General features: G+C 60.5%; 2 protein-coding genes across 2 annotated transcripts; one reads left to right on the forward strand and one right to left on the reverse strand.

Annotated features, from left to right (window-relative positions):
- The first annotated feature begins 16,662 nt into the window (after window positions 1–16,662).
- Window positions 16,663–30,812, forward strand: DPYSL4 (dihydropyrimidinase like 4). The gene is made up of 14 exons (XM_068961479.1): window positions 16,663–16,701; window positions 20,123–20,211; window positions 20,756–20,940; window positions 22,824–22,988; window positions 24,565–24,626; window positions 24,783–24,863; window positions 26,123–26,191; window positions 26,532–26,652; window positions 27,388–27,544; window positions 27,753–27,894; window positions 28,511–28,681; window positions 28,978–29,157; window positions 29,961–30,126; window positions 30,721–30,812. The coding sequence occupies exons 1-14, from the start codon at window positions 16,663–16,665 to the stop codon at window positions 30,810–30,812; spliced, it is 1,719 nt and encodes a 572-aa protein (XP_068817580.1).
- Window positions 30,813–33,365: 2,553 nt separating this feature from the next.
- Window positions 33,366–108,077, reverse strand: STK32C (serine/threonine kinase 32C). Its single transcript, XM_068961579.1, has 12 exons — window positions 107,816–108,077; window positions 66,874–66,929; window positions 47,327–47,478; window positions 45,396–45,569; window positions 44,635–44,672; window positions 44,439–44,528; window positions 43,115–43,218; window positions 42,456–42,572; window positions 41,269–41,394; window positions 41,064–41,195; window positions 34,440–34,507; window positions 33,366–33,492 (listed from the first exon to the last, which is right to left on the reverse strand). The coding sequence occupies exons 1-12, from the start codon at window positions 108,075–108,077 to the stop codon at window positions 33,366–33,368; spliced, it is 1,446 nt and encodes a 481-aa protein (XP_068817680.1).
- Window positions 108,078–140,373: the final 32,296 nt, after the last annotated feature.

Here is a 140,373-nt window from a genome sequence, read left to right on the forward strand (position 1 = left end):
ACAAGGCCAGCCAAGGGGCCCGTGCGTGGTCACAGGGCATGTCCCTGAGCCACAGCGGCGGCCTCAGCTCAGCTCCCAGCAGAAGAGGGCCCCCAGCCCCTCCTGCCCACCCAGCCCCACCCTGTACCCCAGGCCCTTCGACCTCCCGGCCCACCCCGTCTGGCTGGGCCCAGAAAGCCCGAAACCTTTCCTTGTGGCACAGCCCCTCTCTCCGGCATGACTCCCAGCTCAGCAGGCCTCCCTGTGTCCCCCGGGCATCACCTCCCCCACCCCAGGGCTTGGAGGTGCCCCGGGGCAGCCGGCGGGTCATCCCCATGGCAGGGTCAGGATCTTGATGGGCGGGCGCTCCTGGGGAGCTTTTCTCTCCACATGGTTCTGGGTGACATGGGGCGGCTTCGGGGGCAGTTCTGTTTTCTGGGTCTGTAGGAGTGATAAGGGGCCCCGTCTCCGCCACCTCTTCCCATCACAGAGCCAGCTGAACCTCTGGCAGTGAGGCTGCAGGGCCCTCGAGACTCACCCCCATGTAGAGAAGGGAGTCAGGCAGAGCAGAGGCCAGAGACCACCGCCCGCTCCCTAGAAGGGGCCTTAAGACACTCGGCTCTTTCACACGGTTCCTCTAAGGACGCCCGTCTCTCAAAGCCACGTGCAGTCAGCCTGGTGCGGGGCCTGGGCCTGTCTGGGGACGCATGGGCACAGCCTCTGGCTGGAAAAGGCCACTTGGGAGGCTGGTTCTACAGTGGAGGCTGGTCCCCCATCCTGGTCCACACATGGGCCCTCCAACCCGAACACCCCTTCAAGGCCCAGTCCCTGGAGCTTGGGGTCCCTGGAGCTCGGGGTCCCTGACCTTGGGGTCCCTGGACCTCGGGGTCCCTGGAGTTTAGGGTCCCTGGAGCTCAGGGTCCCTGACCTTGGGGTCCCTGGAGCTCAGGGTCCCTGGATCTTGGGGTCCCTGGAGCTCAGGATTCCTGGCTCTTGGGGTCCCTGGAGCTCAGGGTCCCTTGAGGTACGTGGGCTGCACCATGTTGTGTGAAGGCAAGTGCTTCACGAGGACAGCCCACTGTCACTGCCTGGCTTCAGAGGTCACCTGTAGCCAGTGAAGGACAATGAATACACGGCCGCAGCAATGCTGTGTCAAGATGGATGGTGCAGAGTCCCTGGAAGATCCCGCGGGGGGCGGGATCACCTCTGCCCCTTCGGGATCTTCCCAACAGCTTCCCCCAGGAGAGCCAGCCGAGCTCTGCAGCCTGTCTGCCGTGTGCGGGGCACGGGGGACCTGCCAGGGCTTGGAAGGCCAGTCGGTGCCCCAGAACTGTGGGCACGTCTCACCTGTGGGGGAGGCCAGGCCCAGGTACAGATGACGGGACGCCTGAGGTGAGGGTCGGACGTGGGGGTGCTGGGCAGGCACGGCCTCCCTGGGGCCCAGGCAGCATCCAGGACCTGAGTGTTGATGGAGAGGCTACCTCGGACATCTGGAGAGAGACCTAGACAGTACTTGAACAGCTCTTGCTCCCAGGATGCTCGTGTTGGGGTGGCCTTGGTGCTGGGCGGTGGGCATCACCATGCAGGGATGGAATTGGGCCTGTGGGGTGGTGGCACGCAGTGGGCGCCAGGGTCTCACTCCCAAGGACCCACGAACAAGCACATTTTCCCTCCACCCAGCACTGCCATCCAGAGACCAGGGGGAGAGGTCTGGGGCTCCAGCCAAAGTAGGATATTGTATGAAGCAGTTGGCACCAAGCCGTCCTCACCCTGAGCAGAAGTAGCGGACATTCAGCGAGAAGGGTCCCGCGGCCCACGCTTCCTTCACGGGGGTGGTGGGGGCCGCCACACCATGACGATGCTGCTTTGCATTTTCTCAGTCGAGGGGGAGGGGGCGGCTTTGTGGGTGCAGAGCTGGGGGCTGCGCGTCTGCAGCTGCGACGGCAGCTCGTGGGAAACGACCCCTGCGGGGGATCCCCCCTCACCTTCTGGCTCGCCAGTCTCCAGGGTGAGTCTGAGGCTGTCAGCAGAGTGCTGACGTCTAAATCCAGGATGTTCTGTGTCGTTATCGCCCTTCCCGGCCCCGACCACGGACACACTCCCCCTAGACAGCGAGGGCCCCTCTCAGCCAGGGAGCGGACAAGGGGCTTGGGGCTTTCTGCACTGGAGACGTCGCTGGGAGGGGCTGGTTCCATGCACATTTGGAACAGTATGTGCAACACAAGTCACCAGATTACTAAGCAAGCGTCCCCCATCTCCCATCAGCTTTCTAAGTCTTCTATTTTAAAATAGTTTCAGACTTAGAGAAAAGTTGCACAGATGGTATAAAGTCCCTGCACCCCTTCACCCAGCTTCCCCAGACGTCCCCATCTCATGTCGTCACAGCGCACTCTATCCAAGCTCAGCGCGTCCACCCTCTCTGTCCAGACAAGCATTTTTTGCTTCAGGAGCATCCCACCGCCCATGTCGAGTCGTCCCCTGGTCCGTCCCAGTTTTCCTCAGTGTCCCTGACTTTGGCACTTCGGTAGGAGCTGGTTGGTTATTCTGTGGATTGCTCTCCAGTGTGACTTGTCTGGCGTGCTCCTCTGATGGGACTGAGGTTAGGTGTTCTTGGCGACACTGCCCCCGGGTGATGTGCCTTCTGAGCATGTCCGTCAGGGTGCGTGGCGTTCATATACCATGCCCTCCAAGTAGAGCGCTGATCAAGGTTCTCCCTGGTTGTCCACCGAAAAGACGTCACGTGTAACTGTAAATAGTGTTGGAGACACTTTGACACCAAGCAAATACGTTGGTCCTCCTTAAACATTTACCCGACAACTTAGCCGACATCGGTGGGTCTTTCTTGCCTTGGTGGTTCTCACGGCTTGCTATTCCCATGTTCCTTCTATTATTTCATTAGAGTTTTTCTCTGGTGAAGACCTGTCCCCCTCATCTCTTTCTTCGTCCAGTTCCATGCAGCAGTATGGACTCATGGGCATTTAGTTTGTCCTGTGGGTTATAATCGACACTCTCTTTAATTCTGTTCCTGCTCAGACTGTGGCAGGGTAAATGACTGAGCTTCCATCAGGTTGGTGCCTGTGACCCTTGAGCCCCCTGTGTCTCCAGCCCTTTCTTACTTTCCATCCCTACAGGATGCTCAGGCTTATCTTGTGTTTTCCCTGCCCCGAGCCTGAAACAGCCGCTTCTCCAAGGAGCCTGGTTCCCTCTGTTGGGAGTGGTGTTGGGGAACCAGCCCCTCTGGGCTGGGTGTGCTCGCAGCGTTTCTGGGCCCTCTCGGGCAGAGCGTGGGAACCCACCTGCGCGCTAACGCAGGAGTAGCCGGTCCTCTTTGTGCGTTTCTGCTTCTGTCATCTAACTGTGTGTCTGTGCACCTATGCACCACACATTGCCTGTGCCCTGTCTGTAACCTGCGTCTGTCTGCCGTCTCTCCGCCCCACCCTCTGTCTGGCACCTATTGCCTGCCCCCTGTCTGTAACCCGCCATCTGCTCCGTCTGCCGTCTGTCCTCTGGCCCGTCTCCTATCTGGCATTCGGCATCTGTCGTCTGTGTGTCCATCTCCCATCTGTGTGTCTGTCATAAAACCAGAAATTCACAGTGATGCTCTCAATTCCAGGCCACCACTCCAGGCCCAGCCCCGCCCTCCCCTTGCCCTGCCAGGGACCCGCTCCCTGGAGACGTGGGTCTCCGGTGGCTGAACCGTGTGAGCTCCTGCTGCTCCGCATTTTCTCCAGCGCTTGACTTGGTCAGTCTTTTGGGGGTGGGGGCGTTCGTACTGATGAGGGCAAAGTGGTCATTATCTTGAATTTGATTTTCGTTTATCTAATGACTAATGAGGGCTTCCCTGGTACTCAGTTAGTAAAGAATTTGCCTGCCGTGCGGGAGACATGGGTTTGATCCCTGGGTCGAGAAGATCTCCTGGAGGAGGAAATGGCAACTCACTCCAGTGTTCTTGCCTGGAGAATCCTGTGAACAGAGGAGCCTGGTGGGCTGCAGTCCGTGGGGTCACAGAGTCGGACACGACTGAGCAACTAAACCGCCACCACCAGTGACTGATGACGTTGGGCATTTTTCCACGTATCATCTTCAGTGAACTGCCCATTGAAATCATTTGCCCATTTTAAAAGATTCAATCTATGCTTTCTTATTACTGAATTTTAAGACTCCTTTATGTGTTTCAGACATAGCCCCTTGGTCAGATATTTTCTTTTCTTTTTTTTTTTTTGTTCTTTTGAGAGTATTTTTTGAAGTGAAGTTCTTAGGTAAAAATCTAATTTGTCAACTTAAATAGGGTGTGTGGTACTGGGCCTAAGAAAACCTTGCCGGATTGGAAGTCGCCGTATCTTCCCCAGCGTTTCCTTCCGGCATTGTGTGGCTTTGTGTCTCACATTCGTGTCCGTGACCCGTCTCCAGTTTGTGCTGCACTTGGCACATGGTCTTGGTCGAAGCGTACTCTTTGCCAGTGGTCGTCCATCTCGCGTCTCTTCCCACCCCCGCTGTAAGAACTCCCCCTGTCTTTGAGTAAAATGCCTTCTGCTTGGCTGGACCAAGCCCACTCTGCAGTCAGCCTGGTCCTGGCTGGAGTGTCCTCCCCGCCTCTGAGTCATTGAACTCGGGGAGGCAGGGCGTCAGAGCTGCTATCTGCCGGCGTCCCCTCTGGGTCCTGGGCATGGGGCTGGGGCTCCAGGCGCCTCGTCTGCCCAGCTCAGGGTCTGGAAGCCCAAGATGTGAGGCTCAACTGTCAGCAGGGCAGATTCACAGCTCTCCCGGAGCAGGCACTGCACGCCGCTGAGCCTCGCTCCTGTGAGCCTGCTCACACTGCACTGAGACCCGGCGACCGGAAGTGATGGCTGCTGTCGTTGTTGGGATTCAGGGAGGAGTCGGTCTTGCTCAGCAAACATCCACAGTTAACAGGCACACGTGAGAGGAAGCCTTCATTCGAGCCGTGTCTGTAACAGTCTCCATCATAACCTGATGAAATTGTCTTTTTAATTTCAGTATGTTGTTTCATGTTGAAGGAAAGAAGTACAAGCTGAGCTGTTTATGTACCTCCCAGAAGGTTCACCCAAGTGTGAACAGCAGCTCCCAGGCCGTTTGTGCTGGGGATGGGGGGAGCTGAACTCGGGGACAGCCCACGGGTGATGGAGCCCCCAGACCCGGCCCAGAGGGGCCTTGTCTGGCTGGCTTCGTCAGCCTGGGCTTCAGCCCCAAGGTGGAGGAGGGAGCAGGCCTGGGGCTGTGGCCAGACGTGTGCTTGTCTGATGGACGGCAGCTGACCAGCCCTGCCAGGAGCATGGCGGCCAAGGTACCCATAGGGCACCGCCGTCCTGTGTGCTGACTCACAGGCCTGCGCACACACACACACTCACTCTCTGCAGCCCTTGTCATGGAGCACACACACACACACACACACACACACACACACTCTGCAGCCCTTGTCACGGAGCACACACACACACACACACACACACACACACACACACTCTGCAGCCCTTGTCACGGAGCAGACACACACACACACACACACACTCTCTGCAGCCCTTGTCACGGAGTTTTCTTCCCCTTTGCTGCACAGACTTGCATGCGTCCTGACGCTGGCTCTCTCCTGCCGCTGGGCTCGGCCCCGGTGGGTGTTTCTTGTAACACCTCTGGCTTCACTGACGTCTAACCTCCCACCCCCTCCCATACCTGCCTCTCCCTTCGGAGGTAACTGCCTTCTGACGCCTGGGGCCGTGCCCTGTACAGAGCTTTGTGGCAGGCGTGCAGGTTTCTGAAAGGTGTGATTGTTATTGCTTTAGAAGTTCTTGTAAGAGGCGTCATGCTTCTGGACACACAGCGCACTTCATGTCACGGTGCCTAGACTCACCTGCCCGGTGACCCGTGTGTCTTCGTGTCCCGCTCCGGGAGGCCCTCGTGGGACTCCACCACCCCAGCGATGGACATCTGGGTGCCGCCACTGTGAACATTCGCGTGAAGCTGCTTGATGCGCTGGTGCTGGGGTTTCTTCTGGATGTCCACCTGTGGCCATTAGGGGCCATCCAAAACGTGAAGCCTTGATATCAAGGGATACTGACAGACTCCTCCAGCTCCCGTCGGCTTTGGAGCAGCTTTTTCCTCCCTGTTTAGAGTTTCGTGTTTACCTGACGGCAAAAGCTGCTCTCTCACGCTGCCGGGACGTCTGCGCGCGGCCTCAGGGGGAAGTGGGAGAGCTGACCAGAGGCCGCGGGCTCCCCGCCCCGGCTCTGCGCTCGGCTGCCTGGTCTGCGCTGCCCAGTGGCAGCGTCCGGCCCGCGGCCAGCTGTCTAGCGCTTGTCACGTTGCCGTCTCGGTTTAAGCAGTGTGGGCCCTCTCAGAGCGTGAGCACGAGGCCATTATTGACAGAGGGCGCTGTTAGAGCAGGTGCCGCCCGGGGAGAGCACGACACCCCTTCTCGGGCTGCGAGAGCAGCTCCTGGTCACCCGGACGGAACACAAAACAGGAACCCAGGGTTGTGTGTGTGGGGGTCTTTGAGTATGGTTGTGTGTGTATAGGTCTGTGCGTGTGGTTGTGTGTGCAGGTCTGTGTGTGGTTGTGTGTGCAGGTCTGTATATAGTTGTGTGTTTGAGTCTGTGTGTGGTTGTGTGTGTATGGTCTGAGTGTAGTATGTGTGTGGGTCTCTGTGTGAGGTTGTGTGTGTGCAGGTCTGTGTGTGGTTGTGTGTGTGCAGGTCTGTGAGTATGGTTGTGTGTACGAGTCTGTGCATGTGGTTGTATGTGCAGGTCTGTGAGTGTGGTATGTGTGTGGGTCTGTGTGTGGTTGTGTGTGTGTGGGGGTCTGTGTGTGGTTGTGTATGGATCTGTGTGTGGCTGTGTATTTGCAGGTCTGTGCATGTGGTTTTGTGTGTTCAAGTCTCTGTGTGGTTGTGTGTGTAGTTCTGTGCATGTGGTTGTGTGTGTGTAGGTCTCTGTGTGGTTGTGTGTGCAGGTCTGTGTGTGGTAGTGGGTCTCTGTGTGGTTTTGTGTGCAGTCTGTGGTTGTGTGTGTGCAGGTCTGTGTGGTTGTGTGTGCAGGTCTGTGTGTGGTTGTGTGTGCAGATCTGTGTGTGGTTGTGGGTCTGTGTGTGGTTGTGTATGCAGGTCTGTGTGTGATTGTATGTGCAGGTCTGTGTGTGGTTGTGTGTGTGGGCCTGTGTATGTGGTTGTGTGTGAGGGTCTGTGTGTGGTTGTGTGTGCAGGTCTGTGTGTGGTTGTATGTGCAGGTCTGTGTGTGGTTGTGTGTGTGGGCCTGTGTATGTGGTTGTGTGTGCGGGTCTGTGTGTGGTTGTGTGTGTGCAGGTCTGTGTGTAGTTGTGTGTGCGGGTCTGTGTGTGCAGGTCTGTGTGTGGTTGTGTGTGTGTGTCTGTGTGTGTGCCGGGCACGTGCATGGAGCAGCCATATGGGATCTGGACAGACAGCCTGCCCAGTCAGAGCAAGTGCGGGCGGGGGTGGGGTGGGGGTCAGGCCGGCAGTCTGGGGGTTAGAGACAGGAGGTCTGTCCCAGTCAAGTTGATGAGCCAGGCATGGTGTGAGCACAGACAGTCCTGGGCCGGAGCGGACCAGCCCGCCTGCAGCAGGCTCTTGCCTGTGGGGCGCGGGGAGAAGGGCCTGGTCGATGGCCCCGGGGGCGCTGACAGAAGCCCGGTCCCTCTCTGTGTGGCTGATGGAAAGGCCCTGCGGACAGCTGATCGGGCGGCAGGGGGACACTCAACCGGGTCTGGGCGAGGCCATCTGTTTCTTCCTATTTCGCCCAAGTTGGAGCCTCGGGGAAGGAAGCCCTCGGCCCCAAACACGTGCTCTGTTGCTGCTGGAAATGCTAGGCTGCGGTTCCCAGAGAAGTAGCGTTCACGCGGAGGGTTTCTGCCTTTAACCTGTCCTCTGCTGTCCCGTAAGCTGATTGTACGTGTATTTGCGCGGCTTACTTCTGAGGGCCTGGGACCTGGAGTAGGGTGATGTTTGGGGCAGAGAGCAAAGATCTGGGCTGCAGGGCCTCGCCCCTGCCACGTGGGCTCTGGGCCTCTGCCTGGCCCACCCTGTGTTTGGATCCGGGTTCACCTGCCTTGCGCACATTTCTGGGCAACATGAGGCCCCCCACCTGCAGTGGGTTCCAACCCCAGAAAGGTCGGTCACCTGCCAACAACTTCACGTTTCCCAACAGTTGAGGGGCCTGTGGCTCGGGCTCTAATTTGACATAAATCCACCTGCTGTTTCCTAACCCGTGTGTGTGAAGGCACTTGCGTGTGTTGCCGACGGGTGTTACTGGTGAGAGTTCTGCTTCTGCAGCTTTGAGCAGGGTTCTGACATCTCTGTGCCCACTAGGCTGGGTGCCAACATAGAGACAGCCCTGCTGCCAGCTGGGTCGTGTCCAGCCCATGCCCTCTTGTCCCCTTGTCTCTCCTTCATCCATCTTGGTGACTATAACATAAACCCACTTTAATGATGTTGGTTATCATTCTTCCTGAATGATAACTTGAATGACCACTTGAATCCATATCACCCATCCTACAGTGCAGCCCAGTATAAAAATTACATCACAAGCCCTCCCTCCAGAAAGAAGGGTGAGGCTGCGGTTTTGGGTGCCCACCCTGATCGAGACATCACTGCCCTGCTGGGCTGGGAGCGATACATCCTGTGTCCCCGCTCCCCCATGACGTTCATCCTCGCCTGTGCTCACGCACTGCCCTGTCCCCTCTCAGTGAAGCGTTTCATGTGGGGATGTACCTGGCTCACTCACGGTGTGGACAGACCTTTGGTGTGGACCTCAAGACACACTCAGACTGCCCTGGCCCCTAACACACAGTCAATTCAATGATGACCCAGCAAGTGGACAGGTGTGCTCACGGAGGCAAAGACCACGCCTCCCTGATCTGCACCTCACAGCCCCTGGGCTTCTGGAAAACAGTGGACGGGAGGGCTCCCAGGTCCCCAAGAGCTCCCCGCAGGCCCAGGGACCCACCAGGAGTCTCAGGACGCAGCCCAGAGTGGAGCCCAGCTCAGACCATGCAGCAGTGTCCTGCAGGGATGTGGCTGGCTCTGCAGGGCCGGGAGACCCAGGAGGAGGCTCCCTACACATTCTCTCTTCTGTGCAGGCCACGTGGAGTGCGCTTCCCTGGCCGTGGAAACGCAGCTGTGTGTGTGGTGTCTCTGCTGGGGAGCTGGGGGCGGGTGGTTCATCTAAGGCTCAGAGCTCAGGGCTTTTATTGGGGCTACTCATGTGGGCACCCCCTGCCCATAAAATACCAGCCTCAGAAGGAAGCAGATGCTTGCCATAAATCACACCGTTTGTACAAACAGTCTCAGCCAGCCCATGAGCAGGACATGTTCACTCTGAGAGAGTTTCAAAAGCTGGGTTCCCAGGGGCCAGTCTAGGGTGAACCTGGTGGGTAGGCCCCTGTGCTGACAGTGGCTCAGTTCCTGCCCACAGAGGTGCTCCTGACCAAGGAGGCCCCAGGTCAGGAGACCCAGGGCAGACCCCGGAGAGCACCCACACTCGCCTGTCCTGGGCCTGGCGCAGCTTCAGTGTCGGTGAGATCTTGGGCTGATGGGGACAGTCTGGAAGTTGGGCCAGTGGCCAGAGAAAGGAAGAGTGGAGGACACCATGTCCCAAGAGGACTGGAGGTCAGGAGGGAGGGGAGGTCTAGAAGCCTGGAAGCAAACCATGCCTCTCTATGTGTGTGTGTGCACATGTGTGCGTGTATGTGCATGTGTGTGCACACGTGTGTGTGCATCAGGAGGGAGGGGAGGTCTGGATGCCTGGAAGCCAACCACGCCTCTGTGTGTGTGCACATGTATGTGTGTGCATGTGTGTGCACATGTGTGTGCGCACGTGTGTGTGTGTGCATCAGGCGGGAGGGGAGGTCTGGAAGCAAACCATGCCTCTGTGTGTGCACATGTGTGTGTGCGCATGTGTGCGCATGTGTGTGTGCACGTGTGTGCGCACGTGTGTGCATCAGGAGGGAGGGGAGGTCTGGATGCCTGGAAGCAAACCATGCCTCTGTGTGTGTGTGCACATGTGTGCGTGTGTGTGCATCCACGTGTGTGTGCACATGTGTGCGTGTGTATGTGTGCGTCCACGTGTGTGTGTGTGTGCATATGCAGTGCCGCAGTCCTGGTGAGAGCAGAGGGGCGCCCGTCCTGGACGCTGTGCTGTGGTCGTAAGGGCAGCAGGGCAGGCGGGCTCAGGAGAGCCCATGACCTCAGGAAACTGGATGCCGTCACCCTGTCCCTTCAAGCTGGAGGGTGACTTTATTTTCCAAAAGATTCCTGTTCAGTATTTATTTGTGTGCGGCTCACACCCCAGACAGTTATCGTCCTAACTCGGGGAGGCAATGACGTGGTGGAGGCCCGTGAGCAGGCGGCTGGGGCCCTTGCTCTGGTCAGCCCGGAGGTGCAACCTCAGGAGATCCCTCGGTATCTCGGGGCTTCGGTCTTTCCATCTGCAAAGTGAGAGGGTCCTTTCTAGCAGCTCAAAGTGGACGGACTGATGGAACCTATTTAGGAATGGATCAGACGGGGGCCTAAGAAGCAGTGTCCCTCGAACACGGCTGAGATGTCAGTGGGGAGGTGTGACTCTCAGTGAGGTGAGCTCACTGCAATTCCACTGCGCTTGGTGTTCATTCTCCTTGGTGGGATATCCTCTTACTGAGAAGTTAGTTTAACAATTAAAAGCCAGAAATACTCTGTGGAGTTTCTAATGTCTGTGACCCTAGGTTCCACCTCTGGATGCCCCACCCACCCCTGTCCCCTCCCCTCCCTCCTCCTCCTTCCCCTCCCCCTCCTCCCTCCCCTCCCCCTCCTCCCTCCCCCTCCCCCTCCTCCCTCCTCCTTCCCCTCTCCCTCCTCCCTCCTTTCTTCCTCTCCTTCCTTCCCCTCCTCCCTCCCCCTCCTCCCTCCCCTCTCCCCCCTCCTCCCTCTTGTCCCCCTCCTCCCTCCCCTCCCCCTTCTCCCTCCCTCCCCTCTCCTCCCCCTCCCCCATGCCCCTTCCCCCTTCTCCTTCTTCCTCCTCCCTCTTGTCCCCCTCCTCCCTCCTTCCCCTCTCCCTCCTCCCTCCTCCTTCCCCTCCCCCTCCTCCCTCACCCCTCCCCCCACCCAGTCTGCCGCTCCAGGGCCCACCCTTCTTGTTAGATATGGATCCTGGGAAGCACCTTCTTAACTTCTTCCGAATATAAAGATATAAAAGGTGAAAAGAAAAAATAGGCATATAACAGAGGCCCACTTTCTAACTACTGAGAAAAAGCAAAAACTCAGCATAAATGGCAGTGTAGGAGGGAGCTCTGAGGCCACGTCTGCATGTGACCTCATGAGGCACCTGACCTCTGTGGCCGCCCAGCTCCTGGGAAAAGCCCTTAGCATCTCCAGGCAGAGGCTCAGCATGGCACCGTGTTTGGGCCAGACTGTCCACCTGTGGAGCCAGCATCCGTCATTTCTCCAGACCTGTTCCCCACCCGGAGTCCCCGCCAGCGGCTCAGATATCTCACACTAACGGGAAGCATCCGTCTTCAGTCTCTTTCAGAGGAGAAGAGCACGTCGATGGAGCCAGTTCAAAGCGTGAGTTCCGCTCCTTGTGAGCGTCATGGTCCACAGGCTGGGAGAGACTTCCTGCACTTGGACACAGCCTGACCTGTGGCTTGGAGGTGGTCCTTCTATTGACCTCACACCCTTGAGATCTAAGGTTGTGCTGTCAGTAATGCAGTGTGTTTGTGTGTGTGTGCATGAGCCTGTGTGTGCACACACACGTGCTCTGTCAGAAGAGGACACACAGGGTTGAGCTCTTTTGAGGCACTTATAGATTGACGTACTGGGTAATGAGCCGGGCAGCCAGGTGAGACCGTAACAGACACCACTGTATAGAAGAAATACAAACTGCATTGCCCCGGAGCAGAGGGAGGTCCCCTTGCGCTGTCTGCAAGTGTTAGGTTCACTTCATGTTTGTGTCAGAAGAAACGTTCAACTCGGGTGCGGGTGACAGAGGCAGCCAGACCAGGCTTGATTCCCTAGGATGAATCGAGAGAAAGACTATAGGATCAGACAGACGTGCTTTTCTCTGGTGGGTGCAGGTTTTCCGCGGGGTAATGCACGATTAATCAACACTTGTCCAAGAAGCAGGCATCCTTCCTGTCATTAAAGCCGCAGGTACATATTCACTCGGACAAGAAATGGGGCCAGCTCACTGCCTTTCCATCTGAGCTTGAAGTCAGGGTCTGTGTCTCAAGTACAAAGTCTGGTTTAGCCCTCCCTGCATTCTTTGTCTTGTACTAATGACTGCATCGTCTGGGCACATTTGTTGTGCTCAGAATCAAATGGCAAACAATAGGCTTGCACAAATAAACGCCGCTGTGGAGCCATGGATGAGCCCCCAGAGTGAAGTCTGATGGAGTGTGTGATGCGGGCATCGAGAAACGGTCCACAGTTCCACTCCCCGAGGGCCTGCCCAGCCCCGTGTGTACCTGCCCAGGAACAGCAGTTATGGAGACTGGCTGGCTGGGATCCCAAAGTGTGCATTTTGAAACCCCTCGTGTTTATTTGGGGCATCATGATTTTCACCTTGTACACATATCTGGAGCACTTCATATGCCCACACATCCCAGACTCTCAATCACAGCTTTGTAATTTTTAAAAGGAGGCAAACTCCACAGGAAAGAGAAGCATGTAAATATGTACCAATGCTTATGAAGTCATTATTATCTGTATGTAAAAAGGATGTGCATTGGAAAGGGAAAATGGCTCAATGAATGTTTTGAGTAATCCATGTAACAAACTGCATTTCGAAACTGCATGTTCCCCAAAGCACACACTGAGTTGAAATGCCAAGTCTTCTCTTCAGATACCATTGTTTTTGTTCATGTATCATAGGCACATTCTGTTCATCTGCTTACAAAATCCAGCATTTCAGGGTTTGGGCTTTTGAAAAAAGAGAGAGAGAGAGAGAAGAGAAAAGAAAGAAAGAGAAGAAAGACAAATATGAGTGTTCGTCACTAGTTCCTGCCAATCCACTGAGCATCTGAAGAGTTCGAGTATTCTAAAATAATATGCATTTTCTAAATACTAGAATGTACCTTTTATTCAAAACCAGTGGACTGGGTTGAATTGAATATTTGGGCTCACTATTTAGCTCTTCAAATAGAGGAAGTGTCACGAAGAGGTTGAAACACAGAAGTGTTTACTGTGTAACTGAGATGTGTGAGGCCTAACAGTTATCACCATACGCAGTGTGCACAGTATCCAGAAACGCACACACGTGCTTTCGTTTGTCCAAACCAGAATCCACGTGCACAATATCCAGAAACACACGTGCTTTCATTTGTCCAAACCAGAATCCACGTCCACAATATCCACCAGAAACACACATGCTCTCGTTTGTCCAAGCCAGAATCCACGTGAACTGCAGCTTCCTTGTTGACGCAGTGTGTGTACCTCGTCCCCATGGTCTCAAGCTCCAGTTGCTGAAGGACCGTGGCTTTTCCTTAAAGTGCTCAGCCCTCGAGGAACCTGTAGCCTTCAGGACACCCTGAGTGCCTTACGCGGCTGTGAACACCAGTGCCGGCAGTCAGGAAGGAAGGCGTGCCGGGAGTGGGTTTGGAGGTGTTGGACATTAATCTACACTGACCATCACTGCATCACTGACCTTAAGATGGACTGTATGTTTTAACACAGTAATGGATTTACGTTCAGGCTCAGGAAAATCAAGCTGTACATATAGGTATCAAATCGTATATTTGTTTACTGTGTATTTTTTAAAAGCTTTATTGTAAATTTATGCAAACACGAATGAGGACTTGTTTTCTCATGGCGATGCGCCAGGCGGTGTTTGTGTTCCCTGAAGCAATTCCTTAATAACCACACTCTAAACACGTGATACTCTGTTCAGTGCTAAACAGTATTCAGAGGCCTAAAATAGGTTTGTATGGTGATCAACTACAGAATTTTACACATATTTTTGTATTGTGATTCCTATGATATATACCAGAGAATTTTTACTTATTTGTAAATTATTGTACAGTTTTTAATAAAGATTGTTTTAAATCTTAGAATATCGAAGTTCTCCATATCACAGAGTATAGCGGCTGCAGTCGCCACTTCTGTGTTCAGTGTCCACTCTCTGAATGATAGTGCGTCTGCCCACACCAGAAAGGAGAGCTGCGCCTTCTGCGCATTGGGAAGGGAGATCCAGGCGTGTCACATACAGCCTCGTCCTAAGTCATGGTGGGGGGGTTCTCATCTGGAGGACAGGCTCTGAGGTCACCTGAGGTCAGCCACAGGGGAGGCCTGCTCCTCGGCTGTTTGTCAAATGAGAAGCAAGGGAGAAGTCAAGTCCCTGAGAACGGTGAATCTCTGCGAGTAAATAAGAACATGTTTCAGTAGCAGTGACACCACACAGGTGAGCACAGGCTGTGGGATCTCTTTGGGAAAGTGGGAACCCGAGGTGGGGCTGGGACGAGGGGCAGGAAGTGTTGACTGGGCTCTGCAGGGGTCTTATGCCTCCTGCTGTCCCAGCTTATGCTTTGAAATTCCAGCTGCGGCTGTTCTAACAGAAGCAAAGGCTCGGGTGTCTTTTCCTTAGAAACCAGTCCCCCGTGGGGCTTGGTGGAGTCACAGCACTGTCCCGGGAGGCTGGGCGGGCTGGGAGTCCTCCTGCCAGATCCCACCCAAACTCGGAACTTGCTTTTTAAAACATAAGTGTTTACCTCTTTGGCTGCGTTGTGTTGCGTCACAGGGGCCTGGTTGCTCTGCAGCACATGGGGTCTCAGCTCCCCTACCAGGGACGGAACCGTGTCCCCCGCCTTGCAAGGCAGATTCGCAACCAGCGGAGCACCAGAGAAATGCCCGGAGTCTGCTTTTACGGGCAGTCAGGACCAGCTTCCGCCGCGGCATCATCCCCACCTCCCCCGCACCCCGCCACCACCCCTGCTCTGCCCTTTCAACTCGCCTAACGTTTGAGTCAGAGCCTCGTTGCCTGACTTGGGATCGTCCACAGGGCCTGGAAATGTAGCTGAAGTTTCGAAAAACTGTGTTTTTTTTTTCCGTGCCTCTTCTCCTTCGGTCCTTCTGCAGGTTGAAAGGGAGGTCAGAACCCCGTTGCGAAGCGGCTTTGCTTGGGCAGAAAGCGCGCCCTCAGCCCAGACCCGGCGCTTTCAGCACCCGCCGCGTGGACAGCACCGGCTCCGCGGGGGCGCCCGGCAAGGCTTGGGGCTGGGGGTCGGGGGTGGAGGGCGGGCAGGGGGGAAAGCGCGAGGGGAGCGCCGGGCCCGGGTCCGCCCCGTCTATGCGCAGCGCTCAGGCCCCGCCACTAGAGGCTCCGGGACCGGCCGCCCCTCGCCCGCTCCCGCAATGGCAGTGATGCGGCCACAGGAGCCCACAGGGGCTCTGCCCGCCTGCATGGGGGCGCGGGACACGGGCAGCCCCCGGGCCCGCCCCAGGCTCGGCGGAGTTTTCCTTTGCGTGGAGGACGCCTTTGAGAACAAGACCCTGTCGCTGGACGCGCTGGGAGGCAGCCACCGGGGTCCGAGAGGCGGAGGGCCCTACAGCGGGGAGTCCCAGCGAGCCAGGTGGAGACGGCCTGGGGGCCGCGGCGAATCTCCAAGAGGGGCCCAGCGCGGCCCAGGCCCACGGCCCACAGCAGGGAGTGGCTGCGGTGCGGGGGCTGCAGGCGGCAGGGCTGGTGACCAGGGGACGCGGGCTCTGCCCTTGAGGCGCAGCGCATTTACCCCAGAGGCCACCCCGGGCGCCATCCAGGGGCCCGTCCTCTTCGGAGAGCCTCCAGCCCCACCCTGGGGACGCGAGCGCTGGCCGCGGGGCCTCTTCCTCCCGACGGCCGAGCTAAGCCTGGACCTCCCCATCCTCCGCCCCCTCCCCAGCCCGCACCCCCGAGGTTGGGGCTCCCCTGCTCTGCTTGTCCTGGGTTCGCACAGCTCTTTCTCTGTGTCTCCTGGTCTCTTTCTGTCCCCTCTGTGTCCCTGCAGCCCCCCTCCTGTCCTCAAGTCTCGCGGGGCTGGCCCTGGACAGTCTCACAGGGAGGTGTCCTCACTGTCCGGCCGCTGGGTCTGGCGCTCCCAGCCCTGCCCTGGCAAATCCTCGAAGGAGCCAAGCTCTGGCCCGAAACATCTTTCAGGACGGAGTCCAGCTCCCTGAGATCCTCAGCCTGGACTTGGGACTAGACGCGGTCCCCGCGGCCCTGGGCGCCCTGGGTCATCAGGGGGCTGGCCAGGGGCGAGGCGGGGCCTGGCAGCTCATTACCGGACCCCTCTCCCTGTCCACCCCGGGCGGCGGCGTGGCGGGGAACTTTGCCCACACACTGGCCAGGACCGGTGGCAACCGTCTTTCCACCCCCACCCCACTCCGCCTGCAAGAGTTCGCCCGCCGCCTCCGCCGGGGCTGGTCAGCGGCCTCAGCGCGGGCCTAGCCGGAGTCGGCGGCAGCCTCTCGGAGCCGGGGCGGGGCGGGGCTTGAGAACCCGGGAGCAGCTGCGGGCCGGGGGCGGGGCCGGGGGCGGGGCCGGCAACCAAGCTGCGCGGCCCGGCGCGCTCGCACTTGGACGCCCGCCGCCCCCGCGTACACACCCCGGCTCCGCGGGCTCCCCCGCGAGGCCTAGCTGGTGCATCCCCCGCCGGGGACCCCCAGGCCCGCCCCGCCCCGCCCGAGCCAGCGGAGACGGCGGCGCCGGCGGGAGAAGCAGAATGTCCTTCCAGGGCAAGAAGAGCACCCCCCGGATCACGGTGAGCCCCGCGGCCCGCTCCCGGCCAGCCCGGCGCCTCCCGCCCCTGCTCCGGGCGGGGCCTGGCCTCCGGGCCCCGGGACGACCTTCCGGGCCCCGCGCCGGGTCCCCTTCCCTCGGCGTCCGAGCCCCCCCGCCCCCGCCCCCGCCTCACCTTGCGCCCTGTCCCGGCGCTGCCACCTCCTGCCCAGCTCCTTCCCGCGCAGCCGGGGGGCCCTCGAGCACCGCGCTGGACACCCTCAGGGAGCCGGCTCCCCTGAGACCCCCTCTGCGCCCGGGGAGGGCTCGGGCCTGGGGATGGGTGGGGGCGGGGAGACCCGCTTCCTAAAGCGCAGATGCGCCTCCCCCCCGCAACCCCGCGGGGCCTCTCTCGAAGCTCCGCTCGGAGTTGGCGGGCAGCGCGGCCCTTTGTTGACAAGGCTGGTCCAGCCGCCGGCCTCGGGTGCAGAGATGCCATTCCCGCGCAACCCGCCCCTCGGCCGCCCCCTGTGCCGCCCCCGCCGCACCGGGAGCTCTTTGTCCCAGACAAAGCAGCTGAGGCCGGCGCTCAGCCCCAGCCCCGGGAGCCCCCGGAGCCCCTGGCCGCCTGGAGCCCTCCTTGGAGCTGGAGTTTGGAGGCCCCCGGCCCCGGGTGGTAGTAGGGAGAATGCTCCCTCGTCACTGAGCGAGCACCCAGGCAGCTCGGCTCCCTGGAGAAGACCCTCTAACACCACACGCCCCAGGTTGGGGAAGTCCGACTGTCCACCCAGGGCTGCCAGGAAACAAAGCCGCCCCTCCAGGCAGCCGGGAGCCCAGCGCAGGGAGGGAGAGGGGGAGGGCGGGAGGGAGAGGGGGAGGGCGGGAGGGAGAGGGGGAGGGCGAGAGGGAGGGAAGTGCCTGGGGGCCCGGGGGCAGCCTGCCCCTGGGAGCCTGTGGATTGAGCCCCAGCTCTGCGCTTGGCTTCAGGGGAGGGCGCGGTGGGGTTGCCAGTTCACATCCTGAGACACTCAGGGAGGAAGGAGGGGGTCCTGCCTCAGGACTGGCCCAGATTCTGACCTGATGCAGGAAGCCCACCGGGGCTGGACAGGGTGCGGAGGGTGGCGCCGCCTCTGGGAGGGTCAGAGGCCAGATGGCCAGGGCAGGAGACTGTCAGCCCGGTCCTGAGGGCTGCTGCATTCCCCTCTTGGCTCCAAACCTGGGAAGGTGCCCAAGTCTGAAAACTGGGGGTTGAGTGGGGGCTCAGACCACCGTCTTCCTGCCCAAAGCCTTCCCCTTCCTCTGCGTGGGCGTGTGTGAGTGGAGTGGGGACCCTGCAGGAGGAGGTAGCCAGGCTCTGCCGCTGGCTCGGGAGCTGGGCGAGGTGGGTCCTTGCAATGTGACCGGTCAGGGCCAGGCCTGGGGCCCAGGGGGCTGGGCAGTGAGCCCCTGAGGACCCAGCGGGGAGAGGCCCTGGCAGCTGGGGCCGGTCCACGGGGTAGACCAGAGCTGGCGGCGGGGCACCCAGTAGGTATTCTCCGCTGTGAGGCCCTCACTGTTTCTGGTGATGCTCCCCAGTCCAGCAGGAGAGCCATCTAGGTGACTCGGGGAGGAACGGGTGCGGCAGTTCCAGTAAAGCTGAGCTATGGGCGTTGAAATGTGAATTTCATATAATTTTTATGAGTCTCAATATAGTCCTCTTATGATGTCTTTCAGCCAACATGAGATGCATAGGGCTGGGCAGACTGTACAGCTGGGGATCACGTCTGGCCTGTGGCTTGTCAGCCACCCTTCTGTAGACTGTGGGGCGGAGGTTCTACTTTGAGTCAATAGAAATCTGAGAATTCATCCCAAACTGTTAGAGGTTGATAAGAATAGAGTGATGCGCTCTGGCTCATAAGCCGTGAATTATTTATCCCCTCAGCAGCCTGAGAGAGCTGCTAAGTGCCCTGCACACTTCCGTCCTGGCTTCAGGCTGACGCTGGATTTAGAACCAGAGCTCCCAGCTAGAGTCCCAGCCTGGCCTCTGGGTGGGCACCCAGGAGCCCCGGGCCGGGGCCAGACCCCCGTGAAAGAGCTGTGGTTCCGGCTGCCCGAGCTCCAGGGAGTGTGAGGCTCAAGTTCGTGGGGGCAGGTGCTGCAGGGCTGGGTCCTCACTCGTCATCCTGCTCTCAGCCACTGCCTTCCTTTCTGTGTTTCTCGCCATTTTGCTCCACTGAGGCCTGGCCGTCACCCCGCACCCTCCACAGCCCGTGACCAGCCCTCCATCTCCCCTCCGTCCCAACCGTCAGAAGTGGACCGATCGCGGCCCAGCTCCGTGCCGTGGGATGCCCCTAACAGCCGCACTTCCTGACCCTGTTCACCTCCTTGGGGCGACCAGAGCCGCGAGCACCCCAGTGTCTTCCTGGCCTGCACCCCACAGCCACCATGCCATCAGCTCCTGCCCCCTGACTCTCAGCCTCTCTGGAGTCCCTCTCTCACCCACCCCATAATCCCAGCCAGGGGCCCCCCGCATCTCATCCAGACACACGGACACCACTGCAACCATGACCTGTGTCTGTCCTTGAACATGAGGACCACTTTCTACCCAGGCCACTGTGATCTCTCTGTAGGCACTTAGACACAGCTTGAGGCGCCAGTGGTGGCCCGCTGACCCCCCAGGCCCAGCACGTCCCACCCTAGCCTGCCACCCCCCATCCTGTATCAGCCAGGCTCTTCTCTGCCCCAGGCCTTTTTGCAGGCTGCTCGCTGGCCTTGGGCCTGAGTCACGGCCATATCAGCTCCTCAAAGCGGCCCTTCTCGGTTCCTGCAGCAGCCTGACAGGTCCCTCTGTGTGCTTACGAGTGTCACCGCCTGTGACGGCTGCGTGTGTGACATCTGTCTCCACTCACTGGGATGCGGCCCTCCCACGGGAAGGCCCTGCCTGCCGAGGCCTGCTCTAACCCCCGCCTCCCGGCACCGTCACAGGCCGCAGAGATTCTGAAAGGAGCTTGGCCCGGCTCTCAGCTGGAGCCGCCTCTGCGGGTGGACAGGGAGGGCCGGCCTTCCAGGCCCACAGGGCCAAGCGAGACGTGGCCCGCCTCCCCCTCGGCATGGGCTTTAGAAATTGGGCAATGCACGTGCCGGCGTGCCCGTGGTCAAATGCGCGGCTACGCGATGGCTTGGCCATGGTGACATGGGAAGCTGGCTGGCCGTTTGCCTCATGTCTTCGGTGAGACCAGACCGCCTGACTGTGGGTGTGGGTCACGTGCAGGGACTGTGGGCAGCCGCCTCCGAGGGCCACTGCCACGGGGTGGGGTGGCCACCCTGCAGGCTCTGTGCTGGTCTCACACGCACAGACTGTGTCCAAAGGACACATACAGACACGTGTTCCATCGTGACTTCAGAGGGAAGCTGGTGCTCAGTGTACCGCTGGGTCACTCGCTTTGGAGCAAGCTTGCCCCCGTTTATGTGTTTGTTTCGGACAGAGTGACCGCCTCCTGATCAGAGGGGGGAAGATCGTGAATGATGACCAGTCCTTTCACGCTGACCTGTATGTGGAGGATGGCCTGATAAAGTGAGTTTCTGCCTCTTCGCGGTCACCTGTGTACACCTTGCTCACACGCTGCCCGGAAGCTTGCTTCTGGGTGAGATCCGCGTGTTTCTTTCTCTCCCACAACCTCATTCCCCGGAAGCTCCAGCCCCTCTTGTGCCTTCAGCGAGGCCTTGGAGAGCAGGACGAGGCTTCCCATTTCTCTGTTATCACAGCTTCAGTACCTGTGGGCTCACAGTAGGTGCTTAATAAATGCTTATTGACCACACCTTTTCGTTTCTCTGCTCATGTCTGTGAGGCAGCTCCAGCCTCTGGTCAGCAAGGCCGCGCATGGACACCTCAGTGACCAGCTCAGGGTGGGGTCCTCCGTGCTGGCTGTTCGGAGCCCCTGGGGCTGGCTTGTTCCCCAGCAGCGTCAGGGGCAGGTCCAGTTAGGCCTTGGCTGTATCGCCCTTCGCTTCCAGGACGGGAGCCCAAGGGCAGGCGTCCCAGCTCCGTAGCCTTGCCAGGGGCCCCATTCACATTCGCTCAGGCGTCTTCCTAACCAACAGATCTCTGTTGCTTTCAGGCAAATTGGAGAAAACCTCATTGTCCCTGGGGGCATCAGAACTATTGATGCCCATGGCCTGCTGGTCCTGCCAGGTGGAGTCGACGTCCACACACGGCTGCTGATGCCCGTCCTGGGCATGACCCCGGCCGACGACTTCTGCCAGGGGACCAAGGCCGCCCTGGCGGGGGGCACAACCATGATATGTGAGTGTCGTCCGTGGGGGCGGGGGGTGGTCTGTCCCACCTCTGGGCCTCTGGCGGGTTTGCGTATCACAGCAAGCGCTTTCCCTGGTGGAGTTTTCTCAGGCTGTTTCTCTTTCTCTCTCTCTCTTTTTTTAAAAAAATGTAATTTACTTACTTATTTTTTGAAGGATAATTGCTTTACAGAATTTTGCTGTTTTCTGTCAAACCTCAACATGAGCCGGCCGCAGCTCCTCTCTGTTGCACTCACTCTGAGAGGTGCTGAGTGGCTGTGCCCGGCCCCGCTCCTCAGCCTGAGTGGGCCGCTTCGGCCAGCGCTGAGCGCTCCTGGGGTTTCCACGGGAATGTGCCCATAGCTGATTATTTCCTGGGAAGCCAGCAGCTGGCCAAGGTCCTGGTTTGGAAAACCCAAGTGCCTTGGACAAGTTCAGGGGTTGCATTGCCTGAAATGTCAGACACATTTGCTCCTGAACCTCACTCTCTCTGAGGCTTGGTTTGCAGAAACTTGTGTCCAGAAGAGCTAAAGATGGTGGAGGCAGTGTTTTACAGAAAGGATGGCAAAAATACTGTTATCCGATCAACAACCCCCAGAGGCCCCATACGGGCGCAAGCAGCGTTCTGATGTGCCTCAGCTCCGTGCGTGGCAGAGAGGCCCAGTTCACAGCTTGTGAGGGGTTCACTTCCCACCGTTAACTTGCTTGTGGTCAGTTCAGGAGCCCAGACAGGAAGCCAGCGTTTAGCCCCTCTCCTTCCCTGACACCCATCAGCTCCACAGCACCGAGGGCAGGCGCCTCTGCTTGGGCTGGACCTGGTCCAACCCCGGCTGCACCGCGGCCTGGCGGTGACCTCAGGCAGCTCATGGTTAAACGTCATGCTTCCCTGCACAGTCTGGCTGGAGGCAGGGGGTGGGAGGGTGGAGTGAGAGGGGCACCTTGGTTGCCAGGCTGCACGTGAGCACACGGCAGGTGCTGCCACTGCCTCCCGGGAAGGGCTGCGCCGGGTACTCGGGCCAACTTCACAGGCCCCAGCCCGGTGTGGCTTAGTGAGCTACAAAGTGGCCAAACCCAGCAGTGGGCCGCCCCCGGGTCTGACGAGGGAGTGCTCGTTTCAGGCCCTTGGTCCTGCTGGCCACAGGGGGCCCGAGCCGAGTGGGATGCCCTCCTGGCTGCATCTCCTGCTGGTGCTGAGGCGTCCGACAGGCTGTGAGAATGGAGGCGCTGCAGGCATGGGCTGGCCTCCGCGGGGCTGCAGCCTTAAGCGCCTGCAGGACGGCGTCCTGGGTGTGCGACGGAACCCTCATGAGGGGTGTGCAGGGAGGCACGACGTCTACCTGTAAACCCCGGGTGGGCATGCCTTCCCACCGGCTGCCCCTCCCAGCTCTTTCCCCGCGCCTGGCAGAGATTGTGCGTGGGGTGTGGGCCGTGGCCGCGGGGCTGCTGGCGGGGCCAGGGGGACAGTGCAGTGTCCCTGTGCTTGCCCTGGTTCTCCAGGGTGAGAGGGGACCCTCCACGGTGTGCGTGGTCGGGGAGGCGCGAGGGAAGCCAGCCCCACTCGCCGCTGTGGGCAGGCTCACAGGTTCAGCACTGTGGACAGCACCCCCACCCCACCCTGCCCGCCAGGCGCACCTCACTCGGGCCAGGCTCTTCAGGGGGCGTCTGCTGGGGAGCGAGGTCCTCCTCTCTGCTCAGGGAGAGGCTGGGGACAAGGGGCAGGACGGGTGGGCAGTTCCCAGCAGCCCCAGCCCCACATAAGGCTCGAGGTCTCTCCTCTGCTTTTCTCAAACACGCCTCCTGGTCTCCTGGGAGCGTGAAGCCACTGTCCCTTGGAGACGCACGCGGTTCCGGCGGCCAGAGTGGGGGGCTCAGCTGAGCACGCTGTCCCCGCAGTGGATCACGTGCTCCCCGAGGCGGGGGTGAGCCTGCTGGCGGCCTACGAGCAGTGGCGGGAGCGAGCGGACGGCGGGGCCTGCTGTGACTACTCCCTGCACGTGGACGTGCCCCGCTGGCACGAGAGCACCAGGGAGGAGCTGGAGGCCCTGGTCAGGGACAAGGGTGAGCAGCAGGCCGGCCGGGCGGAAGGGCGGCTGCGGGGCCTGCGCTTCTGGGGTCGGGTGGACGCTGCATCTGTCCGACTCCAGCGCAGGTGGCCGGGCGGGGGGTAAGTTGGACAAGAGCTGTTCGAAGGTCTGCTGGGCCGGGAGGTCAAGCTGTGCCCGCACCTGCGGGCCGCATCCCGGGGCTGACTCTTCACAAGCGGACACAGGGTCACAGCTGTCAGCACGGTCCCCTTGTGTCTTGGGCCTGGAGGAAGGAAAAGCACGATAAGCCTTCTTAGCCCTGAAGACCCTCTAGAAGGAGGTGCCTTAAAGCCCACTGTCCTCTACTGCTGCCTCAGCAGAAACAGGATGGTTTATAAACAGGCTTAAATGTTCTTTTAAATCAAAAGTCTTGAAGCTAAGACCACATCAAAGTTTACAGTGGATTTGCAGGAAAGTCAGGTGGACATTGTAACTGACCTCTGGTGATCAGCGTTGAGTGTGGTCTCAGCTCACAGCCGGGAGTGGAAGGGTCGGGTCAGAGGGGCCGGCAGGGATGGGACCTGGGACGGGGGTGCAGGTGTCAGAGTCCGGGCCAGGCCGGGAGGCTACTGGTCTCCCAGCCTGGGAAGCGGTGCAGCTGCTCCACTGCACACCTGATGCAGGCAGGGAGCTTCCCTCCAGAGTGATGGACATCAGGCCCATGACCTTTGGCACGTAGGAGCCCTCACCCGGGGGCAGGCGGGGGCCTCAGCCAGGGAGCAGCTCTGCCTCCTGGGTCCTTCCCGACCTGGCCTGGGGGCCTGCAGCCTGGCGGCTCAGCACAGAGGTGCAGACCCAGAACCTGCAGCCATCACCCCACCCCTGAGCTGCCGGGCAGGGGCAGTGATGGGGGGCCGCTAGTGAGGGTTAGTGACGGGGTGGGGGGTGTTAGGGGCAGTGGGGGTTAGTGACGGGGTGGGGGGTGTTAGGGGCAGTGGGGGTTAGTGACGGGGTGGGGGGTGTTAGGGGCAGTGGGGGTTAGTGACGGGGTGGGGGGTGTTAGGGGCAGTGGGGGTTAGTGATGGGGTGGAGGGGTGTTAGGGGCAGTGGGGGGTTAGGTGGAGGGGTGTTAGGGGCAGTGGGGGGTGAGTGATGGGGTGCAGGTGGGCTGTTAGGGGCCGTGGGGGGTTAGTGATGGGGTGGGTTGTTAGGGGCCGTGGAGGTGAGTGATGGATAGGGCCGGGTGTTATGGGCAGTGGGGATTAGTGATGGCGTGGTGGGGTGTTAGGGGCCGTGGGGGTGAGTGATGGATGCGGTGGGGTATTAGGGCTGTTGGAGGGTAGTGATAGTGGGTTTGGGGTGCATTAGTGAAGGGTGTGTGGGTTCTCACCTGCTTTGCTGCTAGGGAACAGTTGGTTCCTGACCTCAGATTCGAGGAGCTGGATGGGCTTGGATGTCTCCGCCCCAGTCTAGGCTGGTCTGGAGTATGTGGGGCTGATGCCCAAGGTCCGCCAGGCCAGCTGGTGAGGCCCTTGGGAGAGGCCACCCTCACCTGGCACCCCAAGTGCCAGGGAGGTTCCTGGCATCCGACCTCTCCTGCGTCCCCCCAGGTGTGAACTCCTTCCTGGTCTTCATGGCGTACAAGGACAAGCACCAGTGCACAGACGGCCAGGTAGAGCCCGGAGCCAGGGTCGGGGTGGGCAGGCAGGCTCCGCGGGCGCTGGGGGCGGGGCTTCTGCCCCACGTGGTGCTGCAGGGGGTGGGGCAGGCTCCGCGGGCGCTGGGGGGCGTGGCCTCAGCCCCACGTGGTCCGCCTGCGTCTCCCCAGATGTATGAGATCTTCAGTGTCATCCGCGACCTGGGGGCCGTGGCCCAAGTGCACGCGGAGAACGGGGACATCGTGGACGAGGTGGGGCTGGTGGGGTGACCCTGACTGGCCTTGCGAGCGCAGAGCCATAGACCCCGGGGGCGGGGCCTGTAACCTGGCCCGGGTGACAGCTAGCCCAGGGCTCTTGGCAGGCAGGAGGGCGCTGGGAGCCTGCGGGCTCTTGGCCACAGCGGGCTTCCCCTCATCCTCACACGTCTGACCTTTAATTCTCCAAAGCCGAGGTGTTGCTTCCTGGGGTGGGAGGGGGCGCAGAGGCGGGTTCGCGTGCTCTCTGGCCCAAGACTGGGCCCTATAGCGCTGTCCCTTCTGCCCACGGGCGCACCTGCGGAGTCCCTGGCCTGGTCCTCTGTCGAGGCTGCTGCCTGGGGAGGCCCTGGCCCTTCTGCCCACGCCCCACCTTCCCCTCAAGCCCAGGCCTCTGCCCCCACTGTTTGCCCACCAGCCTCAGTGCCCACAGGGGCCGGGCAGTGGAAGGGGGCACAGGGGAGCTTCCTGGCCACCTGGGAGTCTGGGGGGGCGGGTCACACACAGCCCCCGCCCTGATGTTCCAGACCCGCAGAGAAGCTTCCTGGGACCCACTGGCCTCTCCGGCTCCCAAGCTCACCAGAGGCGGGGACACTCAGGAGGGGCGTGTGGGGTTCCGGGCAGGGGGTGGGCTCTGGGCCAGGAGGAGGGTGGGAGGTGTGTGCTGGGGGAGGGGCTTGTTCCGGTCCCCTCCTCCCCCCCGTTCTCCACCCCGAGTTCCTCCACACCAGCGGTGCTGTGCTCATACCTGGGGGTGAACCAGCCTGAGGCGGCCCACCCCTGGCTGTGCAGAGCCCCCAAGCCCGCCCCATGCGTGCACCCCCCAGCCGTGAATGCCCCCGTGCCTGCACACCCCTTGCACACACCCACCGGGGAAGGAGCAGTAGGGGGGCCGGGGGGCCTTGTCCTTCTCACTGAGGAGGCCTGAGACCCTGGGCGCATCCAGCCCTCCGCAGCCCTGGGGCTCCTGCATCCGTAATTCGGGGAGCTGGAGTCACCCCCTTCAGAGTGCAACCCCTCTACTCCCCCTCGAGGTCCCCGCTGCGGAAAGCCGGGGTCACAGGGGCCCAGGGGGCCTGTCCTCCCCGAGCACCCCCACCCCACGCCTGGCCACGGGGCGGAGTGTGCCTCCAGGGTGGGGCCGGGAGGTAGGTGATTCTGGGGTCTCAGGATCAGGCGTTCTGGGCCGTGGACCCACCCCGCAAGGCCCTCAGGGCCCTGCACTGCTCCCAGGCTGAAACAAGCTGTGTGTTCAGGAGCAGAAGCGGCTGCTGGAACTCGGTATCACCGGCCCCGAGGGCCACGTGCTCAGCCACCCCGAGGAGGTAGGTGTGAGCCTGTGGGGTGCCCCAATGGGCCTTCATCGGGGGTAGGCTGGGCCCCCATCTGGGCAGGACTGTGACCCCACTGTCCTCGCCTCGGGGCAAGTCAGGGCTCCCGGCTCCCTGCCTGTGGGCCGCGCTGAGGCCTGCACGCGAGCCTCAGAGGGTAGGTGGTCTGCTCCGGCGTGGCGCGGGCCAGCACAGATTCGGGGCTGGAGCCCCAGGCTGGGGTCCTGGCCCCTGGGTACCCCTCTGGGCTGGGCATCATGGGTGGCCCGGGGCATCACGGGCTCACTGCGGTCAGGAGCCCCAGCCTCGCGCAGCCTGAGCAGCCTGTCTGCAGGTAGAGGCCGAGGCCGTGTACCGTGCCGTCACCATCGCCAGGCAGGCCAGCTGTCCCCTGTACGTCACCAAGGTCATGAGCAAGGCCGCGGCCGACGTGATCGCCCGGGCCAAGCGGCGAGGTGGGTGCTGGCTGGGGCGGGGAGGGGCTCGGGGGTCCACAGCCCCCTGGAGTGGCACAGGGCGGCCCCATGGGGACTTCAGTAAGCCTGCCGGCCTCCTCAGGGGGCTTCTCGTGTGAGGGGTGCGCATGTGGCCTGTGGGGGCAGCCTGAGCCTCCCTAGTGTCCAGACAGCAGTGGGGCCTGACAAGGGGCCTTGAATCACATGTGGGGCTAAGGGCCCTGTTTGCATAGAAGTGCGTGTCAGAGCCATACTGTGTGTGTCTCTGAGTGTGTGGGGTGTGTGTGTGTGCTTACGTGATGTGTGTCTGTGTGTATGGTGTGGGTGTGTGGGTGTGGGTGTGTGTGTGTGTGTGTGTGTGTGTGTGTGTGTGTGGTGTGGTGTGTAAGCCTGCACCTTCGGGTCACGTGAAGAGCCTCGCCCAGCTGGCCCCCGGGCCGAGCTGCCGCTCCCTGGACACCTCCCGGGTGGGGGCGGGCGTGGGTCCGGGGCCAGGCCACGCAGGAGGCAGGTCCGTGGCGGGCGGGGCGGCTGGTGTGTCTGTGCCCCGGCGGGGTGAGGCAGGGGCAGAGCGGCAGGAGGAGCGTAGGAGGCCCGGGCGGGCCAGGAGCCCCGGGTAGGGGGCATTCCTCATAGTCAGAAAATTGAGGGGCAGCGCGGTGGGAGGCCTGGCCCAGCCCTTGGCGTCGGGGGGGCAGGTCCCGCGGCCGCGGTGCCGCTCACGCCTCGCCACAGGGGTGGTGGTGTTCGGGGAGCCCATCACCGCCGGCCTGGGCGCGGACGGCTCGCACTGCTGGAGCAAGAACTGGGCCAAGGCTGCCGCCTTCGTCACGTCGCCCCCCATCAGCCCGGACCCCAGCACCGCGGACCACCTCGCCGCCCTGCTGTCCAGGTAGGGAGCCCCTGGTCCTGCGGCCCCCCGCTGCGGGGCTCTTCCCCACCCTGCCGTCCAGGCAGGAGTCTCGGGACCCCCATCCAGGGAGCCCGCGCCCACCTCCTGGCCCCACCCTGGAGGCGCACTCCGCCCCGTGGCCAGGCGTGGGGTAGGGGTGCTCGGGGAGGACAGCCCCCTGGGCCCCTGTGACCCCGGCTCTCCGCAGCGGGGACCTCCAGGTGACTGGCAGCGCCCACTGCACCTTCACCACCGCCCAGAAGGCCGTCGGCAGGGACAACTTCACTCTCATCCCCGAGGGCACCAACGGCGTGGAGGAGCGCATGGCCGTGGTCTGGGAGAAGTGTGTGGTGGGTGAGACGAAGGGCCGCGGGGTCCCCCATGGAGGAGCTGGCGGGACCACAAAGGGAGGCCCCTGGATGAGCAAAGTCTCCGCGTGGAGCAGAGCTTGGGGCGGGCAGGCTGCAGGCTGTCCCCCCGAGCCCGGTCACCCTGGGGTCCGCAGACATTCTGCCCTGGTCCCCCAGAGGAGACTCCATGTCGTCAGGCCCCGCCCTGGTCCTGATACACTGGCCTTGGGCACAGGGGGTCCCGACACCACAGCGTCTCCCCAGTAGGACTGAGGTTCCCCCAGATGTCTGTCTCACCTAGGGCCTCCGCCCCCGCGCCCCCAGCCCTGGCCCTGAGCCCTCCCCCTGGGCCGAGGCCCTGACCCCAGGCTCCTGGCCACCGCCCGGGGCCAGTCACGTCCTCTGGGGACAGATGTCATTGTGGAAACATCAGCATTCACTTGCCCACAAAGCGAGCGTGGAGACGGGCTCAGTGCCCGGGGAGGGCCAGACCTGCAGGCCTGACCGAGGCACGCTGCCAGCCTGGAGGGCAGCCGTGTCCACACGGGAGCCCGGAGACCAGACCCCGCCTGTTGCAGGGGAGGGGCGCCCCTGACCCTGCCTTCTGGCTTCTCAGGCCTCGGGGCAGATGGACGAGAATGAGTTCGTTGCGGTGACCAGTACGAACGCGGCCAAAATCTTCAACTTTTACCCGAGGAAGGGGCGGGTGGCCGTGGGCTCTGACGCCGACCTGGTCATATGGAACCCCCGGGCCACGAGAATCATCTCTGCCAAGAGCCACAGCCTGGTGAGAGAAGCCGGTCCCACATGGGGGCCAGCTCAGGGTCTGGGGGGGTCCCTGCGGCCATCCTGGACATCCTGGGATGGGCAGGGCTGGCGGGGGCTGGGGACCCTGTCTGTGGGGAGAGCTCACCCACTCTGTGCCCTTGGGAGACATGCCCAAGAAGCCAGGGGTGCAGACACAGCTGCCCCCCCGAAACCCGAACCCAGGCTGAGTGGACGCTTCCCGCCGGGGCCTTGGCCCTGGAGACTCTGAGCAGTGCTAAGGCCTCCCGAGGGCTCAGAGGGCCGCTGTCCCCCCAGAACGTGGAGTACAACATCTTTGAGGGCGTGGAGTGCCGAGGAGCCCCCAGCGTGGTCATCAGTCAGGGCCGGGTTGTGCTGGAGGACGGGGCCCTGTGCGTCACCCCCGGGACCGGCCGCTTCATCCCGCGCAAGGCCTTCCCTGACTTCGTCTACAAGAGGATAAAGGCCCGGAACCGGGTGAGCCTGAGCCGGGCGGGCGGGCCTGAGCCGGGCGGGTGGGCGGGAGGGGCTCTCAGGCCTCGCAGTCAGCCTGCCCCTGGCCGCCCTGCTGTTGGAAAGGCATGGTGGCCTCACCGGTCCGGGCGGGTCCTCACCCGCGTTCATGACCAGGCCGCCCACGTCACTGCAGAGAGTGTGGGCGTGAGGGCAAGGAAACCCCGAGTGGCCGCCCCTGGGGGCATGGCCACCAAGCCTAGCAGAGGTCGCCCAGCATTTCCCTGGAGCAGACCTGCCCTTCAGTGAATTCAGGAAGGAGAGCGGGACGCTCAGACAGCGTCCGTGAGCCCTCATCCCTCACTGGAGCTTGGCCAGTGGCCCGCTGCGTCCGATAGGCGTGCAGGTGTTTGTCCAGGCCCTGCACACAACTGCAAGTGGTTCACGCGTGCACACATGTGCACACAGGCCCAGCTGCACACGCATGCGTGGTCACTACACACACGGGTTGGCTTTACCGCAGCTCCGTTCCTACTTGTCTAGGATGACATCGTCTGAACTTGTATTTGGAGGGACAGCCCCCGGGCAGGGCTGGGACTGGCACTGGCTCCTCCCCAGGGCGGGAGTGGAGGCCACCCTGACCCGCCAGCACTCGTGTCTCAGGCTGCCCGCACCCCCGCTCCCCCAGACCTGCCCTGGGCATGCCGCCTGCCTCGGGGGAGGGCGGTGTGTGTCCACACACACGGGTGGACACCGGGGGTGGGGGGCCCTGCCCTCGAGCCTGGGGCTGGCTCAGTGTCCCTCACACCCAGCCCTTCGGCCCCCAGCTGGCGGAGATCCACGGCGTGCCCCGAGGCCTCTATGACGGGCTGGTCCACGAGGTGATGGCGCCCACCAAGCCGGGGACCGGGGCCCAGGCCCGCGCGTCCTGCCCCGGGAAGATCTCTGTGCCCCCCTTCCGCAACCTGCACCAGTCGGGGTTCAGCCTGTCTGGTGAGTGGGGCCTGGGCTGCTGGGTCTCCTTGGCACCTGGGCCCCGAGGGCCGTGTCCAGCTCCCAGCCCTGGCATCTCATGTGAGGTGCACAAGGAACGGCGCTGGGGGCCTCAGGGGTTCACCTGTAGCTGCCAGCTCTAGCCTCTGCTTTCAGGGTCTGGGGTGTGGATTTGCAGGGAGGCGCTGAGCCAGGCTCTCCCTAGAGACAGAGCTAGGCCTCCCTGCCCCACTGGGGGCCGACCCAGCCCCTGATGTCCAGTCCCTGCCGGCCTCCGGGATCCAGCCTCGTCCTGAAGGCTGGGGCCAGCCCTCATCCCAGGGCCCGTGCAGGGCGAGGCCCAGAGGAGGGACGCTGGGGATGGCCTGGCCTGTGCCCCTCTGCACAGGCTTGCTGGACAGCCAGCCTTGACCTGCAGGCTCCGGCCGCAGACACACCTGGCCTCACCAGCCTGCTGTCTGAGGCCTCGGTGGGGACGCACCTGCCCGGGGGAGCCGCCGGGTCGGGGAGCGTGGGGTCTGCAGCCCTGGCCCCTGGGGTGTGGCGTTGAGTCTGCCCGTCCCCCAGCGCGGCCTCCACCCCGCCCTCCCGCAGGCTCGCAGGCCGACGACCACATCGCGCGGCGCACGGCCCAGAAGATCATGGCGCCCCCTGGCGGCCGCTCCCACATCACGTCGCTGTCCTAGGTGCTGCCGCGGGCGGCCGGCCCCCTTCTTGTTCCCTTCCTTCCTTGAACCCACTCTGAAAGGTGCTTGGCCTTCCCTTCCCCTCCCCAGCACCTCTCCCCTTGGATTCCCACGGCCCGTTACAGGGAGCCCCCGCGGGAAAGGCTGAATGGGTGAGGTCTCACTGCCAGGGCGGGCAGAGGGGCTGGGCATGCTGGCGGGGGCAGCTCAGGAGCCCCAAACCCGGGGGCCTCGGAAGACGGGGACCTCTGGAGACGCCCAGGACGGAAGGCGGAGGGCATGGTGCCCTCGTGCCCAACTCGGCTGCCGTCCCAGCCCCGCCCTAGCTGCTGTTACTTCAGGGGCCCGCAGGGATGCCGTGCAGACAGCTGTACTTCTCAGACTTCCCAGGGACCAGACCCCCACGCCGTCCGTAGAGCCCTTCCTCCTCCAGGGGCCCCAGGGGCTCGGAGCTGAGTGCTTCCTTCTCCTACGACGTGTGTTCCCAGTAGTTGATTAGAGAAGCCATCCTGTGTGCCGAGGGCACTGTAGTCAGGAACCTGCATGCCACCCGCAGCCCAGCGGCCCCAGTCCCGTGGAACCGCGTTGATTAAAGGCATCTGAACTGGAAGCCCCTGGCGTGTGGAGAGCCCCGACTTCTCTGCCCCTATGCCATCCCCCAGGGGCTTGTGTGTGGCACCCTCGAGAACACCCTGCAGCACCTGGTCCTGCCTCTAGATGGCTGGGAGGCCGGACCGCCAGACCACTGCAGGGCCGGCTGGGTCTGAGCTGTGGGCAGGGACTCTGCCTCCCACAGGCCTGCAGGTCACAGACAGCCAGACACCCAGAAGGAGAGGGGCACTGGGAGGACCCCTACCCATGATCTAGTTGGCGGGCACAAGCTGCCCAGCAGGGTTTGGGGCAGAACAGCGTGTGGGGAGCTCATGCTGCCCACTTAAGGCAGAGCAGGCCGGGGTTCTGATCCAGCCCCGCAGATGGCGCTGCCCCCAGAACTTTCCAGAAGATGGAGCTGCTGGGCTGGCTTCCTGGTCTCAGCCTTGCTCCTAAAAATCCTGCCAGCTCCGTCCCCCAGGTGTGGGACGCTCTCCACCCTAAGAGCACCAGGAAGGGCGGGCAGCCCCCCTCACGTGGCCAGCCCCCATGGGGCGCCCCAGCCTCCATGCTCAGGTGTGGGACGCTCTCCACCCTAAGAGCACCAGGAAGGGCGGGCAGCCCTGCTCATGTGGCCAGCCCCTCTGGGGGGCCCCGGCCTCCATGCCCAGCCTTGGCCCCACTTTGAACCCGGGGCTCTGGGCACTGTGCTGGACTGGGCAGCCCCCGGGAAGGTCTGCCCTGTGGTCCGTCTGCTAAGGTTGATTTGGTCCCTGTGGCCTCAGTGCTGGATTCCTGGGCTGCACTGAGACCCGCGTCCCCTTCCCCAGGGATAGACAAGGCGATCAGGGGGCCAGGCCACACCCGCAGGCCGGCCACTGACTCAGGACACAGGCACTCTGTCCCTTAGGGCCTCAAAACGCACCTGAGATGTGCACACACACACACACACACACACACACACACACACACACACACACACACACACACACACACACACACACAAAGCACGGCTTTTTCCCCGCACAACCCCAGGCCTCCCCGCCCGGCTCCCGCCTCCAGCACCAGCAGGCCTCCACCCAGAGCCTCTGGAGGTTGGTACCACCACCGGGCATCCCACAGCACTGCCTGCCTCCAGACCCGGGCTCCGCAGTGCCCTGGGGCCCCAGGTGGGCTCCCCACTCTGGGCGAGGGGGGCCCGTGAGTTGCTCCGACCTGGGGCATTCCAGTCCCTGCTGTTTTCAAGGTTCTGCCCCTGCCCCCCAGCAGGCCGCACCTCCACCCCAACCCGACAGCGGCCTCAGGGTTTCTGGGGCAGGAGATGGGCATCCTCCCCAGGCCGAGGACCGGAGCTCCAGGAGGCTCCGGCCCGGCAGGAACGCCCTGGGTCACGGACGAGCATTCTCTGCCCGCAGCAGGCACGGGACATGCAAACCAGCTGACACCAGGAGGTTCTCATGTTGTTTTTCTCAGAGGTGGAAACTATACAGAAACACGGCAGAAACGACCAGAACGCGCGTGTATGAAACACTCCCAGGCCCGCGCCCATCCCCCGCGATGGAGAAGAACCGGGCAGGCCGCAGGCCCCAGGCCCCAGCGGCGGGGGCGGCCTATATACAGCGGGCGGGGCAGGGCCCCAGAGGCCCCGGGAGGGCCTGGGCGGGAGCTGTGGCCCTCCACCGTCGTGCGGGGGGCGCTCACCCCCTGTGCTCCCCGCTTTCAGCCACACTGGCAGCCTCTTGACACCACGCGCCCCCGAGGGCCAGAGAGCAGACCCGGCGGTCAGACCATCCGGTGCCGTCCAGCCGGGCGCCTGGAGCCGCCGGCCTGGGCCTGGGCCTGGACACGCTGCGCAGCTCTCTGGGAAAGTTGACGCTGGGCCTCTGGCCACCCCATCCCTCTGGGGCTCCCGGGTCTCCGGTGGGGCCTGAGCTGACTCCACAGGCAGCAGGCAGGGGCGGCCTAGCTGCTCCCGGCCGAGGGGCAGATGGTGCTGCAGGCAGGCAGGGCTGGGTGCACGCCCTCGCTGTCCGCCAAGGCCTCCGCCGCGTCCCTGGGCTCGGGCGTGGGGTCCTGGCTCCGCTTCAGCCTGGGGAGACACATGGAGGCTTCATGCAGGCTTGCCAGCAGCCCAGGACGCGGCTCGCTGGCCCAGGGCCTGTCCTGGGGCTCCCGGGGTGCACCCCCTCAGGAACACGGCCTGGAGCTCCACAGGGGCCACTCCTGGGCATCTCCGCCTGGGCAAAAGCCTCTGGCCACACTGGCTCAGCGGGGCTTGCGGGCACACGGGGCATCCGGCTGGCCCCTCTGTGGGCTCTTCACAGCCCTTGGGCTTGAGGCAGTAGGCTGGTGGGTCTCAGCTGGTTTCCAGCCAGAAGCTAAAAGGAGGCAGGTCAGGAATTCTGGAACAAAGTGCTTGGCCGAGTCCTGTTACCACCCAGGCCTTGACCTCCAGGGTGGTGGCCAGTGGCCTAAACCAGGGTCCATATGTCATCCTGGACCCTGAGGCAGGACAGAGCAGCAGTGAGCCCTGTTCAGCTTTTAGACCCAGGGCCACCTCCTCCAGGAAGTCCTCCGCATCTCACCCAGCTCCTCCTCCCCCGGGCCCCACGGCACTGGGCCTCCCTGGTCCACCAGAGCAGGTGGCTCAGCGCGTTGAGGCTGTCGTATCTCCCTGCCCGCAAGCCCTGTCCCTCCTGCCCCAGCCCAAGTGGCTGAGTGAGGGTTTCAGGTTGATATAACAGCTGGGGCCCCTCACCTGGGCGGTGCACCCAGGGTCTGCCCCGGAGACTCCGCCCTTTAGTGGAAAATGCCCAAGCTTGGCCCTTAAAGTGCTGAGGAGCCCCTCCCCCACAAGTCTGCACAGGGGCCTCCCTCCGCCCACCCCCCAGGGCTGCTGCTAGGACTTCTGAGGAGGGTGGGAGTCAGGCTTCCCAGCCCCACTGAGGCCATGTGCCTGCTGTGGCCAGAAAGCCTTGGCCCCACTCCCCAAAGTCCTCTCTGCCCCCGTGACCGGCCCCCAATACGCACACTCACTTCTCTCGGTTAAAAACCACGAAGTCCTGCTGGATGGCATCAAGGCAGTCCTGAAGGTAATCATTCTCCTGCCGGTCAGAAAGACACCGGAGTGAGCACGTGCCAGCGTCCCGCACGTCCCGCGGGGAGGCTCCTGGGCGTCCCCGGCCTGCTCCTCCCGCGTGCCTGCCCTCTCCCGCCCCGGCTCTGCGGAGCCCACCTTGCCCCAGGGAACCAGAGCGCGCGGGAGCTGGGGTCTCCTGGTGACCCCCACTTAGCCAGGGACAGAGGGACGCCTGACCCCCGTCTCGGGGCGGCCACAGGGTCTGCAGAGCCAGACTGGTCCAGGAGCCACACTGGGCCACTCCTCACACCCCCACACACACACTGGGTCCTCCTGGTCACAAACCCAGCTGAGGACCTGCTTCCAGGGCCTGCCTGAGAAGGTGGGCAGCAGAGGTGGTCTCGAGAAGCAGAGCCTCAGGCTGGGGACTGGAGTCAGTCCCATAGTGGCCAGATCCAAGACATGTCATAGGTCCCTGGCCTGCGAAACCCTGGTTACTGAGACCCTCAGGAGTGTCAGGAGAGGGTGCAGGTGGTAGGTTTGCCCTGGGACCGTGGGTCTGGGGGGGGGGTCAAGGTTGGCCCTGGGACTGTGGGTCTGGGGGGTCAAGGTTGGCCCCTGGGACCGTAGGTCTGCGGGGTCGTGGTTGGGCCCCTGGGACCGTGGGTCTGGGGGGTTGTGGTTGGCCCCTGGGTATCCGAGCCTCAGACTCAGGGTCGCCAAGGAGTAGCCCAAGGCGCAGCGTGGAGACGCCCTGCACGGCGGCCCGGACAGCTTGCGGGAGACCAGGCCGAGATGTCCAAGCCGCAGAACTTAAGAGGGCTGGACTCAGCCATGAAGTTTCCTGCATCCAACTGAGGCTCTGACGGAAGAAGTGGGCTTCGGACGTGGGAGGGGCCTGAGAGGATGCTAGTGGGCAGGTTAGCCTGATGCCCCGCACTCCTGAGCCTGCGGGAGGGCCCCACCCCGGCCGGAGAAGAGGGACCCCTCCCATTCCTGCAGATGAAACAGCACCGCCCCCACACCCTGCCCCACCGGCTCTGCAGCCATGCGTAGCCCCAGCGGGCAGGCGCTGGACGTGCTGGGAAGGGAGGCACTGCTTGCCCAGAGGGAAGGATAGGCCTGGGAGGGGCTGGACGGGGGGCGTCTGCCCTGCACAACTTGGGGCTAACCCCCTGCAGGAGCCCTGGCGTGAGTGCGTCCTAACACACTGCAATTTGGAAACCGGGAAGGGTGGCCCAGGTGGAGCAGTCAGAAGGTTCAGAGCAGCCTTAGAGGAATGCTGGGATGGGGTCAAAGGCTCAGAGACGTGGGCGGCTGGAGCGGCCAGCACACTCAAGAGTAAAGACCCACGGACCCCCCCCAGATGACCACATTCTTCTGGAGGGCCCGAGGGATGCGCCTTCCAGCCAGGAGACAAGGCATGAGCTGGCTGGGGACACAGCGCCCTGGGGAAGCCCTGTGGTTCGCATGTAGTTCAGGAGGATCTGCCTCAGGACCGAGTCCCCCAGAGGCCATGATGGGATCCTGGACAGCGGCAGCCTTGACCTCACCTAACTCAGCCACCCTTAGGGGGTATAACCACGGAAACAGGCCTCCAGGCTGGAGAGGCAGGCAGGCCGCCTGACCCTGGGATGCTGAGGGTGTCCAACCGATCACGGTGCCTTCACGGTCAGAGGAGGATGGCCAGTGCTCACACACGTGTGCCTGCATGCACGCACACACTCAGATCGCACGTGCGTGAGCCCCAGGCTGACGGCCACCTGGATGGAGAGTTGCAATTCTTTTCCTCATTTCCAGATCTCAGACCTGGACCTGTGGGCTGAAGGAGGGGCAAGCTCTTGGCCAGGAAGGCCCAAGCAAGGGTACACGGCAGCGACACCCCAGCCCTTCCTGAAGGCATCCACGGCCACTTCCCTGCATGTCTGCACACGGGAGAGGGCCAACACTCGGCTGTCCAGAGGGCTGCTGAATACAGGTGTGAGCGGATACTTGGCCCACGGCTGTCTCACAGTGGACCCCCAACACAACCCACCAGGGGCGGCTTCTCCCCCTGGCGGCTGTATGCATAACCAAGATGGATGTATTAATATTTGGCATCTGGTCGAATTCTTAGTTCCTTGACCTGTGGAGTAGCAGCTAATAACATTATCATGGAAAAGCCCAGTGAAAGCTCCTGAAACTAGCCTCTCTCCCGAAACTAGCCTAGATAGGAAATAACAAACTCACCTCTAGAGTGGAATGGCGCTGCTAAACGCCACCGTCAAGGACTTTGGAGTCTGCGTTTATCTGCGGGGATCTGAGGGCTTCAAGCAGTGTTAAAGAAGCTGCCTGCCAATGTAGGAGACGCAAGAGACATGGGTTGGATCCCTGGGTCTGGAAGATTCCCCAGAGGAGGCCATATCGACCCACGCCAGTCTTCTTCCCTCAGAATCCCATGGACACGGGAACCTGGTGGGCTACACCCATGGGGTGGAAGAGTCGGACACGCCTGAGTGACCAAGCACAGCACAACGCGGGTCCAAGGATGCTATTCTTGTTGTTCCCCATTTAATTCACGAGCCTGGCCTGCGGAGATCAGCTGGCTTGTGGCAGGAGGGGAGAGGGGACAGCTCTTAACCCAGTGGTGGGCCAGGTGCCTCCATGGAGCGTGATGCCGGCTCCCCCACAGCGGATCGACAGGGCCGCCGGCTGCGGCTCACGGCCCCTACCCCATAGGACTTTCCTCCCGACGCCCGTAGCGCAGAGGGCAGGCGCTAGTCTGCACTCACCGAGGAGGACCGAGTATCGAGCCGGCCCCCAGCTACCACGGCTGGAGTCTCTTGACTTGAGAGGGGTGTGAAAGTGACAAAGAGACGGCAGAGAGGGTACTTCCGATTTTGACCTGGACCTTTTCCGGGCTGGCGACACGGGATCTGATCCTCCGATGCGATGCTGCGCGGCAGCCGCAGCTGCTGGTCAGCCCCGCGACCCCGAGGGTGAACAGCTGACGCACTGACACCCAGCCTGGACCCGGACGCGCCCTTTTCCACTTTCAGTATTTGATAAAGTCAACAATGAGTTATAAAAGAGGCTCTGTGTCGGACAACTGCCGACTGGGAGCTGACCTGAGTGCCCTGAGCCCGTATAAGGCAAGCCAGGCTGAGCTGTGATGTTCAGGAGGTTAGGGGCAGTAAACGCAAACTGACTTGGGATTTTTCAACTTAAATGGGGTCGTCCTCCCTGATAGTGCCGATGACGACTGGACAGGGGCAAAGGCTCTGGCCTGAGTCAGCGCTGGACTGAAGGCAAGGGCTACTCAGAGGCGGGGGCGAGGTCAAGGCAGGAGATAACCCCCGATGCCCAGAGACCAAGGGAAGCGCGGGATGCGGGAGAAGGGGAGCGAGGCTGGGGCGGGCGACAGGCGCAGAGGGACTGTCCGCCGGCCGGCGGGCGGGGAGGAGCTGGGCTCCGTCTCGCAGCCTCCCTTGCCCAGGCTCTCCCAGGAGAGAGGAGAACCGGCTGGAGGAGCCGCTAGGAGGGCGGAGCGGTATCAGAGGCGGACGGTGTGGGCGGCGACGCGCCCCAGGGCCGCGGCTTCCCAAGGTGCGTGCCGTGCGCATGTGCGGTCAGCCGGCGCGCTGGGGCGTGGCTCGTCCAGCTCCGGAGCCCCTCTCTTCCTAGCGGCATACGTGCGTGGTCCCTTGGCCTGCTCGGGCATTTGGAGCCTTTGCCATGCAGACTCAGGAGGCTACAGATACGCATGACCCTCTGGGGCTCCTTGCTGATGACTGCTGGGCACAGGGCATAACCCACACTCAGGTCCCTGCAGGTCAGGCGGCTCTCCCTGGACTCCACTGAAACTCAGCTTTGCTTCCCCCCCAAACACCCCACACCCTGACCACTGTGCCAGTGGTTGTCCGCTGCACACAGTCCTCGGGGCAGACACCCACAGGCCCTATCAATGCCAGTGCCCACAGCACCTGACCCCAGATGTCACCCAAGGTGGGCAGCGACAGGGCTCGGGCATGCAGACCAGGCGCCAGTCCTTAACTCTGTCACAAATGACCTGCTGAGCAACTCAGAATTCTTAAGCCCTTCAGAATGCCCTGGGGATGCAAGGGACCCACAGGAGCTGAAACGTCTTGCAAAATTAGAACAGTTTGGAGGACCCGCACTTGCTGACCCAGGAACTCACCCAAGCTCCGGTCGTCACGGCAGGGCGGACCCGGCAGGACAGACACACGGATCCGGGGGCTAGACGTGCAAGGCCACAAACAAGCCCCTCCGTCACGGTCAACTCGTTTTTGAAAATGGTGCCATCAATTCAATGGGGGAAAGATGAGCCCAACCAGCACTTGGACGACGTGTGTCCACATGCAAAACAGTCAGGCTGGGCCCCACCTGAAACTGTGCATAAAACTAACTCAAAATGGACGCGAGCCTCAAGCATAAGGGAGAAGGCTACAAAACGCTTAGAACAAAAATGAGGGCACATCCCTGTGACCTCAACTGAGGCAACGGCGTCTTAGCAATGACACCAAAAGCACACGAGGCAAGAAAAAGCAGAGACGGAGCTTCATCAGAACCGAAGACTCCGTGCAGACGGGGCCGCCCTGAAGAGGGTAAACCACAGACCGGAAGAAGACGCTTGCAGACCGGAAGAAGACGCTTACAGACCGGAAGAAGACGCTTGCAGACCGGAAGAAGGCACTTCCTGAGGCACTTGTGTGCAGAAACGTAAATAAATCGCACTTATCAGTCAACAGTAAAAAGTGGAAATAAGGAGTGTTGATTTCAACTCTTTCACATAAAGAGCGCTAAGCCATCGCTCCCAGTCTGACAGCAAGAAAAAAGCTGGCCCAAGGACTTCCGTGATGGTCCAGTGGTTAAGAATCCACCTTCCTGACGAGGGAATGCAGGTCGGAACCCTGGTCGGGAACTAAGATCCCACGTGCCACAGGCTGCAACAAATGAGCGTGGCAGCTAAGACCCCGCAGTGACAAAGTGTTAGTCACGCAGCAGTGTCCGACTCAATGCGGCCCCACGGACTGTAGCCTGCCAGGCTCCTCTGTCCATGGAATTCCCAGGTGAGACTGGAGTGGGTTGCCATGCCTTTCTCCAGGGGATCTTCCCAACCCAGGCATCGAACTCTGGTATCCTGCAATGCAGGCAGATGCTGTACCATTGAGGCGCCAGGTAAGTTTAAGACCCAGTAGGAATTCCCTGGTGGCCCAGATGGTAGAGCCTGCCTGCAGTATGGGAGACCTGGGTTTGATCCCTGGGTTGGGGAGATCCCCTGGAGAAGGAAATGGCAGCCCACTCCAGTATTCTCACCTGGAGAATCCCATGAACAGAGGAGCCTGGCGGGCTACAGTCCGTGGGGTTTGAAAGAGTTACACGACTGAGCGACTTCACGTCAATTCCTAGGGCCATAATAAAAAAAGCTGGACCAGCCTGCAGTGCCCCCGCCGGACACCAGGGGCCGCCGTCAGCAGCCCAAGGAATGGGGAGGGGATGGGAGCCCACCTACCCGTTCCCTGAGGAGCCAAGGCTTCCAGGGAGGGCCCTGCACAGAGGAGGAGCTGGCGCCCATCTCTGCCCAGGACCCGGGCATGGGGCTGCACAGGGCCCCCCAGGTGTGAGAGCCACTCCCCAGGGTGTCCTCACAGGCCGCTGAGCCCAGGGGCAGAGGGACGGTCACGGGTTTAGTGTCGCCGCTGTGACCCCACCGTCCACTCCTGCAGCCCTAGTTGTCTTGTGAACACCAGCCAGATCCTGGGGACAGGCCCACGCTGGACCCCCTGCTCCCCGGGGGAACCCCTACTTCCAAGGGCAGGACCGTGGGGGCTGCGACACCTTACACCGCGTCCCCGGGGTGGGGTCCTGACCCCATTCCTAGGAATGTGAAACGAAGTCTCCAGATGCCACCAGTCAAGTGAATGGGATGGTCATCCTGGACTCGGGGTCCCACCCAGTGTGAGCAGTGTCCTCATGAGAAGAGGTAGACAAATGTACACGTGTACACACACACACACGTGCACTCACACACGTGTGCGTGCACACACGCCTGCACTCACACACATACAGAAGTGCAGACATGCCCACACAGATGTACACACACACACGCACAAACATGCACACGAGTGTACTTCCACACATACAAACACATGCGTTCACACACACGAACACACACGAGTACACTCATACATATGCACACACGTGCACACACGTGCAGTCACACACAAACACACAGACGTGCACAGACACATGGGCACACATGGACACACATGCACGGATGCATACAAACACGAGTGTACTCGCACACACACACATCTGCACATGCACACATGCACACACATACACATGGGTGTGTACACATGCAAACACAGGTGCACTCAAACACAGGCACACAGACATACACACACGAGTGCACACACATGAGTGCACACACACGCAGGGAAATGACCCTGAGACCATGGAAGCAGAGCCTGGCACCATTTGACCCTCCAGAGTCGGGCAGGCAGGGCCCTCTGTCCCCCACCACGGAGCAGGGGGTGAGGGGCCAGAGCAGAGGTGGCCGGGTGCCGGGCCGCGCTCACCGATGGGCAGCTGTCCCTGCTGCTGTCCCGGGACCTGCTCTTGGCCAGACGCTTCTTCTTCTTGTGCAGCGGCCGCGACTCCAGGATCATCTCCTCCAGCTCGAAGGTGGGGTCGCAGTGCAGGCGGCCTTTCTGTGGAAGATGGCGCTGAGCTTGTGCCCGGCTGCCCTCGCCCGCCCTGGCCACCCCAGGCCCACGGGCTTACGTTGGGCACAAAGCCAGGCTCCACCTTCTTCTCGCTCAGCTCGGCCCACAGCACGCCGGCCAGAGCAGGGGCCGCCCGCATGTCCTGCAGGCTGGACACTCGGTGCTTGGGGTTCACGGTGAGCAGCTGGAACAAGGCCCTGGTCAGCGGCCCCGGCACAGGTCTTGTCTCCCCGGACCCACCAGCAGGCGGCGGCTGCAGCCCGGCTCACTGCTCTCGGTAACTGGCTCAGCGTCGCAACAGGACGGGACTAACGCTCACGGGCCCAGGGCGGCCCTGCGGGACTGGCTACCATCACAGCCACCCCTTCCAGGGCGAGTACCGGAGACCCTGGCCGAGGCTTCCCCAGCGCGGCGTGTGGATCCTCCCCACCCCCACCTGGGCCTCTGGGGGCCGCTGTGCCCCTGGAGCCACCTGGGCCAGTGTGGACACAGCGGCATGCAGTGAAGGCTGCTTACGAGCCCCTCTCGGGGGCGGGAGGCCTCCAGGTGCTTGGCCACACTACCAGGGCCAGGGTCTCTGGGCACCGGCCAGGACCTGCCCCCTGGGCCACACGTGTCCAGCACGCCCCTCCTCGCTTGTCCTGAGGCCTTGGGGCACAGTGTGTCTGAGGCACACCACTCTGAGGAGGGAGCTGGCTGGCTGGCCGGCTGGGGGCTGACCCTGGCCCAGCCCTGGACCCCGGGAGCCGAACACCAGCGGCAACACCACCGCCTCAAGTCTCTACAGGCTGAATCCCTGGGACTGCTGCAGACGTGTGCTCGTGGCCCGGGACAGGCATTGGGGTCTGGGGTCTTCTCTGCTTGCTTCTGGTGAGGGGGCTGGCCAGGCCATTGGCAGTGGACAGTGGCCGCCCAACTCCGACAGGACGAGCTGGGCCTGAGCGGGACCAGGCCCCAGCCGCCTCCCCGACACACGCTGGGGTGACCGTCCCCGAGCTGGGGCATCAGTAACGGAAGCAGCGCGAGGCTTCGATTAGGTAATAAGGACTGACAGCCGCTCCAGCACTCACACAGGCCGAGCCGCTACAAGATGAGGAGCCTGGGGCCAGGCCAGGCGGGAAACCGGGGCAGAGACAGACACGCGGCCCAGGATGTAGGAAGCGGCCCCCCGTGGCCAGCCAGCCTCGCCAGAGGGCCCTCACCCCATGTCCGGCCGGCCGCGCCCTGGGTGGGGCAGGCGCTCACCTTGCGCAGCAGGGCCACCGTCTCCTTGGACCAGGCGGGCACGTACTGGACACTCACGGTGCTGAACAGCTGCACCAGAGACTCTGCAGCGCTGCTCGAGTGGATGTCATAGGGCCTCTGGGCAGGGAAAGCAGGGCTGCAGCAGGCGCCTCCCCCGTAACTCGAGGGCACCCCATCCTACCCCAACCTCATCCCAGGGCGGCCCCAGAGAAGAGCCCGGGAAGCCTGCACCTCAGCCAGGGAGGAAGCACAGGGCCCCTGTACCTCCCCCTAGCAGAGGGCTTGGCCCCAGGGGACCAGCTGCAGCAGGCAGAGAGGCCGGCCGTCTGAGGGTGCCGTGCCTCGGGGGCCCCCACGAGGGGATGGAAAGGGCAGCTGGGGGCCGATGAGGCTCCAGCCTCCTGGGCTCCAGCACTCGCTGAGACGTGGCCACTGCAGGGAGGGCAGGGGGACCCACCACCTAGGACCCTCCAGGGAAGCTCGGGGGCGGGGTGCAGCCCTGCGGGATGGTCCTCTGCCCACCCAGCCCCCTCCAGCGTGCCGCCTCACTAATGGGGAGCATGGACATCCCTGAGCCCCAGGGGTGGGGGCAGCCTCAGCTCTCTGGGCCACCCTGGGGGTTCTGAGGGCCTGGCCCTCGGGTCACAGGAGCTCCGTACCCATCCTCGCAGCAGCTCGTAGGCCATCACCCCCACCGACCACCAGTCCACCTCGAAGGAGTAGCCAGTCCCACCATTGACGAAAGACTGGAAGATCTCCGGAGCTTTCCAGGAAAAGCCAGAACAGCTGAGCATCCCCAAACGGCAGGCCCCGTGACCCCGACCCCTGTGACCCCAGCCCCCGAGGACCGCAGGCCCCATGACTGCAGGGCCCGTGACCACAGTCCCAGTGACCGCAGGGCCCATGACCCCAGCCCCCGGTGACTGGAGGCCTTATTAGCCCAGCTCCTGGTGACCCCAGCCCCGAGGACCACAGTCCCAGTGACCGCAGGGCCCATGACCCCAGCCCCTGGTGACTAGAGGCCTTATGACCCCAGCTCTTGGTGACCCCAGCCCCGAGGACCACAGTCCCAGTGACCGCAGGGCCCATGACCCCAGCCCCTGGTGACTAGAGGCCTTATGACCCCAGCTCTTGGTGACCCCAGCCCCGAGGACCACAGTCCCAGTGACCGCAGGGCCCATGACCCCAGCCCCTGGTGACTGGAGGCCTTATGACCCCAGCTCCTGGTGACCCCAGCCCCCAAGGACCACAGTCCCAGTGACCGCAGGGCCCATGACCCCAGCCTCCGGTGACTGGAGGCCTTATGACCCCAGCTCCTGGTGACCCCAGCCCCGAGGACCACAGTCCCAGTGACCGCAGGGCCCATGACCCCAGCCCCTGGTGACTAGAGGCCTTATGACCCCAGCTCCTGGTGACCCCAGCCCCCATGACCACAGGTCCAGGGCTGGACCAGAGACCAGGCTGTGGCCAGAGCTGGACTGGGAAGCAGCCCTCAGTGGTCAACCTGTCCTTTTCCACAGGCCGCTTGGTTCAATTCCAGGTCGGCAGCCTGACGAGGGAGGTGGGTATGTGTGCTGAGTCACTTCAGTCAAGTCTGACTCTCTGTGACCCCGTGGAATGTAGCTCACCAGGCTCCTCTGTCTGTGGGATTCTCCAGGCAAGAATAATGGAGTGGGTTGCCATGCCCTCCCCCAGGGGATCTTCCTGACCCAGGAATCGAACCCGCGTTTCTTATGTCTCCTGCATTAGGAGGCAGGTTCTTTACCCCTGGCACCACCTGGGAGGCCCCCGGCAGAGTGCTCTCGTGATCAGACCCACAGCACACGTCTGTCACTTAGAGTCCCCTGCACTGGTCAAGCGGCCTGACCCGTCACCTGCTGCTGCAGCTTTAGGGAAGGGACCCGATCCCCCCAGCCACAGGTTGGGGTGGGAGGCCGGCCGGCAGGCAGGCGGGGGTGTGCGGGCCGGGTGGGGCGAGCTCACCCATGTACGGCTTGGTCCCGGCCAGCGCAGTCGCCCTCTCGCCGTCCTTTATGATGGTGGCGATGTTGAAGTCGGTCAGGTGTGCGTGTCCTGTGAGGAAAGAGGACAGCGCGACTGTCCGGGGGGAACGTGTCCTGCGGGTGGGGCACCCCCCGCTCCCCAGCTGAGGCTTTGGCCGCTCACGGCCACGGCTCACCTCGCTCATCCAGGAGAATGTTGTCGGGCTTCACATCTCTGTGGAAGGAGCAGGGAGCAGGGAGGTGAGGCCAGAAATCCCGGCAGGGCATGGGGTTCCCACGAGCGGGACCCCAGGAGCCCAGCCCCTCCTCTGCCTGGGCCACCGTGGGAGAGCACCCAGCACTGGTCGGGGAGGGTGCCGGAGCCCAGAACACAGAAGCAGAGCCCCCTCGCCTGGACCGCCGGCGAGGGCCTCTCAGAGCCCCGAGTCTGCCTGCGGCCAAGCCTGGCCCCCCGACCTCCTGGCACTTGGTCAGGAAGCATCCGTGCCCGAACCACGACCAGATCGGCGTCCCCAGGAAGAGCTGCAGAAGTCACGTTTGCCGCACTTTATGCCATGTGGAATTTCGTGTTTTGTCCTGCGGACGCAGCTTTACCTTCCTCGTTCGTCAGCCTTCAGATACTAAAACTAATTTGAATGTGCCCGGGACACGGCAGATGGGCATAAGGGCACCGGCGGGGCGGGGGCGGGAATCCTCCACTTATCAGAGCAGGTGAAGGCAGCCTCTCACTGATGAAGGCACCGGCCCCCCGTGCCGGCCTCTCCTGCTCAGACATGACCCGCCCCGTGGGGGCCTCATCTGTGCAGCTGAGGGGCTGGCTGGGAGCCGGTGCCTGTGTGCCCAGGCGCCACGCCTGGGGCAGGCGTGCGGCAAGGGCGGGGCGGAGCACGAGGCCCCGGGGTCCCGTGAGGACGGCCGCGCCGCAGCGCCCGCACACCTGTGGATGATGTGCTGGCCGCGCAGGTAGTCGAGGGCCAGCGCCATCTCGCAGATGTACAGCCTCACCGTGTCCTCCGAGAACTGCACGCTCTGCTGCAGGTGGTAGCGCAGGTCCCCGCCCAGCAGCAGGTCCACCACCATGAACATGTCCTCCTCGTCCTGGAAGGAGTACCTGAGGGCACGGGGCACCTGGCACTCGCTCGGCTGGACGACCGGTCACGGCCCCGCCACATCTGACCAGCCCCCCGCACAAGGGCCCTGGACCCAGGGCTGTGCCCACTGGACACTCCCAGTGATGGTAACGGTGATGACGGTGGTGATGGTGATGGTGGTGATGGTGGTGATTATGGTGACGGTGGTGACGGTGGTGATGACGGTGGTGATGGTGACGGTGGTGATGGTGGTGATTATGGTGACGGTGGTGACGGTGGTGATGACGGTGGTGATGGTGACGGTGGTGATGGTGGTGATTGTGGTGACGGTGATGACGGTGGTGATGACGGTGGTGACGGTGACGGTGGTGATGGTGGTGATTATGGTGACGGTGGTGACGGTGGTGATGACGGTGGTGATGGTGGTGATTGTGGTGACGGTGATGACGGTGGTGGTGATGGTGGTGATGGTGACGGTGGTGATGGTGACGGTGATGGTGGTGGTGATGGTGATTGTGGTGATGGTGGTGGTGACGGTGATGGTAATTGTGGTGACGGTGATGACAGTGGTGATGATGGTGGTGATGGTGACGGTGGTGATGGTGGTGATTATGGTGACGGTGGTGACGGTGGTGATGACGGTGGTGATGGTGGTGATTGTGGTGACGGTGATGACGGTGGTGATGATGGTGGTGATGGTGACGGTGATGGTGACGGTGATGGTGATTGTGGTGACGGTGATGACAGTGGTGGTGACGGTGGTGATGGTGACGGTGATTGTGGTGACGGTGATGGAGGTGGTGATGGTGGTGAGGGTGATGGTGATGGTGGTGGTGGTGGTGATTATGGTGACGGTGATGACAGTGGTGATGATGGTGGTGATTATGGTGATGGTGGTGGCGGTGGTGATGACGGTGGTGATGGTGACGGTGATGGAGGTGGTGATGGTGATGGTGAGGGTGATGGTGAGGGTGGTGGTGGTGGTGATTATGGTGACAGTGATGACGGTGGTGACGGTGGTGATGGTGACGGTGATGGTGGTGGTGATGGTGATTGTGGTGATGGTGGTGACAGTGGTGATGATGGTGTTGATGGTGATGGTGGTGGTGATGGTGATGGTGACAGTGACGATGGTGATGGTGACGGTGACGATGGTGATGATTATGGTGACGGTGATGACGGTGGTGATGGTGATGGTGGTGATGGTGAGGGTGGTGATGGTGACGGTGATGGTGAGGGTGATGGTGAGGGTGGTGATGGTGATGATGGTGGTGATGGTGATGGTGACGGTGACGATGGTGATGGTGGTGGTGATTATGGTGACGGTGATGACGGTGGTGATGGTGGTGATGGTGGTGATGGTGATGGTGGTGGTGATGGTGATGGTGACGGTGACGATGGTGATGGTGATAGTAGTTATGGTGACGGTGATGACGGTGGTGATGGTGGTGATGGTGGTGATGGTGGTGATGGTGATGGTGGTGGTGATGGTGATGGTGACGGTGACGATGGTGATGGTGGTGATTATGGTGACGGTGATGACGGTGGTGACGGTGATGGAGGTGGTGACGGTGATGGTGAGGGTGAGGGTGAGGGTGGTGATGGTGATGATGGTGATGACGGTGATGATGGTGATGGTGATGGTGGTGGTCCGTGCGTGCGTGCGCGCGTGCCTGCGTGCGTGCACATGGGGACACCTGACGGCTGCTGGCCCCGGGGGCGCTGTGAGGGGCAGGGTGGGGCGGGCGCCTGGGGCAGGAGAGGCCCGGCCGCTCACCAGAGGTTCACCAGGAAGACGTGCTCTATCTCCTGCAGGATCTCCAGCTCCCGGAACACGTTGCGGACCTCGTCCCGCTCAACGCACTGCTGCTTGCTCATGTACTTCATGGCGTACATCTTCTGCGTGTCCCGTTTCTGCACGATGCACACCTGGGGGTGGAGGGCGCGTCAGCCCCGCCGCTGGCCCGGCAGCTCGGCAGGCGCGACGGGAACTGCCAGACTCTGTCTCTGGAGGGACACATCTCCTCAAACCGCAGCTGAGCACCCGGCCCGTCACAAAGCCCCTCGCCCTGCACGTGGATCTGGGGACACGGTCCGGTCCACGCAGAAGGGAACATGACGCCTGGAGGGGCTGCAGCTCAGGACGCAGGGGCGGGGGCAAGAGGCAGACTCGCCCCTCCAGTCTCCGAGGGAGCACAGCCCTGCAGAGCCCTTGATTTCAGCCCAGATGATAAACTGAGACTGGGACTCTGGCCCTCAGCAACGCAAGAATAAATGTGTGCTGTCTTAAGCCACTCAGCGTGTGCTCACTTGTTATAGCAGCCGCTGGAAGTCAACGCGGCCACCCAGTGCTCCAGGCACCCTGCGGGACCCAGACGGGGGCGGGTTACCAGACAGCGCCGTCCACTCTGCCACGAAACACTGCCTTCCAAGGGCCAGGGCCGTGACAGACAGCCTGTCACCGAGCCTTCCGGGCCAAGCTGAAACCCAGGCCGGCAGAGAAGCTGGGGCAGGTGGCCACACACCAAGGCTCCTAAGGGTCCCCGCTACCCAGGAGAACACCCATCTGAGGACAATGAGTCTTTCTGAATCTTTCCTCTCATTTCAGCAAAGTGACCCCTTGGGAAGGCTGGGGTGCTCTCCCCGGAGGCTGCCCTGGCGTGGTGACGCCCACCTGGACCTGCCTGGGGACAGCGCGAGCCTAGCCTCAAGTGCTTTCCTCTCCGGGTCTCCGTGTTCCTGGCCCAGCCTGAGAATGTCACCCAGGAACGCAGACTGACAGGCAGCAGGCAAGGACCCAGCCCTGTGTGGTTCCATGACTGTGTTGGACAGAGTGCAGCCACGCCAACTGGAAGCCAGATCACCAGAGGGGCAGGTGGGCTGCTAACGGGGGCTCCTGGCCGAGGTCATGGGAGAGGGACCCCAGAGCTTCAGTGACAAAGGCCCATTCCATGACCATCAGCCTGGCCGAGCCCCCAGGAGCTCTGAAGACCAGAGCCCCACCCCTGGGGCTGGTGTCCACGCTCCTGGGGATTCTCCTGGGCAGCCGAAAGAGCTGCCCCACCCCAGCTGCAGGGAAGGCCCCCGGGCCCTTTCAAGTGTGAAACACCAGCCTGTCCCACCCTCGGCCTGGAGCTGGGAGCCCCGGGGGACTGGCGCTGCCTTTGCAAGCTGCCAACCAGGGCGTGAGTCTGGGCCTGCGGTGCAGACATGAGCCAGAAACGCAAGTGAAACCCTGACACTGATTAGAGGCCAGGCCCCGGCTCCTTGTCGGACGGATGCAGAACACCACATCCTAGAATAACATCAGACCCTGCTCCGGCTGCCAGCCAGCTCCTGATCACGCAGGCCAGCCACGCCATGCCACCGCTCGGTGGATACCACGCCCGACGGCTGCGGGTGCGGCCAGGCGGCAGCTCCATCATCGGGCGGGGCTCACGCCCCCGGATCCGCCGCTCGGCCTGATCGTCCGGGTGCAGTGAGACTCTGGGACCAGAGATGCCCCAGCTGCCCACTGGGGGCCTGGGGACTGAAGGGGGCCTCTGGGCACTGAGGTCCGTGGACCCAGAGGGCGCTGCTGGGCTGCTCTTGGCCTCAGCATCCTCGGCCCTGCCTGGTGAGCGGCCCTGCGCGCCATGGGGCCAGAAGGGCCCGCCTGCTGAGCACCAGGCCTGCCCCAAGAGCAGGAGGCGGTGGAGGGCGCGGGGGGCTGCCACGCGGGAGGGGCAGGAAGAAGCGCAGAAAGGGCGCTGTCTCAGGATGGAGATTTTTTCCCTTAACTTGCTGCATTTTCCAGATCGCCTTTAACACTGTTGCTGTGAAAGCCAGCTGGAAAGTTCGAAATGAAAATAAGGGTAAACGGCACAAACAGCAGCTGACCCCCGCCCCGGTATCGGCTCCAGAGCCCTTCTCCGGCTGAGGCTCCGTTCGGTTCAGGAAGAGCTACCATCCGTGGTCCCCGGGCGGTGCAGGCGGGAGTCCCCAGAGCAGCCCGCGCCCCCAGCGAGGGGAGGAGGAGGAACCAGCGCCTGCGGTGAGGACCTCAGCGCTCGGCCAGGAGTCCTCTCCTCCCACCTGGCAGCCCCGCGCACACCTGAGGCTGCCATGGCAGGGCCTGGTCGCGCAGCTCTGGGGAGGTCCTTCTTGCCCAGGGCTGCGACGCGCCGTCTTCTCCCCAGGAGGGATGCTGGGGGCTGGGCCGAGCACCCTCCACTCTGAGGGCCCCAGCACCGCAGCTCAGCGCTCCTCCGAGCCAGAGGGAGGCCGGGACGGACGGAGCGTGAGCGGGACCCAGGCCTCCTGAATCTTTGGGCTCTGTGTTCTGGAATGTTCTCAGCTCATCTTGAATTCTAGCCAAACCCCAAGAGTGTAGAGGTCAGACCTTGCCTCCCCGGGGGTTTCTGGAGCACACCGAAGGACTGTGACCGCAGGGAAGCCTGCAGAGGGGGTCCAGGAGTGCCTGGAGCGGCGGGGTCTCCATGGGGGCCCCTCGGGAGGGGAAGGCAGAGCTGTTCCCTGGCTCTTCCCATCCAGGCACAGCCTAGGCGGAGGAAGACAGGAGTCAGCGCTGGTCTGTGAGCGTGACTCTCCCTGGGGGTGGGTGTCGGGAGCCCGCCGGCCATCTGTCAACGCACGCTAGCCCGGAACGCTCATGCTATCCTGTCTCCGCGTGACACGGGTCACCTGGAGCCACACGGCCTGTGCCGGTTGTCCCCCCACCCCCTTGCTTGAGCTGGGAAGCCTCCAGCGTGGCCTGTCCAGCAGCACAGATTCAGGACAGACCGGGTTGCATTTGACTCCCTGTCACCCGGTGGTCTCTGCTGTCCTGGACTGACCTGGGAGAAGCCCTTGATCTCGGGGAGGCCTGCATCTCTTGTGCTATCTCTGGGGATGGTGAGGTCAGAAAAGGCTGGTGGGTTTTAAGCTCATTGGTTTAGAGTTACATTAGAGGAGGTATCCATGTAAAGATTTCGCTTCTATTGGGCTTCCCCGGTTGAGCACCGAGGAATTGATGCTTTTGAGCTGTGGTGTTGGAGAAGACTCTTGAGAGTCCCTTGGACCTCAAGGAGATCCAACCAGTACATCCTAAAGGAAATCAGTCCTGAATATTCATTGGAAGGACTGATGGTGAAGCTGAAACTCCAATACTTTGGCTACCTGATGTGAAGAACTGACTCATTGGAAAAGACCCTGATGCTGGGAGGGATTGGGGGCAGGAGGAGAAGGGGACGACAGAGGATGAAATGGTTGGATGGCATCACTGACTTGATGGACATGAGTTTGAGTAAACTCCGGGAGTTGGTGACGGACAGGGAAGCCTGGCGTGCTGCAGTCCATGGGGTTGCAAAGAGTCGGACGTGACTGAGTGACTGAACTGAACTGATATTACTTATATGTAAGCTTCCAAAGTTATATAAAATGCCTAGAAATTTTTCAACGTCCTCACGACTGTATGTCAGTCATAATTCCAATTATCATCTCAAATTGTTATATGCAACAGAAAAAAACCAAATTTCCGTAACTGCATAATTTTTACAATAAACTCATCAGACCTCTGACCACGGGTATTTTTCAGTCTTTAGCCTTTTACGGATGGTTACTGTTTTACTGATCTTTCCTGAAAGCTTTTATAATCAAATGCAGACAAAAATCTTTCATCTTTAAAAAGTTCATGGAAAGGACTCTGATAAAGCTTCTAGAATACAGGTATCTGGTAACTAAGGCCATACCACTGAACTTGGCGAGCCTGTCTAAACTCTAGTGGGAAAACTGATGGGTCCCTTTCTATTTTTTAGATTTATTTTTGGCTGCGCCGGGTCTTCAGCTGCAGCTGGCGGGGTCTCCGCCACAGCGTCCAGGCTGCCCGTCACAGGGGCGTCTCCTGCTGTGGACCCCGGGCTCCGGGTGAGCAGGCCTCAGCAGATGCTACGTGAGGCTCTCGAGCCGCAGGGTGTGGGCTCAGCGGCCCAGCACCTGTGGGGTCTCAGACCCCGCCCAGGGAGGGAACTAGTGTCCCGTGCACTGGAAGGTGGGCCACCAGGGAAGTCCCCTGATGGGTTCTGAAAACCGCTGATCTGCGATTAAGGAAAACGAGAATTAATTACACAGGACTACACGAATCCTGAAGACGCTTATCATCTTTATGACCTTCTGTTTGAAGCATTGCTGGTCCTTTAATGCGTGCTTTCCAGGCTTATTATTTTTCTCTTTCTCTTAAGCTATTAGCTTTCAGCAATCTGGAAAATTACACCTTTGTAAACAGAACCGAGACATTTATCTTCTCTCCCAATCTGTTCCCTCTACAATTGAGAAACTCGTCTTAAATATCCTGTTTTCGTGAAAACACAGTTATTTTATGAGGTCAGTAGAATATGTTCTCCTATTTAATTGAAAACGCTGGTCATGTTGCCAGGCTTTGGCTGGCGTGTCGTATTGTAAAATGATGTAGCGGTTCTCTGGGTTTTTTCACCGTGAGAATTTTTGCTGCAAGCAGAGACAGTTGGCCATAATGTAACTTTGCCATAAAAGGTGAAATAATAACAAGAGGGACATTTGAAGGGACTTAATGAAACATGAAAATTAACAGCAAAAATTTTTAAGAATTTTAATGTGAAAATAAAAATACAAAAAAATAGGGGCTTTCCTGGTGGTCCAGTGGTTGGGACGCCTCGCTTCCAGGGCAGGGGTACAGGTTTGATCTCTAGTTGGGGAACTAAGATCCTATATGCCTGTGGGGCTAAAAAAAAAAAAAAAAACTGAACTCATTTAACATGTGTAGATTCATGATCACAGTGTATTTGGGTGTCTTAGAGAAAGTGATGATACTTCTTTTGTTAAAGTCAACTGACCATTAAGGATTCAGGATTTAATGTTGGATGTAAATTTACGATCTTAAAAATTGAGATTTCCCTGGAATTCAAATGATCAGACAAAGGACGCTGCTGTTATCAATATAAGGAGCGTACATGACTTGTGGCACATGTCTGGGTTACGTGGAAATGATCCATCAGAAGCTCAGCCCTGGTATTACTTGGCTGGATTCTGTGCCAAGCACCAAAATTCGTCTATGCCATGTTCTCCACCATCGAACAGCAAAAGGGTTTCAAAAAATATATGGTCATCAAGAATCAGATAACCACTTCCTTGTGGGGACTAGGAGGAGCCCGTCTTATTTCTCTGCCAACTTCTAGCATTGCACAATACAGTACAGAAAGCACGCATGAGATGTATCTAAGCTAGAGAGTCGATCATCAGGGTCTCCAAGACTGTGCTGAACGACGCGCCACCTCTTTGATATTAGCCGCAGTTTGGAAACTTTGGGCTTTGACAGGTGGGAAGGATGGCTGTGCCCACAAAGGATTTGCTGACTGACATGTTATCATTTTCCAGTGTAATTTGCAATCTGGCGTTTACGGCATTGAAACCCGACTGTCAAACCAAACCGTCAACCAGTTATTTTATCTTTGATGGCCAAGTAGATGCACAGGGAAACTGCTCAGGACAACGATGTTTACGGTTTGCAACACCGTGTGAAGTTCCAGCCTGGGCCTGCCCTACGGGGTGCAACGTTACGGAGGACTATACAGTCACTTCTTGGCAGGTCCGGGGAATCTCAGGATACCTTGGGGACACCGGGAAGCGAGGAACTCACCCAAGTGTGTGAGTATTAGAGGCTCAGCTGATGAGATGCTCTAAGTTAGCTTCCAGCCCCAAGAGGCTGTTCAAAGCCTGATCAGGAATCCCTCACAGAAGCTCCAGCAAAGCAGCAACTTAAAAGCACCTACGTGTCCGACCTGCTCTTGCTGTACTGACCTCAATAACCAGGTCATGTTTAATGAGACCAGACTGGTTTTGCAAACAAATTAATCTTGATCATCTTCAATACAAAAGGGCGTGTCTGTAGGGAGAGAACCGCGCACCCTGTGGGGTGTCGAACGGGCGCGCCCCTCTCAGTAATTCACGTTTCCAGTTCGTCTCCCAGCCTTCTGACGTGGAATCACGAGAAGTGAAAACTTCCCCACTGGCTGAAGTGGAGCAGCTCTGTGTGACCCTCAGCGAACCCTGTCAGGCTGTGTGAGGACATCTGTGCCGGTGTGGGGGCAGCACCCTCAGAGCTCACCTGACGCCGTCACCAGAGCCGTTCCGACCGCGGCCCAGGAAACGCACTGCACCCACCGGGGCCTGCCCGCAGCCCCCCAGCCAGCGTGGCCCGGAGGGCTCCCTCCTGGGCGCCGCCCCAGCCGGCCGCCCTCTGGTCTGACCCGGTCGACAGCGGCTTACCCTGCAATCCTCACTCTTCACTTGTTTCCACCGGGGCCCAGCCTCCCAACGCCACCTCCTAAAACGAGACGCGACTGTTTGACTACCCTGGCCTACTCTCAGGACTGAGGCACCGGCTCACGGAGACAGGGCTCACAGCGGCGACTCCTCCTGGGCGTGCGTGTGTGTGAACGGAGCTGGGGTGCAGCCTGAAACCCGCTCTCTGGCCACGATCATCCCCAGCCAACCGCACTCACAGCACAGCAGGGTCAGGAAGGCGCCTGCCCTCCCCCTCCTTCCCGAAACCGGGGAATCACCCCAGGCGGACAACCTCACCCCCAGGACGGGAGATCGAGGCCGGGAGAACTCGGCGCAGCAGACCTTGTTAGAACATCTCTCCTCCCCTTCAGCCTCCCACGGACTCCAGCGACCTTTGCACGTGGCCACCCTGTCTAAGCTGGCACAAGACGTTCAGGTTTTGCCTGCTCTGTGGGTCCTCTTTTCCCTACAAGGGCTCCCGTGTCCCCAAACTCACATTAAACAAATGTGTATGCACGCCTCTATTCTTCGACTTCAGTTCAGTCGCTCAGTTGTGTCCAACTCTTTGCGACCCCGTGGACTGCAGCATGCCAGGCTTCCCTGTCCATCACCAGCTCCGGGAGCTTGCTCAAACTCATGTCCATTGAGTCGGTGATGCCATCCAACCATCTCATCCTCTGTCGTCCCCTTCTCCTCCTGCTTTCAATCTTTCCCAGCATCAGAGTCTTTTCCAATGAGTCAGTTCTTCACATCAGGTGGCCAAAGGACTGGAGTTACAGCTTCAGCATCAGTCCTTCCAATGAATATTCAGGACTGATCTCCTTTAGGATGGACTGGTTGGATCTCCTTGCAGTCCAAGGGACTGTCAAGAGTCTTCTCCAACACCACAGTTCAAAAGCATCAGTTCTTTGGTGCTCAGCTTTCTTTATAGTCCAACTCTCACATCTATACATGACCACTGAAAAAACCATAGCCTCGACTAGACAGACCTTTGTTGGCAAAGTAATGTCCTTCGACTTAAGTCACTTTAATTCCCAGGTGCAGCAGGAGGAGGGTGAGAGCCCGCCCCGCTCTGGCCTCCAGCCCTGCGCTCCCCTCCCCTGCAGACTCGGCCTCCAGACTGCAGGAGGGCACACCTCTGCTGTCCGAGGCCACGCAGGTGTGTGCTTTGTCACAGCCACCACGGGACACGTCTTCCAAGCCGGCCGGGCTGTGAGAACACCCTGCTCCCTTGCAGTGGTCCTGACCAGGCCTGCAGGCACGGACGGTGCCCACCTCTCACTGCCCTCCCCCGCTCACTGCTCCCTCCCCTCTTCTGAGTGGGCAGAGTCCAGCCAGCTCCCTGACCTCCTGCACATCGGCCAGCCCAGGTCAGGGGGCAGGCAGCACGGCCCCCGCCGGCCCAAGACCAGCCCTCGGAGGCCCGCGGTCGTCGGGTACACGCTGTCTGAGCCTTGTGCCGGGTCTTCCCCGCAGAGTCAGGCGCCCCCCCAAAGCGTTCCGGTGGGGTGCCTGACAAGGGCTTTAGGTGGTCAGCGACCCGGCCGAAGAGGCTGAATGGGCCTGGCCCCTGTGGCTCCGTAGAGCCCCCGACGGGGGAGCAGCCCCTAGTGGTGGCAGGTCAGAGCCTGGGGTCTGGTGCCTCCCTGGGCAGAGGCAGCCCAGCCCCACGTCGCTCGGAGCAGCACAGATGGAAGGGCCAGAAGCCTCAGCCTTCGTGAGCAGCCCCCGAGGCTGTGAGCGTGGGTTCTGTGAACCCACTTCCTCAGATGGGACTGGTCTCACTTCTGAGCTGCTTCCTCCCGTAATGGGCTTAAGGCAGACAAAGAGGAAATGGAATTAGATCTAAGGTGTGAAAAGGAATAAAGTCTGGGATCCTAGGGCCCCCAGGCAGCCCCAGGCTTTCCCTGCGAAACCCCGATGACTTATGACCCAGAAGAGTCGGTGACCGACGGCAGGGCTATTGCCATTTTAACTGAACGCTGTTTTCGTTTTGCAGATTTCTTTTGTTGTTCCTGGAGCTGACAAGTTGGTCACAGCATTCATAGGGAAAGACAGTCAAAAATAGCCAGGAAAAAAACTTTAAAAGCAGAACGAGGCAGGGACGTGAGCCCTGTCAGGTATCAGCACGTTATATAAGCCTTCTGTGATAATGTGTGGTCCGATCGTGGAACAGACGGGCGGGCCACGGGACGGAGTGCAAGCCCAGAAATAGACCCACCTGCATAAGGACGTTCAGTATGTGATACAGGCGGCCTCTCAAATTTATGGGGAGACCAGACTTTTGATTAAAATATGGTGCTGGAATAACTGAGCAGCTCCATGAAAGAGAGGTAAAATATGGACCATTCACGACACTTTAAGTCAGAGTCAATCCCAGATGTACAACAGGTTTGACGCGAACAAGGAAACAGACGTGAGGGAGGAAAAGCAAACGCTCAACCCGGCTTGCCACGCAGAAATGCAGCATGAAGCTCCGTGATGCTCCCCCTTCGCCTGTCGGGCTGGCAGAGGCCCAGCCTTGGCAGCCCTGGGCCGGGGCCCCGGGAGCACGGGCCCCATGGAGGGCTGGCGCGTCTGGTAGCATCACACGCCCATCCAGCCGCCACCCGTGCCGCCTGCCTCTAGGAGCCCAACTGAAGACGCGCCGGCTCCCCTGCACGTGGCATGGTGCCCACGGCCCTGCCAGCAGCCTCAAAGCTGGCGCGCAGCCTAACGCTCACCGGGAACACGTGTGGCTACAGGTCAATGGGCCCTGCATCCCAACAGGCCCCTGTGAACATGCCACCCCACGTGGCAAAAGGCGCCCTGCTGCTGGGGTGACGTGAAGGACGCTGAGAGCAGGGGTTGTGCTGGGGGATCGAGGGGGCCCCAGTGTCCTCATCGGGGAGCAGAGGCCTCTGGAAGCTGGAGGAGGCAGACACAGGCTCTCCCCGGAGCTGCAGAAGGCCCAGCCCTGCCCCACAGCGACTGCAGCCCAGGGCCAACCCAGCTTGGATGTCCAGCACCGCGACTGTCGGGGGACGCGTTTGTGGCGCTGCAGCCTCAGAAGCCTGTCTGCTCGCCCGCCTCGGGGTCGGCTGTGCAGGGATGGGGGTGGCCTAGTGGATGAAGGGGACGGCCAGAAACACCGTCAAGTCAAAAGGAGAGCGTGGAGAGAGTGTGAACACCAGGCTGCCCGGCGTCTAAGAAGCAGGACCCGTGGACACGGGAGAGAGGAGCCAGTGGGGATATAAACCCAGCTTCCTCAGAGGAGGACTTGCGGGAGGAAGGCGGAAAGAGGACCGACGGGGCCGCGGCCGAGGCCGGACTCGCCTGAGCGCAGACCTAACCTGGAGCCTCGCGAGGCTCACACAGAAGCGCTGCACGTGGCAGAGGGGGCTCTCTGCACACCGAGAGCAAAGCAAGGCGTGACACTAGCCGCACCCCAGGCCTCCAGCCCCCGGGCTCCCGGGCGGATCTGGCCTCGGGTTCCTCGAGGATGCACCGCCGGCTCAGCTCGGGAAACATGTTCCAGGCCCGGCGTCCGCCTGCGAGCTCGGCGGTAAAGGGCCTGGCCCAACCCAGGGCACCCTCGTCTCACAACCAACACACACGACCGCAGCTGGAAAAACCAATAAAAAGCGGAACGAAACGGAGCAGTGAGGAAACCCGTCCAAGGTGAGCGTGAAAGAGCGAGAATCCTGAACAGGCTGACGCTCAGTCGTGTCCTGCTCTTTGAGACTCCAGGGGCTGCAGCCCACCAGGCCCCTCTGTCCGTGGAACTTCCCAGGCAAGAATACTGGAGTGGGTTGCCATTTCCTCCTCCAGGGGATCTTCCCGACCAGGGATTGAACCCAGGTCTCCCGGACAGCAAGCAGATTCTTTACCATCTGAGCCACCAATAAACGAGCCCTGAACAGAAATCAAAGCTCTACCGTTAAAATATCACAGGGCACCGTGTGACCCAGCAGTGCCATCACTGGGTGTGTGCCCAGGAGAACTGACAGCAGGGACCCAAACAGAGGTTCGCACTCCGCTTTCACGGGAGCCTGACTCACACCCAGGGAAAGGCGGAAAGAATCCCAGCGCCCGTCAGGGGACGAGCGGAGAAGGGAGTGCCGTCCATCCAGGACCTGGACCATCGACGTCCTGGACAGGACGCCGTTCAGCCTCCAGAGGTTCTGACATCAACTGCGGCCCGGGTGAACCCCGAGGACCTCAGGCTACATGTGTTCCGCCGAGATCCCTGTGTGATCCCACCTCACAAGCTGCACGGACGAGCCTAACTCTAGAGACAGAGAGGAGAGAAGACGTTACCAGCGCTGAGTCGGTCCCAAAGGAAATCAACCCTGAACACTGACTGGAAGGACTGATGCTGAAGCTGAAGCTCCAATACTTTGGCCACCTGATGCGAAGAACGGACTCACTGGAAAAGACCTCGATGTTGGGAAAGATTGAAGGCGGGAGGAGAAGGGGTCGACAGAGGATGAGGTGGCTGGATGGCATCACCAACTCGATGGACATGAGTTTGGGTAAACTCTAGGAGATGGTGATGGACAGGGAGGCCTGGCGGGCTGCAGTCCATAAGTTTGCAAAGAGTTGGACAGGACTGAGCGACTGGACAAGGGCTAGGGAAGGGTGCTGTGAGTTAGTGTTAATGGGGAAGAGAGTTTCAGTTTGGGAAAATGAGGAAGCTCTGGAGATGAAGTGGTGATGGCTATACAACAATGTGCGTAGACGCAATGCCCCTGAACTATATGCTTAAAAGAGATAAGGATGGCAAATGGTAGTTTATGTGTATTTACTCTAATTTTTTTTTAAGTTAACACCAAGCCAACTTATATCCCAACTAAACCAGTCACGAACCTGCTCAAAGGCCAGGGGCACGGGTCTGTGACTATGGGGCAGCTCCATGACATCTCTCGGGCTGCAGCCGTGGGTCAGCCCTGCCCGGTGCGGGCAGCAAACTGGGGCGGGCAGAGCGGTGGGAGCAGGTGGCCGAGGAGCCAGGGCTGGGACCCATGAGGGCAGCCCCTGATGGGAAAACCTGGTCTGGGTGAGTGCGGTGACCACCCAGGCCCAGGACGGGGGCTGCAGGGCCCTGAGGATCCTGTTGATGCCCACCACTGCCCTTCCTTCAGTGATGCTGCCCACAGCTCCCCAAGACCACCCGAGCGGCAGCAGTCGAGGTGCGGTGGGAAGGTGGAGCCTGGGCTGAAGCTCCATGGCGTGGCGCGTAGGCACCGACTCTAAGAGTCAGTGTCTGGATCTGGCACCTGGACATCTCAGGAGAAGGAGTGAAGAGCCTGCTCAGGAAGCTGGAAGCTGATGGCAAGGGCCAGAGCCGAGCACGGGCTGCAAGCAAAGCTGTCTCCAGCAGCACCCCCGCCCTGGGTGGCTGCAGACGGCCAGGCTCGCGTACCATTCCAGAACCCGGCTCGTCTGAGCCTCAGCCCCAGCCGCCCTCTCCCCCAGAGCATCTCGGCCATGGGGGAAGCACTGAACGCAGAACAGCTCCTGCTGTGTTAACTCAGCGAGATGTCACAGCAGCCCTCCGGAGGGCTGAGCATTCGCCACCCTCCGAGGCGTTGCCACAGCAACCGTGAGCCCAGGCTTCTCACTCAGATGGCAGCAGCGGGGAGGTTGGGCGAGGTGGCCTCCCCAGGGGGCCTTGAAAACAGGGAGAGAGGCGCAGCCGGGAGGCTGCCCCTCCTGCAACCAGTCTCCCGCCCTCCTGCCTGCACCTGCCAGGTCCGCCTGAGGATCGGGGTCAGGGGAGTCCTCAGGTGGCCGGGACCATCTTAGTCCTCTCCCTGTAAACCGGAGAGATGTGAAGGCATGGCCCGGGTGCCGGCCACTCTGTCCCTTGAGGCCGGTGCTTCCCTTTCAGCCCCAGATAATTTCCCACCAGCCCTGCAGGAGCCAGAGGCCGGGGGCCCATCTCACGCGGGCAGGGCCCAGGCGGCCAGAGGAGGGTCCCCGGACCTCCCACCGGAAGTGCCCCCATCCCTGCCCCGTTTCACAGTGAGTGTCCTGCCTTGGACCACACGCCCTCCCGATGGGCCCGGGCTGCAGGAGGGCAGAGGGTGGCCAGGCCCACCCACCCAAACACCGACGGTCAGGCACCCCAGAGGCCCCGTGGCAGCCCAGCCCAGCCTTCGTGCAGATGCAAAGGAAAAGGGTGCCGTGAAGTGCAGGGTGTGCAGGGCAGCAGGTGAGAGGAGGCCTGGGCAGTGGGGGCAGGAACCACCCACAGTCAGGACCAGGCCTGGGGGGTACAGGGGCCGGGGTGCAGGAGGGAGCTGGGGTGCTCCTGGTCAAACAGCACGTCCTGCCCACTGTGCAGAGCGCCGTGTCCAGGGCTGGGCCCTCTGGGACTTGCAGAGGGACGCCCCAGGCCGGCCCCCAGGAGGTGGTCTCCTCCCACAGGGCTGTGCCCACCAGGAGCCTCGACATCCACTTCCTGATACCGGCCAGCTGGCCGGCTGCCCACTGCTGGGGGCTCTGCAGACCCACCCCTGCCCCCCGGACGGCATCAGCAGGAACAGAACACTTCAGGGCGGAGAATAGCTAGCCCCAGACGCCCCTGGCTAAGCCAGGACCGGGCCTTGCTGTTCCCAGGACGGGTCATCCACACGTGGCAAAGCCAGGGCCCACCTGCCCACACCTGGGGAGGGTGCGTGAGCCACGACTTGGGCCACCCCCGCCCCCCTCCCGGCACGCCCTGCCCTCAGCAGCTGCAGGGAGGCAGAGGGCAGCGGGGACAGAGGGCAGGACGGTGGGCAGGGACACAGAAGCCACCGTCTCCAATAAACCAGAAGGAAGGCTGGAAAAGAGAGCCATCTGCAGCGACAAAGAAGAGGATACGTAGCAGCTCAACGCGAAACAACCACGAGAGCAACCTGTAACTAATACAACAAAACGTGAGGCGTCCCCGGCTGCGCACGATACCAGCTTCCCTCCCACGCAGTCCCAAAATGCAAGTCCTGCCTGGACTCCAGTGAGGTCATTTCTGAGCTTGACAAAGCGTATTCGAAGGTTCAATGAGAGATACGAATACGTGAGAGCAGCTGACGCTGTGGAGGGCACGAGCCGGGCTGTAAACGTGTGGAAGGCCCCGGCTTAGAATAAACGGAGTCCCCGCGTCAGGGTGGAGCCCCGAGGACTCGGCGGCCGGACGACAGAGCAGCAGAGCTGGCCGGTTAAAAACGCTCCGATCCGGTGAGGTGCTTCTCCAAAACGGACGCTTCCTTTGTTCTGAGCATCACGGTAGTGACACTCGTTGTAAACAAAGGCCAGAGTGAGACACAGCCGCAGGTGCGCCCAGCGGCAGGACGGCCTCCACAGAAGACAGGGAGGCTGCCCGGAGGCCCGAGGAGGGGGCCGGGCGGGCGGAGGAGGAAGGCGGGGCGAGGGGGCGGCAGTGATGGGAGTGGGGAGGCAGCGGCTCCCGGGCAGGTTGCATCTGGGAAGGCGGGCGGGTATTTGATTCTTGCCTCCACCACCCACCACCCACCACCAGGAAGAAGGTGGGGAAGCGACAGACGTTTGATCTAAAAGTAAACACACAGCTTCCGTGTCCTCAGGTAACCAGAGCCCCAGGGAGAGAGTCCAGGCTTTTGGGAGGAGCAGCAAAAAGGGCCAAGGACGCCCCCACCTGCACAGCAGCCCGTGGCCCCAGCACGAGGGTCAGCGTGGTCTTGGAAGGTGCATGGGGTGGGGGGTGCCCCTCAACCAAGCCTGACCTGGGGGGAGGCTGCAAACACCACTGATCCACGTGGCTCGGGGGTCCGAGCACCCATCAGCAGGTCCTGTGATAATCCTGCCAAGTGTGGCCTGGAGCTGGAAATCAGTTTCCCATAGACCTTGCCTGCGGTGCTGGTGAGGCCTCGCTGCACAGACACAGACACACACAGACACACACACACATGTACACACACGCAGGCACACGCAGGTACAGACACACAGGTACACATACATACATGTACAGGGATGCATACATGTACACACATGCGCACACATGTACACACATACACAGGCACACAGAGATACACTCAGACACGTACACACATGTACACATAGGCACACACCCATATACACACACAGGCACACATACAGAGACACACATGCACACACAGAGGCACACACATAACACACGTACACACACACAGACCACACACACACACAAACAAATAGACACACACAGACACAGAGACACACACAGACACACAGACACACACACATGTACACACACACAGGTACACGCAGGTACAGACACACAGGTGCACACATACATACATGTACAGAGATACACACATGCGCACACATGTACACACAGGCACACATGCACACATACACAGGCACACAGAGATACACCCAGACACGTACACACATGTACACATAGGCACACACCCATATACACACACAGGCACACATACACACAGAGACACACATGCACACACAGAGGCACACACACGTACACACACACAGACACACATAAACACAGACAAATAGACACACACAGACACAGAGACACACAGACACGTACACACATGTACACAGGCACACACATGTACACACACAGGCACACACAGAGAGACACACACAGACACACATGCACACAGACACACACAGAGGCACACACACACAGCAGGGGCAGGGGCACATTTGAAGGCTGGGCCATCACCAACACCCACAGAAAAATAGACCGATTTTTTCCAATTCTTAATTATTCCACTTTAAATGATCTGCCTTGGAGTACACTGCAGCCGGGTCGTTCACCTGGACAGAACTGGGGAGGCCCAGCCTTGTGGGGGTAGCTTATGCCTGTCACAGTTGCAAAGAACCCTACTTCCTGGCAGCCGCTGAGTACGGGCCCTGCTCTGGGCAGCTGGAGCCTGGATGCAGCCTGAAGGCTGGGCTGGGCCCTTCCAGGTTCCCCGACGGCCCCAGAAGGAGGCAGGGCCTGGCCTCGGGCAAGCAGACCCTTCCTCCCAGGCCCCTCCCTATGGGAGGCCCGTAAGTCCTGGGTCGGGGGCCCGTGGCCACACCAGTGGAAATCAGGGCAGCCGGGAGCAGAGGGGCCTGCAGTGCGGCCACATGTCAGGCTCGCCTGGGCCAAGACAGGGAGATGGGTGTCCAGGCGGGGGGCGCACAGAGCAGCGGGGGGCGCACAGAGCGGCGGGGGCTCCAGAAGACCAGAGCACGGAGGCCACAGCTTCCAAGTCGGGCCCCAGGGAAGCTGAGGGGGTCAAGGAGGGGAAGTGGTCCATCTTCCAGGGAAGCGGAGCTACCACGGGGCCCCGGGGGTCAGCAGGCACCCTGGAAAGCCCAGGGCTCTCCTTCAGGCCCTGCTGGGCACCGTCCACATGCTGGGGTGGGCAGAGACGCTGAGCTTCCTGAGAGCTGTGCCCACGCCAGTTTAGGGCCCCGGGGTGGGGTGGGGGGTTCTCGATCCGGTAACAGGTAGGGGCTGGGGGCTTCTCAGAGCCAAGGACTGACCCCAGTGGACCCCCCAGCTGGAAGGGGGAGGAGGGGCATGTTTGGAAGAAAGAAATCTGAGAGTGGCCTTGCTTTAGCCTGAGGGTGGGGTCCTTACAAGGACGTATCCAGGGTACTGAGGAGAGCTCACCTTGGTGGGGGGCAGGGGGCTCCCCAGCACAGGATGAGGGGGCCCTTCCTCCCTCACCCGTGGGACCCCCCAGTCCGGAGTCTGGAGCTACCCTGGTGTCCGAGAACTCCGGAGACGAGGCCACAGCCAGTCCCACAGAGACAGGCCTCTGGGAGTCTGGTGCTTAATGAGCCGGACCCGGAAGCTGGGGCAGAGGCGGAGAAGACCCCACACGCCAGCCCCAGCGGGTGGGCGGGCAGAGGCGGCAGGCTGGAGTCTGCAGCCTGGTCCATGGGGCTGGTGTTCCCACCCCTGAGCCAGCGGCGGTCTGAGGTTCCCCAGGGCAGCCGCAGGCCAGGCCAGGCTGGGAAGGGAGGAGGGGCGGGGAGCAGGAGGGGAGGGAGGGCTGGGGCGTCCACATGCAGGCCAGCCCTACGGACATCTCTGCTTTCGGGGGGACCAGTCTTTGTAGACAAAAAATTAATATGCTGATGGTTTACCATTTGTAACAACCACTTCTTTACAATGGTGTTTCCCAAACACCTGCTCAAGATGGCAGCTGGTTAAGCCCGTCCAGCTCGGACTCCCTGGGGCCCCCAGAGGCAGAGGTTTGACCCCCAGGGCCCCCCACACCTGCCCAGAGGTGACCTTGAGCTAAGCTGGGGAGAGCAGGCCTAGGAGGGCAGAGACCATGAGGGGGCCCAGAGGGCAGAGACCATGAGCAGGCCCAGCCACCCTGGGGGCCCGCCAGCCCACCCTTCCACACCAAGGACACTCACTCATGTCTGTCACCCCCTCTCAGCTCTCTGGACTGATGTGTCCCTTGCAGTCTGAGATTTCAGGTATGGACACCAAGGCGGCCCACGCAGGCCCACGGCCCAGCTGCACTGTGGTGCTCACCCGACCCCCTGGGGCCCACTGCTGGCACGGCCAGGGGAGCCCCCAGCGCCCAGCACCGCATGGGGGCCTGGAGCTGAAAGGGAAGTGGCCGCTGGGCAGCCCCGGTCCCGCCCGGCCTCTCTGCTCTGAGGAGGGCCAGCTTCCTCGTGCAGCCAGGTGGCCAAGATGACCCGGACGATCAGGCAACAGAGCCCCGTCCACCCCCATGCCAGCGCGGGCTGGACTCACCACTCACAGCTTCCGTTCTGCCTCGGAGAACAAGGCCCTCTACATGGGAGACGATTTCTCTGAGGACTTGGAGCTTGGGGGAGGACGGGGTTTGTTCACAGGGTGTGGAGGTTCAGTTCTACCGGATGCAGAGAGCCCGGGGGGGACGGGCTGATGGCCACGTGACAGAAGGGAGGCGCCTAACACCACTGAGCTGCGCGCTTAAATGCAGCTCGACGGCACCTTCTGTGACGGCTGACTTACCGTCACCAAAGACTGGAAACAAAACCAGACACAACGTCCAGTCTTGCCCCCAGGACCGGGTACAGCGAGTTTGGATAATCCATCTCCAGGCCCTCTCCCCCAAAGGTGGAGCTGCCATGAGGTGAACAGCCACCTCGCCAGGGACAGACAGGTCACACGACACGCTGACCCCCGTGCCTGCCTCCAGCAGGGCTGCGGGGGCGCGTCTGGGGCAGCTGCTCTTCACAGTGGCTGCCCGCAGGGTGGAAGGTGGCTCCAGCAGTCCCTAAGGCCAGTCTTCACCGGGCGTCCAGGCACGCCTGAGCCCTGGCACACCCTCTGAAACAAGGCCACGTGCAGACAGCTGCGCGTGGAAGCAGACTCCAAGTCCTCAGCCCCTCTCCTGGTGGGGTCACCGCCCCGGCCACGGGAAGAGGCGGAGGGGCCAGCGCCCTCCTTCCAGACACGTCCTGGCACCCAGCCCCGCGGCCCAAGGACCCCTGGAGGCCTGACTGGGGGCCCAATTAGGAAGCAGGAAGCTGCCCTACAATTACGTGGTGACTTGCATCTGAGATAAAAGCCTGGCAGGACCCCATGCTTCCTCTAGCTACCCCAAGCCAGCCCCGTCTCTGGGCCCTCCTGTCTCTCCACTGCACCAGCCCCGTCTCTGGGCCCTCCTGTCCCTCCACTCCACCAGCCCCGTTTCTGGGACCCTGCTTTTCAAAGCCAAGACCTGGCTGGAGGAGCCAGAATCCTGGGGTCGGTGGAGACTGTGGGCAGAAGGGCGGCCTGCTGTGCTTGGGAGGCAGGAGGACCGTCCCCGGGCAGAGGTGCAGAGGGCTCAGCCTGGGGGTGGAGGTGAGGAGGGCACAGCGCCAGGCCCACCAGCCTCACCAGCCTCACCTCCCCCGGTCAGTCTTTGCCCTGAGGGTTCCCAATCTCCTTCCCAGGCCCACTTTGGGAACATCTGGTTGACCCCAAAGCCACCCCTCTCAAACCCGGTCTTGGCTGACGTCCAGCCTTCCCCCTGGTGGGGGAGGCAGCTCCCTCTAGGCCCCACCTGCCCACCCACCTCCCACACCCCCATTCTCCGTTGGGAGGGGCCAGGTGGCAGAGACTGTCCCAGGTGCCGTCAGTCTGACACACTCACCAACCAGCAACCTCATCTTTTGGATCAACCGTCTCTGCACAACCGACAAAAGGCCGGGGCCCATCAGCTGGGTCCTGGCCGCAGAGACAGTAGCAGTCCTCGCGCCCTAACGCATGGAACACTTCAGGGCCTCTGTGCCAAGGGGCTCATTTCTCTGGCCTACAATCCCCCCGGCCCGTGACCCGAGGCAGCACCAGGTGTGACACGGGGACGGGGGGTGGGCAAGGGCGTCCCAGTGCCCGCACGAGCCTCCTGGGCTGAAACACAGAGCACAAAGGCCCCCTCCGCCCCAGCCTCGGAGCCGAAAAGCAACTGTCCTTTCAGAAGTGACTCATTTACAACAGGCCCATCAGGCAGAGTCCCGGGAGCTAATTCTAACCTTTGCAGAGGCTTATTCAGCCTTTGGAGTTATAATTACCCCCAATCTCTGGGCAGGATAAGGCTGCAATCAGGAGCTTGGATCTGGCCAAGAGAAAGTGGAGAACGGGCTCGGGGGGCCAGTGTGGGGCAGGGCGCCGTGGCTGCCACCTGGGTCCTGCCCCTGCCCACCTGGAGCGACCAGCACAGGCCTGGCCTCTGGGCTCCAGACGTGGGGGGCTGGCCCCCCATGGAGCGGCTTCTCAAGCACATCCCTCCCAAGCCTCGAGCCGCTGTCTGCTGTAGAATGGGGCTTGTGTGAAGGGCGAATGGCCTCAGGGTCTCGGCCCCAGAAGAGCCCAGGGACGCGCCATCTGCACCCCCAGCTCCCGGCCGAGCTACAAGAACCCAGAGACCTGGGCTGGGAGAGCTAAGTGGAGGTGGGCTCAGGGGCAGCCCACCTGAGGCCCCTAGCATCGCTGGCCTGCCCTGCGGGCAACATACCCACACGCTCCACCAGACCCAGGCGGCCGGCGTTGCCCACACACGTCCAGCCCGGCCCCATCCGCAGCCTTACCTTGCCGAAGCTGCCCTTCCCGATGGCACGCAGGATCTGGAAGTGGTCCAGGTTCACTGCAGAGAGAGCAGAGGGGTGCCAGGTGAGGGGGCCGCAAGACCAGTGCCCACCAGGGCCCCACGCTGCAGGGAGCCCCCCACACTGCAGGGAGGCCCCGATACTGCAGGGAGGCCCTGACACTCTGGGGATTCCCCTCACAATTCAGGGAGCTCCTCAACACTGCAGGGAACCCCCCGACACTGCAGGGAGCCCCCCAACACTGCAGGGAGCCCCCCGACACTGCAGGGAACCCCCAACACTGCAGGGAGCCCCCAACACTGCAGGGAGCCCCCCAACACTGCAGGGAACCCCCCAACACTGCTGGGCGCCCCCAATACTGCAGAGAGCCCCCAACACTGCAGGGAGGCCCCGATACTGCAGGGAGGCCCTGACACTCTGGGGATTCCCCTCACAATTCAGGGAGCTCCTCAACACTGCAGGGAACCCCCCGACACTGCAGGGAGCCCCCCGACACTGCAGGGAACCCCCAACACTGCAGAAAGACCCCAACACTGCAGGGAGGCCCCGATACTGCAGGGAGGCCCTGACACTCTGGGGATTCCCCTCACAATTCAGGGAGCCCCCCAACACTGCAGGGAATGCCCCAACACTGCAGGGAGCCCCCAACACTGCAGCGAGCCCCCCAGTCCTGCAGGGCGCCCTTGCAGGTACCCAGCGGTCCACCTCGCCCTGAGAGGGGTCAGGACAGCCACGGTGCTGCAGGGGGCCCTGACCCAAGGCAGAGAGGGGCCCCCGGGGCCGGGCAGCACCCCCTCCTGGGTGCACTATAGGGGGAGGCCAGGCCATACCGCCCACAGACGGGACACGATCGGAGCGCACGGCGTCCAGAGCAGCCCCCAGCAAGAGCTGCCGCAAATCCCCAAAGACCCTCGGGCACCCCTCCCGCAGCCTCGGGAGCTGTGCCCCACGGGTGTCTCCGGACCAGCTAGAGGGGGGCCTGTACGGGCCCCCGGATGGTAACAGAGCCGCCCACTGTCTAAGAGAGACCCCTCAAGGCCTCACTTCCGTGGACTTTCTCCACGGAGTCTGACAGAGAGCCCCCGAGCCCCGGGGAGAGTCCAGTGTTTGTAACCATCACGGCCTCCTGAGACACGCTCCCCGGCGCACAGACCCGTCTGCGAGAAACCCTTCCAAGCCTGTCCACCTGCAGGCCGGCGCCGGCCAGACCCGGGAACACTGCACAGCTCTCACGCCCCAAGAGGCGGGCGCGGGCGACCTGGTCCTCACAGGGACAGTGTCCCTCAGCCAGCTCGGGACTGCCCTCTGCCCTGGGGGCCCAGGACCTCGGGATCTAGGGAGGTCCCCATGGGCAGCAGGGCAGAGGGTGGGGCATCAGGGCATGGGGCAGAGCAGCTGGGGGATGGGTCTGCGGGGCTCAGGGCCCAGCTCTCCACCTGCCTGCCCAGTCCACTTCTGGATCCGGCCAGCTGCCGCCTGAAGACCCCCAGCTCCTTCCTCATTCGCCTGTGTGCCCACGGTCAGCGTAGCTTGGCTGCTTCTGCGCAGAGCGGAGGATGGGGCCGGGTCCGTGTCCACTGCGGGAACCACCACCGAGCCTGTGGAGGGCATCCACTGTGCACAGGCCAGGCCGCCCAGACAGGGGCCTGGGACAGACGGCGGTCCCTCCCTCCCTGGGCGCTGTGTGCCCTTCTGCCCCTACCACAGCCCCAGCAGAGCCCTGAGCACGGGCGCCTTCGAGCCACGAGCTGGCAAGGTGCTCAGCAAACAAATGGTCGCTTTTAGAGAAAGCCGCGAATCCCGGACTTCTGTGTTTCCAGCAGAGAAAAATGGGAACGAAGCAGCATTAAGAGGCCAGAAGCGCAAGGCAGCCCCGTGCCTGCCTGTAAGGGGGCTCCTCGCGGGGCTGAGTGGACGGGTCGGCAGAGGCGTCAGAGGCCCCGGGCACCAAGCCAGGCCGTGGGGCAGGCCGAGCACTCCGGGAGCTGGCCAGGCCCCCCCCGCCGCCGGCCTGTGGTCTGCACCGGGCAGCCTGCAGTGCCAGCCTGTGGTTTTGACACAACTCTCCCTGCTACCTGAGACACCACCAGGATGGCTGCAGATCCCAGACCGCAGACTGCGCGGTGGACAATGAGGGGAGCTGCCCATTAGAAGCCGGGGGGGAGGGGAGCCCGGATGTGGCTGCCAGGCGTCTCAGGAGTGCTGGGGCCGAGCTCCGGGGCAGGCCCAGCGCCACGTAGGCGCACACGGTGTCAGACCAGAAGCCATGAGCAGGGATCGTCCCTGAGGGTGGCCCCCACCCCGGGGACCCAGCTTCAAGATGGGGCTGGCCCGGACCCCTCCAGGAGAGCCTCAAGCCCACCCACTGACCAGGGTCACTCTGAGCTCCAGTGACCACGGCTCCAACCTGACGCCCACACCTCGTCTACCCCTGCCCACCCACAGGGCCACCGCGCAGGATGGTTGCCACCTATCCCCAGACCCTGCCTCACGGCCCCCTGAGAACCGAGACCCAGAGGCTGCTTTGGGCCCCTCCCGCACCCAGGCTGGCTTTGGCAACACAGCAACCTCTGAACCCAGTCTGAGCAGGACGGCACGCCCCGTGAGCACCCACCCCGCCCGGTGCCAGGGTGAGGCTTTCAGCCCACCTCTGGCTCTCCTTCGGGCCTTCGATGACAACGGAACAAAATGAGCCACTGCCGGGACCTGTCACGAGAGTGGGGGCGGGTCTGCGGCAGCGAGGCTTCAACCCGGAGGATGCAGTGAGAGCCACTCACGCCAGCTCACCAAGGACGCCCTGAAAACGCGGGCAAGTCCCCCAGCGCTGAACCAACCAGAGGAGGGGGCTGGGGCTGCCGGACCTCCGAAACCAACTGAGGCACGCGTGTGTGCACAGAGGCATGCGTGTGCACAGAGGCACGCGTGTGCGCACAGAGGCACGTGTGTGCACAGAGGCACGCGTGTGCGCACAGAAGCACGTGTGCACACAGAGGCACGCGTGTGCGCATGTGCGCACAGAGGCACGCGTGTGTGCACAGAGGCGCGTGTGTGTGCACAGAGGCACGCGTGTGCGCACAGAGGCACATGTGTGCACAGAGGCGCGCGTGTGTGCACAGAGGCACGCGTGTGCGCACAGAGGCACATGTGTGCACAGAGGCACGCGTGTGTGCACAGAGGCACGCGTGTGCGCACAGAGGCACATGTGTGCACAGAGGCGCGCGTGTGCGCACAGAGGCACGCGTGTGCGCACAGAGGCACGTGTGTGCGCACAGAGGCGCGTGTGTGTGCACAGAGGCACGCGTGTGCGCACAGAGGCACGTGTGTGCGCACAGAGGCGCGTGTGTGTGCACAGAGGCGGGGGTCCCCGGGCAGAGAGGAGGCAGGGCACACCGTGCCCACTTTCCTCCGAACTTTCCGGCCACAGCTGGGCAGGGCTCTGTGGCCCAGGGAGGCGCTGGGGGCCCCAGTGCTGAGGAACAGAGAAACAAGGCTCCAGTGGGAGGGGGTCGCCGGGACGCTCAGCACACTTGCCCCTGCGTCCAACACCTCCCGGGTCACAGCGCCCGTAAGAGGCCCCAGCAGTCCTGTCTGACCTTGACCCGTCTCTTCCGGGAGCCTGAGTCCTGCGCGTGTCTGCTCGGGCCCGCAAGGACACCAGGGGCCCCGCGGCCACACGGCACAGACTCCTCTTGAGGTGGATGAATATTTTAAAACAAGGGTTTTGAGAACACTTATTCTTCAAGGCGGGCTTTCATGTGCAGAGCTGGCCATCGGAAGCACAGCGGTTGCTATGAAAATAGGTCATTTTGACCCAGCCAACTAAGCATGAGTGGAGAGAGGTTTTAATTCTATTTCACAAGGGTCAAGCTGCCAACACCAGCTCCCAGCAGCACCCATGGCCTCGCAGGAGCCCACAGCATCCTCTTCGCGGGCCCTGGCTTGGCCCACCATCACCGGCCTGAGCCCCGGGGTCCCAGGCCTCTTTCCTTATAACCGTCTCAGCACTAAAGCCCAGGGGCCCAGACAGAGCTCTGCTCCCCACGGGGTCCTCGGCCACGTTCCCAGATGGGGTGTTTCTCGTCTGATCTACGAGCTTCCCCAGGAGACCACCACCCCCAGGAAAACGCAAGGAGCTCCTTTCTGGAAGCGGGGCAGACGTTCCGACAGCCCTGTGTCCACGGAGACTTACTGTCCCCGTGCCGCCTGGACACAGGGGGCCTGGCCCTGTCGCCCTCAGCCTGCACCGTCGGTCCCGCTGGTGGCCAGGAGGGGAAGGCCACGGGCAAAGAAGGGCAGGGATGAGAGGGGCAGCGGCCCCCCGAGCACCCAGCGAAGCAGCAGAGAAAGGCGAACGCTGCCTCTTGGGCAGGAACCACCAGACCCGAAGCAAGACGGCCAGTAATGTCCGAGCACTCCCCACAATAAAACCGTCAGCGCTTTGAGCATGCCTGGCGCAGCTTTCTTTTCCACACGAGAGGGGGACGCCCTGGCACCGACCGCTGTCAGGGTTCAGCAGCCGGGTCAGCGCCCACCCCCCGTGGGGACGAGGCCCCTCCCGACAAGCCACGGACGGAGCACGCAGGGTCCCCTGAGACTCCAGGTGCAGACGGCACTGCTCCCACAGGCAGGGGCTTTTCTTAAAACCGACAAAGCTGCCTCCAGCGAGGAAAGCAAGGCAGAGTAAAAATAGACAGCTGAGTCTGAGTCACCACCATGGCTACCAGCAAGGATGCCGGAGCCCGGGGGTGGTCGCTCCCCAGAGGCCTGGAGGGGCAGCCTGGCTCACGACCGCCACCCTCACGTCCTGCCTCCCGCAGTCCGAGACAGCGCGGCAGCTGCATCCGGGGGGCAGGCCCGGCCCAGACTGGAGCCGGAATCCAGGCCAGCCCACCTCCCCTGGGCACCTAGGCCCTCAGAGCCTTCTTGGCCTCGAGAGAATCCACCCCAAAGCGGGGATCACGTGGAAAGGGTGGTCACAAACCACATGTCACGTGTTGTGGACATTCACGCCCAAGGTGACTGAACTGACCCAGAAAACCCATCAGAGAAAATCACCCAACACTTCCGAGGCCCGCAGAGCTGTATGCACACAGAGCGGTTCCCGCCTGGCCACACACCCAGGCCCAGGCCCACCCCGCCTCCCGGGGCGCCCACCCCGCCTCCCGGGGCGCCTCCCTGCCTCCCAGGACATCCACCCCACCTCCCTGCCTCCCGGGGCGCCTCCCTGCCTCCCAGGACACCCACCCTGCTTCCCTGCCTCCCGGGGCGCCTCCCTGCCTCCTGGGGCGCCCACCCTGCCTCCCAGGGTGCCCAGCCAGCCCTCCTGTGTGATGGACACAGGCACACACAGGGGCCTGGTCAGCAGACGGGCACCCCACGGACATGCCGAGGCCCTGACCTGCTCATCACCGGCGTCCCCCAAGGCTGGAGGTCTGCGGGGACCGAGACCCAGGGCAGGAGCAGGCTGTCCGCGGGGGCCCCACGCTCAGCATCGCATTTACCTCTCAGAGCAACAGGGTGCGGGGCAGGCATCCCTGAGCGTCTCTGAGGGACCCAGGGTGAGAAGGATTCGGTTCTCTGCTGCCCGCCCCACCTTGCGGGAGGCCCTGTGACCAGGGGCTTCCTTGGGCCTGGAGGACGTCCGGAAACCCCTGGACGAGAAGGTGAAAGGCGGAAAACAGGGAATCGTGTGCACTCTGGCTGGCGCGCCAGGTTGCCGAGCAGTGGGGAGGGCACCCTCAGGCTCCTCCTGGGCACTGGGCGACCGCCAAGCACCACGTGCACCGCCCCCAGAGGGGGAGGACCCGTCAGCACCCCCACCCCCTCCACTGTCCTGCCCCGGGCGGCACGGGCGGCGGGCCCTGGACGGGGGACAGGCCTCCTCTGTGCCCAAGCACCCCTCCCACAGCCCCCGGGCCCTGGCTCTGCCCCTCGTCAGGGTGGGGACCATCTTCCCAGCAACCCCCCGCCAGGGCCGGTGCGCCCCTCCATCTGAGACACTCCTGCACTCTCAGGCCGCTCTCCCAGAAGCCCCTGCAGGCCCCTCGGACCACTCATTGCCCACTCTGGGGGTCAGTGTCCACCCGTGCCCCCCAGCCTGTCCGGGGGGGGGGGGCACCCAGAGCCCCGTGCCTTGCCCCACTGCAACTCTCCCGCCAGCCCGGCGCCCAGCCGGAGGCCAGGGGCATGCCCTCACCCCGTCCCTCTGAGAGGCAGACATGCCAGGATGTGGCAGCTGCCAGGAGGCAGAGTGCAGGCCTCTGGGGGCCAGGCTCCGGAACAGTCTGCGCCTGGGGTCCGGAGGCGGGGGCCGCGTGGATGGGGACCAGCAGGCGGCCAAGGCCACACTGCCCACCCGGGGGCCTCGGGGACCCTTGCAGAGCCCCTCTTTATCCTGGCTCCAGTTCCATTCCTGACAGCAGCGTCTCCAGAGCCCAGGAACTGTCATGAATTAGTGATTAAGCCGACAGTCGGATCGATACAGTGTCTCCACCGCTGGGCCCAGCTTCTCAGGCCGCAGGGAGGTCGCCCGGGGCGGATAGGCTCTCCACTTGCTGAGGCTGGGCAGCGGTGCTGCCCCCGAGCCGCCCAGGGGGTCCTGCAGCCCAAGGCCCACCTCTGGCTGCCTCCATCAGCCGGATTCACCCAGTACCAGTACCACCAGCAGGACAGGCCTCCGGGCCCCCTCACCAGCTGTGAAAGCTGCCCAGGGCCCGCAGACCAGACGTGCAGACAGACGGGAGGGCACCAAGGCCCCAGGTGCTGGGAGGGGTGCCCTGGCTTAGCTAGCGGGTGGGGGCAGGGGAGGAGACGAGGAGCCCACACCGAACCCCAAGCCCCAAGGTGGGTCTGCCCAGCAAAGCACGCCAACCCCTGTCCTGACACGACCCCGCCCACCTTCTGGGCACCCCGCCCACCTTCTGGGCACCCCACCCTCCTCACAGTGGGAGACCCCAGCAAACCTGAGTCTGGATTCTGGGGAGTGTGCCTCCCACATGCTGGGGGCCAGTTCTGGGAGTACAGCATTGGGCCCTCCAGGAAGAGAATCTGGGCCAGGGCGCAGACCGCTGGGAGAGGAGCAGAGCCAGGCACCACGGGAGCGGGCAGCCCCGCAGGCCTGCATCCACAGCAGCCCAGCCCCGACCCCCGAGAGCGGGCCTGGCGGCACACGTGATCAGAGCAGGATAGGAACCCCGGGCGGCAGCAGCGGGCCCTGGGCTGTGTGCAGGGAGCCGGCCCCTGGAGGGAATAGGAGACGGTCCTGACAGCTGGGGACACAGGGAGGGCCTGGCTAGAGGTCGAGGCCCACATGCGGCGAGATGCCTGTCTCGGCTCAGGGGCTGGAAAACGCTCGTCTGCCTACATCTTTCCATCTGCAGCCTCAGGTTCCCAGCTGAGGCCCTGCCACCTTCCCCACGGAGGACGGGTGGACCGAGGGCTGGAGCTGAAGCGAGGGGCAGCAAGGCCCCGGGTGCCTCCGAGCAGCAGTGCCGGGAACATGGACGCAGGCCTATGGCTCTGCTGCGGGGCCCACCGCCCAGCCTGTCCTCCCAGGTCTGAGTACTGCATCCTCCAGGTCCGTGTGCCAGAACGGGCTTCCTTCTCGGGGCCGAGGGATACTCCAGGGTATGGAGAGCCCACGGCTTATCTCTGCACCCACGGGGGACACCAGGCTGCCTCCACGTCTCCTCGGCTGTGGATGAACACTCGGAGGTGGAACTGCTGGATCCAACGGCAATTCAGTGTTTTTTCAGGAACCGTTACACTGTCCCCTGGGCTTCCCGGGTGGTCAGTGGTGAAGAATCTGCCCGCGATGCAGAAGACACAGGAGATGCCTGGACCCCTGGGTCAGGAAGAGCCCCCGGAGGAGGGCACGGCCACCCACTGCAGTGTTCTTGCCTAGAGAATGCCAGGGACAGGGAGCCTGGCGGGCTACAGTCCACGGGGTCACCAAGAGCTGGACATGACAGCGACTCAGCATGCACACACCCACACACACACACACACACACTCTCTCTCATACACACACACACTGACACACACATACTCATACACACACAGACACACACACACACACACACTCACACACACACAGACACACACACACACTCTCATACACACACACTGACACACACACACGCATACACACACATACACACACACACAGACACACACTCTCATACACACATACACAGACACACACACCCCACCCACACTCACACTCACACATATACACACTCACTCATACACACACACCCTCACACTCACACACACACACACACTCATACACACACTCAGACACACACACACCCCCACCCACACTCTCATACGCACACACTCACACCCACACACACACACCCACCCCCCACCCCCACACATACACACTCACACACTCTTACACACACACACTCACACACACTCATACACACACTCACACACACAGACACACACCCCCACCCACACTCACACACACACACTCTCTCATACACACACATACACTCTCACACACACCCCACCCACACACTCACACACTCATACACAAACACACACTCATACACACACACCCTCACACACATTCACACACTCATACATGCACACACTCACACACACACTCACACACCCACACACACCCACACACACACACACCCCCACATACACACACACATTCACACACACACACACCCATACACCCACACACACACAGACACACACACTCTCATACACACACACAGACACACACACACCACCCACACACACTCATACACACACACATACACAGATACACACACACAGATACACACACAGACACACCCACACACCCACACACACACCCCTCACACACATACATACACACTCATACACACACCCTCACATTCACACACACACACACATGCACACACTAACACACACACACATACCCACACACCCACCCCACCCCCACACACACTCTCATATACACACTCACACACACATACCCTCACACACACATTCACACACACACACACACACACACACCCATACACCCACACACACACTCATACACACACACACATACCCACACACACCCACCCCCCACACTCATACACACACACACACACACACACCCACACACACATACACACACATACCCACACTCTCATACACACACACTCTCACACAGACACACCACACACATTCACACACACACACACACACTCTCTCATACACACACACACTCACACTGTCTCCCACACCCACACACACACTCTCACACACACACACACACACACCGCGTCCCCCACACCCGCACCAGCACTTGCTCTTTTCTGGGTTTTCAGAGCGGGGGCGCTCCAGGGCATCCATGAGCAATCAAGTGCCCAGGGTGCCAGCTGCCTGCCCGGGAAGGTGTGTGTGCACGTGTGTGTCTGCAGTGTGCCTGCATGCTTACACACACGTGCATGTGTGGTTGTGTGTGCAGAAGCCCACCCAGGCCTGCGGCCCCTCAGCCGGCCGACTCCAGGTCCCCAAAGGCCCACATCCCAGGCCCTCGGGCTGTGCCGTGCACATCACACTAAACTTCATCTCTGCAGGTGGGAGCCCACCCTTACCCCACCTGGGCGCCTCCCCTGCAGCTCCCCAGAAGCCCAGGCCAACTGGGAGTGCACGCGCTCCCCATCGGGGCTGGGATGTAACCGGCCTCCCAGGGGGATGCACACAGGCCGCCCCTCAGTGGGGGCGGGGGTCAGGCCAACTGGGAGTGTAGCCCTGCTCGTGCTCCCCGGCAGGGCTGGGATGTAACTGGCCTCCCAGGGGACACACCCAGACTGCCCCTCAGTGGGGGAGTCAGGCTCACACCTGCCTGGCCAGATCCCTCAGCACGGGCGGCAGGCTCCCCATCGTCCCCGCCCCACCGAGGCCGCGGCAGTTGCCACGGTTCTGCCCCTGGACGAGGTCGGGGCACATGGGTCACGAGGCTCAGAGCCACGCACACCACCACACTCTCGAGTCTGATTCAGGGAGGAAGTGTGGGCAGGGCCCTGGTGCCGGGAGGAGAAGGCCCCTGACGAAGAGGCCCCCCGGCCCACACACCAGCGGGCCCCCAGGTGCTGAGCTGGAGAGAGACACCCCGAAGGCCCCCCCGAGAGCGAACGGCCAGCCGGGGTCAAGGCAGGGGACAGGGAACGGCCAGCCGGGGTCAAGGCAGGGGACAGGGCAGCTTCTGGGCGGCGGAAACGCACCAAAAGCTGCGAGTCTCAGTCTAACACGGTGGGGCTTACGTGGAGTTCACCTCGGTCAGCACATTGGTGTCGTCGAACATGAGGCTCGCGACGGCACAGCATCTGCGCGGGACAGGCCTGAGTTTCCTATTCAGGGCGATCGCCTCGGGGGGGTCAGGGCAGGACAGTCCTCAACCCCACTCTTTCTCGACGGAAGGGTAAGCAAGTCACGTGTACAGCTACAGCAGCTTGTCCTGACATTGGACGATACAAAATTCATAAGAACCCCAGCCTCATCCGTCAAGTCTGCGTTTTATTTATACTCAGCCTCGTTTCAGAAAAGGATTGGAGGCAGTGACCCATTTCCTTGGCCCGGCGCTGCCGCCGGGCAGACGTGGGAGCTGACCCTCCAGCGGCCCAGGCCGGCCCCTCCTCGGTCCAGCTGGCTGGGGACTCAGCTCCCATCACAGGTGCCGGGCCTGGCCCACTGGACAGAAGTGGGGCTTCCGGGCACAGAGCAGGGGTGGGGCAGAAGGCTGGGGAGTGGACGGTCCCCACACGCTGGAGCCCAAGGCTGCAGCCAGGATGTTGGAACCGAGATGGGGCGAGCTGGTCAAGGCAATGTGCCCCGCGCCCGGCCGGCCCATCTCTCAGGCCATCCGCTCCTCACCACAGGCCTTTGAGGTCAGAGCCCCCCGTCCAGCCTGCACCCAACTGAGCCAGGGCCACGTGGGCCTGGGGTCCCGGCTGGCTCTGCATCCTTCCCAGGCCTGCTGGCCGTCCCGCGCTGACAGCTCACACCCTCATGTCCACTCAGTGATGGCCGCTAGCGTCCAGCTCGCTGAGGCCCCTCTTCTCCAGGACCATGTTCTTCCACGAACATTTCCAATCAGTCTGTCGAACTCTTTGGAATTCAATGAGTCTGTACGTCAGTTTGGAGAAAGCTGGCATCCTTCCCATACTCATACCCTTCACTTATTTAGGGCCACATTTCTCCACACAGACGTTGCACAGCTGTCGTACAACGTATTCACAAGCTTTTCTGAGGCATAACTGACACACAGCAAATGAAACCCCGAGGTGCAAGACTGATCGGTTTGAACGCACACGTGCACAGCCAGGAACTGCACCACAGGCAGGGGCGGCTGGCCACAGGCCCCGTCAGGGAGCAAGGCCCACCTCCGAGGGGGCGTGTGCTCGCCACGCATTTACCCACAGCATTCAGAACATGTGAAGAGCTCCCACAAATCAAGAAGAAGACTACAACAAGAGAAAACTCACGGAAGTCTTGAATAGGCACCTCATGAAAGAGGACGTCCTGACGACCAGCCAGCCAGCAGGAGACGGAGCTCCATGCTTTACCAGCAGGGCTGCAGAAATAAACCACGGAGGGGCTCCACCCCCACACCAGAGCCTGGAACTACAAGAGGCTGGCAAAAAGGAGGCTGGCCAGGGCGTGACCACCATCGCTGGCGGCGGTGCAGCTGCTCAATACTTCCAGAACTGTTGGTCGGTAGCTGGTAAAGTTGAATGGATAAGATCCTACAGCCCCCAAACAGCGCCCAAACCAAAACTAACTGAATTTTTAAAAAAGAACCAACACAACACTGTAAAGCAATTACCCTCCATTAAAAATTTAAAAAATTTAATAAACAGATCCTACGGCCCCACCAATCACCACCCGGAAACGCACACCTCTGTTCACCAAAAGGCACACACAAAGAATCCGGAAGAGGCATACACTGGAGTGTACCCAGATGCCCAACATCAGCAGATCGGGTCAACAATGCTGATCTTTTCGCACAGAGAGTTCCAGACAGAAGGGCAGGAACAGACTGCAGCAGCAGCCAGCACTTTGGCTGGGCCTCGCAGGGGCGCCTGTTGAGAGAAAGCAGCCAGACACGTGCGCTCCTCGTTTGTCTTTCATCTATTTTCAATCGTAGGATGATTGTTTTCCAATATTGTGTTGGGTCCTGCCATACATGAGCACGAAGCAGCCATAGGTATACGTATGTCCCCTCCCTCGTGAACCTCCCTCCCACCTTTTCTGTTTTAGAAAAATACATATGTTCCTGTTACTAGATGCAGAATCTACAAATGTCTATTGTGTTCACCGTTAACTGTGATCTTTTATTCCCTTGCCAACTTGTGTCTCCTTGACCTAAAAATGATGGAAATATCCTGAGACCTCCCACTACAATGTCGGGCTTATTGATTCTTCTCAGCAGGTCCTTCATATATTCTGGGGCTACTCTGTCAGGGACACCCAAGTTTAAAAGCAAAATATATCAGGTGTTTAGGAGGCAGCTGAGGGGTGCAAAGAGGGAAACTCATAGCTCTAAGTGTGTGTGTGATGAGTTGGACACTTAGTCGTGTCCAGCTCTTTGCAATCCCATGGACTGCAGCCCACCAGGATCCTCCGCCCATGGGATTCTCCAGACAAGAGTACTGGAGTGGGTTGCCATCTGCTCCTCCAGGAGAAGCTCTAAGTTCTCAAATCAGAAAACAAGGCATCTGTGACTGACTCGCGTTGATGTATGGCAGAAACCAAAGCAATGCTGAAGAGCAACCATCCTCCAACTAGAAACAAATAAATTCAAAACAGAAGAGAACACGAAGAAGAAGGATGTAAAATAAAAGGAAAAACTAGTAGAGTGGAGACGAGTTAAATAGAGACAAACAGTTCAGGGACTTCAACAAAGCCCAAAGCGGCTTTTACAAGGTTCATGAATCCACGAGACCGCTGGAAGAGCAAATCTTCTAAAAAGAGAGAAAACACAAATATCAAAGATGTTGGAAAGAGGATGTCATTACAGCCCCTACAGGCATTTAAAAGCTAGCAAACAAAGATCATGGACAGCTTCATGTCATCAGATGACACTACGTGGATGGAACGAGAAAATTTCCTGAAATACATAATTTACCAAACTAACACACAAATAAATACAGTCTGAACAACCTTATATCTGTTTTTTAAAATAACGCATTCATACTTGATGATCATCATATGAAAAGAAGAACCCCAGCCCAGTGACTTTAGCAGTGGAGTCCACCAAAGCTCTAGGAAAGAAATGACATGCCGCCGTCTTACAGCCTGATTCAGACACCAGAGACAGTGAGCGCTTCTTAACTCTTCCATGAGACCAGTATTTTTCTGATATCAAAACCTGATAAAGATATTACAAGAAAAGAAAGTTATAGACCAATATTCTTCATGAGCATAGATGTAAAATTCCTCAATGAAACAAGGGCAAGTTAGCAGCAATATATATATCACGACTGAGGTTTATGCCAGGAATGCAAGGTTGGTTTGCCTTTGAAAATCCATTGCTTTGAGTCACACTGCACTGAGAGAACAGACTAGGAAACATACGATCACCGCCACAGGTGCAGAAAACGCAGTTTACTGTGAGTCAGCCACGGCTGCTAACATACCTCACACAACAGCATTTGACAAAAGCTACAGCCAGTCATGATGAAAACACTCAGCAAACCAGAGCAGAGCAGAACTTCCCCGCTGAGAGGACGCCTGCAAAAGGTCAGCAGCTGAACCGCACAAGATGGGGACAAAGTGAACACCGTCCCCGCGCTGGGGAGCAAGGCAAGGCTGGCCGCTCTCACCACTTCCCTCAACACGGCCCTGCCCCAGCCAGCAGCGCGAGGAGTTAACGGAAATCGGAAAGGAAGAGGTCAAGGTGTGTTGATTCACAGGTGACGTAGCTGTTTACCGAACAAGTCTTAGGGAATCGACAAACCCCCTCTAGGATTATAATAGTAAGTGAATTAAGACAGGCTGCAGGATGCAAGGTCTACACAAAACGGATTAGATCCCTAATACATAGTAACAAACCACTGAGACTTTTAAAACTTCCACTAACAATAGCACCAAAAGCACCAAATACACAGAAATATATCTGAAGAAAAACGCGCAGCGCTCGCACGTGCAACACAGAGAATCACTGTCAAGAGGAATTACAGGAGCTACATCCGCGGACGGAGGCCCTTTGCCCCAGGGTGGGAGCAGCGAAGAGTGTGAAGGGATCGCTGCCCCCCAGGTTTACCCGTAGAGTCAGTGCAATTTCAGTCCAAACCCTAGCAGGCTTTTAAAATAGAAACTCGTAGGCAAGGACTGAAATTTATCTGGAAAGCCAATAATCTAGCGATGCCAATATAGTTCTTGAAAAAGCAGCACGTTTAGAGGGCTCACTGGATCCGGCTTGAAGACTGTGGAGCTGGTGTGAGGATAGACACACGGGCAAAGGACAGACAGGCTGCTCAGAAACAGCTGGCACCGCCCATGCCAGCCGGCCTTTGACAAAAGCGCGGATGCAGGCCCACGCTCAACATCTGCCTTTCAGCAGAGGGACCCAGAGCCGCCAACCGCCATCAGGAAAAACACGGACCTTCACTGCGCCTTGTAAAACGCCCCCACGTAATTCTAGACGGACGGCAGACATAGATAAAAACGGTGCAGGTACGAAACTTCCAGGAAAAAATATAGGATAATATTTTTGCAACCTAAAGACAGGCCAAGATTTCTTAGATGTAATGCCCAAAACACCAACCAGAAAAGAAAAAAATGGATAACTTTGACTTCGTTGAGATTTAAAATGTGTGCTCTTTAAAAGTCACGAGGCAAATGAAAAGCCAAACCTAGGAGATGTATTTGCAACACATTTCCAACCAAGGATATGTGACCAGATTATATAAAGAACACTAGGAGATCAGTGATAAAATGGCAAAACGCAACTTAAAAGGAGGCGAAGACGTGGACAGATGTCTGCGTCCACGTCCTCCTCACAGAGGCGGACGTACGAAAGTTCAACGAGCCAGGAAAGGACGCGCAGCGTTGTTAGACACCAGGCGATGTCAACTACCCCCAACAGGGCACCACCGCCTCCCGCCGGAACAGCCAGGATGGACCGACACACCAGGGGCCACCCAGACGTGGACAGCCAACCCCACACGCTCTGCTGGGGCCGGAGCCCCGCAGGTCGCCGCGGGAAACACCTCACACGTCCTCACAAAGTAAAACCTGCGCCGACTGTGCCACCAGGCGATCCCATTCCTAGACATCTTCCCAGAAGAAACCAAGCAGATGTCTACACGGGAAAGTTCTCTGCAACCTCATCCCTAACAGCCGCATCCTGGAAACGACCCAAGAGCCGTGTGCAGAAGACTGGATAAGGGAATCGAGCTATATCCATACAATATAGAACAGCACTCAGCAAGTTTCTTTTAAAAAAAGAACAAACCACCGATATGGAACACGCTGGACGAATCCCTCAAATCCCGCACTGAATGGAAGCAGCCAGATTCAGAAGCGCACGTCGGGTATGACTCTGATTATATAAGTTCAAGGGCAGGCAAAACGAATCCATCGTGACAGAAAGAGCACCCGCGTGTGCCTCGGGGGTGGCGGGGGCCGCCTGGAGCAGAGTGGGGGCGGGGGGTGAAAGGCCCCGAGCCGCGCAAAGGCTGAATCCGGGCGGGGGCGGGGCGGTCTCGGTGACTCAGACGCAAGGCTTGGCCACACTTGTCAGAACCCATCGGCCGTGCCTTTCCTGTGCACTGTCCTGCCATTAGAGCTCGGGGAAAACATACGAATGCGTATTATGAGCGTTTTGTAGAGGGGAGTTTCAGGTGCCCAACCTACTGCATTGTAGGAGTCTTTCACGGTCAGAGAGCAGGAGCCGGGATCAGAGAGGCCGAGTGACCCGCCCACGGCCACAGGGCGCCAAGCAGGCCGGGTCAGAGCCCAAGCCTCAGGACGGCGGGGGGCTAGTCCACCATGGGGCTGGGGGGTGGCCTCAGGACGGGGGGCTAGTCCACCGTGGGGCTGGGGGGTTGGCCTTGGAGAACAGGGATATTGGGGGGGCTCAGCCAGCAGGAAGGGGCTCCGGGAGCACGGACACCACAGGAGCATCTCGCCACGTGAGCAGCGGGCCTGGGTCCCTGGGGGTGGGGAGGGGAGCCGGGGGCACAGGCCAAGAGAGGCTGCAGCTGCTGTGTGCCACTCACCGATGCGCCCTGGCAAAGGGCAGCCAGGGCAGGGGGTGGCAAATGCCCCCGACGCCTGCTGCCTTGGGGTCATCTCAGCTGGATGTCTGGCCCACGTGGGAGCACGTTGGTTCTGAGACCGTTCTGTCAAGGCGTCCAGGGCGACCCCACAGCGCAGTGCTCAGCCTCTGCACCTGCCCCACCCCCCAGGGCAGACCCTCCGCCCTCCCCACCCACCCCGTTCGGGAGCCTGCGCCCCAGAAGGTCACACAGTTGGGACCTTCCAGACCAGCCCCAGGCCTCCTGACACCCTTCCCCCACTGCGGCTTCTCTGGGTAGTGACACACGTGCCTGGGCTCCGTGTGGGCAGAGTGAGCCAGCTGGGCCAGGGCTCAACCCCCCTTTAGGAGCAGCGTGCTGGGGGCAGGGCACTGGTGTCCTTTTGGGGGTCCCTTGAAACCTGAACAAAATGGGAGAACTTGGCACACACAGAATTCACTTTTATTCTGGAGCCCCATAATGTACTTAGATCACACCTGCGTGTGCGTGCCCATGGCTGCAGCTCTCCACGTGTGTCCCTGTGTGAAGACTCGCACTCAGGTGTGTGCCTGTATGTGTCAGTGGGTGCATGAGCCCGAGTGTGGGTGGTGAGTGTGCATGGGTAGTGTGTGCCCGTGTGTGAGTGTGCATGGGTAGTGTGTGCCCGTGTGTGAGTGTGCGTGGGTAGTGTGTGCCCGTGTGTGTGTGCATGGGTAGTGTGTGCCCGTGTGCCTGTGTGTGTGCATGGGTAGTGTGTGCCCGTGTGCCTGTGTGGGTGCATGGGTAGTGTGTGCCCGTGTGCCTGTGTGGGTGCATGGGTAGTGTGTGCCTGTGTGTGTGAGTGTGCATGAGCATGTGTGTGCCCGTGTGTGTGCGGTGAGTGTGCATGAGCACGCGTGTGCATGTGTGCCCATGTCGTGAGTGTGCATGAGCACGTGTGTGCCTGCGTGTGTCTGGTGAGTGTACATGCACAGTGGCTGGACGGAGGGCCAGCCCCAGGGCTGACAGCCATGTCTTGCCTGGAACTGCTTCACTGGGATCCCGCAGGGCCTGAGCTGTGGGAAGACCCCGCTGAGCCCCGGGGTGGGGGTGTGGGGAGAAGCCTGTGGAGGCGAGCATGGGGCCTCGCAGCCATTTATCACCCTGCCCCGCTGAGAGCCGCTCCCGCCCCCGTCTCCTGCCCGCCTGCCGGGCCCCCGGCTGGCTGACGGGCTGGCTCATTCCCAGAGGCTCAGAGGCCGCTCGCAGAGCTGACAGCAGCATGTCTGGCTCTGGCTCCCGAGTGTCAGCTCACAGATCAGAGCTGCCGGCCTCGGGGCTGCCCATCCACCTGGGAGCGCCTGGCCTCGCCAAACGGGGGAGGCACTCAGCATCAGGTAATAGTACCCTACGGGGCACCTGAGCCTCACCAAGAATCAGTTCGAACAGCTCTCAAACACACCGGTGTGGCCTGGTGGTGCTCTTCTGGGTTCGATCCCTGGGTCGGGAAGGTCCCCTGGAGAAGGGAACGGCTGCCCACTCCAGTATTCTGGCCTGGAGAATTCCAGGGACTGTACAGTCCATGGGGTCGCAAAGAGTCGGACACAACTGAACGACTTCCACTTCCACTTTCTCCGTTCATTAAAGGGCCTCACCCAGAGGGCAGCCTGCTGTTGGCAGAGGAAGCGGTTTGTCCCCGAGCTTCTGGTGGATCCAGGTTGGGGTGACGGTGGTCCCCCCTGCAGGGGCTCAGGGAGGCGCCTCCTCTGCAGCACCAGGCCGGGTCCTCTGCCCCAAAAGGAGGCTTGTGAGTGAGTGAGCGAGTGAGTGTGCAAGAGAGTGAACAAGTGAGGCAGTGAGTGAGAGAGTGACAGCGAGGGAGTGAAACACGAACAACAAGCCACCCCCCGGCCAGCAGGGCTCTTCCCTCCCAGGTGGATTCCCTGACCAGCCACTGGGCTTCAGGGACTTATTCTTTAAGATTCGTGGGATTCTGGGGCCATAAAGGGGATCCCACCATTTGTAAGATGAAGCATTTAGGCTGGAGTCCAGGAGCAGGCTGCACGGGTCTGCAACCCCAAGGGGCCTTCGCACAGGAACGGGGCAGGAGGGGACGGGGCACTCGGGCAGAGCAGAGCTCCCCAGGCCATCGGAGCAGGGCAGACGCGGGCGGCGGCTTCTTCCTGTGGGCTAAGACCCCGCAGGCCCAGAGCTGGGTCCCCCAGGACAGCTGGTCCATGGCTGGGTGTGGTCACCTGGGGATGTGATGCTGACCAGGCTGGGACTCGATGGCGGGACGCCCCTAGGGGCAGGGGGCCTGGTGCGCGAGGCGGGGGGCCTGCATGCCTGGGACCGGCTGATAGCCCGGGTCAGGCTCACCTCACAGGGCAGCTGGCGTCTCAATCAAGCGCCGGTCCCATGCTGCGTTTGGATAAATGGAAGCCACGCAGCATTGTTCGGGAAAGTTTCTATTTTAAATTCCACCTCACAGTAAGTGCAAGGTTTTATTCCAGTCCTTTTCTTGGAAAAAGAGATTTGCATACGCTCTGGGTAGAAGCGGATATTTAAGATGAATAATCCGCGCGGCTGCTTATTTTACAGACTAGAGGTGACAGAGCATTTCCCAGCCTGTGGGGCCGCCCGAGGGACACTCCCCGAGGCAGGAGCCTCATGGGGCCTGGCTACAGAGTGCCCCCTGCCCCTCGCCCAAATGAGCCCCCAGGCCTCGGGCCCCCTCCAGCCCACCAGCACGGGCCTGTCTGCAAAATAAACCTGGGCAAATGCAGCGCAAGTGCTGGGCCAGGCAGGAAGGCTGGCAGACACCCCGGGGCAGAGCCTGGTGGGCACAGGGGGCCTCCAGCTCCAGGGCCGCTGCTGGCCAGGCCCGGGGCTGAGTCACCTGCCCTGCCCTCCTCCGAGGGCATCCCCGCTGAGGAGCGGCAGCTGCAGCGGGGGGAGGCGAACCGGAGGGGACCCTGGAGGTCAGCCAGGCCCGGGCCCCAGCCCTGGGGACACACGCAGGGTCCTGATGGGCGTGTTGTGGCTCCTGGGACCAAGGACGGCACGACCGGTCAAACCTTGAGGCACCGAGGGGGGCCCGGCCCAGCGGACGCTGTCCTGGGTGCTGCCTGGTGCTGCCCAGCAGCCTTCGGGGGGCAGGGAGGTTCAAGCCTGTGCACCCACCACACGGGGCCAGAGCCCACGGGGAAGGGCCGAGTGTCGGGCCATGAGCGGTCCATCCCCTAGGGCCAGTCCCTGCCTGCCCTGGTCTTGGAGCGCCTAGACTGGGCACCAGAAGAAAGCAAAATGCAAAGCTGCCGCTTAGTCGGGACCTGAGCACGGGGGCACCGACGGCCCGGGCACCCCCGAAGCAGCCGAGCCTGGGCTCCTTGCACTCCCGGCTCCTGGGCCCACGTCCCCCACAATGTTACATCCCGGCCACTGCACACCCGGTGTCCGCGTGGCCACACGCGCCTCACCACATCCAGGACTCCAGGTCGGATGGACCTCCTGTGCCTTCTCTGGGGTCAGAACACCCTCCGACCATCCCTCCCCGCACAGACACGTCAGCCCCCTACCAGAATCTCCTGGGTCCTGTTTGGTCCCTGCCTTCCTGCCCCGCAGCTCTGCGAGGAGCAAAGATGCTCTAACTCTGGTGGGGAGAGGGGAGCCGACCGGGAACTCCAGGCCCCGGCCCCTCCGGGGCTGCAGCCTCTCCGGATGGGAGTCCCTGATGACAAAGCCCAGGGCGTGGCAGGGACTCGTGAGGAGCCGACCGGAGCAGACGCAGCCGCCTGCCCCAGGCCTTGTCCTGTCCCACCCAGACCTTCACCCCAGGTTCTGCAAACCAGGTTTTCGGTCACCAACTTCTCTAGGCCACAGAAAGTTGGAAAGCGGATGAGCAGTTAGAGAGCAGCATAAATTCAGCAGCAAAACGTGCTCAGGAAAGATGCAGGAAGGTGGTGTTTAAGTAGAGTCACAAGACACCCGGAGCTAAGGGGGCTGGGATCAGCTTCGCTGCCAACAGTCCTGCAGAAGGGCACCTCCCCTGCCCGCCCAGCCCGGGGTGGGGTCAGCGCCTCCCCTGAGCTGCTGCCCAGGCGTTGAAATGGGATCCGGCGCGCCGTCTAAGAATCGTAGGAAGACACCCGCCGCACACACAGGACACACGGGTCTGCTCCGGGGCTGGCTTCCCAGGTGACCAGCGTGGTTCAGGAGCCCTCACGGCACAGAGCAGCCGCCCCCAGGTTCCCGGGCCACAGCCATGCCCCAAACGCCCATGATGCCAGCCCCCTCCCACCCTCCCAGCTCAAGAGGCTGGATTATCATCCTGGAAAAGGGGTGGGTCTATTTTTGGCCAAACTGGATAGAATTAAGGAAAGATATTATTTCGAGATGGAACATGAGACTTCTGTTCTCTTTTATGCTCCAAAAATAAGAGTCAAAAAAGGGAGCTGAGCTAGGAGTCCACATCCTCGGGGCCGCTCAGGTCTGTGGTTTCCAGGATGAGAACCCACCCGGCTCCCAGAGGCAGGCACGGCAACCGCCACCGAGCTGGAGGCCAGCTCCACGCCATCCCCAGACAGGGAGGCGGCAGGCGGGGGGTGCTGGGCAGCTCCTGGGCCTCTAAGCTGCAGGAAGGCGGGCAGCCTGCCTCTCCTGCGACCTTGCGGGTGTCATCGTGTGAGGAGACAGCAGACCTGCAGAGCGGCCTCCACTGGACGGAGGGCTGAGAGCCTGAGTTACCTGCTGGCCTGCAACCCTCAGGACTCTGACACGTGCACACACACATACACACACGATGCTCACACACACACATACACACACGATGCTCACACACACATGGTGCACACACACACGGTGCACACACACGGTGCTCACACACACGGTGCACACACACACACGATGCTCACACACGGTGCACACACACTTTGCTCACACACACACGGTGCGCACACACACGGTGCTCACACACACACGGTGCACACACACACACGGTGCTCACACACGGTGCACACACACACAATGCTCACATCCACACGGTGCTCACACATGGTGCGCACACACACACACACGGTGCTCACACACACACAATGCTCACACACACACGGTGCACACATGATGCTCACACACACACGGTGCACACACACACGGTGCTCTCACACACATGGTGCACACACACGTGCTCACGCTCACACACACGCGGTGCACACACACGATGTTCACACGGTGCTCACACACACACGATGCTCACACACACACGGTGCTCACACACACATGGTGCACACACACGTGCTCACACACACGGTGCTCACACACACTCGGTGCACACACATGATGCTCACACAGTGCTCACACACACGGTGCTCACACACGATGCTCACACACAGTGCACACACACGATGCTCACACACACAGTGCTCACACACACACGTGCTCACACACACACGGTGCACACACACGATGGTCACACACACAGTGCACGCACACATGCTCACACACACACAGTGCTCACACACACGGTGCTCACACACGGTGCACACACACGGTGCTCACACACACACGGTGCTCACACACACACGGTGCTCACACACACACGGTGCTCACACACGGTGCACACACACGGTGCACACACGGTGCTCACACACGGTGCACACACACGGTGCACACACACGGTGCACACACACGGTGCACACACGGTGCACACACGGTGCTCACACACACGGTGCACACACGATGCTCACACACGGTGCACACACACGATACACATGGTGCACACACATGATGCTCACACACACGGTGCACACACACACACGATGCTCACACACGGTGCTCACACACACACGGTGCTCACACACACACGGTGCTCACACACACACGGTGCACACACACGGTGCTCACACACACACGGTGCACACACGGTGCTCACACACACACGATGCTCATACACACAGTGCTCACACACACATGATGCTCACACACACACGGTGCACACACATGGTGCTCATACACACATGATGCTCATACACACAGTGCTCACACACACACGTGCTCACACACACACGATGCTCACACACACACGGTGCACACACACGGTGCTCACACACACACGATGCTCATACACACAGTGCTCACACACACACGATGCTCACACACACACGATGCTCACACACGGTGCTCACACACACAAGGTGCTCACACACACATGGTGCACACACACACATGGTGCACACACACGGTGCTCACAGCAAACCCATGGAAGGGTTCTAGGGCAAAGTGGGTGAATTTGTTCATAATTCTGGAGCAAGAGAGGTCTTTCCGAAAAGGAAGCAAACCCCAGAAGCCACAGAGCAAAGACTTGTCAGATGGACAAATTTAATCATATAGAAATCAGTCGAGGTTTGATACAGGATACAGGATGCTTGGGGCTGGTGCACTGGAATGACCCAGAGAGATGATATGGGGAGGGGTGGGGGTGTGGTTCAGGATTGGGAACTCATGTACACCCGTGGCGGATTCATGTCAATATATGGGAAAACCAATACAGTGTTGTAAAGTAAAATAGAAAATAAATAAATAAAAATGAAAAAAAAGAAATCAGGAAACTTGTGTATAGAGAAAAAACACAAGTTTTTAAAAAATCAAAATACTACAAAATCGGGAAAGGTATTTGTAATCAATATGACCAAACTAGGGGTTAATTTCCTTAAACAAACTGGTACAAATGATTGAGAGAGTCAACCAGAGAATGCAGAGGCCCCGATGGGAAGGCACCACACGGACGGGGAATCAGACACGGGAGGGACCCCCAGTTCCCATCATCACAACGCCCCCTACGTTCCATGGAGACACGTTGGGCTGGGACCGTGGGGAGGCTGGTTCACCCCAAGCCCTACGGGGGGCCCTGTGAGCACCCAGCCCTTCCAGAAACTGTCAGCAACACCCACCAGGGTCAGGAGCACCAGCTGCTGCTGTGACGTCCACACGGAGGAACTCGCGGAAATGCGTCTCCACCTACAAAACCAGGTACACCCCAGACCACCCAGCTGTCCAGGAGGGGCACTGGGGACCCCCTCGGACACCGCGGGAAGGCGCGGTGTTGTGGAAACGGTAAAACCAGACGGACTCCATGAAGCTTCAGGAGAAGCAAGGACGAGTGCCCTGCACGTGCCGATCGGCTGACGTGAACCAGAACCTCCACGCCGGCAGCCCACACGCAGACCCACACGCGAGTCTGACGCAGGCCCTCACGCTCCCCTTTCTGTCCTCGGGCAGGTTTAACATCTGACCCTCCCACATGAATTATTTTTTTATGTCAATAGGGATAACCTGGACAAGAAAGTCTGGGCTATTTTCTGCTTACGCTTCTCTGTTTATTTTTTAAGTGCCTTTTAAATGAGATATAAAAGCTGCCCCGCTGTCCCTACTCACACCCTACCATCTGCCAGCTCACGTCTTCAGGGGCCTGGACCCGTGATCCTGATGCTCAAGGTGAATGGCATTTTTTTGTTTTGTTTTGTTTTGTTTTAAGAATAAAATGGTCTCACGCAGCCCAGGAATATGCTCCTGGGTCCCAGTCTGGAAAGCACTGGAAACACCATCTTAGGAAATTAAAATCTTCCTCTGAGAAGATGACTCCCAGGACAGCACGACCTCTCCAATGGATGCGCCTCCACCGTACACCTGGTCACACGGTTCCCGCGGGCCACTGGCGAGGAAAGCAAAGCTCACAGGTGGGGCCCGCAGGCTGGGTTTGGAAGCCACGGGATCCCCAGGCCCCAGCGGGAGGGGCAGAGTGTCAGCTGGGGCTCCCCCCGACGTGGCCGTCCCAGCCCAGCCAGGGAGGGGGTGAGGAAGGGAGGGCACCAGTCCCCCAAGCCGCAGAGGTGCCATGCCTTGAGGCAGCGCCGCCCGCCGGGCACACACGGCACCCCGCAGCCCGGCCTGGGAGGCGCCTGCGGCTGCTGCACCGCGAGGGCCCCGCAGAGCCACCCACCCCGCTGCCGAGAAAGCAGACTCACGCCACCCCCGCTCGGCCACACAGGCCCCGCCCGGCGGAGCCCCGCACCAGCTGGGACCGCAAAGGCCCCCGCGTCACCTTCTGCAGGCGTCAGGATCCGCCGCCCCCAAGCGGAGTCCACGCCGTGTGAGCCAGCTTAGCAAAGGCGCCTGAGAACCCGAGCTGCTTATTTCGCGGAGGCCACAGGCTCACGGTGGGGAGAACAGCTCCCGTCCTGGGGGCGCTGCGGCCCCGCCTCAAGAGAAACTAAACAAAGTCAGAGGCCATCAGGCAGAGGCAGGGACAGGGATTCTCCAGCAGGCCCCACCCTGCTCCGCTCCCCACAGGAGCCAAGGGTGCAGCCCCCTCCCCACGCGGAGCCAACAGCATCGACCAGCGGCCGGCCGGCTTCAGGCAGGCCCTTCCCTGTCTCAGAGTCTCCAAATTCGGAGATGTGCTGTTGAGGACTTTTGGGCACCTGCAGCCTCCAGGCCCCGCTCCCCACGGAGGGGAGGCACCTCACAAACCCAGCAATACAGCGTTGAAGAGGCGACCCAGACCAGACGAGGCCCGAGACCACCCAGCCCAGCTGCGGGGGCCCCTCACTCGCTGCACCAGGAGGGGGCAGGCAGGCCAGGGGCGGGGCTGGAGGGGCAGGTGCTGGGCCCTGCTGCCCGTGCTGACTCTGCGACCTCCCAGGCCTCTCCCATCCAGGCAAACAGCCCGAGCAAGGGCTGCAGCCCTGGGCCGTCCCTCCCCGAGGCCAGGGGGACGTTCTCAGGGAACAGTGCCCCTGCCCTCACAGCAGCTTCTGCTCTAACAGGAGATGGTGAGCTGTGCGACGTCGCTCAGACGCGTCCAGCTCTGTGCGACGCTACGGACTGGCTCCCGCCAGGCTCCTCTGTCCGTGGGGTTCTCCAGGCGAGAAGACTGGAGTGGGTTGTCATGCCCTCCTCCAGGGCATCTTTCTGACCCAGGAATCAAACCCACATCTCCTTCACCAGAGGAGCCCATGACCTAGGAGAGCGATGGTAGAAACAATTAGTTGATGAGGACAGCAAGTGGAAAAGTAGTGAAAATAGCAAGATTTTAGACTTAAATATATCGACAATTACATTCAAGTAAATGGATGAACATTCCTTCTAAAAAGCAGGCATCTCCAGACTGGATTTAAAAACCCAGAGTCAACCAAGTGCTATTTATAAAGAAACCGCTTCCTCCTTAAAGGTACAGAGGCAAGAGGTTAAGGGAGGAAACGGCTGCCCACAGACGAACCAACCAAAGAAACCAGGCGGCCACATTAACATCAAAGCGGACTTGGAGCCAAGGAGCATCATCAGAGGCGCCCTAAGGATGAAGGCTCAAGTCGCCCAAAAAGACACAGCAGCCCCAGATGCTTATGCAGCCAAGACCAGACACACGGAGCAAAACCAGCAGGAGAGGAAGGGGCAGACCAAGCAGCAGACGGGAGGCTGCATCGGTCCTCGGCGAGGCCGGCAGACAGGAAGGGCGCGAAAGCATCAAACGCCGACGTGAGGGGTGAAGGAGAGGCGTCACTACAGACCCTGAAGGAAAACAAGCAGTTTACGCAAGGGACGGATTCCACCCCTTGAAAGACAGGTCACCAAAGCAAGCACGGGGAGGAGCGGGAAGTCCGAATACCCTCTAGCTATCAAAGAAATCGAATCTGTCCTTAAACCTTCCCTACAAAGAAAGCTCCAGGCTCAGTGGCTTCCCTGGTGACCTTTAGCAAAGGTTTAATGGAGGAATGACATCAATGTCACACAGACTTTACAGGAAACGGAGGAGGAGGGAATACCTCCAACCCATCTTATGAGGCTGGCGTGAACCTGACAAGGACACCACAAGGAAGGAGACTCTAGGCCAACATCCCCCGAGAGCACAATAAAAATCGTACGCCGCACGTGTGCTCGGCTGGTCAGTCGTGTCCGACTCTGCAGCCCCACGGACTGCAGCCCACAGGCTCCTCTGTCCACAGGACTCTCCAGGCAGGAACACTGGAAGGAGCTGACATTTCCAGCTCCAGGGGACCTTCTCAACCCACAAACTGAACCTGAGTCTCCTGCAGCTGCATTGGCAGGCGGATTTATGTTTTAACCACTGAGCCGCTGGGCTCGCCTCAAAGTATCAGCAAATTGAATTCAGCAATATCTAAACACGAACTTAATAATGTGAGACTGATATTTTGCTCAAAAGTCAATCAGTGCAATTTACCACGTTGGCAGAATAAAGAAGTTACCTCCACAGATACAAAGACGCATTTGGCAGAATCCAACAACCATTAATGACTTTAAAACAAAAGCTCGTCCGACTATGAAGAGAAGGAAACTCCCTTGGTCTGATAGGGGAATCTTTGAAAAAGCTCAGCTGGCATTGTACTTAACGGTGAAATCCTGGACACTTTCCCTCTAAGATCACAAAAAAGACAAGGACGCTAGCTCCCCGCTCCTCTAACCAACATTGTGCTGGATGTCTAGACAGGGTGAGACAGCACAGAGTTGGTAAATCTGTCCTCATTCGCAAGCGACATAGAAAACCCTGTGAAATCCACAGACAAGATATTAGAGTAGGTCTGTTCCACAGGGCTATGGGATACAGTCAAGATCCAACGATTTATTTTTAAAAAACACAAACTATGCCTGCAACCCCTGCCCAGTGAGGATTGCGACGCCATGCTGACAGAAATTAAAGACCGGGATCAACACACCCAGTGCCATGTTCCTGGACTGGAAAACTCAAAATGTTAAGAAGCCTGTTCTTTTTAAGTGATCAAGTTTCGTGGACTCCCAATCAAAATCTTAGCTTACTTTAGGAATTGATAAACTGATTCTAAAATTTACAGAAGAAGGCAAAGAATCTAGAACAGTCAAAACAATCTGAAAAAAGAACAAAGTGTGCTTTCAGCCCCATTGTAAAGCTACAATATCAGCACGGTGTGGCGTCGGTGTTAAGACAGACAAAGAGATCAACGGAGCAGAACAGAGCCAGGAAGAGGCCCGTGAGTTCACGTTCCAGAAAGACGCCAGGCAACGTTCCTAGGGAAAAGATGGTCTTCTCAGCAAGCAGTGCTGGGTCACACAGGCATCAGACTGCAGAGGATTCTCAGCAAGCAGTGTTGGGTCGCACAGGCATCAGACTGCAGAGGATTCTCAGCAAGCAGTGCTGGGTCGCACGGGCATCAGACTGCAGAGGATTCTCAGCAAGCAGTGCTGGGTCGCACAGGCATCAGACTGCAGAGGATTCTCAGCAAGCAGTGTTGGGTCGCACGGGCATCAGACTGCAGAGGATTCTCAGCAAGCAGTGTTGGGTCGCACGGGCATCAGACTGCAGAGGATTCTCAGCAAGCAGTGCTGGGTCGCACGGGCATCAGACTGCGGAGGAGGGGGAGGGGAGAGAAGCAAGGAGAGGAAGAGGGCGGGAGGAGGCAGGAGGAGGGGCAGAGGGAGGCCGAGCTCTGGCCCTGGCGTCTGAGCAACACAAACACGGACCTGACGTGGAGCGTGAGCATAAGCAACAGTAGTCACTGCAGCAGAGTGAAAGTGTCTCCACGTCGATGCTTTACCTCTTAAAGTGATCACATTAGAGAACGGAGGCTATGAGACACCACGGTACGAACCGGAACTCCGCTTCCCTTCTAAGACCTCAGTGGAAAAGGTGAGAATCTGGAATAAGTTTCCTTTGGGAAAGACTGGTGGGAAAACACGGAAAACCCTGGCCATTGTCGAAAAGCACTGGGGTCTTTGGAGTCAAAAGCAATGGAATTAAACTCTAGTCGAGACGAGCTCATCTCCACTCCAGGAGTCTGGTAGGTTGCAGTGTGAGTGGTGAGCTTCTCTGTTTATGTCTTTGATCTGGCTTCGTTCTTGTAATGCAGCCACCCGATTCTGTGATGGGGGAATGATATGTGCTTTTCGTACAAAAGAAAAAAATAACAGTAAAACCATAAAAGCTCTAGAAGAAAGGGAAAACAGTCTTTATGACCACGAGTTAGGTGGCCATGTTCCAGGCAGGACACAGAGGGAGCAAACCCCAAAGGGAGGAACGGGCCCCCAGATCAAAAGCGCCTCCTTTCCCAGAACGACCACTGAGGACCGACCAGAACGCCACGAAGCACAGACTGGCTCCCCCTCCCAGCACAGGAGCAGACTGGCCGCCAAGGACGCGGGGAGACCAGCTGGGACTCTGGCACGCTGCACCTGAGGCCCGGGGCAGAGGCCCCCACCCACCCCCACCCCCTCTGAAGTCGGTGCCTGGGGCGGGGGCACGGCGCTTGTGCACTGACAGGACGGGACGTGAGTGCCCTTGGGAGAGAAGATCTGCTGATAAAAAAGTAATTAACAACCTCCTGAACCTTTCAATTAACAGGATCTGCACACAAGCGAACCTGCGCTCTCCAGAGCATTGCTTCTTTTTTTTTTTAATTAAAAATAACTTAAGTTTGTTCTGTAAAGGTTTCTTGAGATTCCACTGGACACACCCGCATGGGTCCAAGGCCAGGCCCACCTCTGGCCCCAGGTGACCACCATCGCCTCGCCATCTCAGCCCATGATGCTCAGTTCAAGGTTGCACCCCCAGGGCCTGAAGACGAGGGTCAGCCCACGGAGAGGGCAGGCAGGACACGCCCCTGCCCTGTAAAGTGATCGACCCCCAGGTAAGCTGTGCTGAGCAAACCCAGCCTGCGGCACAGCACCCCATGGCTCTGACCTCACCTGCCGCCCCACACGGAGCCCCCAGCCTCAGAGCTGGAGGGCGCGGCCCACGAGGGCTCCACGTCCACCTGTGTGCCCAAGATGGCCATTCCTCGGCTGCAGCACCCGTGAGCCGGACACTGGCAGTGGGGGAAACACGGGTGGTGCGTCCCTGCCGTCCCAGCAGAGAAGAGAGGCAGAGCCCACACACGGGTCAGGCGTGGGCCTTGCCTCCCCTCCAAACCCCGGGCCTTGCTCAACACTCCAGGCTCCCCTGCAGCAGACCGTGGGGTCCTTCTGAGAGAGAACCTCGGGGGCCTCAACCATGTCGCTGCGTCTTCAACGAGAAGGGAGATAGCTGCCAGGAGAGCTGCCCACCCCAGAGAGCCAGCAGAGCGGCACCTGCCCCTCCACAGGGACAGGGGTCCACGACGGGGGGCCAGGGTCCACAAGGGGGGCCGGGGTCCACAAGGGGGGACAGGGAGTCCATAAGGGGAACAGGGTACCACGGGGGGGCAGGGGGTCCAAAAATGGGGGTGGGGGTCCACAAGGGGGGCCAGGGGTCCACACGCTTATGCTCACATGCACACACAGGTTAACCACAGAACCCCAGGCTGAGCCCGGGTACCCTGCAAGTTCTCAGCCCTGGGGCCCCCGAAGCAGGCGCTGGGGTTGGTGAGCCTGGCTGCTTCCTCGGGATGGAGGGGTGGGGAGGGGGAGCTCAGGGCGCGTGGAGGGGCAGGGAGGGGAGCTCGGGGCGCATGGGGCGGCGGGGATGCCGGCAGCCAGTTCTCTGGAAGGCAGAACCAAGGTGCCACGTGAGGTCCAGGCTGGGGAGGCGGCGGGGTCACAGGGCACTCGGAAGGAGGAAGCCAGTGAGGAAGGGGACCGCAGGGTGCGGGTGTGAATGTGTTAAAGGGCACACGCGTGACACATGAGCCAGAGACTGGGCAGAAAAGCCTGGAATGTGGGAGGCAAGGGCCTGGCTGGAGGGAAACTTGGGAGGCGTGGCATATGGATGGTATTTGAAACTGTGAGACCATCCGTGTGAGCAAAGCAGGAAAGGAAAGGAGGGGCAGGAGCCCAGCGCCCGGAGTCACCAGGGCGGCAGGAAGAGAGGCCGAGGCAGGCAGGGGCGTCCCGGGAGAGAGGGAAGCTGGGGGGGTCCAGACGGAGATGCAAGGATGGGGCGTCAGCCCTCCACCGTGCAGGGGGGCTTCACGAGGGCTTGGGGGCTGAGGGACAAATCCTGGCCTGCAGGTCCAGGGGACAGGCCCCCACGCGGACCAGTGCCCTCAGGAGTTCTGCTGAAAACGGGGAACAAGAGAGCGGGGACAGGGCACCAAGGGAAGCTCTTGACACGGGAGCAGGAAGCAGGCTGTTTACTCTCCCCCAGACTCATGGAGAGTGTCTTCTGGATGCCTGGCATCAATCTCCACCCTGGGGACACAAAAACGCCTGGTTCATGCCCACTGACTCCCGAGAACCTGTGCCATCGTGTGTCAACAGTTATGAAACATGAACTGGGCACAGGGCGCAGCTCAGGCACGGCTCTGGATTCCCCAGAGCCAGACCTGCAGGCCGCTGTCCCCTGCCCAGAGCTGGGACCATGGACAGCCCTGCCTGCAGGCCTGGAGACAGACTGTGCATGCCCCAGTGCGGGTGGAGGGGCCCTGGGTTAGGAGGGGATGGGCAGGGACCTGCTCTGGGCCTGTGCAGACTTCCTGAAAGTCAAGAGTCTGGGCCTGAGGCTGAGCAGTGCGCTGGGTACAGCTCTGTGCTTTAAAAGGTCATTATCTCCCAGGAAGGGTGAGCACCCCCAGCGCCCAGATCTTGGTTTCTAACACCCTACCCAGAAGAAAGACCTGGGCTCCTGGGAGAACTGGCTGATTCTAGGGTTGGGTTGGGGAATACACAATGAGTCTGGAGCATGTTCTGGTCACAAAAAGGAAGTGCTCAGAAAGAAGCAAAGACAGAAAGCAGCAAGGGCAGCAGGCCCAAGGGGCCAGGAGCCAACTGGGAAGCTTCTGATGGCCGGAGCTGGCCAACCTGAGCAGAAAATAAGTCAAACACAAGAGCTCGGGTCACAATGCAAAGCACAGAACAGAGATCCGTGAGTCTGCAAGGGCTCAAGTGAATGACTGATCAACAAAGCAGCTGGAGAACACACAGCTCTCTGTGCCAAAGAATCCAAGTGACTTCATGGAGACACCTGCTCCAGGACCCCAGCCTCCAGCCCATGGCGATGGCACGGTGTGGACGGGGGACGGAGACCCTGACGGTGAAGTCACCTGGCAGACACGACCTCGGCTGGGTAGTCACGGCCAACATCAGCAGCAGCAGCCCAAGCTGAGCGTATGCACCCTCAACAGGGCGTGACGAGAAGAGCATCTTCCCCACAGTCTTCCTCCCAAAGACCCAAAACTGTCAACGTCATCAAAACAAGCGGAGTCTGAGAAACTGACTCGGCTCACAGGGGCCTAAAGACGGACAGTGAAATGTCATGTGGCTCCTGGATGGGACCCGGGAACAGAAGAAGAATGTCCAGTAAAGACAGAAGTCTGAATAAACCGTGACTTCAGTATTTCTGAGAGTCACAGTGGTTCATTTCACGTGTCACGCTGACTGGCCCGGAGCACCCAGGTTAAAGTGTCCTGCGCCTGTTTTGGAGGGAGCTTCTGGGCAAGAGTGGCAGTTGACCAGGGACTCGGCAGGGGAGGCGGCCCTCCCTGATGTGGGCGGGCACGTGAAGACGCTCTTTGGAAGAAGAGCTATGACAAACCTAGGAAGGGTATTTAAAAGTAGACACATCACTTTGCCAACAAAGGTCTGTATAATCAAAGCTATGGTTTTTCCAGTAGTCATGTATGGATGTGAGAACTGGACCATAAAGAAGCCTGAGCACCAAAGAATTGATGCTTTTGAGCTGTGGTCTTGGAGAAGACTCTTGAGAGTCCCTTGGACTGCAAGGAGATCCAACCAGTCCATTCTAAAGAAAATCAGCCCTGAATACTCATTGGAAGGACTGATGCTGAAGCTGCAACTCCAATACTTTGGCCACCTGATGTGAACAGCTGACTCATTGGAAAAGACCCTGATGCTAGGAAAGACTGAAGGCGGGAGGAGAAGGGGATGACAGAGGATGAGATGGTTGGATGGCATCACTGACTTGATGGACATGAGTTTGAGCAAACTGCGGCAGATAGTGAAGGACAGGGAAGCCTGGCGAGGTGCAGTCCACAGGGTCACAAAGAATCCGACACAACTGAGGGACAGAAAAAAATGTTCGTTTACACACACACACGCACACACACACACGCACACACACACACGCACACACACGCACACACACACACGCACACACGCACACACGCACACACACACACGTCATCACTCTACTTTCTGGTGTTTGTCGAGAGAACCCTGACCAGCACAATCCCGTCTCCCCACGGGCTCCCCGGCCATGACAAGCACACTGTGTTAACGTCAGGGGAAATGAGGTGCGGGAGATGCAAGCACCCTCTGTGCCACCTTCACGTCTTCTCTGTAAATTTTCTGAGAAGCTAAAAATGTTCTAGATAAAGTTTACTTTAAAAGTCACATACATCCCGTGAGTGTTCAAGTATGGACTGGAAGGGGGTGTGAAAAGGCACCAATGGTCATCTTAGCGCTGAGATTACATAAGACACTGAATCTCTTAATACTTTTCTCGTCACCTTTCATTATATAATGAAAGCCTGAAAGGAATAAAAGATCACCCAGCAGCAGCGTCTGCGGCTGGACGGCAGCCACGTCATCTACCACCCAAACTGGGGCGCGTCTCCGGGCGGGAGTGGCTCCACGGCACTCCGTGGCTGAGTGGACGTGGTGAAGTCAGTGATGCTGGACAGGGGACAGCAGGCGTTGTCCCCAAACCCTCGCTCCCTTCCCCCTCGCCCTGCTCACCCCCAGGGTCTGCACCAGGCCCAGCTCTGGGGCTCTGTGGGGACCAAGCCCCTTCCTGTCTGTAGCTCTGAGTGCTGCGGGCCCCACACGGCCCAGGACCCCCGTCCAACTCGAGTTCCACCAGAAAGAGTGCCCAGGCCCCCTGCTCAGCATCCTGTCCCAGAGGGCAGCCACCACCCCCACGGCTGCCCACATGCCCTCTGGGTCAACGCCAGGCAGGGCCATGCCATGGGCACAAGCTGGGCACCAACGTGGGCGCTGGGTCCACCCTTCCTTCAGCTCGTGACTCTTCACCCGTCCCGTCTGGCTCCTCTGTGCCCCGCCTCCCTCTTCCTTCCTCTCAGCCCCGTGCTGTCTGCCTAAGGAGCTAAAAGACAACTTCACAGACACAAGAGGACCTTGACACAAAGAATAAAAAGGAGACGGGGGACTCGGGGACGATGCAAACGCGCGTGGCCCCCGCAGCCCAGTGCAGCCCCAGTCCGGGCCGCCCCGCGAGGCCAGCTCCTGAAACGAGGCGCTGATGTTGCTGCATCCAGCCGCTCCATTTTCGTTTGGGGGCAACGCGGTACGTGGTCACAGATAACTGATGGGGCAGCCACCCCACAGGAGCCGAGACCCCAGGGACCACCCCCCCACCAGGGACACGACTCCTGCTGAGCCTGCCACCAGCCCCGGCTGGCTGAGCTGACCAGGGGGCCGTGATGGGGAGGCCAGTAGGTTTTCCCAGTTCCACGGACGTTATGTGGAGCAGGTGACCCGCCCAGATTCCCAGCTGCAGAATCAGGAAACACAGTATAAACGGTTGTCGCTAAGTCACTGAGTCTTGGGGTTGTTCACTACCAGACACAAAGGGCAAACAGGCTGCCCGGGGGCGCTTGTGGTAAAGAACCCTCTGCCAGTGCAGGAGACCTAAGAGACGCGGGTTCGATCTCTCGGCTGGGAAGATCCCTGGAGGAGGGCGTGGCAACTCACTCCAGCCTCCTTGCCTGGAGAATCCCATGGATGGAGGAGCCCGGTAGGCTTCAGTGCATGGGGTCGCACGGAGTGGGACACGACTGAAGCGACTCAGCACGCTCACACACAGATGGCAGAGTGTCCTGGGGTGAGCGGCCAGGGCCAAGATCCCACTCCTGGCTCCCAGGGCCCCAGGCTGAGGCGGGAGGCTGGGAGGCGGCGCACAGCACCGCCGGGGCCAAGACCCCACTCCTGGCTCCCAGGGCCCGAGTCTGAGGCGGGAAGCTGGGAGGCAGTGCCCAGCACCGCGGGCCCCGCAGGGCGGGAGCAGGAAGGGGGCACTCGTGCCTGAGAAGCCCAACAGACTCCAGACCCAAGCGCACCGCACTGCACGTCCCCGTCAGTGACAGGTCCCACTTGGCGAGTGGACACAGAGCTGCAGAGCGCGTCTACACCCCAGAAACTGGAAGCGCTCGGCTCCTATTTTCAATAAATTGGGGGCGACACCGACGCCCACCACACCATCCCCTTGGCTTCAGGAAATAAATAATGCCAAGCCGGGTTTGCACGGCATCGACTCTGCGGGGCCTGTGCGGACCAAGTGCTGGAGGCCACCACACACTCAGTCACAACTGGGGGTGTGGAGGGTGGGCGGGGGGGAGTGATCTGGGGGCTGGGTGGGGCACGCTGATCTTGCCCAGCGCCCTGGTTTCTAAATAAGAGATTTCAGGTCAACGAGAAAATAGCTTTTGATGAAGCAGGCATCCTTAAAAATAACAGTGATTTTATTAATTGTAGCTTCTCCCCAGTTGTCTCAAATTCTGAGCATTAAAGCAATTCTGCATGCTGGCCACAGCCAGTGTTTAAGGAAGAGAAAGGAGCCCACTGTGGCCTCCAGGGTGCCGGTCAGCATGCGTCCACCCCCTGGGGTGGGACAGAGGTCTAGAGAAGGGTGACAGGTGACCACCTGCCCACCCCTCGGGGAAGCAGGGACAGGGCTGGAGGAAGCGTGCCAACAGCTGTCGGGAGCAGCAAGGTCCAGCGCCCACTGGACTCTCGCCCACTAGTAGAGATGCCGGTCGCCACAGTCTTCCCTCGCCATAGATTTATCCAGAGGCGGCAGAGCGGGGCAGGGGCTGAGGAGCACACAAGCAGGAAAACTGATTGGACAGGAAACGTGGCGTCAGAAGAACAAACACCAAATCTGGTTCTGAGCATCCCACCCAAAGGGGAATCTGGCCCAAGGCCGCGGGGCACAAACCCTGAGCAGGGAACCACTGGGCTGGGGGTGGGAGGCGGGCAGGGCTGGGCCGTCAGAGCAGCCAGGACGAGAGGACACAGTGGCCAGGAGGGGCGGGGCGCAGCCCTGAGCCACCTGCCTCTGGCAACACACCTCCCCCAGGCTGGGTGGGAGTCGGCGGAGGCTGAGTGCTCATCACGGGCAGGAAGAAGCTCAGGCTGTGGCATCGGCTGCAAGTGCAGGATCCAAAGCGCTACTGCCGTCCCAGGTGCGCGTGTCCACGTGGCCGACGCCGGAGAAAAAGAGCAACACAGAAATAAGAGCAAAACTGAAGAGAGCCCTTGGCAGGGAGAGCCAGCCTGCGTGCAGGCGAGGCGCCACCCGCCGCCAACGGCATCGCTCAGCGGAGCGCGGGGTGGGCAGCACCCCGCTGCCCCTGTGCCCGCCCCCCGCACTATCCTCACCAAGCCCCCCACCCAGAGTGGGTCCCCTCTGCGTCTAGCGCCACTGCCCTCCCCAGGGCGGGTGGGATGCTGGATGGAAATACAGAACCCGAGGCCCCACCCGGGGCCCCACCCGGGGCCCCACCTGATGCCCGACAAGCCAGCATCTGCACTTTCACAAGGCCCCAGGGACTCGGGGCCCTGGCAGTTTGGGAAGCTCCTCCAAGCTGCCCCGACCCTGCTCTGAATAAACGCCTTGCCTCCCTCCGACCGACCTGGGGCCTTGGGAGGGCTCATCCTCAGAGAGCAGCCCCAGACAAGGTTCACCTCCCGTGCATCCTTGCATCCTCCTCAACTAGAAAGATGGGTGGTTAAATGTTTCAAAGAAAATCAACTTATTTTTAGCATTTTAAAACACACAGCCAGATGGATAGACACTCAGAGCTGACATTTGTTACATAAAAAGCACCACAGCGAGTCCCCAGTCCATCCCGGACCAGCTTCGTCTGCCTCGCGAACACATTGAGCTCAGGGCTGCCCCGCGGCACCCCGGGACACTCGACCCTGCACTGGGGAGCCCAGGGACCCCCGCTGGCTGGTAGAGGACCCCAGGGCCTGCAGCCACTGTGTTTCTGCCACCAAGGCCCCCACATTGTGGGGGAGGGGGGTGAACTGCCATCAGCCTGGGCCTCACAGAGAGCTGCCCCCGCCCTGGCCAGCCCCGCTCCCCAGGGTCGGGAGGGAAGGGAGAGGCGCCTATTGTAAGTCAGGTCCACCCGTCGCTGGACGAGGACTCAGTGATGGGGCCAGACTGATGCTTTGGAACCACCGGGCCAGCCTCCATGCACTCAGCACGGCGCACTCTGCTGCCCCCAGCTCTGGGCACACAGCAAGGAAGGGTCGGCACACACCTTCAAGTCACCGAGTCGTTCTTGGCAGGTGACTTGACCAACCACCCAGGAAGTCTGGGAAAATCAACTCAAGAGCCATGAGGAGCCTCTGCAGAAAACCACACTCGGGACAGACATCTTTGAAAGTTAAGTTTTCCTTCATACCAGCACCAACCAGTGTGGAACGTGACGGGTGCAAAGATCTTATTCACAATTCAACAAAAACAGGCAATGAATGTGCCCAGTCTAAGCAAGAACAGGGCTCGAGGGAGGAAAAGCCCGTCTCACTGTGTCCAGTGTGAGTCCAAAATGACCAAAAGTCGCAACGTAAAAGGTGAAGCCACAGAAGACTAGAAGAAAGAGCAGGTTTTTAAAACAAGCGTCACGTACTGTGTAACTGGACACAAAGGCAGAAAACCGCCAGGAAGGAGGGTCTTGATGAATCTGACCGCACAAAAATTAAGTGTGCATGTGGGAAAAACAAAAACCAAAAACTAGCAGCACAGAAAGGTGAACGACTGCCCCGGGGCCCTTCCATCCTGGGAACCGTGAAAAGCACAGGGCAGCAAACAGCCCACGGGAGGCTTGGCGCAGGGGTGCGTGCGGCGTGCAAAGTCACTTCAGTCGTGTCCATGGCGACCCCATGGACTGCTGCCCGCCAGGCTCCTCTGTGCGTGGGATTCTCCAGGCAAGAATACTGGAGTGGGCTGCTTCCCAACCCAGGGACTGAACACGCGTCTCTTATCAGGGCACGGCTAGGAGCTGGCGATTCAGGAAAGAAGAGCACAAACGTGGAAAGCAAGAGATGGCCAACCTCAGCAGCAAGCAAAGCAGGAATACAGGCTTTCAGGTGGCCGAATAGTGAGCCGGCACCAACACGCAGGGGGAGGGAGGGTGGGGCAGGAGGGCCCCCGCAGGCTCCGAGGGCAGGGCCCCCTCCCCCCTCCCCCCTCCCCCCTTCCCCCCCCCCCGCCCCCGTGTTCACCATATTCATGCTCCCTTCCCCAACACCAGTCTCCCCACCTCCTCATTTCTCCGGGCACCCCGCACCTGCCGCAGCCACACCCACTGGGCCACCACTGTGTAACAAGCACCCGGGACAGCGGCGTGTCCCAGGATGGCTCATCCCCAGGGAGCTGGCGGATGCAGCAAGCTGCCTTCGGTGTGCACTCCTGACTCAGCAATGTCATCCCAGGAGTGCACCGCGACGACCAAGAAACAACGCTCGCTGCTCAGTCCTTCACATATTGCTGCCTGAGCTCCAGCATCCCCCAGCGACCCACCAACAAATCCGCCCTGGACTTTGGGACAGGGAGGTGCCCACAGTTTCTAAGAGCATCCTTCGAGTCTAGCTCACAGGACTAAGAACAGCCCTTGGAAATTCAGCTAACAAGGGGTCCTTTAGATCGACAAGACGTCACAACACCTCGCTGTGTAAAAACAGCAGGTTTAGACAAAACCATGAATGGGGGATGATCCCATTTCTGCACCGAAGCCATAAAGTGGGTCTCTACACGACCCACGTGTGAGTGCATTCTAGAGAGGGGCTGGGGCAGGCGTACACTCGGAGGCCTTTCTGGGCTAAAGTTACCGAAGCCTCAGTTTTCCTATTTAGGACAATTTTAGGAAAGTCTAAACTTTTCACAAATTTATACACTTTAATCCCTCTATAATTTAAAAAAGGTTTTATAAGTTTCATAAAAGGTTATGAGACTCCAGGAGCCCCAAGTCCCACCTTACCGCCCACCCCACCCCGCAGGCCAAGGACTGGCACTCTGCCGCCCCAGGGAAGCTTTAGTTCCAGGTCTCTGGGTGAAGGCAGACCTCCTGGATGGCTGGTTGTTCCCCACTTGCAACCTAATCTCAGGTTAGGCTTTAGAACAGCCAGACTGCCGAGAAGGGCAGGTGCCCCCCCAACCCCGGGCTACTGGGCACGCAGCTGCTAGGGGAAGGTGCTGGAAGATTCCAGAAAAGAGGGATGAGGGCGCCTGGCCAGCGCATGGCAGGTCACCAGGAATCAAGGCCCACCCCTGAATCAAGTGCAGCCACAAGGGCGGGGTGAGCGGAGGCGCGGGGCTGTGGGCAGAGGGAAAAGGCCAGGTGTGAGGAGGAGGCCCCGAGGACTCTGAACACAGCCCAGCACAGGCCGACCCCGGGCTCAGACACCTCGGGGACATGGGGCCTTCAGGGCCCGACGCATCACGACTCAGCATTCCAGTTGGCATCTACCTGGCGCGCCGTTAAACTGCTCCCTTATTTTCTCTTCTCTTTTCCTCTGCGTACCAAATTTGATATACTAATTGGGTGTTTTAATCTAAAAAATTCATCAGAAGGTCTCATATCACCATGGCAACCGGGCAGTCCCAGTAAACGCAAGCCCTCAGCACGGCACCATTGCCTCTTTCGGCTCACCCGGCACGGGGCCAAGAAGTGTGGGACCTTGTCCGGGGAGGACAGCTGCCCGCCCTCAGAGAAACGTGGGGTGCATGCAGCCTCGCCCTCCTGGAAGACCAGCCCTCCTCCTTTCCATAGCCTGCTCTTTCCACATAAGTAAACCCACAGCCTCCAGGCCCAGAGCTGCACACATTTTCTCTGCAAACACGTACTATGGTCCCCGAGCCGTGTGCACCCTGACGGTGATACAGAAACAATGAAACCGGAACAGAGTGGCCGTCCACCAGGGTCGCATCCACGGCGACCAGACCCGGGGTCAGGCTTGGCCCTCTAATCTCACCAAACAAAGCCCAGCTAACTCTCCTCCTGGGGTGCTCAGTCTGGAGACCTGGTCACCGAGCCCAGGGATGGCAAGTGACTGACAGGCACGTGTGCTGAAGAGTGAGCACCTGTTGCTGAAGCCAGCTCCCAGCTGCACGAGCCCGGAATAGCCGGCACCTCTGCTGCCCTGCTTCAGGCGGACGGGGACGGCGGAGGGGGGAGAATGTGTGAAATAGTTCTCAAATCAGATTCAAGAATCATAGATGGATTCTGAGCTCTTTTTGCCTCTTTAATGTTCCTTGGATTCTGAAACCTAATACTCTAAACAGGTAGTAAAATTTTACCATTCAAAGCTGAAGGCAGCCACTGGGCTACATCGATGCCTCTCTGCCTACATTTTCCACCTTGGAGAGCAAAATGCAGAGACATGCGAGAGGGCCAGCTCTGGGCTGACACTGGCGAGTCCTGAAATCAGATGTATTTCTCAGATGTTTTCTGATCCTGCCCCTACAGCCAGAACTAGATGCAATCTGCTTCCTGATTCCGTCCTAATTCACTCCGGGCTTTCTACACTTAGACTATGTACACTCAGAAACACGCAACGTATGAAACATCCCCAGCAGTAAGTTGTGCCCCAAAGTTCAGAACACAAAGTCAGGTCTCCCCAGAACATACTGTGCGGGTGTGGTCGGTCCTGAAGGCCTCACCCCTTGACTGTGTCCAGACACCCAGGCCCCCTCCCTGCTGACCGTGACCGGGCCCATTGGGACCCAGCTTCCGCCAGACCTCCCCTACCCCACCGGGTAGCAGGCTCCCCTTCCCTCTGTGAGGACTGCCGCCAGGCTGCACATTCTCCAACACTGGCCTTAGGTCATAGTATTGAAATTTCCTATAATGCTTAAATTATTTATCAGAAATGAATAGCTTGGTCTCCTTGGCTAAGCTGTGCTCTAAAATTATAAAAGATCCATCCTACCCGCTGCAGGCTGCCTACAAATGAAAAATGCATATTTCGACTATTTTAAGAAAATGTCAAAAAAAATCAAATGTGTCGTCTTATAGCACTGAACTTACTGCATGACATCTGAGAGAAGAGCTGCATGCTTGCCTGTGGAAGTGTCATGGTGCTCAGGGGCAGGCACTGCCACCTCCCCCGGGGGTGCTAAGGGAAAGGCCCTGTGCCCAGCAGGGCTCAGGGAGGCGTGCCCACAGACCTGCCTCGGTCTCTTGCTTCCCACCGGCGCCCACCTCCGGGTCACTAGCCTTACCTGCAGGGGCAACTCAAGGCAAAGTAGTTCCCAAAAGGGAAGCTTTCTGCACAGAGGCAAGCCTCCGCTGCACATCTGAGTGCAAAGGTGGGCACGCCCGGAGCCACGCGGCGCGGTCGCCGGCCCTGAGAACTCCGAGGGCCGGGCCCCCGCGCCACCTGTGGTCGGGCGTCTCCCCTGGCGAACTGGGCACCCCTCAGGTGCAGAGGGGCAGCCGAGCGCGCGCACCGCACAGTAAAGCAAAACGCAGACACAGCGCCCTGGATGCAGTGGGGGCCACCGACCCTCACTCCCCGCGGCTGGAGGGCCTGCTTCGCCCGCCGCGCCGCGGCTGGACACGGGGGACGCGCGTGGGCACCGCAGGCACCGTCCTCGAGTTTCCTCGGAAACCGAGACGCCCCGGGACGCCTTCCCGCCCCGGGAACCTCGGTGCCCCGATGCACGGAAACCCTCCCGCAGCAGCCCCCCTGCGAGAGCGCGCCGGCTCCCCCGCGGGGCAGGCCCCAGTGCGCTCCCCAGGTCCCCGCCGCGCGGCCCTTCTCACCGTCCTCCTTGTCGTCAAACACCGGCCTCCGCGCGGCGGCCGCCGACATGGAGGACCCCATCCTCTTCTTCCACTTGCTCCATTGAAACAGGGGGCGCGGCTGCGCGCGGGCATCGCTGGAGTCCCGGGCTCGGGGCTGGCCGGCGGCGGGCGGCGGCGGGGCCGGGGGCGCGTCGGGGCCGGCGAGGCGCCCGCGGCCGAGGGGCGGCGAGCCGGGGGGCGCCGCGGCGCTGCTGCCCCTGCGCTCGGCGCCGCTCCTCATGGCCGGGCCGGAGTGCGCACCGCGGCCGGAGTCCGGGGCATGGCCCGCCCAGCGGGCGGGGAGCGGGAGCGGGAACGACAGGCAGCGCCCGCCTTGCGCCCCAGCTCGGCGCTCCCAGGTCCCGGCAGCCCGGTCAGCTCCACCGACTGCGAGGGCCGGGGGCGGGGCCGGGGCGGGGCCGGCAGGCAGGAGCCGGGGCGGAGCTACCGCGGGGCGGAGCTACCGCGGGGGCGGAGCCGGAAGGCAGGATCTGGGGCGGAGCGAGGGCCGGGGGCGGGGCCGGTAGGCAGGAGCCGGGGCGGAGCTATCTCGGGGCGGAGCTAGCGCAGGGCGGGGACGGGCGGGGGCATGGGGCGGGGCATGGGGCGGGGTGGGGCGGGCATGGGGCGGGGTGGGGCGGGCATGGGGCGGGGTGGGTGGGGCCTGAGCGAGAGCCCTTCAGCTGCCCTGGGTACCCGCCGCCCACCACGCAGGGGTCGGTGCCACGCACAGCGCTGCGGCGGCACAGACAGGAGACAAGAAAGGGGTCTCTCTGGACTTGGTGGATAAAGGCGGCCCGCGAGCCGCTGCCGCCCTACCCGGGGCGCCTTAAATCTCATTCTACGGTTCTGAGTTGGGCGAGGCAGCGCACGGGACCCGCGAAGGGGCAACGGGAAACGGCTGTGCGGAGGCCAAGGCCAGATCACCGCCTTGCGGCCCCGCGTCCGGGGCCGATTCTGCGCTGCGGCTGCACCAGGGCCGCAGGGAGAGAGGGGCGCGGCGGGAGCGGGCCCTGGGCGAGAGCCCCCTCCCCGCGCGGCCGGCCTGGACCCCGCGGAGAGCTCGCGCGCACACGCACGCACCGGCGCGCTCCGGGTCCTGGCGACGCTGAGCACCTGCGCCCGCGGCCCCGGGTGCCCTGGTTGGGTCGCTGTGGCTGGGTCTCCGGTCGGGCTCTCAGCGCGGCCGGCCGGGCACGGGTCTGGTCGAGGAGCTCCCGGAGCATGTCTGCGCCTCGGGCCGGCCCGGGAGCCGTGTGTCGCGTATTGCGCGAGGAGCAGGGGTGTCGAGGCTTGGTTTGACCTCCCCGCCCCCCCCCCCCCCCCATCGCAGGGCCAGGAGAGACTTCGCCGGTAAAGCACAGCGGACGGCCTACGAGACGGCTCCTGGTGCGGCCCAGCCCTGCATGCCTGACACTTGGTCACTGAGGGCTTGCTTTTGTTGAGTTCTCTGACTTTGACTTTTGGAAGCCTTCGCCTCCTTAGGTTCCTTCCTCAGGAAGTCCCGAAAGGGCCTCTGCTGCCCCTGGATGAGGGCAGACCACCCACCCGATCTGCAAGCCCGGACACGGGGACCTGCGAATCTCCTTCCCCACCCCCACCCCCCACCCCCGGCCCCGGCTCCGACAGGTGTGTCTCAGCCTTGGCTGTTCTTCCCTCTGCGGTAGGACTAGGCCTGTCCCCGACTCCACCCTTGACATTCGGTGAAGCCCCTTGACCAGTGTGGGCTGCTTGACCAACACAAGGTGAGCAGAGGTGATCTGGGTCATTTCTGGGCCACACACACCCCCTTGGCTCAGGAGTCCAGATCACTGGGGGACCACCTTCCAACCAGCAGTGGATGAGCAGAACAAGGGAGAACTTGGCCCCTGTGGGAAGTCACTGAGGTTTGGGGGTGCACTTGCCACAGCACAATGTGGCAGGGTGTCCTACCTCGAGTTCAACCCCAGGGAGGCGAGTTCCCTGGGCTCCGGCCTCGGCCTCCTTCCATGGAGCTGCCCCAGCTCCCTGAACACAACCCCTGTGACAATCCCTGTCTCCCAGTGGGCGTGTTGAAGGCTCTCAGCTCAGCACCTGGACAGACGATGGGCTCTGTAGACATCCTCCCCAGGCAGCAGCAAGTGCAAGAATGTTTCTGAAAGGTGGGGGGCACCAAGGCAGGGTGCCACCGCAGGCAGACTGAGAGCACAGGGTGCAGAGTGGGCAGGAGGCAGAGGAAAGGTGGGTGCGAGCTGCTCACCGGAGAGCAGGTCAGGCTGCTTCTTGGGGCCTGGGAGGGACTTACCTGGGAACGTAGGTGGGGGGGCAGTAGAGCATTCCTGTGCCCACGCTGAACAGGAAGGTGGGCGGGGTGAGGACAGGGCCCTCTCCATGCTGTGCCAGTGCAGGAGATTATGGGTGGCTCAGCCACCAGAGAAACGTGTCCCTGTCAGCCTGCCCGTGGAGCACCCACACGGGACCCTGGGCAGCGTGTGGTCACGGGACCACCGCAGCTGGGATGGCCCCCAGGGGTCCCAGCTGGTGATCTAGTGAAGGCCTGGGGCCCAGGAGCTGTGAGGACACTGCCCCTGAGATTGAAAGTGGCCAGTGACTCTGGGGGTCGGCTGGGGCCCGCTTAGACCGGCCTCTGCAGAGCAGCGGAAGTCTGATTTATACTCATGGCTCAGCTCCTGAAACCTTAGCATAAATGTGCATCAGCCTATAATTCATCCAGAAAGCTGTGCTTCCTGAGAGGATGTGGCTGTTAGCAGTCTCCAGTTCTCATGTGTACCTTGTCTTATGGCCTCATTCTGAAATTAACACACTGCCTGAACCTTTGTAAATAGTCCCTGTTATTAAACTCCCCTCAGATTGCTCAATTTGAATGCACTGTTTCCTGCTGGGAAACATACCAGAACAGACCCTAGGAAACAGGAAACAAGCTCAAACAGGATTCCAATCGGAGTTGCTCACATATGTGGGGAATCCATGAGTCCCCTTCGCAGCAGTAAGTAGAAAACCAGGTCATCCTGACCACAGGGCCATCAGACTGAGCCCTGGTGGGACACGGGACAAAGGCCATGTGGAAGCAAGGGTGTAGGGACCGAGTGCTGGGTGACTGGGTTGCCTGGTGACAGTACTGACTCTCGAGGTCATAGGGCTGCCCGGCTTCTGTGACTCAGAGAGCAAGAACCAGCAGAGGAAAACGCACCGAGGAGAACAGGAGCCCCACAGCCGCTGGGAGGAGGCCTTCCCCGCTGTTGTCATGGTACCAGGCATCAGCACAGTCAGCGCTTAACCTTGTCAGACACCCAGTGTACCAGCTGCTGGGACAAAGGACTACAGACTCGTGGGCGAAGACAGCACAAAGGTGTTTTCTCCGGTGCTGGAGCCCAGAAGCCAGAAATCAAGGCGGTCCCCTCTGGAGGTCCTGAGGCGTCTCTCCCAGCTCCTGGCGGCTCCTGGCGGCTCTTGGCGTCTCACGGTCGGCAGAGGCATCACTGCAAGCTCCGCCTCCATCATCACGCCACCTTTCCATCTGTCTTCTCCCCTTTTCTTCCCTTACAAGGACATCTGTGGGACTTCCCTGGTGGTCCAGGGGCTAAGTCTCAATGCAGAGGTCCCAGGTTCAATCCCTGGTCGGGAGACTGGACCCCACATGTCACAACTAGAGACCCAGCTGCTGCTGCTGCTGCCAAGTCGCTTCGGTCGACTCCTTATGTCACAGAGCACAGGCTCTGGGTGCATGGCTCAGTGCTCGCAGCACACACGCTCACTGCTTGCGGCTTGCCGGCTCTAGGACGTTGCAGTGCATGGGCTCAGCTCCTCGGAGGCATGTGGAATCGTCCCCCACCAGGGACAGAACCTGCGCCCCCCGCATTGGCAGGTGGATTATCCACAAGGGCTTCCCTGTGGCTCAGCTGGTGAAGAATCCGCCTGCAACGTGGGAGACCTGGGTTCGATCCCCGAGTTGGGAAGATCCCCTGGAGAAGGGAAAGGCTACCCACTCCAGCATTCTGGCCTGGAGAATTCCATGGGGAATAATATAGTCCATGGGGTCCCAAAGAGTCGGACACAAATGAGCAACTTGCGCTTTGCACACTTATCCACCAGGCCATCAAGGAAGTCCTCTTTTTATGTCTTTATTGGCCATTTTTCCCCTCTACTGGGAGTTGTTGGTTCATATATTTTGCCTGTTAATCTAAATGTACCTATCTTAATCTTTTAAAATTTTCATTATAATTCTTCATGTATTCTGCATATATATTAGATTATATATTGTGGAACTAATTTTTATTTGATATAAGAATTGGCAATATCTTCTCCTGTTTGAAGCTCAATTTTGAATTTTCCTCATGGTGTCTTTTAGACAAACGAGTACTTTTAATGTAGTGAATTTATCAATATTTGTTTTCATGGTTACTGCATTTATATACTATTTCAGAAATCCTTTCTGAGCCTAAGAGCAAAGTTCACCCATATTTTAAGAATGCACAGAATAAACTCTAGTACTGACACACAGCATGCACCTGGAAAATTTCCCTCACTCTGGTGTTTGTGGAAGGGTTGGTCTGAATGACGTCGCCTGCTATGATCACAGAGAAACCCAAAGCCATCTTTTGTTAAAGCCCATGTGAGACTCTTCACAGCTCTAGTACTGACGCTTTCGGTAGCCTGCTCAGCGTCCGGTCAGCCCTTTCCTCACGTCTGACAGGTGCTGAGCTGGCTCTGTGATGGGTCGGCAGGCTGGGCTGAACTACTTCTCCAGAATTCCTTTTCTGGCAGGTTTCCTAACTTGGCTCTTGGCATGTGATTCGGGAGGTAGCAAGGGGGCATGCGTCGGACATGACTCAGCGACTGAACAGCAACAACCGGGAGCGCGAGGTAGCAGCCTGACTGTTCCGACACTTGGAGCGTCAGGGCAGGGGCCCAGTGGCCGCGGCCGCGCACGATGCCCTTTCTCTGCCGGCTCACCTCCCTGGCGGGAGGCAGGTGTGCGGCTGATTCACCTCTCAAGTCATCCTTTTGCTTCTCCAGCTCCCGGGCCAGAAGTGTGTGCAGTTTCCTGACATGGGTGCCAACTTCTGCAGGACACCCAGGTGTCACGTCCCTCCTCGTGAGTTCCAGCTTGGGCTCGCTGGTCCCCGCTCCGGCTCAACCTTCCCTTCCTGACTACCTGCTCCGCACACTTGAGGCTGCAGCGTCAGGCAGGGGCGCAGCAGCTTCCTGAGACCCCTCCCAGCAGCCCCGCGACTGCAGAGGTCAGCTCCCTCAATGGCGTCACCCCTGGTGGCCCTGTGCCGAACGGGCACGGGTACCAGGCGCGCAGACCTTAGGGACGGAGGCCCAGCCCCGAGACAAACCCTCATGGGCTTCATTTCCTTCCTGGTGACGGGTCTAGGTGTCCGAAGCCATTCCAGTCGGATCTTAGGGACAGTTCCTGAGGGGGGGGGGTGCGGGGGGGGGGGGCTCCTTTGTCCCCCTGGGAGCTGGGTGTCGGGCTGATGTCTGCGGCCGGGGCCGCCATCGTGTGACCCCAGGAGGAAGGACGTCTGCCTGCTGCAGGCGGGGAGGTAAAGAGCAGGGAGGGCCGGGGGCTCCACCTGGAAAGCGAGCCTTCTCGTGCGTGCGATCGGCGGCTCCCCGCGGCCCCTTTCCTCCCGCAGCAAGACGCTCTGGGCCTCGGAGCCCTTGTCCCCACTGTCGGGAACGCTCCATCTCCGTCCGTGTCACCGACCGCCAAGTAGAGCAGGGTGCGGGCGGCGGGCTCGGCGAGTCCTTCCGTCCAGACCCGCGCCCGCGCGCAGGCGCAGCATCGTCCCCAAGCGCCCTCCGCGCGGTTTGGCGCCCGCGGGCCGCCGTACGGCAGGGCGTCTCCATGACGACCGCGTGCGCCCGCTGCCTCCGTACAGCCGCGTCTCCATGGCGACCGCGTGCGCCAGCCGCCTCCATTGTTCCGCTGCGCCCTCCGCGCCCCCGGAGGGCGGGTGAGCACTGGCTGTGGGCCGGCACGGGGACCCATCGGGAGAGGCTGGAGGCCCCGGGTGATGGGAGGTGGGGCGCACTGGAGACTCTGAGGCACCGCGCGCTTGCGGGGCCCGGAGCGCCGCCTCCATGCCCCCGCGCGGCCCGCCCTGCCCGGGCGGGGACCTATCGGGAGAGGCCAGGGGCGCCGGGTAATGGGAAGTGGAGCCCGGAGCGCGGCCCGCGCTGTGGGGACGCGGCCTTCCAGCCCCTGCGCGGCCCGCCCCCGCCCCCCGGCTCGCAGTCCTGAGACTTTCTCCTGGTGCAGAGGTTTGCAGAGGTTGCAGCCTGCACTCCCCCGAGTCACAGAAAAGGACTCACTGGGAGTCCCAGGGGGCGCGGGCCTCGCAATCCCCGCCCCTGAAATGGAGGGACAGACACACAGCAGACACGTGAGCTGGCAACACCCCCGCTGAGCGAAACGCTGATGGGAAGGACCCAGACCTGCAAATAAGAAAGGGCGAGCTCAGGGCTCCCTCCGCACTCAGGGGAGGGAGATGCCAGCTTGTGGATTTAGAACCGTTCTGATTCGGCCATTCCTCCTTTGCATTTTCCAGGAATTAAAAGTTAAGTCTGGAACTCCGAGGTGCAGAGGGAGGAGCGGAGCAGTTTAATCTGAACCTCTTGCAACCCACTTTGTCGTACCAAAGTCCAGTGTATGGTCTGTTTATGACGCGCAGGTTTTCGTAAGCTGGCACAGTCATTGCAGGCCTGCCGAGCCGCCGGAAGGTGTGACTGTGCCTTGTACCCATTGTTGATGTGTCTCCCCGCCCCGCCCCCTATCTCCAGGTGACTCCACACCCAGGATGCGCGGTGGTCCCCAGAGGAGTGCTTCCTCCCGGCCGACGGATGGAGGGGAGCGGTTCCCTCTCCGTTCCCTGCGGGGCTGGTGACCCGGAGAGCCCCGCTGGCCAGGCTGGGAGCAAGCCTGCTTCCGCCTCCAGAGACGTTCACCAGGGGGTCATCTTCTCCTCCTCAGCGATTTTAGACTTGAGTCAAAGTGGCCTTCACCATTTGGGGGAGGTCTTTAAAGTCCCCAACCTGAGAGTAAGTGGGTCAGCTTCCGGGCTTGGTACACGCATGCCATGCAGATGTGAATGAAGGCTTTGCTCACTTGTAGATTTCTTTTTAGAGAGAAATTATAGAATGAGGTGGATTGGAAGAGGGTTAGCTTGGGGTTTCATGTGCTGCTCACTGCAAAATGAGAAATTCCAGCAGGGGACCAGGCAGACGCTAATGTCCCCTCCTCGGAAATATCTTAAGTGAAAAGCCCATGGTGGGTGGAAACTGTTGCTGAAAACACGCTTGGTCTCTTAATCAAAACTCGGCACCCCTGAGAGACTTCCCTGTGGTCCAGTGGTTGAGCCTCTGCCTTCCCGTGCAGGGGGTGTGCGTCTGATCCCTGGTCGGGAGCTGAGATTCCACATGCCTCTCAGACAAAAAAACAAAACAAAAAACAGAAGCAGTGTTGTAACAAAAACAATAAAGAGTAAAAAATTGTCCATAAAAAAAAAAAAACTAAAAAAACAAAACCCACAATACCCCTTAAAAACTTCGGCAAAACTTCCTCACCCCACAGCGCTGCCCAGGCCATGTGCTTGACTCCTGCGGGCCCGGTGCCTTCGTGGGATCTGGCCCTCGCCTACTTGAGATCCAGCAGGTCTGTCTCCTCCGCTGAGTTCTACAGCAAAGTTCCCTCTGCACAGCTTGACCGAGACTGTCCAGGGTCAGCCGTTCTCTCACTGCCCAGTAGTCGGGCAGCTTCCTTGAACCTCACCTTGTCTTCACGGTTTATCAGGAGGATTACATGATCAGCATATAAAGCAGTGTCCGCACAGGACACACACCCACGTGTTGCACTGTTAGCCTGCTGATTGAGAGTTTTCAGAGCTTTTATTAGGTTGGCCGAAAAGCTTCTTCGATGTTTAAGTAAAAGTAAAAGACAGTTTCCATTTTCACCAAGAACTTGATTGAACTACATATTCGTTGTTTTGTTCCATTACCTTCTGCCATTTCCCAGGCAACTTCATAATTCCATCTTCCCAAAGCTTGTTGGCTTTTTGAGCAAAGAACTGCTCCAAGTGCCTTTTACAGTCTTCCAGGGAATTGAAATTTTTCCATTAAGAAAATTTTGTAAAGACTGAAACGAATGAACATCCGGAAGTGCAGAGTCTGCTGGATACAGAAGATGAGTCAGAACGTCCCTGCCAAGCTGTAACAGTGTCTGCCTGGTCACCAAAGAGGCATTCAGTCTTGCATTATCCTGATGGGAGGTTTTTTTTAATCTGTTGATTAGTTCCGGACATTTTTTGTGGCCTGCTGCTTTCAGTTGGTCTCACTGGGAGCAGTACTTGTTGGACCTAATCGTGTGGTTTTCCAGAAGGAGCTCAGAGGACTCCCTCCCAACCCCACCCCATACATCACCTCAGCTTTGCATGAAGACCAGCCTTTGGTGTGGTTGGTGGTGGCTCATTTCGCTTGCCCTGTGATCTCTTCTGTTCCACACTTTTGTACAGTATCCATTTTTCCTTGCCTGGTGTTTTAAAAATGGAACATTTGTGTTATGTTTAAGTAGAGAATCACATGTGGAAATAAGGTACAGAAGGTTTTTTCCGCTAAACTTATGTGGAGCCCAGCTATCACAGCAGTGAACATGATCAGGCTGGTGCGAATGATTTTCAGCCCTCGCTCGGAGCATTTTGAGCATGGCCACTGTCTCCCGTGTGGCCGTGTGGAGTAAGGGCGATTGTTCTCAATGTCTCGGTTTGATGGCTGTCAACTTCCAGTAGTCTGCTGAGCCGCGGAGCATCATCCAGTGAGAAATCTCCAGCATAAAACTTCACAAACCACTTTCAACGCTTTTGATCGGTCACAGCACCTTCTCCGTACATGGCGCAAGTCTTTTTTTTGGTATTTCGGTCTCATTCTTACCTTTCTCGAAATAATAAAGCTTCTGTGTGTGCATGCTCAGTCAATAAGATGCTGGAAATGTTGCTTTTTTTCTTCCATCTTCAGCGTTTAAATGGCTGCACAGAAATTCACCGATTTTGATGTTTTTTTTTAATGTATACCGATATGACAGCTGTCACAATGTAACAAAATTGTTTCCAGTGAAGTTAAAGACGAGAGCTACTAGAACCATCATATGCAAAGAGATGAACGGACTTCTTGGCCACCCCATACCCGTGGCTGTGTGCTCAGACTGAGCGGCTGCCTGCTTCCCTAACCCTGGTTGTGCTCCGCACCCTGTCTTCGCGGTCAGGCCAGCGCTGGTCTTGCTGTTGCCTTAGCACTGCCCTCCACGAGTGAAGTCCTGTGTCTTCCTATAATACACCGCTTTTAATGAAGCAAACGCTCTCAGTTCTGAACGAGGAGCCCAGCGGTGTAGAAACTCATGGTGCCTTCACTCGTAAAAGAAGGAGGAAGCCTTCTTTAGTCTGAATGAAGGGACTTTATTTGTGCCTCTCAGAATACAGAGGTGTCCACCTTATCACCATGGCAGCAAATCCCCGAGTGAGGTGACCACTCCGCGCTGTGGCCCTTCAGTGGTTACAGTTGATTTTTGCAGCCATAGCAACACCCTCCAGAGACTCCAGTCACACCCACAGAGACCCTCACAGTCAGGGGACAAGGACACCCTCCCCAGCCTCCCAGTCCTCACGAGGCCTCGTGGCAGGCAGGGTGGGCTCGTGTGATGCACTCAGCCCAGCCCTGGGGGGCGAGGCAGGGGCCGGCGTGGCATGTCTCTGCAGTCTCCTCTTCTGGCGTTGACAAGGACCCGCGGCTTCAGTGCTGAGCCTGGGAGACAGAGCGCCTAAAGCTGCCCGGGGCCTGGGCCGGGAGGGCCCGGAGCGACGGTGGCCACAAGCCGAGTCCGGTCACCACGCGTTCCCCTGGCTGCGGGGAGCGATGTGGCCGCGTGTGAGCTGACTCGGGATTGTGTTTTCAGCATGTCTGTGGTTTCTCGCCGGCGTGTCTCAAGCATCTGCCGTGCGCTTGATGGGACTTGGAAGGTGGCATTGACGGACGGCAGAGCTGGGAGCCGAGACCCTGGTGGTGGAGGAGCGCCTGCCGTGTGCCCTGGGCTGTAACGGCGAGGCAGTGCCTCGTTCCCCCCGGGCGTGCGCCCCATCACAGGCCAGGCCCGGAGCACAGAGGGGCTCAGGAACCTGCTCCAGGGCACACAGCTTACGGGTTTTTCGAAATCGAGATTTGAACCCAGGGAGCCTGGTTTTCCGGCCAGTGTCCTTAAGTTCTCCACTCTGCTGCCCTGGTAAATAGGAATATATAGATGCATATATGTGTGACTCAGGAAGATCCCCTGGAGACAGGAGTGACAACCCACTTGAGTATCCTTGCCTGGAGAATCCTGTGGAGAGAGGAGCCTGGTGGTCTGCAGTGCATGGGGACGCAGAGAGTCAGACCCGTGCGGCTGAGCAACAGGCTTTCACGTGTGTCAGAAGGCAGATCCACGCGGCGCGCAGCAGCAGCTGGGGAGGGTGTTTCTGTGTCGCCCTCAGCCCGGCGGCTCTGACGGCAGCGTCACACCGGCACACGCCGCTCGGCGCATGACGGTCAACTGTGCTGCCCTGCCTGGCGTATGGTGGTGGCTAAGGGTCCACTGGATGGAGGCCAGACGTCCTGACGTGACCGTTACCGGCTCACTGGGTGTGGCCCTTTTCACCACCAGGAACTGAACCTGAGTGCCCTGCATTCAGAGCAGATGCTTAGCCCCTGGACCACCAGGGAAGCCCCCAGGCCTCGACTTTCTGCTGCTGGTGTTTCCCGTTTCAACGATTTCTGGAGAAACATTCGGGTTTTCTTTTAACTTGCTATGTGTGATTGCAGTCACCAGTGGAAATGTTTAGAGGATATATCATGTTTTAGAATTTAGTCGGCTGACAAAACATTCTTCTTCCCCCGCCCCCCGCCCCGGAAGCAATTGCACCTTCAGCGAAATGCCCTGAGCACAATTCCTAAAGACTTCTTCCAGCTGCTGCCCAACCTCTCATGGCTGGACCTGCGATTCAACAGGATCACCGCACTGCCCTCTGGGATTGGCTGTCACAAGTGAGTAGCTTGTCTGTCTGGCCAGGTGAGGAGGTCGCCGTCTCTTTAAAGTGCCTGTCTTTGGCTGCCTCACTCTCCCGGACTCCTCCCATGAATTTCGACTTTAGAACAGAAGCGTGCAGTGGGGTCTTCAAAGCCGTTGAGAGGTGTGGTGGCTGCAGGTACCAAAAGCACATGTGTGGTTGGTTTAGTCACTAAGCTGTGCCCGAGTCTTTGCAATCCCACGGACTATAGCCCGCCAGGCTCCTCTGTCCATGGGATTCTCCAGGCAAGAATGCTGGAGTGGGTGGCCATTCCCTTCTCCAGGGGATCTTCCTGACCCAGGTCTCCTGCGTTGCAGGCAGATTGTTTACCGACTGGGCTACGTGAGGGAAGCCCAAAAGCACATACGTGATCATTGCTTATGGCACTTGGTGCCTCGGAACACACCGGCGCCACAGTGCCTCTGCTGATGGTGCACGCAGCTTTCCCGACAAGCAGGTTCTGTCTCTGCCTCCCGTCAGAAATATTAATACTTCTGACGCGTGCAGACCAGCGGCTTCGTTCCCGAGGGCCCATGTGTGACTAAGCTGGCTCCCGGTAGACAAAGAGACGCTCTTCCCATCTGGGGAAACCGGAGACCCTGGAGCGCGCTCTGCAGTGTCCTGCTGAGTTCCTGCCACGCAGATGCCAGGCATCTCCTAGCATCCCCCTTCTAGAACCGAGGCCAAACTGCCTACCCCCGTGAGCCCCCCAGCAGCCGCAGGTCAGCCGGGCTTCACCCCCCAGAGCGGATGCTTCCCTCAGGCGCCTTGGCCCCAGGCCCAGTCCTTCTATGGCAGGCTCCCAACCTTTAGGAAACCTCATGATTTGAATTTCAGACCCTCCTGCTGTGTCAATGTGTCCATGGCAGAGGGGACATCAACTGCAAGGGCGCTGAGGTGGGCCTGTCCCTGGGGACAGAGCAGAGGAGGGGAGGTGGCAGGCAGGGCCTGGAAAGGGAGTTGCTGAGCTCGTAGGACGATTGCTAGTTTGAATTTCATCGCGGAAGAGACAGGAAGTCACAGAGGTTTGCAGGGAGGGGGTAGTCCCGAGGCCCTGCAGCTGTTCATGCGGGAGAGCCAATGGCATTCAGGTCGGATGGAGGGCGTGGGAGGGAGAGAGGGGCCCGAGGGTGACCCGCTTCCCCCAGGAGTCATCGCAGCCCCCGTGAATCGCAGAGAAGGGGCTATAGAAGGCCCTTCAGTCTCCTGGGCGGCTGCACACAGGTTTTAAAAGTATTTCACAGAAGTGAGTGTTGTGTTGCGTGTAACAGGGAGAGACAGGCCCCCACGAATCTCCCGGGCCTGCTGCAGCTCCGCAGGAAAGCAGCTCCTTTCTGTTGGCAGCGGGCGTCTCGAGCACCAGGGTGGGGCACCCAGGCCGTCTCCCCGAACTCCTGGGTCTGCAGGGGGTCGTGCTCCTGGGCCTGGAGCGGTGTGACAAGCGGCTCTGTCCACTCCGCTTTCTCACGGTCCAGTGGCCTCAGCGTCCCCGAGTGGTTTTTGGAAGCTCCGGTCATCACAGGGCCCTTGGCCGCTGTGCTGAGACCAGTTTGGTGCTCTTGGCCCACCGCTGACTTAGCAGTGGCACCCGGGTCTGGAGAGCAAGCACTCCTCAGAGGGTAAAAATGAACCAGCGCTGCCTCTCCTCAGCCCTGTTCTTCCTTCTGAAGCAAATACACGGCCTCAAACTTGAGAATTCTTTGATTTTGCCGCTGAAAGCCAGCTGCTGAATGTTGTCTAAGATATAATTTTGCCTGTGGTTTATAACCCGTTATGTCATTAAAATTAGATCAGCATGCTGAAGAGCCGAAAACATGTTCATTAGAAATTTTAAGTAATTACGGGCTTATTAAAAGCCTTAAGCTTTCCAAAAAGCCTAATCAAAACAGCACCAGGGTCAATGTTCTCCCTGCCGCGTCGTGGCTGTGTGAGCCGCTAGCAGGGCGAGACTTAAAGTGTCCAGCAGCGTGTGTGATGGGGCGAGCAGGTGTTTGGCAGCATCTGGAGATCCTGAGGTTGTCACACTTGGGGAGGGGCCATCTAGTGGGGTCCAGGCAGGGGACGGGGCCTCACAAAGAGCTGCCTGGTCCTGGAGGCCGCAGCACTGAGGCTGAGCCCGACCAGCTGCCAGGCAGCAAGGGTGCTGGCGGAGCAGAGCGTGGGGGGAGCGTGTGCACGTCTGTGTGACACCACCCCCGCAGAGAGGAGGCAGGTGAGGAAATGTGATGCTCGTCCGACTTCCTGCTTGCTAAATTATATATTTTTTGTCTTGTTTTGAAGGCATTTGAAAACTTTGCTTTTAGAAAGAAATCCCATCAGAATGTTACCCGTGGAGCTGGGTAAGTGTTAACAAACAACGAAATGAAAGATGGGTTAAAGTGCAGCCTTCTGCAGCCACCAGAACGCGCAGTGGACACACAAGCCTGCCCCCACGTGGGGGACGCAACTGACGCCCTCTGCTCTATCCCTCTGGGCGCCGGGACGATGTGGTCACGGGGCTGCCACTGTCACGCTGACGCCCTGCCTGTGCACACACGTGTGAGCGCTGCGGACGTGGGGCCCTGTGGTGCTCAGGGCGGGCGGCATCGGGGCCCTGTGGGCCCAGGCGCCCTCCCAGTCCAGCCGCACCTCCCCTTGGCCAGCAGGGTCTCTGTTCGCCCTTCTTTGCTTGCTGTGAGACCTTTCCCACTCACCACCCCTGCCCAGTACACGTTCAAAGGGGCTTCCTTTCAGACTCCTGCTAAGCTTCTGCATTTGCCCCGTCCCGTGTGTATTCTCAGCGACCTGGCGTCTGGGGCTCAGCACGGCGTCCTGGAGGTTTATCCACGTGGGCGTGGATGCCTGGAGTGTGTTCATCTCTGTTCGCTTCCCATGCGAAGGGCTCCGTGCCTCCTGCCTGGGCTCCCGGGCGCCTCCCGCCGGCCTGTGTGCTGCTGTCTTGCTGCGTCTTGCTCCCAGGCGTGGGCTGCCTCCAGTGGACACTCTTGACTTATTTACGTTTCTCACACGGTCACCCTCTGCTGCTCTGCACTTCTTGAAGTTTCGTCTTCCAAATGGGACACTGTTGGTGGGAAGAGCTTCTTTTTGTTACACCGAGTCTTGTGGGAAAGGATTACTGTTACTGTTCAGCCACTGAGTCGGTCCGGCTCTCTGTGACCCCGTGGACTGCAGCACGCCAGGCTCCTCTGTCCTCCGCTGTCTCCTGGCATTTGCTCAGATTCATGTCCTTTGAGGCAGTGATGCCATGCAACCATCTCAGCCTCTGCCACCCCAGGTTTTCTAAAAGGTCATCTTTATCTCTCCTTCGCTGTTGAAGGGTGTTTCAGCTGCGTGTGTGGGAAGCCAGACTGTGGGGGCTGAGTACTTGGAGATGCCTGTGCTGCTGTGTGGATTCCATCGTCTGTTCAAAAGTCAACGCTTTTGAGAGAGGGAACGTCCTTTTTTCTCGGGCTGCTTTAAGAGTTTTCTTTTTCCGTTTGGCTTTCAGCAGTTTGCCTGTGGTGTGTCTGGGTGGGGTTTTCTTTGTGTGTCTATTGCTCAGGGTTCGCTGCGCTGCCTGAACCTGCTTGTTGATGCCTTTTATCAGATTTGGGGAATCCTGGGGCCACCGTTCTTTCTCTGGGTGTCGTGTCCCCCCGCGTGCCTTTTCCTCACATCCGCCGCGCCTGACGGTTACGTGTGGATCCGCCTCAGATGCCTTGAGCGCCCTTTCCCAGCTCCTGTCCCCGCTCTGCGCTCCACCGCGGTGGACTCTGTCGGCCCGCCTTTGAGTCCATCGGTCCCGCCTTCTGCTGTGTTCAGTTTACTGTTAAGCTCATCCGTTCTGTTCGTGGTTTTCACCTGAACTTGAGATTGTGGGTGGGGTGGGGCTGGGGCGGGGGGATAATGACCAATTCAGGTTTTAAATCGTTGCAGGCCAGTTTGTATGCTCTATTTCTAAGTGAGTCCGTTCCGGAAGGCCCCCCTTTCATCTGGGGTCGTGAAGGACAGGCAGGTGGACTCAGAGGCCGGATCAGCAGGTCTCCTCCAGCACCTGGAGCCCGATGCTCACTGTCTTCCGCCACCGTTGCTCTTGGCAAGAATCAGCCAGCGACCTTGTGTTGTCCAGTCGCTCAGTCATGTCCGACTCTTTGCAGCCCCGTGCACTGCAGCACGCCAGGCTTCCCTGTCCTTCACTATCTCCTGGAGCTTGCTCAAACTCAAGTCCATTGAGTCGGTGATGCCATCCAACCATCTCATCCTCCGTCACCCTCTTCTCCTCCTTCCCTCAGTCGTTCTCAGCATCTGAGTCCTTTCCAGTGAGTCGGTTCTTCGAATCCAGTGGCCGAAGTATTGGTGCCTCAGCTTCAGCATCAGTCCTTCCAGTGAACACCCAGGACTGATCTCCTTTAGGATGGACTGGTTGGATCTCCTTGCAGTCCAAGGGACTCTCAAGAGTCTTCTTCAGCACCACAGTTCAAAAGCACCAGTTCTTTGGTGCTCAGCCTTCCTTATGGTCCAGCTCTCTCATCCAGACACGACCACTGGGAAACCAGACCTTGTGGCTGGTTCGTTTACATAATGACTTGTTTCCAAGGTTATTTTCCTGGTCTTTCAGGAATCGCACCGAGTCCTCAATGTGAATCCCTTTGAGGGTCTTGAGAGTGTAGATCAACGAATGTGGTTGCCTCTGGGGGCTTTTTGGGCGTGGTCTCCTTGGGCGACTCTTCCGCTCCTTTCTGCGTCTTTGCTCTCCTTACGCACGTTTGCACACCTGCCGCTGTTCCACAGTCTCTGGAGGTTCTGCTCTGGTTCTAACCCTTTCCCCTCTGTGACCTTCGGATGGAGACTTTCTGCTCTTCCACCTCTGGGCTCACTCACTGTCTCTCCTCCATCCCATGCCTGCTGCTGAGTCCCCCCGGTAGATGTTCATCTCAGTCTTTGTAATTTTCAACTCCAGAACTTCCACTTGCTTCGTTTGTGTAGTTTCTACATTTTATTGACATTTGTTGAGTCATCTCACTACATTTTCCTTTAATCATTTAAACGTGGGTTATTGTTGTTTTTTCATTTCTTTGAACACGCGTAAAGTGACTGTTTTGAAGTTTCTGTGTGCTAATCCGGCACCTGGACCAATGGGAGACAGTCTCTGCCGACTGTGTGTTTCCGGAGTCTCCGGCCCATTCGCCTCCTGCTCCTCCGTTTCTGTATGACCTGTAGTTTTTGTTGTTGTTGTTGAAATAGGTCTTTGAGATAGCATATGGCAGGGCTTTGTATTTTGGTTTTCACCAGAGGGCTGCGGTTGCCGCTTCCACTTCCGTATTTAATTTTATCACCACCATGGTCTTCATTCGCAGAACCCCTCTCCCCTGCAGAGATTTTTTTTTCTGTTAGCAGATCTCAGACATCTGTCCTGACCTCTCGCCCCAGATCCTCAGCCGGCTTTCTTTCCCTCGTGCTGGGGGCCGGGCTGCCCTGACCTGCGGTTCCCGCCGGGCGGCGGTGCTGATGGCTCTGCTCTCCCGCAGGGAGCGTGACCACCCTGAAGGCCCTTAGTCTGCAGCACTGCCCCCTGGAGTTCCCGCCACCGCTTGTGGTGCAGAGGGGGCTGGTGGCCATCCTGACCTTCCTGCAGGTCTGCGCAGCTGGGCACGCGGCCCCCCGTGGCGGCTCCCCTCAAGGTGGGTGGCGCAATTGTTACACGGCCCCCCGTGGCGGCTCCCCTCAAGGTGGGTGGCGCGATTGTTACACGGCCCCCCGTGGCGGCTCCCCTCAAGGTGGGTGGCGCGATTGTTAGGATGTGCAGACGCCAGTGCTCTGTGACACCAGGCCCCAGGGAGTCACGCGGGGTAAAGGCGCCTGGCATGTCCCCGGCCAGACTCGCACAGACCTCCGTGCTCACTCAGAGCCACGTGTCTTCCTGGTTCCACGTGAATGGGTTTGCATCCTCAGTGCCCGTCACTGAGCTTGTCGAGGGTGGTTTTGGGTAAAAGCCCACTGGGGTGGTTCGGACGAAGCCGTCCTCACCTGCAAGCCCCCACAAGGTGACCACCCCAGGAGTCACTTAAATGACCACTCGAAACAGTGGTTTGCATTTTCCCGCATTCGTTGTTTCCGAGCCCCATGGGGTGATAGTCAGCGCCTGTTTACAGGGTTTCCATCTGGCCCTTTTGCTTGACTTTAAGAACCATCTCTGCTGGCCCCTCTCCTCCTCTGTTTGGTGTTGTGCCGGGTCCAGTTTGTCTCCGACGCTGAGTCAATTGTCCACAAGCGAATTGGACACACATTTCTCATCACTTCTTAAGACTTTTTAAAGCATGTCTTTGCCCGTTTTGAAAACTGTTTTTCTTTAAAAACCGCACCAACCCCCAGCACGCTGTGGTCGGGACCAGGTCGTCCCGGGCTCACGCAAGCCGCGCGGTGCAGCCACAGCGTGCCCCGCTCGCGCACCGTAGGGTTCCCACGGGAGGAGACCGCGGCCAGGGCTCCGAAGGGCCGGTGCCGTCGTGCTAACCTGTGAGCCCAGGTGTTCACCCGCCCGCATTCGTCTCCCCGAACACAGAGAGCGGCCTCTGAGAAACAAAGTTGTGACCACTGACGCTGAACGTACTGTTTAGAATTTAACATTTTATTGTGTAGCTAAAACTCATTGTCTTTCAGTCCCATTGTATTTTTTATTTGTACTTTTACAAAGAGGGCTGTGTTGGTTCTTACATAATAGATACATGATCAACTGGGGAAAAGGGTAGAAAATGGTAAATCAATTAGGCCGAAAAGCTGAAGATGAATTTGCTTTGTACCAGAAGGTAACTTGAACGGACTAAGCTCTCTCAGTGTGTTGAAGAACGCCAGGGGCCGCTGATTCTGGGGAGTGTGCTGCGGGCTGAGCCTGGGCTTGGTGGGCAAGCCCCCCATGCGTAGTCCAAAGCAGGCCCAGGCCCCCTGTCTGTCAGTCAGTCAGCACATCGGGTCCTGCGCCACCAGAGGCCACGTGAGGCCAGATGACCCCCGTCTGTGGGGTGCCGTGGCCCTAAGGCCCGATTAGGGCTCTGGTGCCCCTCGGGATGAATATGTTTGGGGCCAGTTTTCTCACTTGACTTTGCTAGAGATCCAAGTGTCTAAAGTCAGCAAAAGGGCTTCAATTAAAAATGACAGGTTTCTGGGTTGAGCATCAATTAGAAGCAGATACTAGAAGGTCTAGATGGGGAAAATATCTTCATTTATCTGGACTTATGTGCAGTGTGAGGGCCTGGGGCACAGGAACCACCCCAGGCAACTCTACACAGGGAGCCCCCCAGCCCTCTCTGTGCAGGGAGAGGGCTCCAGGCAGCGTGTGTCTCCGGCGTGGAGGTGCAATCTACTAAAATGGCCTTTTGTTCGCTGTCCATTTCCCCAGTTAAAAAGATGACCGTAAGGGACCTGCCACAGCCCCTGTTGGACTTACCCGAAGAACGCGTGCCTAACCAAGAAACCGTTCGTTCTCAGGCGCCAAAGGGAAGCGCGGTAACAGAAAAGACAGGCTTTTCCCCACCTGTCGGAACACTAGAGCCGCACGAGCCCGGGAGGCCCACTGAGCCCCCGGAGGACTGGCCGAGCGAGGACAAGATCCGGCGGTTCTGGAAGCTGCGGCAGGAGATCGTGGAGACTGAGCAGGCCGGGGCGCTGGGCAGCCAGCTCCTGCCGGCAGAGCTGCCCCCCAGCCTCAGGGCCGCGCTGAGCTCCAGCAGGAAGCCGCTCCCCAACCCGAGGCCCGTCTGCAGGTGAAGGCAGGAGGCGAGGCTGGACGCGGTCCCCTCAGGTCGTCACGGTATTCTGCGAGGCCCTGTGATGATGTCAGGGGGACGTGTGTCCACACCGCCCTCCCGAGCCATGGCGGGTGCCTGCCCCAGTTTAGGGTTCAAGTTACCAAGACGGGAGTGGCCAGGGAAACAGGCTCAGAGCAAGAGGTCACGGGAGAGAAAACTCATGCCATATGTGTGTGCGTGGTGTGCGTGTGCACGTGGTGTGTGTGTGGTGTGCATGGTGTGTGTGGCACATGGTGTGTGTGTGCGTGGTGTGTGTGTGTACGTGGTGTGCGTGTGCACGTGGTATGTGTGCATGTGGTGTGTGTGTGCGGTGTGTGTGTGGTGTGTGTGGTGTGTGTGTGTGGTGTGTGTGTGTGTGGTGTGTGTGCACATGTGTGGTGTGCATGTGCACATGGGGTGTGTGTGCGTGGTGTGCGTGTGTGTGTGGTGTGTGCGTGGTGTGTGTGTGGTGTGTGTGCACGTGTGTGTGTGGTGTGCGTGTGTACGTGGTAGGTGTGTGCGTGGTGTGCGTGTGTGTGTGTGCGTGGTGTGTGTACATGGTGTGTATGTGCGTGGTGTGCATGTGTACATGGTGTGCGTGTGCACGTGGTGTGTGTGTGCGTGGTGTGTGTGTGTGTGGTGTGTGTGTGCATGGTGTGTGTGCATACGTGGTGTGTGTGTGTGGTGTGTGTGGTGTGTGTGTGCACGTGGTGTGCGTGTGTACACGTGGTGTGCGTGCGTGGTGTGTGTGCATACGTGGTGTGTGTGCGTGGTGTGTGTGTGGTGTGTGTGTGCATGGTGTGTGTGCGTGTGGTGTGTGTGTGCGTGGTGTGTGTGCGTGATGTGCGTATGCATGTGGTGCGTGTGCGTGTGTGGTGTGCGTGTGCATGTGGTGCGTGTGCGTGTGTGGTGTGTGTGTGGTGTGTGTGCACATGGTGTGTGTGTTCACGTGGTGTGTGTGTGCGTGGTGTGTGTGTGTGTGGTGTGTGTGTGCACGTGGTGTGTGCGTGCATGGTGTGTGTATGCATGTGGTGTGTGTGTGGTGTGTGTGTGCATGGTGTGTGTGTGCACGTGGTGTGTGCGTGGTGTGTGTGTGCGTGGTGTGTGTGTGTGCACGTGGTGTGTGTGTGGTGTGTGTGCATGGTGTGTGTGTGCACGGTGTGTGTGTGCACGTGGTGTGTGTGTGCGTGGTGTGTGTGCACGTGTGTGTGGTGTGCTTGTGCACGTGGTGTGCGTGTGTACGTGGTGTGCGTGGTGTGCATGTGTGTGGTGTGTGTGTGCATGGTGTTTATGCACGTGGTGTGCATGTGTGCATGGTGTGTGTGCACGTGGTGTGCGTGTGTGTGGTGTGCGTGTGCATGGTGTGCGTAATCGTGTGGTGTGTGTGTGTGCGTGGTGTGTGTGTGCGTGTGCATGGTGTGCGTATTCGTGTGGTGTGTGTGTGTGTGGTGTGTGTGTCCGTGGTGTGTGTGTGTGTGGTGTGTGTGCATGATTTGTGTGCATGTGGTGTGCGTGTGTGCATGGTGTGTGTGCACGTGGTGTGTGTGCATGGTGTGTGTGCATGTGGTGTGCGTGTGTGCATGGTGTGTGTATGCATGTGGTGTGTGTGTGGTGTGTGTGTGCATGGTGTGTGTGCGTGGTGTGTGTGTGCACGTGGTGTGTGTGTGGTGTGTGTGCATGGTGTGTGTGTGCACGTGGTGTGTGTGTGCGTGGTGTGTGTGTGCACGTGTGTGGTGTGCTTGTGCACGTGGTGTGCGTGTGTACGTGGTGTGCATGGTGTGCATGTGTGTGTGGTGTGTGTGTGCATGGTGTTTATGCACGTGGTGTGCGTGTGTGCATGGTGTGTGTGCACGTGGTGTGCGTGTGTGTGGTGTGCGTGTGCATGGTGTGCGTATTCGTGTGGTGTGTGTGTGTGCGTGGTGTGTGTGTGTGTGTGCATGGTGTGCGTATTCGTGTGGTGTGTGTGTGTGGTGTGTGTGTCCGTGGTGTGTGTGTGTGTGGTGTGTGTGCATGGTTTGTGTGCATGTGGTGTGCGTGTGTGCATGGTGTGTGTGCACGTGGTGTGTGTGCATGGTGTGTGTGCATGTGGTGTGCGTGTGTGCATGGTGTGTGTGCACGTGGTGTGTGTGTGCACGTGGTGTGTGTGTGCGTGGTGTGCGTGTGCGTGTGGTGTGTGTGTGCGTGGTGTGCCTGTGCGTGTGCTGTGTGTGCGCGTGGTGTGTGTATGCATGGTGTGCACACGTGTGTGGATGTGTGTGTGTACAGAGAGAACATAACCCAGTAACAATGGCGAACACAGCTCATACGTGGGCATGGGTGGTGATGTCACATCCAGGGCCCAGGACGTGGTCCGAGGTCAGTCGCCTGTGGCCACGTGGACTGTGTGGACACTTGCCCCACGAGTCTGTGGTGAAAGTCTGCGGCAAGGCTGTGAGCACGGGCCCATCTGAGCTGACGAGGCTGGTTGCTGTTGGAAAATAGAAGAGCTTAGATCTGCAAGAAAAGGGCGCACGTGTTCACTGCATCGTCACTTCGCCCGTTCTATGGGTTTGAGACTTTCTCAAAGGAAAACATCGTTGGAGGGTCATGGCCGTGGGGAGGGTCACTGCCTGGCCGTGGCCCTGGGCTCACAGCACAGGGCTCCCAGCAGAGGCCGCAGTGACCTAGTTCATCTAGGTCCATGCCCACCTTTTCCCACAGCAGCACAGTCACGACCTGGCCTGGGGAGGGGGTGGAGGTCACCAACCGTGACCATCGGGGCTTCCGCAGGCAGCCACCCGCGGCCCCGCGCTCACCCCCAGGGGCTGTCTCGGGCTGCGTGACGCACTTGGCTGACGACCCCATGTCGTCATAGGATGAAGATGCCTTCTTTCCAGGGCGTGCTGCCCGAGTTGGACTCCACCCGGCAGGCCCTGGTCCGTGCCAGCCAGCTCGGGGAGAGCAGGGGCCTGGCCCTCCGGGAGCTGCAGGAGAGGCAGGCTCAGGAGCAGAGCAGGAGGTGAGGTTGTGGGGGGCGTGCTCAGGGTCAGAATGAAGTGGGGGCGCTGCGGTCAGGGGGTGCCCGGGGTCAGGGGTGGGGGCACCCTCGGTCGGGGGAGTGCCAGGGGTCTGGGCTTCGCCGAAAGCCATCGTGCTGTCCCCCGTGGCTGGGCGCAGCCCCTCATCTACTGCCAGCCCGTGTACCCCTCTGCTTCCTTACCCTCCCCCAGTCTGTCTCCTGTTCGTCACTGGCTTCAGGTCTTATAGTAGCGCACTGTCCGTGGGCTCATCCTGCCCCTACCCCGGGGTCTGGGCTGACTCGGTCGGCCTCGTGGGGGGTCACCCTGGTCCCGTCCTCACTGTCCGCCCTCTGCCCCCAGCCCCGCCAACTGCCTGTCCCCACTGCACTCTGGGCCCCAGAGACCGCCTGGCACCACCGGACTGCCTCCAGCGTGCCGGGTGCTCCCACTCTGGTTGGGTCTGGCCAGTGGGGGGTCTGGCAGGAGGTCAGTGGGGAGAGGGAGAGAGGGAGGGCAGGGTCTCTCCGCTCCCCCTGCCCGGGGCTGCGGTGGGCACAGCCTCTCCTCCTAGCAGGGCCTGCTCTGGCCCCGCGGTCTTGCCCTGCCTTGTAAATTGTCAGCCCACCTGAGTGTCTTTTCTCAGGACCCTCGGGCAGAGAGGGTTCGCAGAGCAAATGTTCGGATGGGCCCGCGCGCTGGTCCTGGGGGCACCGACTTTTCTCATCGGGGTCTGTCGCCTTCGGGGAAAGGCGGGTGCTGCCAGGCACTCAGACCTGGGCAGGGAACACAGCAACCCTGCCCCGGGGCCCCGCACCCCGTGACTGACAGCGCGGCTGAGCGAGGCGGTGTGGCCTGGGCTCCCCCGGGCTGCCCTCCCGTCTCCTGGGTGTCCGTCCACCTGCGTGCCGCATGGAGCCTGCCATGCCCGCACTGTGCCCCCCATGGTGCCCCCTGCCCCCTCCTCATCCAGGCAGGTCTGCAGGAGTGGCTGCCCACAGCCCCTCCTGAGCACCTCTGCCTCCGTCGCTCAAGGCCCCACCCTCTGGCTCAGCTGGGCGCCGGGCGGGGGGCCCAAGAGGCAAGGCAGATAGGTCGGGCTCCACGGGGCCCAGGGCCCCGCCCGCCCTCTCCGAGCAGCTCTGGAGTGGGAGGGTGGGTGGCAGCTCCTTCCTGGTTCTCTGCATGGGCCCGAGGCCAGTCGGTGCCCCCTGGGCCCACGAGGGGCCTCTCCAGCGGCCCGGCCTCTGCATGGCCGCCGGCTGTCTGCACTCCTGCAGCTCCCCAGGACCTCGGTCTGTGCCTCTTAAGGAGTAGGTCCCTTGCAGCCCATTTCCTGAGAGGCGACAGAGACCCCCGAGAGGTGTCCCCGAGAGGTGACAGGCAGAGGCGCCTGCAGTCGCAGTCACAGCTTCCTGTGGGCAGCGGCTCGGGGCTGGGGATGGGCAGCCCCGCAGGTGAGGAGGGCTCTGTGCAGGTGCAGAGGGGGCACCTGGCCCTCCCGGGAGGCATGGAGGCGGGCTGCGAGGACAGCCAGCCTCTCACTGGGCCTGGGAAGGAGCAGGCCGGTGAGGGATCCCAGGACGGCACAGCCCCCAGAGGAGCATGCAGGGCAGTGGCACCTGCTCTGCGGGGACCCAGGCCTGAGCTGCAGGAGTGAGGGGTGACCGAGCCCCAGGGAAGGGGCCTGAGCGCCCACAGGGAGCTCCCGGGAGGCAGGGCGGTGGGGGTGCCGGGGCGGGGAGCTGCCGGGGACGAAGTGCTCTGCTTGGAGCACAAAGCCCATGCCTCCCTCAGGCTGGAGCCCAGGACAGAGGCCTTGAAGGGCAGAGGCCAGGAGCCCAGGAGGGCCCAGCGCCGTGACCCTGAGGACGGAGGGGGTCTGGCGCCTCTGGGCCAGGGCCCAGGCCGCGGGAGGGCTCTGCCTGGAGAGGAAACGGAGAGCCAGGTCTGGGGGCCGGAAGGGTTCGCCGGAAGAGTCAGGACTTGGTTCAAACAGGCGAGTGGCTGCCTGGGCTGGAGAACTGGCATCCAGGGCTGGAGCCCGGCGTGTGAAGCCCCCGGCCCGGCCATCCCAGCGCCGCAGCCGCAGCCTGGGCAGAGCTGGGCTCTGTTCAGCCAGGAACCTCCGGGCGCAGTGCCCGGCACCACGGAGGCGACAAGCCCCGGGTATCGTCCGGGGTTTGTGGTGCATTGGGTTATACGCTGCCAACAGCCCAGCCGCGGGCGCTGGGTGGCAGAGACCGGGCTCAGGCTCCTGGCGAGGCTCAGGCATCCCCCTCCAGCCGCATGCAGACCCGTGAATGCCTGAGGCCTTGGCTTTGGAGGTCACGGCCCCAGTTGAGCCCTCCTGGAAAGGGCCCTGATGCCTCAGCGGGCAGGGGCTGGCCAGGGCCAGACTGGTCCCTGCCAGGAGGTCCAGACAGACTCAGAGGCGCCAAGCGCTGCCCAGGAGGCCTGGGTGTCCAGCCGGCGTCTGCCCTCCGGAGGGGCCCGGAGTGACGGGCTTCTGTGTGAAGCTCTAGAGATGACCATAGAAACGCTGGTGAGCTGAGGGCCGCTTTACCCACAGCGCTCGCGCTCTTCTGCCCCCCTCCCCGGCCCCCCACCTCAGAGACAAGCCAGCTTTGCAGGAGTGGAGGGAGCGCGCCCAGGTGATGAGGAGAAGGCCGGAGGAGCCCCCGCGGAGGAACCCGGTAGGTGGGGGGTGGGGAGGGGGCGGGCGAAGGGGAGGGGGCGCCCACAGAGGAGCCCGGTAGGTGAGGGGGCGGGGAGGGGTCACGCGCGGAGGGGAGGGGGCGACACCGCAGAGAGAAGGGAGGCGGTGGGGAGGGGGGCTGGCTGCGTCCAGGTGAAGGCGTGAAGGCGGCCTGCTTTGCAAAGCCCGTCAGCTCGCCGTCCTGTCCCTCTGCCACGGTGACCTCATGCAGAAAACAGAGACCACCAGCTCATCCACCCTGTCCCCGCCTCCACCGGCCACCCCCCTGCAGCCCCGCTGCCCAGCCTCCCAGGAGCTCCCTGTGGGCACTCAGATCGCTTCCCCGAAGCTCAGCCCTCACCTGCCTGTATTTCAGGCCTGGGTCCTCCGGGAGTGGGCGTCACTGCCCCACAGCGTCCTCTGGGGGGCTCTGCCATCCTGGGAACCCCCCACCGGCCTCCTCATTCCCAGGCCCAGTGAGGGCTGTCCTCAACCCCCTACCCCACCGCATCCCTCCCACGGGCCATCCCAAGGCCTGGCCAGTCCTCTCTTGCCCTCCCCAAGCGGCTCTGTCCTGGCGTCCAGGCCTTGTCACTTGCTCTGCTTAGGGCAGCCTTGGGTCTACAGCCCCCTGCTTCTGTGCATGAGACCCCAGTAATGAAGTCACTCTGCCCCTGCCCAGGGCCCCCCTGCAGCCCATCGGCTCTGCCCAGGGCCCAGCCCCCCAGGTGTGTCTTCAGAGCTGGGGTGGGGCTGGTCACCATCCCCTCGACCTGCACAGGCTCCCGGCTCCAGGCAGCTGCTGGCCGAGCTGTGTGGGCGCCCTGCCCCAGGAGACCGCCTGGCTGGCCATGCGGGACGCGCTGGCCTGTTGTGCCCCTGGAGTCCCTTGGCCTCCCCTGCTCCCTTCTGCAGGCACTCGGCCCGCCTGGGTGCTGATCCGGCAGCGGAAGGGCTTGTGATCCTGGGCTCAGGGGCCCCAGGCTGAACTCCAGTCCGCAGTCCAGGCCACGGGCCACGAGCCGGGCAGCAGACCTCCTCCCCGCCCCCGGGGCCCAGGAGGCCCATTTCCCCTCCCCCTGCACCCCCCGCCCCCCGCAGCCTCTCCTGGTGATGAGGGCACCTCCTCCTAACCAGGGGCCCAGAAGGGATCGCCAAGGTGACCCCCAGAGGCCAGGGCCCCACCGCGGGGCTGGATTTAAGCATCGCTGTGGCCTTGGTGGTCATCGGATGGGGAGCCGCCACGAGTCACTTGTGCCTGAGTGCCCGTAACAGACCACGTGCCGTCTGGACTGCGGCTAAGCGCGCGGTTCAGGGGCGCTTAGTACAGTCCCGGCGCTCTACAAGCACCACCTCGTCCATCTGCAGGGCCTTCCCGTCTTCCCAGACGGCAGCTCTGTCCCCAGCCCCTGCCACTCCCCACCCTCTGTCTGTGTCTGACCCCTGGGACCCCCGTGAGTGAGGGCTCCCTGCGTGTGCGCCATGACGGTTGTCACTTCACTGAGCACCGTGTCCTCAAGGCTTGTGGGCATCGTGGCCTGTGTTGGAATCCCTTCCTCTTCAGGGCTGAGTGACGCTCCATGTGTGGACGGGCACTTTGCTTCTCTGTCCATCCAGCCACGGCCACTGGGTCGCTGCCGCCACGGGGCAGTCATACCCAGGGTGCGGTATTTGCGCGCTCCGGGCGTGTATTGCTGGCGATCGCTGCCTTTTTGCATGCTTCCCCCAGCTGGAAATGACTTCCGTGGTGCTGTGCAAGGATTCCGTGGTGCTGTGCAAGGATTCCGTGGTGCTGTGCAAGGATTCCGTGGTGCTGTGCAAGGATTCCGTGGTGCTGTGCAAGGATTCCATGGTGCTGTGCAAGGAGAAGCTCGTCCCATTCTGTGTTTTATGGAGAAATACGGCATCTCGTCACTCCATTCCTAGGGTTCATAGCGTAGGGATTGAAGTGTCTGTAAACCTGGAGTAGCACTTTGCCTCCTAAGTTAAATGTAACAACGCTGACGCTAAAAATAAGAAGCTAAAAGTGGAAGCATTTTTCATGGCCTGAAATGCTATACAGTGAGGTCACTCAGTCGTGTCCGACTTTTTTCGACCCTGTGGACTGTAGCCCACCAGGCTCCTCTGTCCATGGGATTCTCCAGGCAAGAATACTGGAGTGGGTTGCCATTTCCTTCTCCAGGGCATCTTCCCAACCAAGGGATCGAACCCAGGTCTCCTGCACTGCAGGCAGACGCTTCAACCTCTGAGCCAAGTCAAACGATGGGGAGATTATTCCTGACGTGTATTTGTAACAAAAGGTTAATATCTAACGTGTAAAGAAAAACCACAAATAGACTTTTTAGAGTGCAGTAGACAAAGAGGCAAAGGGTAGGACAGGCAGGTCGCAGATGACACCCCAGAGGCAGAAAACCCACAGGAGCCGCTCGCGTCTCGGCGCTCCAGCTGGAGACAGCGGCCAGCACGCTCAGGGGCAGCCTAGAGAGAGGGTGCCGTGGCCGGCCGGCTGCAGGCCGTCCGCTTCCAGGAGCATGTCTGGGAGAGTTAAAGACACTAAATTCTTGGGAGACTTCCGGGGGCCTGTCTCAGAGAAGTAGAAGCAATCGTGTGGTGGGCCTGTAGGTGGGAAGCGCGTTAGTGGCCTTCAGTGTCATCTGCAGGGGGAACGTAGGCAGAGCTGGGAGCTCCGTCCACCGCATCCCCCGTCCCTGCGAGCTTGGCGGAGGGGCCGGGCCAGGCTGGCCCGCAGGGACACGGGAGCGCCCGGCCTCCCAGGGCTTGGCTGTGGGCTCTGCGGGGGTCGCCGACGTCCTGTCCACCCCCCACACTGGTCAGGAAGCTTCCTCTGGCCCAGGCAGGGGCCCAAGCCTCGTGACTCACCACCCACTTTTTTGAAAGCGTGGTGTCCTCGTTTTTCGTGATGCTCTGAACCCAGCGGCTTTGTCAGTGACCTTGGAGTCCACGCACTGTACTCGTAACAGCAACGCAGGGCTGGGGGTGCAGCCAGAATCACACCCTTCACGTCTTAAAGGTAAAAGCAGGTGTCTGTGTGTAAGAAATGCCCACTGGACCTGGCGCTTGCTCGGGGGCCACGGCAGGAGGGCCTGACCCGTGGCCCCATGTGTGCAGCACCCCCCCCCCCAGGCAGGAGGTTCTGATTCCGCTGTGTCTGCGGCAGCTGTCCCAGCGAGGGTTGGGGGATGGGGGAATCAGGGGGTGGTGGGGAGAGGAGAAGCTGGCCGGCTCCTGCTCCCCCCACCCCCAGCCTCCCCCAGCCTTAGGCTCCTTCTGAGGTCAAGCAGGTGCTGCTGGGCTGGAGATGGTGACGCAGGCGGCTGGCCTGGTGACCCACTTAGAGGTGACCTGGCAGATTAGCCCTGCGTGACCCCCTCGCCGCCCCGGCACCCCCCCAGCCTTCTCCATCAGACTCACCCAGTCCCTGCAGCAGCTGTGTGCCCCAACACACACACGGACACACTCGCACACTTCACACGCAGACGCATTTGCACACTTCACACACACCCACACAGTCCCTGCAGTAGCTGGGCACCCTGACGCACAGACACACTTGCACACTTTACACACACAGATGCACTCGCACACTTCACACACACACATACTTCACGCACACAGACACACCCACACAGTCTCTGCAGCAGCTGGGCACCCTGACTCACACACATGTACTCATACACTTCACACAGACACACTTGCACACTGCACACACACAGACACACACAATCTCTGCAGCAGCTCTGCCCCCTGACACACACACATTTCACACACACAGACACACTCGCACACTGCACACACACTTGCACACTTTACAGACACACTCCCTGCATCAGCAGTGCGTCCTGATGCACACACACACTCACACACTTCACACACACAGACACACTCGCACACTTCACACACACACTTCACACACACAGACGCACTTGCACACTTCACACACACACTCACACACTTCACACACACAGACGCACTTGCACACTTCACACACACACTCACACACTTCACACACACAGACGCACTCACATACTTCAGATAATCAAGGCTAGGCACCCTGTGCTGGGGGGTCAGTCTGGTTCTCTGGCGGGGGAGGGCAGCTGCAGGCAGTGCCGGGTGACGGCTCTGCCATGTTGCCACTCACGTCCTGGTTACAGGGCTGCAGAGCCCCCAGCTTGTAGCCCTGACGGCAGAAATCTTTCAGGTCCCTGCCGGGAGGAAACTGCTGCAGGATGGCTGGGTTGGGAGGCGCGAGGTACAGTTCTGTGGGAGCCCAGGGCACCCCAGCAGAGCAGCGAGAACGCACCCCAGCAGCAGGGGGCTGGGCACCTTCAGGAGCGCAGGGTCTGCATAGAGCCGAGAGCACTGGGCGTTCGCGTGGGAGCTCAGGAGCTCAGGGCACACACTGGAGAGTTCCACCCAGGCGTCCAGGTGTGGCCAGCGTAAGGAGAAGGGAAAGGAACGTTCTGGAACGGAAAACCCAGGAGACAGGAATCAGGCAGGACAGAGGACGGCCACTGTGGGCAGGCGGACGAGCAGACTCCGACGAAACACCCCAGGCCCCGGCGGCCAGGGGTCCAGGGGAGGTGCCCCCAGGCCCCAGAGCTGATTCTCTAGCGTTCAGAGTGCTGTTCAAGCACACTGTGGGTAATGCCCTAACCCAGTCGTTTGAAGGGATCTGTTGTTTTCGAGATGAATGCCAGTGGTCTGTGAAGTCTCTTGTCTTATTTTGTTTTCGGCTGCACTGGGTCTCGGTTGCCGGGTGCAGGCTTCCTCTAGTTGCCATGAGCGAGGGCCACTCTTCACTGGCGCACAAGCTTCTCACTGCGGCGGTTTCTCCTGTCACAGAGCCCGGGCTCTGGGTGTCAGGTTCAGGACCGGTGGCTCTCCGGCCTTTCAGCACGCTGTGGCACACGGGCTCAGCTGCCCCGCGGCATGTGGACTCAAACCCGTGTCCCCGCACTGGCCGGGGGATGCCTACCCGCTGTCCCACCAGGGAAGGCCTAAGCCGTCCGCGAGTCCTTACAGAACCACGTGGCCTTTATCCTGCTCTCGCTGGCCCGTGCACAGGGCCCCTCCGCCCAGAAGACCCTGTCGCGGCTGCTTCCGGGGAGGGCGGAGAAAATGTCCTGCTGGAGACACTGGATGGTCACTGTCCGGAGCTTGTGGGGTCCCCGAGAGCAGCCGGGGCTTACCGGCCTTGGATCGGGTGGCAGGGGGCTAGTTGGGGGGCACCCCTAAGCCCCAGCTGTACCTGCACACGCGTGGGGGCCCGTGAGCTCGCGTGGAGCCACAGAGGCCCTTCTTTTCCGACTGCAGGGCTGCTTCCACTTTCCCCCGCGGAGTCGGGCGTGAGCCGCACGCCAGCTTGACTCAGTGATGGAGCATGGCCAGGAGTGTTGTGCCCACCCCCGGGCCGTGCCGTGCCCTGCGCTGTAGCCTTGCCCCCCACCCCGTGCCCGCTGAGATTTGGGCCCCAGCGTGAGGGGCGTGAGCGTGCTGTGCCTGGGGTTGCCTTGGCATCAGTGGCTGTTTTCCTGAAAGGCTCTTGCTGCGTCTTCCAGGGGGCGGCAAAGATAGCCTTTGCCACGGACCCAAGAGGGAACGAGAAAATACCGAAGAATCCGCCTGGAAGAGTGAAACAGAGCAAAGAGAAGCCGCTGTAAGCACGCCAGGAAACGAGGGTGGCAACCTCGTCGGTGGCCGGGCGTGAGTCCATCCGCCTGGACACGCCCCTCCGCCCACCCCAATCCCCGACCCCTGACCCCTCCACGGGCACCAGCTCTGGGCCGAGGGCCCTGGAGAAGGTGGCTTTGCTGTGACCTGCGGGTGGCAGCGGGCTCGTTCCTCCGTCATCCTGGAAACTGGGAAAGTGTCCCGGGTCCGTCAGTGGGTTGAGGCAGCCATATGGGGGTCTGACCTGCAGCTGAGGAGTTGGTGGGGGGTGCTCGCACATCTGGGATCCCTCGTCGCCCCCGTGGCCCCTTAGCAAGCCCACAGCGGGCCACGTCTGTGCTCAGACACCCTGCCCCGTAGGCAGGACTTCCCAGGGTCTGGGGTCTGAGATGAGGGCAGTCAGGCCCCTCGCCGTGGGGTCTGTCCTGAGGACTCAGGCGGCCACTGTACTTGGGGCGGGAGTCTCAGGGCCCTGGCAGGGGTGTACCCCAGGGCCTAACACCCTCCCCATCGCGCTCCCGACGTCCTGTGGGGGACACGGCCCCGGGCCCCGCTGAGCAGACCCGTCCAGCGTCACCCTGAGGCCGTGCTCTATTCCTCTCTGAGGAATTATTAAAACCGCGCGTTCCCGCCAGAGACAGACACCTCCTGCTTCACAAGGCGCTGAGTGCAGTGTCCTCGGTGTGCAATGTCTCACGTGAACCTGAGGGTTTAAAGCACAGCAGGTCCGGCAGGAGGGGGCACGGGAGGCAGCCTGTCCCCTGTGGGTGGGCGCCCGAGGCGGGGGGAGCTGCCCCTCCCGGCCGGGGGACAGAAGGTGCTCCGGGGTGGGCAGGCGGACGAACAGCTCTGTCTCCCCGCACCCTGTCCCCGCAGTGGCCTCCAAGGGCAGATTCTGGAGGAGACGCTGAAGCCCCAGGCCCAGCAGCTGCAGGCGCAGAGGAGCAGGTTCCGGGGGCTGGCCCCCCTCGAGGACGTCGGGAGGGCTGCCCGGGACGTGCAGATGGTGAGTGTCCATTGAAACCCGGAGGGAGCCACACGGGCTCTGACCTTGGGTTTCCCAGGGTCACAGGGTCGGAGGGCAGGAACGAAGCGGAAGCAGCAGGTCCTGAATGGACGAGCCCAGGGGTCTCCCTGAGCCTGAAGACACAGGCCCCGGGGGGTCAGATATAACCCGTGTCTCTGGTGGCGCTGTCCTGGGGGAGGGGTCTGGGAGGGTAAGGGAGTATGGGAGGTGGGACGGAAAGGAGACCCCTGCACGATGCGCGCCAGCCCTCTGACAGGAGGGGGCTGCCCTGACGCTGGCCCCCTGGCTCCCTCATTCTCCATCTAACCATTTCCTGGTCCAGCCTATGTGGGGCGGGGGGCAGGGGGGAAGAAAGACCCCCAGCACAGGGGGCTGAAGCTTGCGAGGAGTGGGGCCCTCCCCTCGGGGGGCAGCTCCAGGCCCAGGGCACAGGCTCTGCCCCCACCGTGCCTCTGAGTCCGGGCTGACCTGAGTACCCATCTGTACCAAGGCCCGGAGGCTGCACGATGAAGTACTGAAGCTGAAACTGAGGTCGGCCTTGAACAGAAACCACCAGTGTGCTGCCCTGCCCAGGAGCCTGTCGCTCAGGCCGGCTGTGTCCCAGCCTCAGAATATATTTTTTAACCCAAAGTACTAAGAATCTGAACGCGTTTACAGACACTACTGACAGCGCCTGCTCACCTGGAAGACGGCCCGTGGCTCGCGCCCTCCCAGGGCGCCTCCTGGCGCAGAGCTTGAGGGTCTGTGCGTCTCCATCCCTCCATCCACACGTTCTGAGACCAAGGGGGTCTGAGCTGCATTAAAGGAGAAGGTGGTGACAGGCACGCGGCTCCGTGTCCATCAGTCGATGGCGGGCACCTTCCTCCCCTCGGGGTCCCCCACCCCTCCAGGGCCCCCCACTCCGCGGGCCCCCCCCCCCCGCTCACAGCAGGGAGAGCCCATGACTGACTGTGGGTGCCCTCCTCCTGCCTGGCTGGGTTGCTCCTCTCCCCAGGGGCTGCCCCTGCCCCCCCAGACCCATCCCAGACCCCCGGGGGGCCATCCTCTTGCGCTGAACATGGGATGACGTGAGGTGAGGGCTTGATCCAGAAAACACCTTTGATTCTAACTGACAGACACAGGGTGACTCAGAGTCTCGGTTTCTTCTTGTGTCAGTTTTGGTAGACATGTTTCTCGGTGACTCTTTCCATTGCACCCAGGTTGTCTGGTTTACCAGCATAAAATCCTTGGCAATCTTCTCACTCGGCGCTTTCTCAGTCGCTGAGGACC

This window comes from Capricornis sumatraensis, chromosome 23 (assembly GCF_032405125.1).
Source record: "Capricornis sumatraensis isolate serow.1 chromosome 23, serow.2, whole genome shotgun sequence".
NCBI classification, from domain to species: domain Eukaryota; kingdom Metazoa; phylum Chordata; class Mammalia; order Artiodactyla; family Bovidae; genus Capricornis; species Capricornis sumatraensis.

Coding starts and splice junctions, on each gene's coding strand:
- STK32C (XM_068961579.1), bottom strand. CDS start 108,077: ATGAGGAGCGGCGCCGAGCGCAGGGGCAGCAGCGCCGCGGCGCCCCCC. Junction 44,673..45,395: donor GGCCAGCACATCATCCACAG/GTGTGCGGGCGC, acceptor CTCCTTCCACAG/AGATGTGAAGCCCGACAACA. Junction 44,529..44,634: donor CATTCTCCTGGATGAGCGAG/GTGAGCCGTGGC, acceptor CTTTCCTCACAG/GACACGCACACCTGACCGAC.
- DPYSL4 (XM_068961479.1), top strand. CDS start 16,663: ATGTCCTTCCAGGGCAAGAAGAGCACCCCCCGGATCACG. Junction 24,627..24,782: donor ACCAGTGCACAGACGGCCAG/GTAGAGCCCGGA, acceptor GCGTCTCCCCAG/ATGTATGAGATCTTCAGTGT. Junction 30,127..30,720: donor GTCGGGGTTCAGCCTGTCTG/GTGAGTGGGGCC, acceptor GCCCTCCCGCAG/GCTCGCAGGCCGACGACCAC.